The following is a 144,179-nucleotide window of genomic DNA, read 5'->3' as shown; positions in this document are numbered from 1 at the left end:
CTCTTTACTCATATACACCATTTTTAATGGATGCAAAATATTGCATTATATAAACATACCGCAACTCATTGAGAAAATTTTTATTGGACTTTTGTGTAGTTCTTATTTATCTATTTACAAAGCTTTCTGTGTTTTAGATCTCATATCATCAATTATTTCTCTTTCTCCATTAGTTTCAACCAGAGCACTTAAAACGTCCTTTCAAGTTATCTGGTAATAACTTGAAACACAATGAAAAAGAAAACCTTCCCCTAACCGCATCCAATTCCAACTACCTCTCTATTACTCTTCTTTTCAGCACAGCTTGATCCAACACATCAGTATTCCTCCAGGATAATGCCTGTTCTATTGAGCTTTTCAGGAAGCTACTGACTCACTCACCACCCCCAGGGAGAGCATTAATCCATTCATGAGGGATCCACCCCCGTGACTCAAACAGCTTCCAACCCTGCCACATTGGAGATCAAATTTCCACATGAGTTTTGGAGGGGACAACACATCCAAACTCCATCACTAACTCCCTCTCTGGGAGGTCAATCTGTAGGGATTGGCCTTGGACAAGTTGATCCTTCTTCTTTTTTACTTTATATTCTCTCCTGTGGCTTTAAACACCATCTATGCAGATGTATCTCCAAATATATATATCTCAGGCTCAGAACAGCCACGTTATGTCCAATCGTCTACCTGATAGCCCCACTTCAGTACCTGAAAGTCACCTCAAACTTTCCATGTCATGGTCTTCTCCTCCAAACCTGGTTTTATTCAATGTTTTCTGTTCCCTGGAAGAGTACCATCATATGTGCAATTGCATAAGCCATTTTCTCTTTCTCATTTCCCATATCTAATTCATCATCAGGTGTAACTGATTTTATCACAAAAACATTTCTCAATTCATCCAGTTTGCTCTACTTACAGAGCTACTATGCGATTCGTAAAGACAGTCATCTCTCACCTGGACTAACTAGTAGCCCACAAACTAGTCTCTCCTTATCTACTCAACTGTCAATCCAACCCATTCTTCATACCTGAGGTAGAGTGACCTTTTTTCCTCTAAACACAGATCTGATCATATTACTCCCACCGTATGCTCTTATGCTAAAGGCCCTATCATGTCCTTCAAAGCCCTGCACGGACCTCTTCCTCTTTCTTCATTTCACAGAGCACTCCCTTTTATCCCTTGACTTTCAGCGACATAACCAAAAGACAGCTTTCTTTAGGGTCCTTGAAAATTCCATGCACCACAGCTTCTTTGAAAATTCCATTCTCTCTATCCAGAACATTTTCCATCACCCCCTCTCCTTTGTCTAGATACCTCCTATTCATCTTTTGACTCTTGGGTTGTGTCTCTTTCTTGGGAAGCCTTTCTAGATGTTCTCAGGCTTTCACAGAATGGCTTTCCATCCTTTCAGATCACTTATCTCTATATGTAATTATATATCCGTGAGTGTAATTATTTGAAAAAAAATTTAAGAAATATCTCTGGGAGCTGGCAAGTTAGCTCAGTTGGTTAGAGCATAGTGCTGATCACACCAAAGTCCAGGGTTCAATCCATATACTGGCTAGGTGCCAAAAAAAAGAAAAAAAAAAAAGAAAAAAGAATATCTCTGTTCCCCCATAGACAGTATGCTGGTGTTTTTGTTTACTAGCATAGTGCCTGAATCATGGAAGGTATTTAATAAATTCTTCTTCTGAATAAATATATTTATTTATAAATCTGTCTTTATTTTTGACAGTTTCTTTTGGTTATATGCCTAGAGGTGAAATGAATGGACCGAAAGGTGCACAACCATTCTAATGGCTTTCAACACATAGACAATTAGATGTATTAATAGATGATGAAACATTATCTCTCAAAGAACCCATTAATGAATCAAAAATAATCTGGGAAAAGTTTTAGGTGGTAATTTCAGTGATTTTTTTCTTTGGCCCTCTCTCGTTTCAGCACTTTTATCCATGACTTTAAATCTCTATACAGAGAAGGAGATTGTCAAATCTGCACATGATATTCAAAGGTACTTCAAAAAGTTCATGGAAAGAGTCATATTATCTTTTAATTCTATTTTCCCATGAACTTTTTGATGTACTCTTCTACAGCACAGAAGGATACCAAACACCTAATTAATAGATGCAAGATCCAAAAAAGATCTTTTTAAGTTACAATAATGACCTCAATAATTGGAGATGAAATCCAATAGGACAAATGTAAGACATTGAACTTTGATTTACACACTTTGCAGTACAGGTACTGAATGAGAGTGTGGTTTAATGAGGCCTGGGGCTTCCTCTTATTGCTCAAGTCCAGGGTTCCTTCTTCTGGCTTCTGTGTCCCCTGCCTTTCTTGCTTCTACTTGTAGCCTGCTTTATCTTCCTTTTTTTTTTATTTATTTATTTATTTATTTATTTATTTATTTATTTTTATTTTTATTTTTTTAAATTTTATTTTGTCGACATACATTGTAGCTGATTATTGCTCCCCATCACCAAAACCTCCCTCCCTTCTCCCTCCCCCCCTCCCCCCCAACAATGTCCTTTCTGTTTGCTTGTTGTATCAACTTCAAATAATTGTGGTTGTTATATCTTCTTCCCCCCCCCCGGTTTGTGTGTGTGTGTGTGTGAATTTATATATTAATTTTTAGCTCCCTCCAATAAGTGAGAACATGTGGTATTTCTCTTTCTGTGCCTGACTTGTTTCACTTAATATAATTCTCTCAAGGTCCATCCATGTTGTTGCAAATGGCAGTATTTCATTCGTTTTTATAGCTGAGTAGTATTCCATTGTGTAGATGTACCACATTTTCCGTATCCACTCATCTGATGATGGGCATTTGGGCTGGTTCCAACTCTTGGCTATTGTAAAGAGTGCTGCGATGAACATTGGGGAACAGGTATACCTTCGACTTGATGATTTCCATTCCTCTGGGTATATTCCCAACAGTGGGATGGCTGGGTCGTATGGTAGATCTATTTGCAATTGTTTAAGGAACCTCCATACCATTTTCCATAGAGGCTGCACCATTTTGCAGTCCCACCAACAATGTATGAGAGTTCCTTTTTCTCCGCAGCCTCGCCAGCATTTATCGTTCATAGTCTTTTGCATTTTAGCCATCCTAACTGGGGTTAGATGGTATCTCAATGTGGTTTTGATTTGCATTTCCCGGATGCTGAGTGATGTTGAGCATTTTTTCATATGTCTGTTGGCCATTTGGATATCTTCCTTAGAGAAATGCCTACTTAGCTCTTTTGCCCATTTTTTAATTGGGTTGCTTGTTTTCTTCTTGTAAAGTTGTTTGAGTTCCTTATATATTCTGGATATTAATCCTTTGTCAGATGTATATTTTGCAAATATTTTCTCCCACTCTGTTGGTTGTCTTTTAACTCTGTTAATTGTTTCTTTTGCTGTGCAGAAGCTTTTTAGTTTGATATAATCCCATTTGTTTATTTTTCCTTTGGTTGCCCGTGCTTTTGGGGTCGTATTCATGAAGTCTGTGCCCAGTCCTATTTCCTGAAGTGTTTCTCCTATGTTTTCTTTAAGAAGTTTTATTGTCTCAGGGTGTATATTTAAGTCCTTAATCCATTTTGAGTTGATTTTAGTATACGGTGAGAGGTGTGGATCTAGTTTCATTCTCCTGCATATGGATATCCAGTTATCCCAGCACCACTTGCTGAAGAGGCAGTCCCTTCCCCAGTGAATAGGCTTGGTGCCTTTGTCAAAGATCAGATGGCAGTAAGTGTGTGGGTTGATTTCTGGATTCTCTATTCTATTCCATTGGTCAGTGTGTCTGGTTTTATGCCAGTACCATACTGTTTTGGTTATTATAGCTTTGTAGTATAGCTTAAAGTCAGGTAGTGTTATGCCTCCAGCTTTATTTTTTTTGCTGAGCATTGCTTTGGCTATTCGTGGCCTTTTATTGTTCCATATAAATGTCTGGATAGTTTTTTCCATTTCTGAGAAAAATGTCTTTGGAATTTTGATGGGGATTGCATTGAATTTGTATATCACTTTGGGTAGTATGGACATTTTCACTATGTTGATTCTTCCAATCCAAGAGCATGGAATATCTTTCCATCTTCTTGTATCCTCTCTAATTTCTCTCAGCAGTGGTTTGTAGTTCTCATTATAGAGACTTTTCACCTCCTTGGTTAACTCAATTCCTAAGTATTTTATTTTTTTGGTGGCTATTGTAAATGGGCAGGCTTTCTTGATTTCTCGTTCTGCATGTTCACTATTGGAGAAAAGAAATGCTACTGATTTTTGTGTGTTGATTTTGTATCCTGCTACTGTGCTGAAATCATTTATCAATTCCAAGAGTTTTTTTATAGAGGTTTTAGGCTGTTCGATATATAGGATCATGTCATCTGCAAACAGGGACAGTTTGACTTCATCTTTTCCAATCTGGATGCCCTTTATTTCCTTCTCTTCTCTGATTGCTCTGGCTAGTACTTCCAACACTATGTTGAATAGGAGTGGTGAGAGTGGGCATCCTTGTCTAGTGCCTGTTCTTAAAGGAAAAGCTTTCAGCTTTTCCCCATTCAGGATGATATTGGCAGTGGGTTTGGCATATATGGCTTTAATTATGTTGAGATACTTTCCCTCTATACCTAACTTATAGAGGGTCTTTGTCATGAATGAATGCTGAACTTTATCAAATGCTTTTTCAGCATCTATAGAGATGATCATATGGTCCTTGTGTTTGAGTTTATTAATATGGTGTATCACATTTATTGATTTGCGTATGTTGAACCAACCTTGCATCCCTGGGATGAATCCCACTTGATCGTGATGAATAATTTTTCGTATGTGTTGCTGTATTCTGTTTGCTAGTATTTTAGTGAGGATTTTTGCATCTATATTCATCAAGGATATCGGCCTGTAGTTTTCTTTTTTGGTTCTATCTTTACCTGGTTTTGGTATCAGGATGATGTTTGCTTCATAGAATGAGTTTGGGAGATTTGCGCCCGTTTCAATCTTTTGGAATAGTTTGTAAAGAATCGGTGTCAATTCCTCTTTGAATGTTTGGTAAAATTCTGCTGTGAATCCATCTGGTCCTGGGCTTTTCTTTGTTGGGAGCCTTCTGATAACAGCTTCAATCTCCTTTATTGTTATTGGTCTGTTCAGATTTTCTACGTCTTCACGGTTCAGTTTTGGGAGCTTGTGTGTGTCCAGAAATTTATCCATTTCCTCCAGATTTTCAAATTTGTTGGCGTATAGTTGTTTATAGTAGTCTCGAATGATTCCTTGTATTTCAGATGAATCAGTTGTAATATCGCCTTTTTCATTTCTAATTTTTGTTATTTGAGTCTTCTCTCTTCTTTTTTTTGTTAGCCATGCTAATGGTTTGTCAATTTTATTTATCTTTTCAAAAAACCAACTTTTTGATTCGTTGATCTTTTGAATTGTTTTTTGGTTTTCAATTTCATTCAGTTCTGCTCTGATCTTAATGATTTCTTTCCGTCTCCTAACTTTAGGATTGGATTGTTCTTGTTTTTCTAGTTCTTTAAGGTGAAGTGTTAGGTTGTTCTCTTGCCATCTTTCCATTCTTCTGAAGTGAGCATTTAATGCAATAAATTTTCCCCTCAATACTGCTTTTGCAGTATCCCACAGGTTTTGGTATGATGTATCATTGTTTTCATTAGTTTCAATAAACTTTTTGATTTCCTGCTTGATTTCTTCTTGGACCCATATGTCATTAAGTAGAATGCTGTTTAATTTCCATGTGTTTGTATAGTTTCCAGAGTTTTGTTTGTTATTAATTTCTAGTTTTAATCCATTGTGGTCTGAGAAGATACATGGGATAATTCCAATTTTTTTGAATTTATTGAGACTTGATTTGTGACCTAATATGTGATCTATCCTGGAGAATGATCCATGTGCTGATGAGAAGAATGAATATTCTGAGGTTGTTGGGTGGAATGTTCTGTAGATATCTGCCAATTCCAATTGGTCTAGAGTCTTGTTTAGATCTTGTGTTTCTCTACTGATTCTTTGCCTAGATGATCTGTCTAATATTGACAGTGGAGTGTTCAGGTCCCCTGCTATTATGGTATTATTGTCTATTTCCTTCTTTAGGTCTAATAGAGTTTGTTTTATAAATCTGGCTGCTCCAACATTGGGTGCGTACATATTTATGATTGTTATGTCTTCTTGATGGATCAGTCCTTTTATCATTAAGTAGTGTCCCTCATTGTCTCTTTTTATGGTTTTTAGTTTAAAGTCTATTTTGTCAGATATAAGAATAGCCACTCCAGCTCGTTTTTCTTTTCTGTTTGCATGGTAAATCTTTTTCCATCCTTTCACTCTTAGTCTGTGTGAATCTTTATGGGTGAGGTGGGTCTCTTGTAGGCAGCATATAGTTGGGTCCTGCTTTTTGATCCAGTCAGCCAGTCTGTGTCTTTTAATTGGGGAATTTAAGCCTTTAACATTAAGAGTTGTTATTGAAAGGTGTTGATTTATTCCTAGCATTTTATTGGTTGTTTGGTTGTCTTAGGTGTCTTTTGTTCCTTGCTTTCTGATTTACTGTTTGGTTTCTTTGTTTGTTGGTTCCTTAGGTTGTAGATAGTGTTTTTGTTAGCTTGTTTTCTCTTCATGAATGCCATTTTTATTGTACTAGCGGGTTTAGATTTTTCTTAGGTTTTTATGGCAGTGGTAGTTATTTTTCAGGAACCAAACCCAGTACTCCCTTGAGGATTTCTTGTAAGGGTGGTCTTGTGGTAGTGAACTCCCGCAGTTTTTGTTTGTCTGAGAAATATACTATTTGCCCCTCATTTCGGAAGGATAGCCTTGCAGGGTAGAGTATTCTTGGCTGGCAATCTTTGTCTTTTAGTATTTTGAAAATATCATCCCATTCCTTTCTAGCTTTTAGGGTTTGTGATGAAAAGTCTGATGTTAACCTGATTGGGGCTCCCTTATAGGTGATTTGACACTTCTCTCTTGCAGCTTTTAAGATTCTCTCTTTGTCTCTGAGTTTTGCCAATTTGACTATGACATGTCTTGGAGAAGGCCTTTTTGGGTTGAATACGTTTGGAGATCGTTGAGCTTCCTGGATCTGAAGATCTGTGATTTTTCCTATACCTGGGAAGTTTTCTGCCACTATTTTGTTGAATATGTTTTCAATGGAATCTCCATTTTCCTCCCCTTCTGGAATACCCATGACTCGGATATTTGAGCGCTTGAGGTTGTCTGATATCTCTCTCAGATTTTCTTCCATGTCCTTGATTCTTTTTTCTTTCTTTTTGTCTGCTTGTGTTATTTCAAACAGCCCATCTTCAAGTTCAGAGGTTCTCTCTTCAACTTCGACAAGCCTGCTGGTTAAACTCTCCGTTGTGTTTTTTATTTCGCTGAATAACTTCTTCAGTTCAGCAAGTTCTGCTACATTTTTTTTCAGGACATTGATTTCCTTGTATATTTCCTCTTTCAGATCCTGTATACTTTTCCTCATTTCATCATGATGTCTAGCTGAGTTTTCTTGTATCTCATTCAGTTTCCTTAGAATTATCACTCGAAATTCCTTGTCAGTTATTTCAAGGGCTTCTTGTTCTATAGGATCTAGAGTATGAGATTTATTAACTTTTGGTGGTGTACTTTCTTGATTTTTTGTATTTCTGGTGTCTTTTTTTTGGTGTTTATTCATTGTGGCAGGGGGTTTCACAGTCCACCGGTTTGAGACTAATGACTAACTAGGATGTTGCTGTGGTTGCCAATTTGGTATGGCTCCCTCCGTGACTGCTCAGTTGGCCTCTAGTGTCTTGTGTGTGTGGTTGCCTTGGGTCTTGGGCTTCTCCGGGGATCCACCTTTCTGGTCAGCTTGTACTCTGCTGGGCTGGTGGATCACGTACCACAGGGTGTGTGATCTCTGTTGAGCTTTCACTTTCTGTACAGGACTTCTCCCCGTTCCGTGTGCTCTGGCCCAGGCTGTTAGATCGTGCAGTGGCGACCCCACCGGGTGTGTGGTTTCTGTCGAGTCTCCGCCTCCCTGGCCGCACGTCTCCCCCCTCTGTGCGCACTGTGCAGGGCTGGGGCGTGTCTGCTGCACCCCTCCTCTATCAGCTGGGCCTTCAAGACCCTGCTCAGCACCGCCTCGCCCAGGAAGTCTACCAGGTTTCTGCTAGGCACAGACGACCGGTCTCTCTGGGTGCCTTTGTAGCACTGTGTAGATCTTTCTCGGGTCTTGTTCACCTTTGTATCCCCCCGGTATAAACCGAGTCTAGTGCCCGCCTGCAGCCTGCTCTCCGGCAGGTTCAAGCAGACCTGGGAACTCTCCTACCACACTATTCCCAACCAGAAATTCGTTAGGCTTTTTTCCAAACTGGTGGTCGCAGAGATGGTATCTGCCTCCCAGTAACAGGAAGTTTACCGGGGCCGGAGACCAGGGTGTGGTGGAGTGACAGTCGGCCCGCCCGTACTTCCTAGTCCTCCCAACACTGGTCGGGACGCCCCACACCCCCAGCCCCGCCAGAGAACCGCGGAGGGAGTGGGAGAGGAGGCCGGCCCGCAGGGTCCGGAAAGCTCTGCGCCAGGCCAAGCAAATGGGCTCAGTGATGGCCGAGCAGGGCGGAGCTGCCCGCACCTGGGAAAATGGAGGCAGCACCGGGGCAGTGAGTGGCCTGGTGGTGCAGGCGGGAGCCGCGTGGGCATCCACCCCCCGAACAGAGCTGTGCCAGGGATCACTCACAGTGCTGTGCCAGGTCGGGCGCTCGCTCTGTCTCTGGTTTGTTGCCTTCCGTGTTCTCGGCGCTGCCGCCTCGGGCTGTTCAGTCGCGGCGCCGCTCGGGCGCTCCCAGGAATCTTCTTTAATGCCGGCCTGAAACCTCGAATCCTGAATAGGGCAGCTGGCCGCCTTCAGTGCGGCCCCAGCCTCCGGGATGCTGGCTGCATCCACAGCAGCCCTGGCGCCGTGTTCCCTGTTTCACGACTCACTTTTGCAGCTAAGAATCAGTTCTTTTCCTGCTCCACACTTCAAAGCTGTTGCCTGTAAATGAGGCAGCCTCTCCTGCCGGGGGCAAAGTGGCGTTGAGCCCCCACGACCGGCCAGCAGCAGCAGTCCTCCCTTAAGAGATGGCCAGAGGAAGGTCCACAAGTTTCCCGGCTGCCTGAGGCCCAGTGGCCACCTTTTCCACCTCAGCTACTCCGCGCCAGCCGCCGCAGCCGCCGCCATCTTGAAAACCCTGCTTTATCTTCCTTTGACAGCTGTCTCTGTCCACTGCACTCCTTGGAGTTCTCATCATACCTTAACCTGGCTTTGGTCCTGGTCTCCCTAGTGGCCTCCTCATTGCCACTATCCTGAGCACCATGACTCTTTGTATTTTTGTAAATGTAGCATATGTGCTTTAAAAGATGTGTATTTCCTCTTTGTTGTTAGGTGAAGTGAATGTTCACACATGCCCTTAGATGAGGCTTGTAGTTGAATTTTTTGAATCTTCCATGTACCTTTTTTTTTTTTTTTTGCCAGTTCTATCAGTTTCAGAGAGAAGGGTGTTAAAAATCTACCCCTGTGGTGGTGGAACTTATTCTTGTAATTCTGTCAAGGACAACTTTAATTTTAGTCTATGTTGTTAGGTATAGGTTCAGGACCATTATAAACTTCCTGGTGACTCTCTTTGACTCTAATAGTGCTTTTTGCTTCTCACGTTTATTTTCCTGATATTAGTATTGTTTGTGATGGTTAATTTTATGTGTCAATTTGGAAGGTGTTTTGGGATACGATTAACACTTAGCTCTGTAGCGGCATTGGCAGTGGGGCAGAGGTTGTCCCAGGCAGGTTTCCCTCTGGCTGTCCACAGAGGAGGAGTCCGGTGTGACCAGCATGGGGATGTGAGCCAAGGCCCGCTCGCTACTCTGCCAGGGTTTAAAACTATAAATGGGAATAAAGGGTAGTGTTTATGAGGAAATGAGAGTGAATAATTCATCTCTAATCTCTTCCAGACTTTTTTTCCTTAAGAAAGACTATATCAAACATACGTATTTGAAGACTTCATCATCCTGTCTTCAGTACCAGCAGATCTCTGTTGGGTGATTCACAGGAACTTAAGTAAGCGAAATAAACCAAGGGTGTGGAAAATATGACATTTAAATTGGTTTGGGATTGGCTATGAGTTCCAGCATTTTTACTGGAGGGAGTTTCATTTTGAAAAAAGAAAAGGTCTTCTGCAACTTGCCAGAAAAGGCTGCATGAGAGCAGGTCAAGGTGGCCATGCGTATTTTAAAGAATGGTTGTGGTGGGCTGGACTGCTGTCAGTGGGAGCCAGGGAGTTGGCCAACTTTGCTAGATATGCGTTTGTGCCAGCCACGCTCATGACTTCACTGGGAGCTCTCAGAGTCCTAGTAAGTGCATTGTTTCTTCAAACTTTCTAAATGAAAGATTTAATCTTCATGGGGAAATTGGGTGTTTGCTAAGTATTCTAGGATCTACAGTTATGGTCATAGTCATACATGCTTCAGAAGAAGAGGAGATCAAGACCTTAAACGAAATGTCTCACAAGCTCTGTGATCCAAGTTTTGTGGTCTTTGCAACACTTGTGGTCATGGTGTCCTTGATATTAATCTTCGTGGTGGGACCTCACTATGGACAAACAAACATTCCTGTGTACATAACATCTGCTCTGTAATCAGAGCATTTTCAGTCTCTTGTGTTAAGGGCTTGGGCATTGCTATCAAAGAGCTATTTGCTGGAAAGCCTGTGCTGCAGCATCCCCTGGCCTGGATTCTACTGCTGAGCCTTATCGCCTGTGTGAGCACGTAGATTAATTACCTAAATAGAGCCCTGGATATATTCAAAACCTCTATTGTGACTCCAATATATTACGTATACAACATCAGTTTTAACTTGTTCAGCTATTCTTTTTAAGGAGTGGCAAGATATGCCTGTTGATGATGTCATTGGTACTCGGGGTACCAATGCCTTTGAAGACATCAGCTTTAGTCTAGCAAGTCTGTGTATTTTCGAAAAGATGAAAAAACAGTGAATGGCAATCTCTCTGGTATGTACGAAGTTCTTAATAATAATGAAGAAAGCTTAACCTGTGGAATTTAACAACACACTAGTGAAAATATCTCCTAAAGAAATGGAAACGTGACAACTTTTTAAGAGAGATGTAATTAAATGGTTAATCTATGATTCTGTTATAAAGTGAATTTGAATATCAGAATGTGTCTGAAAAAGTGTTGCCCTCAAATAATGTTCTCTAAAAACAATCTTTTCTGAAGATTCACTAATTTGGACCAAGAAGTTACTTTTCTTATGAACATTGGTAGCTTACAATTTGACCTCAGTATATGGTCAATTTCTATTAACATTATATTATTGTAGAGGTGCTTTACATTTTGATTCCTTCTCCAAAATCTAAATGCACCAATGACAGTTTTAAGTCTATAAAAAATCCCAAACATTTAAATTGGTGAACTTTGGGTAAAGCAGATGGTCCTCTATAACATGGGTGGGTATCGTCCAATCAGTTAAAGGCCTGACTAGAACAAAAAGACCAGCCTCATAGAGCAAGAGGAAATTTTCCTGCAGACCCTCTCTGGACTTCATCTGCACCACTGGCTGTCTTGGGTCTTCAGTCTTTGGACTGGAATGTCCCCATACGGTCTCCTGGGTCTTGAGCCTGCTAGCCCACACTGTGGATTTGGGACTTACCAGCTTACATTATCACGTGAGCCAGTTGCTTATAATAAATCTCTTGTTCTCTATACACACACACAAACACACACACACTGCATTGTATATACACACATTCTGTTTCTCTGGCGAACCCCGACAAATATATTGTCATACCAGATTTTTGGTTACAGTAGTCTCCCCTTATCTGCAGTTTTGCTTTCTGGGGTTTCAATTATCCTTTGTCAACCACAGTCCAAAATATTAAATGAAAAATTCCAGAAATAATCAATTCATAAGTTTTAAATTGCATACCATTTTGAGTAGCATGATGAAATCTCATGCTGTCTTACTGTGTCCTGCCCAGGTCATGAATCATCTTTTTTGTCTGGTGTTTCCATGCTGTATATGCTACCTGCCCATGAGTTAGTTGCTTAGTAACCATCCAATCACCTGATGTTGTATCCCAGTGCTTGTGTTCAAGTAGCCCTTATTTTACTCAGTAATGGTCCCAAAGCGCAAGGGTAGTGGTGCTGGCAATTCAGATATGCCAAAGAGAGGTTGAAATGTGCTTCCTTTAAGCAAAAAGGTGAAAGTTCTCAATTTAATAAGGAAAGAAAAAAAATTGTATGCTGAGGTTACTACGATTTACAGTAAGAGTGAATCTTTTATTCACATAATTGTGGAGAAAGAAAAAAAATTTGTGCTAGTTTTTTTTTTTTTTTTTATTCTCCAATAAAGATAATATTTATTTATCAGTTTACAAATCAAATAATTTATTTCCTGGTCTTCACTTCTATTAATCCCTTATTTTATTTTATTTTATTTATTTATTTATTTTTATTTTTATTTTTATTTTTATTTTATTATTATTATTATTATTATTATTTATTTATTTATTTTTTTAAATTTTATTTTGTCGATATACATTGTAGCTGATTAATGCTCCCCATCACCAAAACCTCCCTCCCTTCTCCCTCCCCCCCCCTCCCCCCCAACAATGTCCTTTCTGTTTGTTTGTTGTATCAACTTCAAATAATTGTGGTTGTTATATCTTCTTCCTCCCCCCCCCCGTTTGTGTGTGTATGTGTGTATGTGTGTGTGTGAATTTATATATTAATTTTTAGCTCCCTCCAATAAGTGAGAACATGTGGTATTTCTCTTTCTGTGCCTGACTTGTTTCACTTAATATAATTCTCTCAAGGTCCATCCATGTTGTTGCAAATGGCAGTATTTCATTCGTTTTTATAGCTGAGTAGTATTCCATTGTGTAGATGTACCACATTTTCCGTATCCACTCATCTGATGATGGGCATTTGGGCTGGTTCCAACTCTTGGCTATTGTAAAGAGTGCTGCGATGAACATTGGGGAACAGGTATACCTTCGACTTGATGATTTCCATTCCTCTGGGTATATTCCCAACAGTGGGATGGCTGGGTCGTATGGTAGATCTATTTGCAATTGTTTAAGGAACCTCCATACCATTTTCCATAGAGGCTGCACCATTTTGCAGTCCCACCAACAATGTATGAGAGTTCCTTTTTCTCCGCAGCCTCGCCAGCATTTATCGTTCATAGTCTTTTGGATTTTAGCCATCCTAACTGGGGTTAGATGGTATCTCAATGTGGTTTTGATTTGCATTTCCCGGATGCTGAGTGATGTTGAGCATTTTTTCATATGTCTGTTGGCCATTTGGATATCTTCCTTAGAGAAATGCCTACTTAGCTCTTTTGCCCATTTTTTAATTGGGTTGCTTGTTTTCTTCTTGTAAAGTTGTTTGAGTTCCTTATATATTCTGGATATTAATCCTTTGTCAGATGTATATTTTGCAAATATTTTCTCCCACTCTGTTGGTTGTCTTTTAACTCTTTTAATTGTTTCTTTTGCTGTGCAGAAGCTTTTTAGTTTGATATAATCCCATTTGTTTATTTTTCCTTTGGTTGCCCGTGCTTTTGGGGTCGTATTCATGAAGTCTGTGCCCAGTCCTATTTCCTGAAGTGTTTCCCCTATGTTTTCTTTAAGAAGTTTTATTGTCTCAGGGTGTATATTTAAATCCTTAATCCATTTTGAGTTGATTTTAGTATACGGTGAGAGGTATGGATCTAGTTTCATTCTCCTGCATATCGATATCCAGTTATCCCAGCACCACTTGCTGAAGAGGCAGTCCCTTCCCCAGTGAATAGGCTTGGTGCCTTTGTCAAAGATCAGATGGCAGTAAGTGTGTGGGTTGATTTCTGGATTCTCTATTCTATTCCATTGGTCAGTGTGTCTGTTTTTATGCCAGTACCATACTGTTTTGGTTATTATAGCTTTGTAGTATAGCTTAAAGTCAGGTAGTGTTATGCCTCCAGCTTTATTTTTTTTGCTGAGCATTGCTTTGGCTATTCGTGGTCTTTTATTGTTCCATATAAATGTCTGAATAGTTTTTTCCATTTCTGAGAAAAATGTCTTTGGAATTTTGATGGGGATTGCATTGAATTTGTATATCACTTTGGGTAGTATGGACATTTTCACTATGTTGATTCTTCCAATCCAAGAGCATGGAATATCTTTCCATCTTCTTGTATCCTCTCTAATTTCTCTCAGCAGTGGTTTGTAGTTCTCATTATAGAGATTTTTCACCTCCTTGGTTAACTCAATTCCTAAGTATTTTATTTTTTTGGTGGCTATTGTAAATGGGCAGGCTTTCTTGATTTCTCCTTCTGCATGTTCACTATTGGAGAAAATAAATGCTACTGATTTTTGTGTGTTGATTTTGTATCCTGCTACTGTGCTGAAATCATTTATCAATTCCAACAGTTTTTTTGTAGAGGTTTTAGGCTGTTCGATATATAGGATCATGTCATCTGCAAACAGGGACAGTTTGACTTCATCTTTTCCAATCTGGATGCCCTTTATTTCCTTCTCTTCTCTGATTGCTCTGGCTAGTACTTCCAACACTATGTTGAATAGGAGTGGTGAGAGTGGGCATCCTTGTCTAGTGCCTGTTCTTAAAGGAATAGCTTTCAGCTTTTCCCCATTCAGGATGATATTGGCAGTGGGTTTGTCATATATGGCTTTAATTATGTTGAGATACTTTCCCTCTATACCTAACTTATAGAGGGTCTTTGTCATGAATGAGTGCTGAACTTTATCAAATGCTTTTTCAGCATCTATAGAGATGATCATATGGTCCTTGTGTTTGAGTTTATTAATATGGTGTATCACATTTATTGATTTGCGTATGTTGAACCAACCTTGCATCCCTGGGATGAATCCCACTTGATCGTGATGAATAATTTTTCGTATGTGTTGCTGTATTCTGTTTGCTAGTATTTTAGTGAGGATTTTTGCATCTATATTCATCAAGGATATCGGCCTGTAGTTTTCTTTTTTGGTTCTATCTTTACCTGGTTTTGGTATCAGGATGATGTTTGCTTCATAGAATGAGTTTGGGAGATTTGCGTCCGTTTCAATCTTTTGGAATAGTTTGTAAAGAATCGGTGTCCATTCCTCTTTGAATGTTTGGTAAAATTCTGCTGTGAATCCATCTGGTCCTGGGCTTTTCTTTGTTGGGAGCCTTCTGATAACAGCTTCAATCTCCTTTATTGTTATTGGTCTGTTCAGATTTTCTACGTCTTCACGGTTCAGTTTTGGGAGCTTGTGTTTGTCCAGAAATTTATCCATTTCCTCCAGATTTTCAAATTTGTTGGCGTATAGTTGTTTATAGTAGTCTCGAATGATTCCTTGTATTTCAGATGAATCAGTTGTAATATCGCCTTTTTCATTTCTAATTTTTGTTATTTGAGTCTTCTCTCTTCTTTTTTTTGTTAGCCATGCTAATGGTTTGTCAATTTTATTTATCTTTTCAAAAAACCAACTTTTTGATTTGTTGATCTTTTGAATTGTTTTTTGGTTTTCAATTTCATTCAGTTCTGCTCTGATCTTAATGATTTCTTTCCGTCTGCTAACTTTAGGATTGGATTCTTCTTGTTTTTCTAGTTCTTTAAGGTGAAGTGTTAGGTTGTTCACTTGCCATCTTTCCATTCTTCTGAAGTGAGCATTTAATGCAATAAATTTCCCCCTCAATACTGCTTTTGCAGTATCCCACAGGTTTTGGTATGATGTATCATTGTTTTCATTAGTTTCAATAAACTTTTTGATTTCCTGCTTGATTTCTTCTTGGACCCATATGTCATTAAGTAGAATGCTGTTTAATTTCCATGTGTTTGTATAGTTTCCAGAGTTTTGTTTGTTATTAATTTCTAGTTTTAATCCATTGTGGTCTGAGAAGATACATGGGATAATTCCAATTTTTTTGAATTTATTGAGACTTGATTTGTGACCTAATATGTGATCTATCCTGGAGAATGATCCATGTGCTGATGAGAAGAATGAATATTCTGAGGTTGTTGGGTGGAATGTTCTGTAGATATCTGCCAATTCCAATTGGTCTAGAGTCTTGTTTAGATCTTGTGTTTCTCTACTGATTCTTTGCCTAGATGATCTGTCTAATATTGACAGTGGAGTGTTCAGGTCCCCTGCTATTATGGTATTAGTGTCTATTTCCTTCTTTAGGTCTAATAGAGTTTGTTTTATAAATCTGGCTGCTCCAACATTGGGTGCGTACATATTTATGATTGTTATGTCTTCTTGATGGATCAGTCCTTTTATCATTAAGTAGTGTCCCTCATTGTCTCTTTTTATGGTTTTTAGTTTAAAGTCTATTTTGTCAGATATAAGAATAGCCACTCCAGCTCGTTTTTCTTTTCTGTTTGCATGGTAAATCTTTTTCCATCCTTTCACTCTTAGTCTGTGTAAATCTTTATGGGTGAGGTGGGTCTCTTGTAGGCAGCATATAGTTGGGTCCTGCTTTTGGATCCAGTCAGCCAGTCTGTGTCTTTTAATTGGGGAATTTAAGCCTTTAACATTAAGAGTTGTTATTGAAAGGTGTTGATTTATTCCTAGCATTTTATTGGTTGTTTGGTTGTCTTAGGTGTCTTTTGTTCCTTGCTTTCTGATTTACTGTTTGGTTTCTTTATTTGTTGGTTCCTTAGGTTGTAGATAGTGTTTTTGTTAGCTTGTTTTCTCTTCATGAATGCCATTTTTATTGTACTAGCGGGTTTAGATTTTTCTTAGGTTTTTATGGCAGTGGTAGTTATTTTTCAGGAACCAAACCCAGTACTCCCTTGAGGATTTCTTGTAAGGGTGGTCTTGTGGTAGTGAACTCCCGCAGTTTTTGTTTGTCTGAGAAATATACTATTTGCCCCTCATTTCGGAAGGATAGCCTTGCAGGGTAGAGTATTCTTGGCTGGCAATCTTTGTCTTTTAGTATTTTGAAAATATCATCCCATTCCTTTCTAGCTTTTAGGGTTTGTGATGAAAAGTCTGATGTTAACCTGATTGGGGCTCCCTTATAGGTGATTTGACGCTTCTCTCTTGCAGCTTTTAAGATTCTCTCTTTGTCTCTGAGTTTTGCCAATTTGACTATGACATGTCTTGGAGAAGGCCTTTTTGGGTTGAATACGTTTGGAGATCGTTGAGCTTCCTGGATCTGAAGATCTGTGATTTTTCCTATACCTGGGAAGTTTTCTGCCACTATTTTTTTGAATATGTTTTCAATGGAATCTCCATTTTCCTCCCCTTCTGGAATACCCATGACTCAGATATTTGAGCGCTTGTGGTTGTCTGATATCTCTCTCAGATTTTCTTCCATGTCCTTGATTCTTTTTTCTTTCTTTTTGTCTGCTTGTGTTATTTCAAACAGCCCATCTTCAAGTTCAGAGGTTCTCTCTTCAACTTCGACAAGCCTGCTGGTTAAACTCTCCGTTGTGTTTTTTATTTCGCTGAATAACTTCTTCAGTTCAGCAAGTTCTGCTACATTTTTTTTCAGGACATTGATTTCCTTGTATATTTCCTCTTTCAGATCCTGTATACTTTTCCTCATTTCATCATGATGTCTAGCTGAGTTTTCTTGTATCTCATTCAGTTTCCTTAGAATCATCACTCGAAATTCCTTGTCAGTTATTTCAAGGGCTTCTTGTTCTATAGGATCTAGAGTATGAGATTTATTAACTTTTGGTGGTGTACTTTCTTGATTTTTTGTATTTCTGGTGTCTTTTTTTTGGTGTTTATTCATTGTTGCAGGGGGTTTCACAGTCCACCGGTTTAAGACTAATGACTAACTAGGATGTTGCTGTGGTTGCTAATTTGGTATGGCTCCCGCCGTGACTGCTCAGTTGGCCTCTAGTGTCTTGTGTGTGTGGTTGCCTCGGGTCTTGGGCTTCTCCGGGGATCCACCTTTCTGGTCAGCTTGTACTCTGCTGGGCTGGTGGATCACGTACCACAGGGTGTGTGATCTCTGTTGAGCTTTCACTTTCTGTACAGGACTTCTCCCCGTTCCGTGTGCTCTGGCCCAGGCTGTTAGATCGTGCAGTGGCGACCCCACCGGATGTGTGGTTTCTGTCGAGTCTCCGCCTCCCTGGCCGCACGTCTCCCCCCTCTGTGCACACTGTGCTGGGCTGGGGCGTGTCTTCTGCACCCCTCGTCTATCAGCTGGGCCTTCAAGACCCTGCTCAGCACCACCTCGCCCAGGAAGTCTACCAGGTTTCTGCTAGGCACAGACGACCGGTCTCTCTGGGTGCCTTTGTAGCACTGTGTAGATCTTTCTCGGGTCTTGTTCACCTTTGTATCCCCCCGGTATAAACCGAGTCTAGTGCCCGCCTGCAGCCTGCTCTCCAGCAGGTTCAAGCGGACCTGGGAACTATCCTACCACACTATTCCGAACCAGAAATTCGTTAGGCTTTTTTCCAAACTGGTGGTCGCAGAGATGGTATCTGCCTCCCAGTAACAGGAAGTTTACCGGGGCCGGAGTCCAGGGTGTGGTGGAGTGACAGTCGGCCCGCCCGTACTTCCTAGCCCTCCCAAAACTGGTCGGGACGCCCCACACCCCCAGCCCTGCCAGAGAACCGCGGAGGGAGTGGGAGAGGAGGTCGGCCCGCAGGGTCCGGAAAGCCCCGCGCCAGGCCAAGCAAATGGGCTCAGTGATGGCCGAGCAGGGCAGAGCTGCCCGCACCTGGGAAAATGGAGGCAGCACCGGGGCAGTGAGTGGCCTGGTGGTGCAGGCGGGAGCCGCGTGGGCATTCACCCCCCGAACAGAGCTGTGCCAGGGATCACTCACAGTGCTGTGCCAGGTCGGGCGCTCGCTCTGTCTCTGGTTTGTTGCCTTCCATGTTCTCGGCGCTGCCGCCTCGCTGTTCAGTCGCGGCGCCGCTCGGGCGCTCCCAGGAATCTTCTTTAATGCCGGCCTGAAACCTCGAATCCTGAATAGGGCAGCTGGCCGCCTTCAGTGCGGCCCCAGCCTCCGGGATCCTGGCTGCATCCACAGCAGCCCTGGCGCCGTGTTCCCTGTTTCAAGACTCACTTTTGCAGCTAAGAATCAGTTCTTTTCCTGCTCCACACTTCAAAGCTGTTGCCTGTAAATGAGGCAGCCTCTCCTGCCGGGGGCAAAGTGGCGTTGAGCCCCCACGACCGGCCAGCAGCAGCAGTCCTCCCTTAAGAGATGGCCAGAGGAAGGTCCACAAGTTTCCCGGCTGCCTGAGGCCCAGTGGCCACCTTTTCCACCTCAGCTACTCCGCGCCAGCCGCCGCAGCCGCCGCCATCTTGAAACTCCTTAATCCAAATTTGTGCTAGTTTTGCTGTCATTTCTCCAACCCCAACAGTTACAGCCACAGTTTGTGACAGGTGCTTCGTTAAGATGGAAAAGGCATTGCATTTGTATAAGATGTGAACAGAAACATGTACCAATTGATGGCAGTGTGTTATACCCAAAAGCATTGAGCCTATACAAAGACTTTAGCAAGGCATTCCTTGAAACAAGTAAAACCAAGCCATTTACTGCAAGTAAGGGATGGTTACACAGATTCAGAATAGGTTTGGACTAAAGAATATAGAAGTCATTGGAGAGGCTGCACCTGTCAGTGAAGAAGCTGCTGCCACATTTCCAGCAGAGTTGAAGAAGTTGGTTAAGGAGAAAGGATACCATCCAAAGCAAGTCTTCAGCTGAGATGAAACCGGGCTCTTCTGAAGAAGATGTCCAATAGAACCTACAACCAGCTAGCTGCAAATAGATAAATAAATAAATAAATAAGAATCTACATTCATAAATGTGCAAAGGAGGAACTAGGGCATAAAACATGGAAGGACAGGTTAATTCTGGTACTATATGCCAGTGCTGCAGGGCATATTATAAAGTCAGGAGTAATGTACAGAGCAAAGGACTCACACACTCTTAAAAACAAAACCAAAAATTATCTGCCCTTAATCTGGCAACATAATCAGAAAGCATGGGTGATGGCCATCTTGCTTATCCACCAATGCTTCATCCCAGAAGTGAAAAAATACTTGGGAGAGGAAGGGTTGGGATTTAAAGTCCAATAACAATAGACAATAGACAATGCACCTGACCATCCTGAATCTGTTTGCTATGAAAATGAAAATATCAAGGATGTATTTTTACCTAAAAAATACCACCTCATTGCTTTAGCCCCTTGACCAGGGCATCATTCAGTTTGTCAAGGCCACATACACCCACCCGGTATTTGATTACCTTTGATCAGCAATTGATGCAGACTCTAATATGGATACAATGCAGTGCTGGTAATCATTCACTATTGCTGATACAATAACATCCATCAAAGCTGCAATGGATGAATTAAAACCAGAAACTATAAATGCCTGCTGGAAGAACTCATGAAGTGAAGTCATGAATAATGTTAAAGGCTTCCCAGGGATCAATGGAAAAGTTAGGAAAATCATTCATGCAGCAAGATAAATTGGTGGAGAAAGATTTGCTGACATGCCTGATGGAGAAGTAGAAGAACATATTGAAAGCTATAGAGAAGTGTTAATAAATGAAGAATTGGAAGATCTTGTTAAGTCATTTACAAGGAAGAGGAAGATGAAGAGACACTGAAGCAGAAGTAGCATTGTGGACAGTACCAAAATTTGCCGAACTGTTTCACATTGCACGGACATGAAAGAACAAAATTATGGAATATGACCTTTGGATAAAATACAATGTTAAAGTCACCTGTATCATCAGCAAAGGATTATAGCCTTTGATCAACACTTTGATCAGTTAGAAAAAGATGACTTCTGATTACGATGTTCTTCCAAAAGGTTTCAGCAGGAAAAAACCCAAGAAACAAACAAACAAACAAAAACTGTTGAGGATTCCCAGCCATTGACATTGACTGCTCCTGACATCCAACCATCACTATCATCATGGCTTGATGATCCAGGATCACCTGAAACAGTTGATTCTTCTTCTGAAGTGTCATCAGAAGATCAGTAGTAGCCTAACTCTGCTATATAACAACGCCCACATCATTCATCTCACTCCATCGCAACACATGGGTATTATCGTCTCATATCATCACAAGACGGGTGAGTACAGTAAAATAAGATAAGAAAATAGAGAGAGAGAGAGAGAGAGAGAGGAGAGAGAGGGGGAGAGAGAGAGAGAGAGAGAGAGAGAACATATTTACATAACTTATTACAGGATATTGTTATAATTGTTCTATTTTATTGTTGTTAATCTCTTACTGTGCCTAATTTATAAATTAAACTTGATCATAGGTATGTATGTATAGGAAAAAACAGTGTATGTAGGGCTTGGTACTATCTGAGGTTTCAGGCATCCACTGGGGTTGTGGAACATGTCCCTAGCAGATAAGGAGGGGAAACCTGTAATATTTACTAGGTCTATCTTTTCTGGTCTCTTGGAAATGGTAGTCTCTTAGAAACAGCACAAAGCTCTTTTGTTTTACCTTTTCTTTCATATGTCAAAAGTAAAATCAGATCAAATTAGGATAAATTTAAAACTTTATTGTCAGGAAAAATTTAAAAGTACAGATTGTGATCCAGGAGACTTTCAATGAGTGTAAGAAGATCTACTTACTGCAGTTATAGCACAGTTTATAAAGCATTAAGGAGGAAGTACTTCGACTTTTTTCATGATTGGTTGTTATACATTAACTTTTTTTTAGGGTAAAGAGCTATTTAACCTGATCTGTCTATAGATGATTGGTTTAATTTCATTGAATCATGCTGAAAAGGACATAAACCTTATGTTTTGTGTTTATGATTAGAAACAATGTTTTGGGGAAACCAGGATGACAAGTTTTGGTTCATGGTTATGGACAGCTGGCCTTGGGTATATCTAATCTGTGCCCTCCATAAACTGTGGCCTCCATTTTCATTTTTCTTTAATACGTACAATTTAAGACGTCTGTGTTTTAACCACTGGGTTTTCTTTGTTTATATTTTCTGTGACTATGGATGCACTTGGACTGATTTCTATCAACTTATTTTGTATTTTGTTTCTATAATTATTTTTCTTTGCTTTTTTCCTCTCTCTTCCTGCCTTTTGTTGAGTTGATTGCTTTCTTCTTCTTTTAAATGAGGAACTTAAGCAGGGGCCCCTCTAATAAAACCAATTTTGGGGAGATAGGGCAGGAATAGAAAAAAGAAAGTTAAAACTGTCTGGGTCACAGAAGAACCTGGATTATTATAAATGAAAAATTCTATACTTTCGATAATGGAACTTATGATACAAAGTGACCTTTTAAAAAGCTTCCATTTGATATTCTTGGTGTTGGTGTGTAAAGGACGTGGGAAAATCTGTAGCTCTTTACCTAATAATCTATGAGGAACTATTTGGCTTTTTCAGTGTCTTCCTGGGCAGCTTCCTTCTTGGTGTGATAAGCTGCCCTGTTCAATATGGTAGACACTAGGCACATATAGCTATTTAATTTAAATTAATTAATTAAATTGCATTTAAATACAAATTTAAAATTCAACTGCACCAGCGACGTTTCAAGCACTCTGTAACTCCATTTGGTTAGTGGCTACTATTTTGGATAGGACAGGTTATAGAACATTTCTATCACTGTAGAAAGTTCTGCAAGCCTATAGTAGTACTGCAGCTTCATACAACTTGGAGCAGAGGTTTTTGGGAGACTGCACCATGCTGCATAATTTAGAATTGACAATCTATAGCAACATTCTGTAGTGTTTTGACAGTATCTTTTGTTCCTGTGGTAAACAGTGACTAGCATGCGGAGCAATGCCCACCATGGGAGCTATTGGGAGCTCCTGCTCCTGCACACTAACTCAAGACTTGGTGCCTTCAGGACATTGGAGGCAATTTATATGGAGCAATAGCCTAGGGAATGATGGCAATAATGGGCTGTAGAGCTAGGGCTGGGTCTGGAGCTCACAGACCCGTCAAGCCCATTGTTCAGACAGGGTCACAAACCCTTCACATGCAGGTCTACGAGCCAGGTAACAGGAAAAGGTCCTTGGAGCCTTTGTTGAAGAAAGAGTAGTCTTTATTCTATTCAGCGCACGTGTGCACTCACACGCGCACGCACACACACACACACACACATCTCAGAGCTAGGCAGTCCAAAGAGAAACTCTGAAATTCAACTGCTACTGGCAAAGTCCAAAGAAAAACTGAGCAGCTGCCAGAAAAGTAAACATGCTCTATTTTTAGATGTGAGCTCTCTGCAGGCCACCAGCTGCTTCACAAACTCAAGAACACACATTAGCAACAAACTAAAAAGATACATTTGCATATGTGCACTACTCTACCCACACACAACTTGTTTGCAAAGAATGTGCTGCACCACCCCCAACTGGACAGAAGCGAGGGGGCCTGACTAAATTATTCTATTTTCCTCACATGGGCTGAAGGGCTAACTTCTGTATAGCTGTGAGAATACCGACTTTTTGAATGGTATATTAGTCTGTTTCTGTTGCATATACCAAAATACCTGGAACTGGGTAATTTGTAAAATGAAATTTATTGCTTACAGCCTTGGAGGCTGGGAAGTTCAAAGTCCAGGGAACACATCTGCTGAGGACTTTGTTCTTGTTGGTGACTCTATTCATCGACTCAGGATGTCGCATGGCAAAATGGCAGAAACAGAGAGCGAGATAGCTCCTTATGTGTTCTCCTTTTAAAGCCCTCAGAGCTATGCCCATGACCACCATTAAACCATCAACTTATTATTTCATTTACTAGGACATGGTCCTCACAATCTAATCACCTCTTCAAGGCCCAATCTTTCAATTACCACAATAGGATTTCCCACCCTCAATAGTTAAACAGTGGGGATTAAGCTTCAATGACTTTGGGGGGACCACTTGATCTACCACTGTGAGGAAAATAGTCAGGACCCCTCACCTCAGGTCTGGCTGGGTGTGGTGCAGTACATCCTTTGTAAACAAGTCATGTGGGAGTAGAGTTAGTGAGCATGTGCCTGTGTATCCTTTTGCTTGTTGCTACTTTTGTGTTTTCTTCTGTGTGTGAGGCAGCAGCTCTGAATTGCTGGTAGGCCGAGCTTGTGTCTAAAAATAAATCCTATTGTTTCTTTACCCAAGGCTTCAAGGACCTTTTCCTGTAACCTAGCTTGTAGACCTGTGTGTGAAGGGTTTGTGACCCAGTCTGGACAACAGGCTCAAGGGGTCTGAGCTATAACCACAAATAGTTATAGGGAGGCCAAGCAAGGCTGGAGCACTTCCAGTTAAAGCCAGGTTGCAAAGGGTTGGGCATAGGGTAGATTGGCCCATAGCATTTGACATTCCTTTGAAGCTTTGGCCTCTCCCACCATGTTGCCAGACTGGTTGAGTCTCATCTAAACCAACTGGTTAGGTGAAGATTATGGAGGTCTCCCTTCTCCCTCACATAACCTGTCTTGCCTTGCTCCAAGCCCCGACTCTTTGTGTAACCTCAGGATGATTATACCTCAGTCATCCGGCCTTTTCTTTGAGTTTTCATACTTTGTATGACTCCCCAGCACAGGTGTGCAGATAATAAAATTTGTTCTGCTTTTTTTCCTGCTAATGTGTCTATTATTAGTTTGTTTTATAGACTCAAATTAGCGAATCTTCAGGGGAAAAATTTAAATTTCCTATGAGACTTTAGCATTGTATCAAGTAAACAAACGAATTTTTTTCAGGCAGTCATCAGTCCTATCTTCTCCAAAGTTTCAACTTTATACCAGGTGCCGTCGTTAAGTACAGAAATACAAGGCACAAGAGAAAACGTTGTGCTTGCCCTCATGAAGTCACCAAGAGGGAGAGACAACTAATTAAGCTATTGTTTAGTTACTTACAATGAAGGAAAAAGCATACTTTGTTTTTGCATTTGATTGATTTTATTACTTTTCACATTTGACATGTTAAAATACGATATTTAAGCAGCTCACGGAAAACAGATGTACCAATATTAGAATGATGGAGATGGATTTATTTTAAGAAAAATTGTGCAAATCCCCAATTTGCCTTATAGGAGAGTGACAGAATTCAAGGAAGCCGCTCTTGTACAACTTTGGAGGGTAGGAGAGGTGCGTGAGAACACCCGGAAGTCTCTCTAGGGGTTTGGGGGTAGGCGCAGCCCTCCCGTTGCTTCCTGCCCACATAGCCAGATTTGGGCGTCAGCGTGGCGGGGGCGCAGGGACCCCAGCACACCCAGAGTCGCTCCGCCCCCGGCGCGCGGCTCCGCCAGCTCCGAACTACAGTTCCCAGAAGGCTGTGCGAGCCCAGGAGGGAAGCTTCGGCGGCAGCAGGAAAGGCGCGAGCGGAGGGGCGAGGGGAGACGGCGGCGGGGACTCGCTGGGTGGTGGGTCGGACAGCCGCGTCGGCCCCGGACGGAGGACGCGGCCTTGAGCAGTCCTCAGAGCCCTCGTAGCCCTACAGCCCTGGGCGCTGGCCGGGGCGATCCCGCTCCTCCGCCCGCTGGACAGGCCCGGGGCGGGATGTAGGGCGCTGGGCGCGGAGGCCGCTGGCGCGGCAGGGGGAGCGCGGAGGGCGAGCCGAGGATGGAGAGAGCGATGGAGCAGCTCAACCGCCTGACGCGCTCGCTGCGCCGCGCGCGCACCGTGGAGTTGCCCGAGGGTGAGCGGGGCCCGGGGCGGCCGGGGGCGGCCGGGGATGTGTGTGTGGGGGGAACTAACTTAAAGCTTAGAAAACACCCACCTGTACTTTCCTGAGCTGGGAGGGGCGGACTCGGCCCCCCGGCGTCCCCTGGCCCACCGTTCCCACCCCGGCAGGTGGGAATTTGTGGGAGAGGGTGGGTCAGTGCGGGCCCAGCTGCAGGCAGAAGCAGGACAGAGGTCTCTCCCGACTATCGATTGGGGTTTTGGCCGAGGGGCAGAAATATCATCCGGATGGCGAAGATCCGGATTCAGAAAACAGTTGCGGGCTATTTTACAGTCTGCTTATTGGGGATAGAGAGAAGCTCCAAATATTTACTTTAAGCTGCGGGTGGGGTGGGGTGGTGGTGTTAAACGGGCTTATTTTATTTTATTAAATGTAGGGCACTGTTGTGTTTTGACCTCAAACAAAAGGTTATCAAACAGGTAACCTTAAAGTACTGTGTGTGTGTAAACGTATATGCTCCAAAATATGCATGCCTGTCTTCATTCTTCATTTATTCCTCAGATTTGTATTGAGTGGGCTAGTTGGGACTAGGCGGGGCGCATCTACGAAGAGAAGAGGGGTAAGGCATGGTCCCTGTAGTTCAGGGCTTTTAGTTCGGTGTGCTAGGGTTCCTTCAGGACAGGTGAAACTCTGGTATTAAAAGAAGCAAGAAAAATGTTTTGTTTGCGGCTTCATGAATTCGGACTTTAGTGATAATGGGAGATGGCATTGCTGCCTCTATGAGGCTTTTGACTCTTTATGATCAAGTGAGACAAGGGCTAGGAGGGGGTTACGGATGGTGAGACAAGGGCTAGGAGGGGGTTACGGATGGTGAATTGCTTTTTTTTTTTTTCCCCATTGTAGTAGTTTATCTTATTTCATTTTTCAAAACTTTCTTTGAATTGCTGCTGGGGCTGGGGTTTTTGTGTTAGGGAAGGAGGCCTTTGGAGAGAGAAATGAGGGATTGGGGACTTTGGGGATAACAGGAAAATTATCCCCAAAGTCCCCAATCCCTCATTTCTTTCTCTGTTTAGGATTTAGAATAGGGAAGATCTGTGGTGACTGTTTTTCAAAAATAATTTTGTGTTTGGGACCTTGCTAGAATGAAGTAATTGATTTTAATACTTTAAGATAATCCTGATTTTAATAACTAGCCTCAACTTTTTCTTTATTTTTTTCCAACTTCCACCCTTGAGTCCATTTCTTAAGTGCTGCTCTCACTCGTTTATTTTCCATAGTCACATTATTGGTACAGGTTGATGAAAATTGAGTATACAGTTTCATTGACATCGCTATTTATATGGCCTAGTTTGAATCCCAATATTTTTACATTAATGTGAGTTAAAAGACTTTTATAATATTTCCTGGTTTAAAAAGAAATATATTTTCATTGTAGGAAATTTGGAAAACAAGGGAAATTAGAATAAGAAATTTGTCATTTCATCACCTAGTACACCTAGCATTTTCTTTATTTCCTTACATTGTTATTGCTTTCTCTTTTTCTAACAAATTATGATCATACTGCATATAGTCTCTTTTTTTGTTTGTTTTTAGAAAACATCACAAACGTTTTTTATACCCTTAAATATGCTTATTGAAGGATTTCATAGGATGCATGTAATGAATGTTGAATCTAATTTTTGTTTTTATGACTGATTTTATGAGGACCAGCTTTGTACTTAAGAGTTAGTGTGCCTGTCTAAATATTTCCTGAGGGTTAATTTGTAAAAGAACAATAGGATCTAATTATATGAACATTTTTAAGGCTCTAGGTAACAGTTTCTCAATTTACACCTTGGAAATTTCCAGCAGTAGTCTGAGTGCTTAGAGTATTACAATTAAAAATAAAACTTTTTCTTATTTTGCTTGGCAGAAATGGCATCGTGTTTACATTTGTTTTTCTTTGATTATAATGAATTTGTTCATTTTGTTCCTTGAATTTAATTTATCTTTGTGCCTAAGTTTTGATGAATCTTGTTGAATTCTCTGAGCTTGGCTCTTTTAAATATATCGCACATATACATTCTAATTATAAAAATCCACATTGTTGTGCTTGCATTTTAAGGGCTGAACAGAAGTTTTGAGATCTCTCTAAATTTAGGAAATAATCAGAATTTTTTTTTGCCTTGCTAGAATTCAGCAATCAATAAACATCTAAATGCAACAAATTATTAAGGTTGTAAAGTTTTTAATCAGCTTTTTCTCTAAAATTAACTTTGTTTCATAGGTTGAAACTGCAGATATTTGATACTGAGTTGGATACTGGGCGGACATATTTATGTTTCCTTGGGATGGTGAAAGCCTTAGTATTCCCACCAAGTAATGGAGTGCAGGTTGTTGAGTCATCCTAGGCTGGGGCTAACAGGAATATTCTTGAAAGAGAAAAAGAGGTGAAGGGAAAGAAATTACTTTAGAGATATGGATTCTTGATGGACTTTAAAAGGTTAGTGTATGTTGTTTGCATATGTGAAGAAAATAGTTTAAACTACTGCATTTACAGTGAATATAGCTTGTTTAATAAAATAGCAGAATTTGAGTTCATTTTAGCATATATATTTGAATGAAGGTTAGGATAATTATCAGTTTTTAAAAATCACTCCCATCCGATGATTTGAGGAGAAATTAATTGTATGTAGTATAATGAATCTGAACTCTTTATTTAAAGAATAAAGGTTTTCCTTTGAGTAGTTGAGTTCCGAAATTATTAATAAAAATGGCCAACATATCTGATAAAGTGAGAAATTAAACTTTTCTTATCACTCTGCAAACTTTAATTATTTACCTAATCCTCAAGGTGTCTTCATGAGTGTAGAGAAGGAAGCATCTGGCAACAAATTTTATCTATCTTTTCTTAGTATAGTATTTCTTGGATTGTTTCCTTCTAGCACCATAGTTGTGGTTGTATTTATTTCTTAACCTTTTAGTGTATGTGACCTATATTTTTATAAGGTTCGATGGGACTTAAAAAAATAAAAGCCTTATAAATAAAACCAATGTGAACCTTATAGTGTTCCCTACTACTCACTTAAAATTATATTCTATCTTGATTTACGAGTTTAAATTCACAAATAAGGGTATTTCCTATTTCTTGTGGGGTGACTTAATTAAAATTGTCATGGTTTAGAAGTTCATATTGTTATTGGGGTGTGTATTATATGAGATACGAAGAATGTTGTCATGCTAGGGGAGGCTTTGTGCAGTGTTTTCAACTCCTGGTGGTGACTCATTAGTAATTACTGAGTTGCAGTCAGCATTAAAAAAAAAAAAAGAAAGAAAGAAATAGAAGAGGATAAAACAAATTGTGTGTATTGCGCATGTTAAGAATAGTATTGTATTGTGAACCTTTTGGCTATTATTAATAGTGTACGCTGGGTGCACTGTAAGATGTATTATTGTGAGGGTCCTGGAATTGGCCACTTAATGCCATCACTATCTTGTTACTTAACTTAGTGCTTCAGTTTTCTCATTTGTAAAATGGGGATCATAGTACCTACTTCAAAAAGTGGTTGTGAAGATAAAGGAGATAATATATTTAAAGTATTTAGAACAACACCTTTAAGATAATGGTTTTTAAAACACGTTGGTTATTAGTAGGATTTATTTTTACTTTATTTTTATAATGAAAGAGTTGCATCTGCATACTGAATTTGTGAATGTTGACTAGGACTAAATTGCTTTTCATCTATATATTCACAAATAGTGAAATAATGAACAAAAATTTGAAGAAATGGTAATGACTTTTTTCCATTTCCCTGGTGAATACTCAGTTTTGTCTGTTTTTTTTTTTTTTTTTTTTTGGCAGCTGGCGGGTATGGGGAGCCAAACCCTTGACCTTGGAGTTATGAGGCTGTGCTCTAACCAACTGAGCTAACTGGCCGGCCCTGAACACTCAGTTTATATATATGTATTTTTAATTAAAACATAATTGGTTATACATATTTGTGGGGTCTGTGTACAACATGTGATGATCAAATCAGGATAATTAGTGTATTTATCATTAAAAAACGTGATCATTCTTGGTGACCCTTAACCAATTTCTCACTAACTTCCCACTCCCTCCCCATCTAAAGTAATTACGATTCTGTTCTCTCTTTTTGAAAATTCAACCTATTGCTGTGAGTGTTGTTTCCTACCTTCTTTCCTTCTTTCCTTCTTTTTATTTATTTTTTTTTTACCTCTCACTTATGAATGAGGACATGTGGTATTTCTCTTTCTGTGCCTGGCTTATTTCACTTAACGTTAATTTTCTCCAAGCTCATCCATGTTGCTGTGAATGGCAGAATTTCCATTCTTTTTTATGGCTGAGTAGTATTCCATTTTGTATATATACCACATTCTCCTTATCCATTTGTCCATCGATGGGCATTTAGGTTGTTTCCATAACTTGGCTACTGTTAATAGAGCCATGATAAACATGGAAGTATGTGTATCTCTTCCACATGATGACCTCTCTTCCTTTGGGTATGTGCCAAGTTAGATTGCTGAATCATGTGGTGATTTTATCTGTAGTTGTTTGAGGAAACTCAGTACTGTTTTCCATAATGGCTGTACTAATTTACAGTTCCACCAGCAGTGCAGAAGGGTTCCCCTTTCTCCACATCCTAGCCAGCATTTGTTATTCTCTTTCTTTTTGATAATAGTCAGTGAAACTGGGGTGAGATGGTATCTTAAAGTGGTTTTGATCTGCATTTCCCTAATGCTTAGTGATGTTGAGCATATTTTCAAGTACCTGTTAGCCATTTGTACGTCTTCCCTTGAGAGATGTCTGTTCAGCACCTTTGCCCATTTTTAAAATTGGATTAGTTTTTACTGTTAAGTTATTTCAGTTCTTCATGTGTTCTGGATTTTAATCCCTTGCAAGATTTATAGTTTGCAAATGTCTTATCCCATTTTGTAGGTTATCTTTTCACTCTGTTGATTGTTTCCTTTGCTGTGCAGAAGGTTTATAGTGTTATATAATCCCATTTGTTTATTTTTTCTTCTGTTGCCTGTGCTTTTGGGGTCTTATTCGTAGTCTTTGCTCAGCCCTGCATCTTAGAGTGTTTCCCCTATGTTTTCTTCTGGGAGTTTTATAGTTTCAGGTCTTATATTTAAGTCTTTAATCCATTTCAAGTTGATTTTGGTATATGGAGAGAGGTATGGGTCTAGTTTCATTCTATATTTGGATGTCCAGTTTTCCCAGCACCACTTATTTTTTAATTTTTTTGATGGCTGGCCAGCTCGGGGATCTGAACCTTTGACCTTAGTGATAATACAGCTGAAGACCCACCCCCCCATTCCCCCACCCCCCGTGGCAGTCCTCCAGCACCGTTTATTGAAGTTTATGTCTTGGTGCCTTTGTTGAAGATCAGCTGGCTGTAAGTATGTGGGTTGATTTCTGCATTCTCTATTCTGTTCCACTGGTCCGTGTGTCTATTTTTGTGCCAGTATCATGATATTTTGGTTTCTATAGCTTTGTAGTATAATTTGGAGTCAGGAGGTGTAATGCTTTCCGCTTTATTATTATTATTTTGTTTTTGTCAGGATTGCTTTGGCTATTCAGGGTCTTTTGTTCCACATTAATGTTAGGATTCTTTTTTCCATTTCTGTGAAGAAAGTCATTGGTATTTTGCTATGGATTGTACTGAATCTGCAGATGTTTTGGGTAGTATGGACATTTTCACTAGTTAATTCTTCTAATCCATGAACATGGAATGTCTTTCCATCTTTTTGTGTCCTCTTTAATTTCTTCCAGCAGTGATTTGTAGTTCTCATTGTAGAGGTCTTTTACCTCCTTGGCTGAATTTATTCCTAGTATTTTATTTTTTGGTAGTTACTATAAATAGGCTTGCTTTCTTGGTTTCTTTATCTTCTAGTTTGATGTTGGGGTATAAAAATGCTACTGATTTTTGTGTATTGATTTTGTATCCTGCAGCATTACTGTATCTTTCGACAGAGTTGTCTGTGAGTGCCTCCATGGCCTAGGCACTGAGACACTCAGTGGCTCCATACCGAAGCGAGTGACACTGTTTTAAGTTGTCGAGGATGTGAGTGAGATCATGAGTTCTGAGAGAAGTGCCTACCCTGTAGGTCCTTGGCTGAGGTGGTTGTCCCGGACAGACTTGTTGACACCTCAGCTACTGTCCTGTGACCCTGATAGGTGTACTGGGATATACTGAAGCTCATCAGCTTGAATGGGTGACCATGGGCAAGGTGGCTCTTCTTTCCTGCAGGCAGAGGCTCCTCCTGGGTCCTTGCTTCTCCTGGTTGGGAAATGCATTGGTGCTGGCTGGGTATTTCTTTCTGTACTGTATTTGGCTATCCCGAGTTTCTGCACTCACCAGTAGTTCCCTGAGTGTCTCTCCATAGGTCGAGGCACACGTGGGCTGCACATGTAGTTCCCACCCCAAGGTGCATGGTCCTCACTCACTTACCTCTTTCTCCTTTTTTCCTGCCTGGTAAAACACAGAAACACCTGGATCTGTGTGAGGTTGAGCTTGTGGCACCTGGGTAGGATGGTGGGAGCAGGATGAATTGCTTTACTGGTAGAGGGGAGTAGTGGCAGCAAGAGTGGCAGTGGTAGGAGCCGTGTGGTGGGAGGGGCTACAGTGGGAGCTGCATGGCAGGAGCAGTGGAGATCAGGGTGGGGAAACGGGCATCGGCTCTGGGACTGGACAATGGCAATGGCGAATATGGTGGTCGTGGCAGCGGGCTGGGACATGAAGAAAAGGAGGATTACTGCTAGGAAGTGCTTATGGTGGAGCAAGTTCTTTTCACTGTGAGGAAAAATTCCTCCTGCACAGATCTTGGTGTCAGAGACATGGCAGCTGAAGCTGTGTGTTTCTTTCTCCTCTGTATGTCACCCTACTGGGTTTTCGTGCTCCACAGGATTCTCACCAGACTTCTGCTGACCTCCCATGCTCTCCCACTGATGCTCTCTTTTGTACTTTGCTGTCCATTCCTTGTTCTGGTCTTTTTCTGTGGGAGGAATGCACTGTGGGCACCTTTAGTCTGCCAGTTGGTTCCTTCCCTCCAGTGTATATTTCTAAATATATGAATTATGTTTTGCAAACACAATCATAATACTATTGTTAGAGCCAGTACAATTAACAATATTTTTTTATTATCCTCAGATACCCAGTTTATGGTATTTTAGTTTTTCCTTGTGTTTAAATGGTCTTGATACTTTTGAAGAGGATTGATCAGATATTTTATGGAATTCTGCTTAATTTGAGTTTGATGTTTTCTCATGATTAAATTGAGGTTATGCATTTTTGGCAAGAATACTACAAAAGTGATGTGCCCCTCTCAGTGGATCATATCAGGAACTACATGATATTAATATTTCTGGTGATATTACCCTTTATCAGTTGATTAAAGTGATGGCTGCTAGATTCTTCACTGTAAACTTACTATATTTTCTTTGTAATTAGTCAATATTTTTGGGAAATATTTTGATAGTATGCAAGTATACTGTTTCTACTCAAACTTTAAGCCATTAATTTTAGCATCAGTATTAACTTTTAAAGGGCTAAGTGGGGGTTGTCAGGGTTACTTCTCTGTAAATAATTTATTGAAAGATATAAGTCTCTAAAGTGCATTGAATTGAGAAATGACTATTAGTAATTTATAAAAATAAATTCAAAACACTAGCCAAAATGTACATAAGTATGATAAGACATCGTAGATGTTGATTTTTAACATTTCCTTTTGGATCATGTTTTTGTGAATTTATTTTATAAAAGATATGAAAGAAAATGTTGTGAATATGGTAAAGTGATAAGCAAAATTAAGACTTCAATGCTGTTTCATAAAAGCTTCTAAAAATAATTTCTTATAATATTGGGAAAAAGCAAGTATTATGTATATTTAAGGTTTTAAAATTATTTTAGCATATATATCTTTAATATTCATCTGTAATTAAAATTTCCCTAAACTACATGTATGAAAAAACATGATGTCCATAAATGTCTCCCTGAAAGAAAAAGAAATTTCATTTGTTAAAGCTACAGAAAATATGAGGTCTCCAATTTTCCTCTTACAACCAGAAGCTAAGCTCTTTTGTGCTGATGTAGAAGGGATAAATAGATGAGATGAGAAATTCTGCATTATTGCGAATTTTGTAATAACTCTGGTATTCTGTACTGTTCTTACCTTCTTCTGTTTTCTTTACTTTTTATATAAAGTTAACACTCTAATCTTAAGTATCACCCCTTGGAAAAAGTAGGAGGTAAATTAATTATTTTTCTCTTTTTTTTTTCCCACTCAGATAATGAAACTGCTGTTTATACGTTAATGCCAATGGTTATGGCTGATCAACACAGGTGAGTGCCTGTTTCATAAACTGATGCTTTTTGAGAAGTATAAATTGTTCAGAATGTTGTGTGTACACATACACATACAAACAGTTTGGACATGATGTTGCCCCATGGCAAGTTATTTAACGTGTCATAATTTTCTGTCTGTGAAATAAGGAGCAAGATTTTTGAAGGTCCATATCAGCTGTCAAATTTTATGGTAAGAGTTTTTCTAAATGAATAATCACATATTAAATCAAATATTTGGTTGGTCACTGACATAAGGAAGAAAAGTTGTGGTAGTTTCTTTTAGAGGCCACTACTTATCTTTTTAGCAAAAGGTTAGGGCAAAGGGACAACTTATTTCCTGTATGTGCCAGCTATTACTTTGATGTTCTTTTTATTGATGTTGTGTTGATACTCTTTTACAGGGGCATATATAATATATAGTTACCTGGCCGTATGAGGAGGTCTTTACCCTTGTAGCAGTCAGCTCTGCTGTTTTTAGCCATAGAATGGTTTGGTATAATGAGAAGAAAGCGAAGGGGAACTTGATTTTGAAACAAGTTTAAAATATAAATTATTTTTGCTCTAAGTTTTCTGTCTGATATAATTTAAAAATGTTTTTATTTGATTTTATTTGGCCATTAATTAACATAGTTAGGCCCAGCTTTCAGCAAGGGGAACAGCCGTGCTTACTCCCTTTGTTTCTCAAGAATCTATGGAGAGCTGAAACTCTGTTAGGTGTCCTTAGAGCAAGTAACAGCACTGGCTGAGTGACAGATGAGGAAACCTTCGGTACCAGTTTATTGGTCAAGGCAGTTCGTTTTTGGATGATACTGCGCTGGCTACCATGCTATACTTAGAGAATAGTGCTTTGTTTTTTGGTTGATATGGGACAAGGTCTTGAATATTTAATTGTGAGTTGCTAAAGAACAGTTAACTTGATTTATTATGTTTTTTAAAACTTTTATATATATCGATTCCTTCTGTAATTTTTTTTGGCATAGGTCTGTTTCTGAACTACTATCAAATTCAAAATTTGATGTCAATTATGCATTTGGACGTGTAAAAAGAAGCTTGCTTCACATTGCAGCAAAGTAAGACTAAAGATACTTTCGGTTAAACTCATCTAGAATAAGGATCAGTAAGCTTTGAATTAGTATTGTCTCAAAGTAGTTATGGGGAGAGATGAGAATGGACAGCTGAGTAGTTCTTTATCCTGTTTAGGGCATAGTGTGCTATGCATTCTCTGTCTAGATCAATGGTTAATTTTGGGATTAGACTCAAGTCTCATGTCCCTATTGTCTTAGCTTCTTCTAGATCAGATCACAGTAGATTAGGCATGGGGATTGTCTTTCCTGGATGTGCTTAGAGAGGGTGTGTTCACCAAAATTTTCTTTTTATCCCATCAGTATGAGATTTTATATGTGAACTGCACATGAAATCATTAGTTTTGTATTTTTTACCCAGATGGGAGAATGATTTTTATCACTAGTTTTCCACTGTGTAATCAACCAATTAACAAATTGCCATCTGTCTTCTTTTCAGGATTTAGGTAGGTGTATTGAAATTAATTGTTCATGATTAATTTGGCTTCTGGAAGGCCAAAAGTTTGAGAGAACTATGTGACTTTTTCGTAAACTAATACTTTATTTTACTTTGTTTGGACTTCTCAAATGCTTTATAGCTTTCATAGTAGAATGTAACATCTTGAAAGTAGAGGATATTTACTATTTGTGACAGAAGTTAAATCAAACTGTAGGTAAATATGGACCTTAAAAATAGCATGTTTAATACAATTTTTTGTTTTTTGATTATGCTATGTCAAATGTGACTATTGAATGTTACTGAACTATCTTTTAATGTTGTTTTAGCTGTGGATCAGTGGAATGCTTGGTTCTGCTGTTAAAGAAAGGAGCAAATCCGAACTATCAAGATATTTCAGGCTGTACCCCCCTTCATTTGGCAGCTAGAAATGGGTAAATATTTAGTTTTCTTAAGTAGCTTAAGTTGTATTTTCAGTTATGACTAACAGTATTCAAGGCACTCTGCTTTGATTTGATGATTTCTTCCCTTCAATATTTGCCCTGGGAAAAATACGAAAATGATTTTTGTATTTTATTTTCTATAATTTTTCTGTCTCTCAAGGATATTATTGGTAAGTCTGCTTTTTATTCTTTATATCTTGGGTCATTATATTCAATTTTTAAATAACTGTCATATTTAATAATTTATTAAATTGTTCACTGATTTTTTTTTCTTGAAAATATATTTGTGGAAGTTCATTATTACTTATATTATAATGACATATTCTGAAAAGCATAATTTTCACCTCTATTTTTGGTGTCCTTTTTGCTGCTGTTTTGCCATTCCTAACTCCATGGCTTATTTTCCAAATTGCTTGGAAAATTTTTTTTAAAAAAGTAGTATTTTCAAAATGTGAAAACTTAAAGATGGCATATTGAATATATTTTTGATTTTTCCTGATACTTCTGGTCATCATTATGAACATCATTATGTTATTGTGTGCTATTTAAAGCCCCACTATACTTTTAATGTTTTTTTCCCTCTCCTTTTCCGCCAGGAATTTCAGATGTCACATCTCTGCCTCTACCACTGTCTTCCACTCTTAAAATTCTGTTGGACTGAGAAATCAGACCAAAATGGTTGGATTTATGTTTAAAATGAAAATAAATAGTTTTTAATTCTGTGATTGAGGAGCTTACATTTATAAATTGTTTTTGAACACTGTAAAACTTCTTTGTGGAAGTACATTTCTATTGTGTTTCTTCTTCTGATTACTCTTTAAAATATTTTTATTTCCTGTTCTGAACTGGGATTCTAAATAGTTGAGGTGGCTGCCTAAGTGAGATGCTTATAGAGCTAAAATTGTCCATTTTATCAATTTGATGCCAAATTTTGCATGTAAGGATTAATGAAGAACCAAAAAGACAAGAACCATAGTGATGTCTAGGTTGCACTAGGGAAAGTCACAGTCTTTTGACCCTGTCTGGTCTGCCCCATTTCTTGATTTAGCACGTGAGTAAGTTTAATTGTTCACCTTTCCAATAGGTAATAATGTGCTGATTAAAGTTCTTTTTACATAATAGTTAGCCACATGAGGTATGTTGTAGTGTGTCATAAAAGTATCTACTCCCTTGCTGAGTTGATCTCATGTTCAGATCCATTATCCCAAGTGTTGGTAGGATAGTCACAAAGGTCTTTGAAAAGGTTCCATGTAGAAAAATCTCTCAGTTCTCTGTCTCAACAACTGTAAGTGAAAGGACAAATTGGAGCAGGGCAGGGATAAAAAGTCTACTGTTATTATAATAGGAGACTTAGTTATAAGACTTCATTGTGAGGACCAAGAAATAGATCTTAAACTTGAAAGACAGGATGTTCTTGGTCTTTTAAAAAGGCTTGTCATGTACTGTTTTTTTAGAAATAAAGGCCTTTTAAGTAACACATAGAAAAATACTGTAGTTTTGATCACTATTTCTGTCAGCAGTAATGAAGAAGACCATTACATTTTAAACATGAAGAAATATGGCAGATATTACGTGATTCACATAGCAAGTCAGTGAGAGGAAAATGAATAAGATGAATTCATGACCCTTTCTTTAATTTGGATGACTTTCTGTTTCTATAAAGACTACTTTTGACATTCAGTACTTAAATATTTTGGTTTTTGTCATTTATTGAACGGGGTGCCTTGTACAGCTTAGAGTTGTTCAATAAATGTTTGCCAAATAACTTGAGTACTTATTACTACCTGTAACTGCTGATGTTTTCAGAAATTGTTTCTGATTATAATTTCGTTATGAGTTCACATTTGTCCACACTGAAGTAGAAGTCATAGGAGAATTCTGCGCCTTTTGCTGGTCCATCTGTGTTTGGGGTTAGCTTTTTGTTTTGCTCCTTCAGCTCTCTTTGTCATTTGCCTGCTTTATCATTTTTCTGTTCACCGCGAGTGCTGTATTGAATTGCCCTACTTTCCAACAGAAGCTTCCACAGAGCACTTGGATGATTGGTCCCTATGTCATTTGTGTTACCATAAGCTTCCTATAATTGTTACAATATGTGGGCAGGAAAATAGTTGCTTCCTTGTATGGGGAGATCCAGCATTGCTCAGGATTATATGAGAATATTAAAAGGGAAGAGTTTGAAATTATTGTGTATCCTTAGGTTGCATATTGGTCAGATTTGAAACTTGATTTTTTCGTTATTTTTGGGGGGGGCTAGATTATGAACTCATATAGGGCGAGCCCATGTATTAGTTAATATTTTTGTATCAATTCTTAGCAAAATGTCTCTCACTTATTGGGTTGTTTTGACTTAGATTCTGGAAACTAGTAATACTGGTTGTGAAGTAAAAAAAATAGAATATCTTTCTCTCGTATGTGGCCTGTACCTTTTGTGATTCATTTTGGGAGGGGGGTGCATTATAGATTGCAGCTCTTCTTCAACAATCCCTGCTATAAACACTTTTACGGGTCTATGTCCCTGGTCCATTCCTACTTAACTTTATTTTGGCACTGGGCCAATGGTCCACCTCAGGCTTCTGAATAGGCTTTAGAAATCTAGCCATATGGGTACAGACACACAAACACACACACACATTTTAAGCAATGTATTTTAATAGACTAACGGGTCTATTGTTCCACTATTATTGAATAATCATTTCCTAAGGTTTTCATAACAGTGTGTTAGATGAAGGAATTTTCTAAATGTTTGAACTTAAAAGTTTACTTAAAGTTTTATTTTTTTCCATTTCTTTGATTATAATGCTGATTTTAAATGACATTTAACTTCAGGTAAGAAGTCAAAGCAAGAAAAATAATTTACCAGTTCTTTTTTCTTTTAAAAGATTTATTTAATTAAGAAGAGTTTTAGCTGTTGACTTAATAATCAATTAATAAGGTTTTATTGAGAGTACCATGTGCTTGGCTATGCTTAGTATTGAATTGATTAAAGAAATATATAATCCATGACATGAAGAAGTTTATGATCTAGTTGAGTAGTTATGTATACATACATACATTATAAACTCTATATACCATATGCTATATATTATTGTATATTATAATCATATTATATTAGTATTATATATACTATATTATGTAATATGTACATTATACATAATATTATATACACACTATTATGTATATATTACTGCTTACTCAACTAGATCATAAACTTCTTAATGCCATGGGTTATATCATATTTTTTTTAATCAGGTCAGTACTGAGGATAGTAAAGCATATATGTATATCTGTCACAGCTGATTGCCATATGAGTGATAACAATGGAAAGTCAATCTTCAGAGGAATATGAGGTTTCATGTAATTCACAGGAATTTATATACGCTTCATTAATGAAGGGTAATTTAAGATGGGTATTGAGTAGTAATTAGGGGAATGAGTCAGGCTAAGAGGAAACATTGTGAGCAAAAGGAAGTGGGTAGGCAATTCAGAAATGGGCAAAGGACTTAAACAGATATTTCTCCAAAGTAGATATACAAATGGCTAATAAGCACATGAAAAGATTCTCAACATCACTAATTAGGGAAATGCAAATCAAAACTGCAATGTGATACCAACGCACACCCGTTAGAATGACTACTACCACAAAAAAAAAAAAAAAAGAAAGAAAATAACAATAATGGCGAGGATGTGGAGAAATTGTAACCCATGCGCACTATTGGTGGGAATGTAAAATGGTAAACTGCTGTGGAAAATAATATGGCAGTTCTTCAAAAAATTAAAAATAGAATTGCCATATGACCCAGCAGTTCTACTTCTGGGTATATACCTAAAAGAATTGAAAGCAGGATCTTGAAGAAATACTGCGTACCTGTGTTCATAACAGCATTATTCACAATAGCTAAAATGTGGAAGCCACCCAAATGTCCATCAGTAGATGGATGGATAAACAAAATGTGGTGTATACATGCAATAGAACATTATTCAGTCAAAAAGGAAGGAGATTCTGACATATGCAGCAATATGGAATAACCTTGAGGATATTATGCTAAGTAAAATAGCAATGAATTGCACTCTTAAAAATGGTTAACATGGTGCATTTTGTTGTGTATTTTACCACAATAAAAATAATTGAAAAAAAAAATCAAGTGGGAAGGTTGACACATAGACATGCATTTTATGGGTTTTCTGATAATGTTTTTATAACTCATCTTAGTATTTTAAATATTATTGAGTCAAGAATGTACGATATGACATTTGTAGACATCATTTTCCTATGTCCATTCTCTTCCATTGGACTTATATTTTCTTATATTTCTAATGAAGATTAATATTCCCTATGTTTAGTCAACACTAGAAATTCCTCTACAGGTTGAATGATGAATTTGTCTCAATGACAGGAAATCTGATTGTGTCATTTCGTTATTGTCTTGGAGTCATAGAAACAATTTTGTATGAGGGTACTTCAAAAAGTTCATTGAAAAATGGAATTAAAAGATGTTATGAATCTTTCCATGAACTTTTTGAAGACCCCTTGTATTTTATTTCAAATAGTGTTTATTTAAATATTGCAGATATAGATTGATATTGCACATATAGATATTATATATTATGATGTCATCAGCTAATGTTGATTATAGATAATATTTCAGTAAAATAATTGTCATTTGTATATTTTTCTAGTACCGGTTATCTGTGACTCTTTCTTTTTTTTCAGGCAGAAGAAATGCATGAGTAAATTATTAGAATACAGTGCCGATGTCAACATTTGTAATAATGAAGGCCTTACAGCAGTAAGTGCTATCAATTTTTTCTGCAATTTAAAAAATACTTTTTTGAAAATATCGAATGTAACGGATGCAAGGTATAGCACAAGTGTTTCTGCAAGTTATTTCTTTATAGTAATTAAGAAGGTGCAGAATTATTTTAGATATATTTTTTAGCTACATTTATTAAGAGAAGATATGATGCAGCATGTTTCTCCCTTCTTTTTTAAGTTTATGGCTGTCATTTATTTTGAAGTCTTATTCCTGTAGCTTTTGTCACTGACTTTCATGGGCCTTATTAGAAGCATCTCTGCTAAAGTGTGTTATGGGTTTATTATAGGAGAGCTGTTTTTTGTTATGTCCTTTTGAATACATTTAATAGGTTCATTGTAGGAAAATTGGATGGCTATGTAGAAAGGAAAAAGAAAACGTAACAGAGGGAAAGAACACTCCCTGTTTTCCCTGCAGTCAGAGACAATCACTGTTAACGTTTGGCCTATGTCATTTCAGACTTGTTAAATCTTACTTAAACTAATATTTTTATCCATTTTGCCATATCACTTTCTTGGCAAAAATAAATTATTGTATTTTGATCCACATAGATACTATAGGGAAGTGGTATGGGATATTGCTGAAGAGATTGTTGAAATCCTAAAACTTAACCAAAACTGTCATTATTTAATGTAGCATTATTAGTTATAGAAGTAGACATAAAATAGAATTATGTGACTATTGAGCAATCATTTTGAAGTCGTGGCAGAAGATACTAAGTTTTATTTTATTAAATTCTACCTTTCTTTGATGGTACTTGTAGATTTTGAATCTTTTAACTTATGAATAAAGGAGAATATTGATTATTTACTTACCGTGCCAGTTTTCAAGGCCTTTTTGATTAAAATTTTTTTTGGCAGGGAGACGGGATAAAAAATCAACTTTTTAAAGATTAGAATTCTGTGAATGGCTTATTACAGAATAAGCTCAATCATGATTATTATATGGAATCTACAATTCCTGTGAAAATTCAGATTTTGTAATATATTAGCAATATAATACCATATACTCTGTAAGGAAAGACTGTATTCTGAATATCTGCAGACTGCTTATGATGTGGTAGGTGCCAAAGAGTTTTATGAAAACCTTAGAGATAACATAGATCTTTTCTTAGGGCATTAACTAGTTTAGGCAAGATAAGATGTCCAGTGTTAATCTGTGTAATCGTGTAAGTTTTTTTTAACGTTGAAAGTTATAGTGTTTTATTTCTTTATAAATAATTTATCAAGAGTAGTTTAAATTACATAAGGAGCCAGCATCTTTTCTATGCCTTGGCTGATTGTCATACTCCTTCTAAGTTTGGATCAGCTTCCAAAATTTTATCCTTTGTACTTTCAATGTCATGAAATATCTTTGAGAGTTCCTCTAATGTGAAGTTTTTTGCTGGCGTCACTTTGTCTGAGACATGTTTGTTCTGTACATCACAACCACTTCCTCATTTATGCCTATAGATTTGCCTTCACTAAGGTCCTCTGGCTGCATATCTAAAACTGTCTCTTGAATTGCAGTGGTGTCAACATTCCCACAATTAGCTATATTCTCTATAACATTCCATCAAAATCCTGCAAGATTTTTTGCACAGTAGTCTTTTACTACTGTGCAGAGCAAGGACTGACTATAATTCTTGGAATTTGGGCACAAATTTTACAGTAGCATCATTATATGAGCTTGCAGCTTCACCAGACACCTTAGAATTAATCAGTTCATGCTGACTTCTGAAACGATGAAGCCAGCTTTTACTGGTTGTTTTTCAGTCTCCTTATAATTACCATTTGATTTCAGTGCAGTAACTAGCAGCAACTGACATTAACGCTTTGGCTTGAATGCTAGCCATACTGATTGGGATTTGTTTTTAATTATAGCCTTAAGTAGAAAGTAGAAATAAACACTCCATTCAACCATAAGTGGCTTTCTGGTCCTAGTGCAATTTAAACGAAAAGATGTTAAAGCAACTTTACCCTGTTTTTTATATTCATCAGACTTTTTCAGTGTGGTTCGGACTGTAGCTTCATGCCGGCCTAGCTCTTGACCTATCTTTGCTTTGCTGTCACCCTTTCAGATCTTCTAATCACATCCAGTTTTACTTCCAGCATTGTCACTTTTCATTTCTTTGCTCCCCTGTCATCTTTGTTGACTGATTTTGATTATCCATTTTTGTACACTAATCATATGAGTTTAATCTCAGGGAGGCAATAAGGCAATACAACTGTGCACTTTGTGCATTGCTATCTGTATGTGAAATATAAAATATTTATTAATATTTATTAATATTTATATAAATATTCAAATTGTTAATCAGATAAATTTGACAAATGATGTTCTCTAAAAAAAATACTCTTCAATTTTATTTCTTCTCTGTATATTTCAAATAATTATCTTCTAAGACCCATGCATCTTTTTCTGACATCTCTGAGAGTATAATTCCTTGAGATGAATCTTTTTGGCTGGAATCTTATTTCCTTTATTCTCTCTTTGTGGAAAAGTGTCTGTCAGCAAAGGGTTTGTTGACTTAAAGTCAGCATATCCTCATTTCAGACTCTCACTCTTCTCTGGAATCACATACCTATGGCCAACCATACCCAGAGCTCCTACATTATCTCTGCATCAGAGATCTGGAAACCCCTTGGCATGCCCTTGGATTCTCAGTTTTGGTCCTGCCTGCCTGGTTTGTGTTCTCAGGCTTGGCCTCACAAGAAGTGTGATGGCACCTGATTGAGCCAGAGTGGGTGAAAGTAGAAGGAAAACAATTGCATAAGTTTTTATCTGCTAATTTCTTCCCTTCACTCCTGAACTTTAAGGGAGGTGGAGCAGAAAATTTCTAAAAGTGAAATTTTTATTTAACAAAATTATTTATGAACTGTGTATATTTTAAGAGTCAAATGATTCTATAAGACTTGTAGAACACAGTCTTTTGGTCTTCCTCTCCAACCTCTAAACTTCGCACTCCTCTCAGCTATTTTAATGGATTTAAAATTTTCTCTCTATATATCTGAGTAACATGCTAATGCTACTTTCTGATTTTTTGGTTTTAGGCATCACCTGTTAATTTCTAGAAAATAATGTTATTCTCTTTTTCAGCACCTTCCTCTCATTCTGTCATGTATCCACATTTTCCTCACATCCTTCCAATATAGTCTTTGTAATTTTAGTTGGATCGTTTTCCAGTGTTTTTATTCTTTTGATTATATAAAAACTTTTCATAGTTAAACCAAGTAATTTGCTATATTTTTCTTTCTTGCACATTTTGTTCTCCCTGTAGTTAATAATAATAATTATTTTTTAAAATTGAGATGATTGTAGATTCACATGTAGTTGTATGAAACAATACGGAGAAATTCCTTCCACATTTTGCCCAGTTCCCCCCAGTGGTAACATTTTGCAAAACTGTGGTATAATATCGCAACCAGGATATTGACATTGATGCAGTCCATCTTATTGATATTCTCCCAGTTTTATTTGTGTGTATGTATATATATATTAATTTCTGTACAGCTTTATTACCTGTGTAGGTTGATGGATTCACCACCACAGTCAATATTCTGAACATTTTCAACACCTCAAAGATGTCTGGTGTTGCCCTTTTGTAACTATACCTTTTCCTCTCTCCTTCACACCCCATTACTAACCCCTGGCAACTATTAATCTGTTCTCTGTTTCTAAAATTTTGTCATTTCAGGAATGTTATATAAATGGAATTATACTGTATGGAACCCTTTGGGATTGGCTTTTTTGCTCATCATATTCCTTGGAGATTTAAATCTAGGTTGTTGCATGTATCAATAGTTTGTTCCTTTATATTGCCGAGTGATATTCCATGGAGTGGATGTACCACCATTTGTTTAATCATGTGCCTGTTGAATGATATCTGGGTCGTTTCTGGTTTGGGGCTATTAGAAGTAAAGCTGCTATAAACATAAACACCAGTATACAAATTTTTGTGTGAACATTAGTTTTCATTTCTCTGGGATAAATGTCCAGGAATGTAGTTGCTGGGTTATATGATATTTTCGTGTTTAGTTTTAAAATACCCTGCCTGATGGTTGTCTAGAGTTGTCGTGCCATTTTACATTCCCACTGGTGATGTATGAGTGATCCAGTTTTTCAGCTTCCTGGCCAGATTTGGTGGTGGTGCTATTTTTTATTTTAGCCATTGTGATGGGTGCGTAATGATATCTCATTGTGGTTTTAATTAGCATTTACCTGATTGCCAGTAATGTTTTTTTTTTTTTTTTTAAAGATGACCGGTAAGGGGATCTTAACCCTTGACTTGGTGCTGTCAGCACCACACTCTCCCAAGTGAGCTAACTAGCCATCCCTATATAGGGATCCGAACCTGTGGCCTTGGTGCTATCAGCACCACACTCTCCCAAGTAAGCCACGGGCTGGCCCACCTTTTCATGGGCTTATTTGACGTGTTATATCCTTTTATGTGAAGTGAAAGTTCAATTCATGTCATTTGCCTATTTTCTAATTGGATTTTTTAAAAAACTCTTGAGTTGTGAGAATTCTGGATATATTCAAAATAGTAGTGCTTTGTCAGGTGTGTGATTTGCAAATATTTTCTCCCACTGTTTAGTTTGCCTTTTCAAACTCTTAACAGGGTCTTTTGAAGAGCAAAAGTTTTTAATTTTGTTGAAGTCCAATTTATCAATTTTTACCAAAAGCATTGTGCTTTTTGGTATCAAGTTTAAGAACTCTTTGTCTAGCCCTAGATCTGGAAGATTTACTCTTGTTTTTTTTTTTTTTTCTAAAAGTTTTATAGTTTTACATTTTACATCTAAGTCTATGATCTCTTTTGAGTTAATATTTGTGTAAGATGTGAGGGAGGTTGAGGTTAATTTTTTTGCACATGAATATCCAATTATTCTGGTACTGTTTGTTGAAAAGGCTATCCTTTCTGCATGAAATTAGTTTTGCATCTTTCTCAAAAATCAGTTGGTCATATTTGTCTGGGCTTTCTATTTGTTCCTCTGATCTATGTGTCTGTCCATCTGCCAATACCACACTGTCTTGATTACGGGCTGTATAGTAAGCCTTAATATGAGATAGAGTAATTCTTCCCATTTTATTTTTCTTTGTCAAGATTGTGTTAGCTATTCTGGTTTCTTGGCCTTTCCATATGAATTATAGAATAAATCTGTCTATGTCCACAGAAAAACCTTGCTAGGATTTTGATTGGAACTGTGTTACATTGATAGATCATTTTGGGGAGAATTGACTCTTCACTATGTTGATTGAGTTTTCCAATCCATAAACACAGCATGTCTCTCCACTTGTTTAGGTATTTGATTTCTTTCATCAGCATTTTGTACTGTTCAGCATAGGGATTTTGTGCATGTTTTATTAAGAATATAACTATTTCATTTTCTTTGGAGCAATTATAAGTGGTATTGTGTTTTTAGTTTGGGTTTCTGCAAATCCAGTGTCAGTATATAGAAATGCAGTTAGTTTTTGTGTGTTGATCTTGTATGTTGCAACCTTGCCAGACTCACTCATTGGTTCTAGGGGTTTCTTTGTAGATTTCTCGGGATTTTCTATATAGACAATTTTGTCATCTGCAAGTAGAGATGAAATTTTATTTTTTTCCAGTCTGTATGTCTTTTATATCTGTTTCTTGCCTTGTTACAGCTTTATTTTTTACAAAAATAAAAAATACAGCTTAGTTTACTAAGTACTTATTACTAATTCATTAACAAACTCTCCCTCAGCTTTGTAAGTGTACTTTTTATATATATTCAGTACCTTTCATGTACTTGATTGTGTCTTAAAGAACTCTGTTATGGAGACTTCTGTTCTCTCCAGGCTGAATTGGTTGATTTCCAGTTCTGCTGCACAGTTGTTTGGAATGTCTCTTTACCATCATCCTGATTCCATCATCACCAAGATTCCTTTTGCCTTTCTCTTGCTTTGGGTTCTCTATCATATTGGTCCCCTTTCTGTGTTTCCTGGTAACTATTCTGTCACTTTGCTTGAGCACATTTTCTGGTAGTTTCCTGAGAAAGGATGCATGGGAGGTAAATTAGTTGTCACCTTTCATGTCTGAATATGACTTGAGTCTTTGAGTCTGTCCTATTATATAATTGACAGTTTAGCTGACAATAAAATTCTAGGCTGGACATCATTTTCTCTTAGAATTTTGAAAGCATTGCTTTGTTATCTTCTAGCTTTCAGTTTTGAAATTTGGTGCCGTTTTGGTTTTTGATTCTTTATATGAAACCTGTTTTGTTTTTTCTCTCTAGAACTTGTAGAATCTAATTTGTCCTTAAAGTTCTAAAATTTTATCATTATATGTGTTTGTTTGGATTTATTATATCTATTTGGCTGGATAATGCTGAGGCTCTATCAACCAAAACTCATGTAATAGGAATGAATGAGAAATTTTTATAATTATTACTTTGATGATTTCCACTTTTCTCTGTTCTCTCCTTTTGTAGCTACTATTATTTGGATATTAGACCTCTTGGACTAGCCCTTTAATTTTCTCACTTTTTCTCTTGTTTCTCAGTTTCTTTGTCTTTGTACTTTCTGGGAGATATCCTCAACATTATCTTCTTTTGAATTTGCATGTCTCTATCATAGTATAATTTTCAAGAGTTCTTTCTTTTTTTTGCATTGTCCATTTAAAAAAAATATTGCTTTTGCTTCAAGGAGGCAATCAGTATGTTCTCTCTCCAAGAGTATTAAATATAGTTGTTTTTTTTTTAATATTCATGGTTCCTTTTCCCCCCAACTTTTTGCTTTGTTTGTTGTAATTTGTCTTTCAAATTAGATGCATTTGTCTAACGTTTGGTGGAACAAGAAAAAGCTATTTGAAAGCTCTGTCAGCATGACACTAGGGTCTTCAAAGTAGAGTGATCTGCTTCGGCATTTGCCTTCAGGATCCTTCCCAATGTCAGTTTTTTTAGGCATTTACTCTTGAGCTGGTTAGGTTCTTCAGAGAAAGCCTTTCTGACTGCCAGAAAGATGTCAGCAGTCTGGATGCTGCATAGGGAAGAATGCTTTGGGATCTCAGTGTGTAGTATGTACACGTGCTCTTAATCTCCCCTTTTCAGTGTGGTACTCTTGGTTCAGTGTCCCTGGTGTCTCCCTTCTAGACACTCTTGGTTTTCAAGCCTCTTGTGTTCTGTCAGATTGGGGAGGGGTCGTCACTGGCCTTGCAGAGTTGGGGAGGGACAGTGATCTCTGAGGGTCTAAATCTTAAATAAACTTTCATCTGATTTGTTTTTTGTCCCACCTTCCACCTACTTGAACAGGTACATGGTACTTATTACCGGTTCTGGAACCTTTTGGGAGTTTTGTTATTTGAATCACATTCCTTCTTGGCTTTCTCTGCTACTGATATAGGATACTGCATTTTGTTCTGACTAGTCAAGAAGTATGTATATTATTGTTTGTTTCTAGCTTCCAAAACTCGTTGCTATTTTCTCCTTTTCTTTATCTTTATGGGTCTGTTCTTTAAGGAATACTCTTTACTGTCATTTGAGTGGGGTTTTGGAAAGAAGTAGAAGCTGATGGTATGTTCAACCTGCCATTTAAAAATGGGTTTCATGATTTTATTTTAATGGAAAAAAATTAAATGAAAAATGCACGGATAGCATAGCCTAAAGATTTAACGTTGTTTATCTTTGAGTGGTAGACTTCTAGGTGTTTTATGCTTTTTTAATACTGCCTATATATTTTATTATTTATGTAAGATACATATGTTTCTTGTAAAATACAGGAAGTAAAGAATAGGACAATTCTGTGTTAATTACTTCTTAATTGATATTTGCTTCTGGGAAAGGAAAGATAACTTTTCTCTAGAGATAAACTCTGTAGAGTCTGGGGTCATCCAAGAAGCTGAATATTGGTGATCCTAAGCCTACAATAATTACTATTTTTAACCATTAAATTCTCGATTTTGAAATTCATGGTGGTGTAACCTACATCTTGATGCATGTATTTTCCCCATGTAAAAACATAGGAAAAAATTATATGGGATTAAAATATCTTTAGTTTGTATATCATGCTCGGTAGAGAAATAAAAACGTTATTTATTTGCTGTTTTTATATGAAACAGTCTTGCACAAATGTTAAGTAACTAAATGGCTTCACAGATACACTGGCTGGCTGTGAATGGGCGGACAGAACTACTCCACGACCTTGTGCAGCATGTCAGTGATGTTGATGTTGAGGATGCAATGGGGCAGACAGCACTGCATGTGGCCTGCCAGAATGGTCACAAGACGGTAAGGTCAGCCATGAGGACTTAAAGTTGGTTTTGAAAACTTTGAATTCATGAAAAGCTATTCACTGTGTTTATTTGAGAACATAAAGCATTATAGCAAAATTGTATTTTCTGCATCATTTGGACTTCTGGTTAATTTATTCTCTGTGGACAGAGGGACTAGAAAATAGCACTTTTAGATCTGTTCAAAATATTTGTAATTTGGATTTTTAATTTGATTTCTGATTCAGAGATTTTTAATAGCTGAATAGACTAAATTTTTATTTTTTATACTAAAAATTATACTAAATTTTTTTCATTCCAAACAGCTGAATATACTAAAATTTTAAATGTAGTATATTGTCATAATTTTAACAGTGAGAATGTTTATTCTGTTCTGAGTTTTAGCAAATAACTTTTCCATATTTTATTTTTTTACCATTAAGTCTCAATTATTAGGATAGGGAGGAAAGTGAGCACTGACACTGTTTTATAGTTCAAGTTGAGTTATCGTATTTTTCTACTTTCTTGGTATATGATGCAGGTATTAGAGTGAAAGTATTTTCCTTCTTTCTTTGGATTTCTAAAATCATGCACTTATTTTATGGCGATGCTTTCCTGTTATTCCTGTGTACAAACATTTGGCTTTTGAAATTGCAAATAGTTTTCTCTCATTAGGAGATTTTACTGCTGTATATAAAGATTGAGAGCTTTGCGATTTTGTATTTAATTTCTGTTTACATTAAGGTTTTTTCCACATTTAGCATTATTGGTAATACAATGTAATTTATTTACTTGCTAACCATACAATAACAACAAAACCAATAAAAAAATCACTACCAATAACTACAGAGATACAGTTTATTTATTTTTTGGTACAAACTCTGAGTTATCTCTTTTTTATTGGGAGAATTCTTAGTGGAATCTGGATTTCCATCTCTTCAAACACTTTTTCGCTAACCTGGGTTCAGGATGTAAGGATACTGGAAGCTTTCATGCTTTATATATGACTACAATTCACAGAATATTGTACTTCTTCAAGATAGTGAGGCAAAGGTTGACATTGTCTTATGTGTAATAAGGGTTGGAAAAAAGGGGGTGGGGGGGATATAGGATTTTTTTTCCTTTCCTGGAATTTCCTCTGAATATCAATGTTCATTTGTACTTTTTGTCTTTCATTATCTGAAAACTAACCCAGTGTTTTCAGAAGTATTATTTCTCAGTAGTACTTACTTTTTCAACATCAACATTATTAAATTTAAAAAGTATTCTATATAAACAGAAATGATTTGAAATATTCTAATCTTGAATGATCCAGGTATTTAAGGAACTATTGCATGTTAGAGAATGAGTCCTGCTGATAGCTCTCAGAGGACAGAAAAGCACTTACTTTAATATGAACATGCTCTGCTACAACAGATGAGCAAAAATGTCAGTTACTAAGATTTGCAAACCCTTCCTGTTGCCCAGGAACTTATATAGGATAAAAATGGGGATTCAGATATGAAATGATCTACAAAAGCTAATTATAGCTGCCTTGAACAGAATAGAAGCAAGAATTACTAAGAAAACCTTAATTCAAACATGTGCATTATAGAACGCATTAAAAATTTAGAATTGCCTTCTGAAGTTATTGAAAATTAGGTGGTATAAGTATAATATATTCCATATGGTTTACAACGTAAAGCAGGTGTGGTAAAGTTATGGGAGAATTCCTCATAGTCAGATGCCTTTGAACAATTATATTCTCAGAAGATTTATAGGGAGCCTGACTTCACTGCAGTGATGAGTTTTACAGGGTGAGATTTTGCAGATACAGTAAAGGAGGAAAGGTACAAAAAGCCATGTTGACTTATTGTTGATTGTATTGGCCAGTGAGATTCATTCTTTCATAGTTGGTAAATTGTAGTTATCTACAAGGATCATACTCAGATAAAGGGAATGTTTAGCACTGACTATTTTCTGAATCATTGTATATATCTTTAATCCTTTTTTAATTAGGACAAGAAGGAATCTTGAAAAATTAGTGTATTTCCTTACCTCCAGGCTGAATTATATTTCTAAAAATCTGTGTTGGTGGTTGTGCTAATTTTGCCTGTTTCAGAATTACTCATCTATTTCTGGGACATGTTCAATATTCAATGGTGGATGAACATATCCTTTTATCTTAAGTTGAATATAATTTACTGGGTTATGAAATATGCTGAGTTATTACAGGGTAGGGACTACTGATTTTTTTTAACCCTTTGTGTATCTTTCAAGAAGTTGAACACTAAAATGCTTTGTCAAGTATCCTAGTGACTTATTTTAGTGACAAGTCAGATGGCCTTTTTGATGTCTCAGAATAGCCAGTTCTTTCATAAATTCATTAAAAGTCTTCAGGACTTGTGTCCAGGTAGACATATATCATTGCATGGAGGTTTCAGGATTTTATTTTAATTTTAAGCTTAAAAGCTTGCATATTCATTATATATATATTTCACAGAATAAAATATCAAACTTTAAAGGTGGAAAGAAAATCCACTAGAAATATTTTAAAAAGCATATCAGCTCTTTTCAAATTCAAGAGGCAGAGATGATAAATCCTCTGAAATTTGCCTTCTAATCTCATTTTAGAATAAATCTCAGAAGTGCATGAAAAAATTTCAGGCAACTGGCTAAGAGCCCTAAAGCTTTGTAGAATTTATAATTGAATACTATATACTTCCTTTGATGACAAGAAATGCTTTTTCAAATTTACACTAGTTTTGATTATTTTATTTATTTATTATTTATTTATTTTTATTTTATCAATATACAATGTATACACTAGTTTTTATAAAGATGAAAGATTTATTTTTCTCATAAATAATTGGGTAATCTTTACCATGTTTTCATATAGATGTAAGTAGTAAGGTAGACATGATAAAGGTCTTATCCTCTCTTTGGAAGGAAGTAGTTTGGACAGTTGAAGAGTACATTCTAACTGTTTTTGTTCTTGCATCATAATAGCACCATGATTTTAAACTACTTCTATTCCTATTTAATAATGATCAGTTGAAAGAAATGATAATAACTCCTTAATAATTTTATTTTTGTGTAACTTTCCTTAGATTAGCTGTTACACTGCATTATTAATTGTACAATACCAGAATAATGGTTTGCATTTGGCTATTGATTTTAAAAAATAATTTCAGAGTTTGGTTGTTCAGCTGGCTTATTATATAATCTTTGACAGCTTTTTCTTCCCCTCCCTTATCTGTTTCATAAGGTATATTCTGTCTAGTGATGACATAATTAAGGAAGTGTTGTGAACACTTTAGAAGACATTTAAGAACCATATTTATTGCTACTATTTCTACCATTTTTAATATGCTTGATGTGATTCTGTAAAAGTATAGAGCGTAATATCTGGACCCTTCATTCATTTACTCTTGTGCAAGAATCTAGGCCCATTGTGTTGTTTGATTTTTATTTCATTTTTAGAAAGTGAAATAAAACCTAACACTCTCCATAGGTATATTTGACTCAGATTTTTTTGGCTATAAATTGAATTTACTTTTTGGTAACTTTTTCCTTTGTTATTAGTTCTTCAAGATTTATAAATGTGTTGAATTGCCACAAATAATTGATTGTTGTCTTCCTGGAATAACTTGGATTTAGAAACCCTAGAGAACTGTCAGAGAGTTCAATCAAAATTTATACGTTAGATTACATAGCAGGATTAGTTTAGAGACTAATCTACAATCTATTTAGAAATAAATTTCATTTTTATCAGAATGAACTTTGTTTCTAAATTTATATAACTGAATATGAACCTTCACAAGCAGTATAAAATGATAGTTGAACCTTGTTAGAACAGACTCAAGCTCCTGAAACTTAAAATCAGTTGTTTGACATTGGTATTATAGATTATCTTTGATGGAACAAACAGCGTTTATTACTGAAATTGTAGACTTTTTAAGGAACAGTGTTATCTATTCAGTTAGCTCTCTTGATATCTTTAGCCAGCTTCCAAGCTGTTATCCAGAGAATTACAAGACAGCCATGCAAACTTAATTGAAAGCGTTTGCAAAACATTGATCAGATTCAGCTTTGAGGCACAAAGGTAGGTAGACTAACATTTCAGGATGTATTTTTAGGTTCAGAGTAATTTTATTTGTTTTAATGCTAGAATTCTCTGTAATCACTTCTGGGAAACGTGAGCAAATAATAGGAAGTTCCCCTGTCATTTATTCTTATAACACAACTGGGTGGGAAGTAATGATTTTTGCTGGATATTACATAAGGGTTCAAAGTTTCATTAGGTTCAGGTGGACAGGCTTCTAAAGAAGACCTGCATAAACTGGTCACTGATTAGTGAGTTGGCAACTTTCTTTAGTGTGTAAGTTATTTATGCATTGCCATAAGTCATTTCATCAGAATTATTTTTAATAAAAAATAAAATAATGATACTTTTTGTTGTTTGGTCTCCTTTTAGCAAATAATAATATTGCAACTTAGATTTTTACTTATAATTTTATTATTGAATATCTATTCCTTTTTACCTTGATCAGTGTTGTTTTGAGATTTGACATTGATAAAGTAGAGCTGCTTTGTATTTCTTGCTTTGTAATTTATCAGTGTATCAGGCACAGGTGGTCTTGGTTAGTCACTGCCTTCAATTAAATGACTTTTGAGATTGACCCAACATTAGCTTTGTACATTAGTTTTCCACTCAGGATATTGTTTTATCACTTGAAAGGTTATGAAGTCTGTAGAAAATGTGTTGTTTCTTCTTAAGGATCTCTTCAAGGCCATATATAAATCCCCTTTCTGTGCTTTTATTTCTAGGTTTCTCCCCAGCATTTTCTTATCCTGTAATAATGGGAGGAGGACCCCCATCCTAGATAATCAAGGACTTAGAATAGTTTTTGTTGTGGTGGGGGCACTTGGTAGATCATCTATGACAGGGAATTTGAAAATCTGAATTTTTAAAAAATATATTTAGCTGATCTAATTTTAGGAACATAATAATTTCAGTTCAATGTAGTTCTTAAAATTATGTGTGTTATATTGTCTTGAAAACTATATAGATAATCCAGCTATCAATCACAGATATTTATGTTAATATACTTTTACATGTTTACATTTAATAAATTATAAGCTACTGAGCTTAATTTTTGCAAGTAAATGAGAAGCCATAACTTTTTGAAAACAGAAGAAATTATGACCATTCTTATGAATCACAATTATTATGGTTTTTGGGACTTCATGGCTTATAGTCCAATGCACAGTTTTCATAGAAGTATTTGTGTGTAGGGTTTTAGGTCCAAGAGATTTCCTAAAATAAATTGAATTAAAATCATAGAGGATCATGGTTTATTTTTCTGGGTAACACTGATCACTATATAGTACATTAAATATTTTGCTGATTAATATTTTGTCTCTTGGTCTTTCTTCCACTGTAAACTTCATGCGAGCAGGGAGTTTTATTCATTTTGTTCATTGTTGCAACTCTAGCATCTAAAGCAGTCCATAGCACATAATAGACATGACATTTTTGTTAAAAGATGGAATGAACCACTGAAATGCAATATAATTTCAATCAGTATTTTCTGCTGTTTTCTTTGCATTTCTGAATATTCGTCACTTTTTTTCCTTTTGTATATATAAGTGGATTGTATATTGATAGTGCTGATTCTTACAAAAGGTTGTATCTGATTTGATTGTATCTTGCTGAAAATCTCTGCTTTTGAGAATCCTTAAGATTTTAAAAGATGAATGCAGAATTTATTCTCTCCAATTATGTTGTCCCTATGTGTCACTATAATGTAAAATCCTCAGGTAGTATTGTTTCTAAAAGAGCTTTTAGGTAGTTAATTTAATAAATGTTCAGAGAACATTTTCTTTTCACCCTTTGTAAACACATAAGCAGTTTTTACACAGTTGAAAACATTTGTTGTTTTGCAGTACTTTTGAAGAGTATATACAGAGTTTTGAAACTGTTATTAAACTAAAGTTGTTATGGGTCAGCCCCGTGGCTCACTTGGGAGAGTGAGACACTGGTAGTGCTGAGGCTGCGGGTTCAGATCCTACATAGGGATGGCCGGGTGTGCTCACTGGCTTAGCGTGTGCAGACCACACCGTGCCGAGGGTTGCGATCCCCTTACCGGTAAAAAAAAAAAAAAGAAGAAAAGAAAGAAAAAAAACTAAAGTTGTTATGGCTAGGCAATAAATATCTCATTGCAATTCTGTGTAGCTATTTAGTCTTCATGATAATTCATGTCGATATCATATGTATGTGTCAGCAAGACAATAATTTGTCATTGTGGTTAGACCTTTTGCTTTACCATTGAAATATTGTCACTGGATTATCTGGGAATGAGGATCCATTTTTCACACTAGCCAATGTCTAATTAAAGTGTGGTTAAGGGACCAAGGAGGGCTTACCTCCCCAACAGGGCTCAGTAGGAACTGTTAACAGCCTTTGTGCCTCTGGTCCAACACCAAGTAGACCTAGCTTATTTCCCTTACCACTCACCACCGTGCAGTCTGCTAATTGTTGAGGTGAGTACATCTTAAGTCCCTTCAGTACTTGAATTATCTTTATTTGCCCCCCTCAGAGAAAGGACGAGAGTTCTTTAAAAAAAAAGCTGATTGAGGTTATTTGTGACTTCCTTGCTGCTTCTCCTATTATGCCATTTAATCAATAATTGACTGAATTCTGCATTATTTTCCCCCCTGCTGTTTCAGAGCTTTTACAAAAAGAAACCAACAAACATCTTTTTTTTTTTTTAAAGCACAAAGATTGATGACTTTTCACTCATTTCAATCAAGGCAAATTTTTATTCTTCACATTCAAATTCCTTTATACATTTTTTGTCCTTATGGTAATGGAAGTGCACTTTTCTCTTTTTTTCTTGAGGCAATATTTTATCTACAAGTGAAGCTATTGAAACCTTTTTAAAAATACACGTTTCTTTTAATAGCTATATATTTTGAGAATCTCAGTTGGGATAATTTTGTTAGAAAAGCAAAAAGATTTCTGAATGGAAAGTAAAATGCTGGAATAAGTGATTTCCACTGTTTAAATCAAGTGTTTTCTTCTCAAGGAAAGGAAGAACTTTTGATGTCTTTGTAGGGTATACAAGCATATGACAGGAACATATGACAGTTCATATTGTAAATCATGCCTCCTTGCTATGATTTGCTTGAAGTTTGTCTCACCACTTCATTGAGAATAGTAGAGGAATATGTTAGTTTAATGACTAAATTGTTTTTATATTTTAAGCTCTACAGTATAAATAAAAATACAGAAGTACTGTTAGAAGTATTTGGTTTTAAAAATGGCATTTTAAAACTAAACAGAAATAGCTGTCTAGGCACTTGAGGTTGACTCTCTAATAGTTATTTAGTAGGGAATTCGTAGATGATTAATATAGGTTATGAAGATATGTCAGATTGGTCATAATACTATTTAATAATCTGAATTCAGAAAAATTAGAATTCCTACTTTTTGGTAAACATGAGTAGAAGAGTGGTTATGAACATCTGCTTAGTGAACACCTGCTTCACTGTTTATTTGTGTTTTGGGGTGAAAAATTGCTTGACCTCTTTGAGACTCAGTTTCTTGCTTATAAAAGTGAAGAGAATATCACCTTCTTCACAGAATGCATTGATGAAATGCTGAATGCTTATCAGCACAGTGACCGGGCTACATGTTAAGATTATTCGTATTACTATATCATTATGTAGTTTTAACTGTATAATATGTATGAATGCATAATGTTTTATTAATAATTACTTTATTTCAGTTTCTTTCTGTTTTTTTTTGGAGGGGGGGGTGCTGCTGGCCAGTATGAGGATCCAAACCCATGACTTTGTTGTTATGAGCACCATGCTCTCCCAAGTGAGCTAACCTGCCAGCCCTCAGTCTGGATTGCTAGGTTTTAATTGCATATTAATATATATATTTTCTATGTATTTGCTTTCATCTTTCCTGAGCCTTTTGAGAGATGAAGACTTATTGTCCATAATTTCTGTAACAGTAGTGAATACTGTTGCTGCTATCCATCTCACTCCTGTTTTGGTACCATACAGAGGCAGCTTCTATGTCAAAAATCAGAAAGGGGAAAGCCATGATCAAAAGGCCCAAATAGGCCTTCTCTTATAAAAATAGTTCTTATATTTGAAAGCTGTACTTGACTACTTGTCCTCAGTTTAAAGGAATTATATAGTGGTAATATAGTTTTATATAATAATATTTCTACTACATAGATTTTAGAATTGGGATAGAAGTAAGTTCAAGTAGCAATATATGAATAATATATCTTAAAATATTTTATTTTTATCAAAATCTTTTTAGTAAAAAACGATAGTACCTTTAACCACCCATCTTCTTTGACAAGTTGGGATCACCAGAGGCAACATTTTTCAACTCTTTTAGCTTTTCCTCTGGTATGTATTTCCAAATAATAAAGTTCTACTGCTCTTTCTCAATTAATGACTTCTAGATATTACTTACTCATTTATTTATTTATTTATTTTGGATAAAGATGACTGGTAAGGGGATCTTCACCCTGCTAACTGATCATCCCTATATAGGAATCCGAACCCGTGGCCTTGGTGTTCTCAGCACCACACTCTCCCAAGTGAGCCACTGGCCAGCCCTGTTTGGATATATAAACTTTGTGTGAGGATTTATAAATTTTGGTTAGACAGTATTACAACTTTCAGATCCCCGTAAGGGCCAGCTGCCAAAAAAAAAAATATACTAGAACTAATATTGGTTAGGTAAATGTTTACTGCTTAGTCACATAGTGAACTATAACAACATTCTTTTCTAGGATGACTATTTTTCTTGAAGATAGTAATTGTTTTTGCTCAGTTTTCTTTGAATCAGCAATTCTTCCTATATGTTCCTGTAAAATAGCTCTTAGTACTATTTTCTACAAAGACAAATTTGTTAGACAATCTGTCAGTTTCATCTTTTTTTGTTTTTTTCCCTCTGAACCTAGGAATTTCTTTGCGTCTCTCCTGTATTCCATCTCCAATATTCCGGATTCCACATCTTCTGTTTTGCTTTTATTCCCTTGTTTTGGAGGAAAATATCCTCCAGTGCCTTCTTGAGAAAAGATGCATTAGCGATTTTTTTCCCCCCAATCTTACATAGTTAAACATACTTCTGTATACTTCTGTTTATAACCATATATTTGAATAGTAGTGTGGCTGGCTATAGAAGTCTCCATTCACAGTCATTTACCTTACAGTTTTGAAGGATTTTCAGTTTTTAGATTCCAGTGTTGTCATTGAGAAGTTTAATGCCAGTGTGATTTGTTTATCTCTGGAGTCTTATGATTTCTTGGTATTACGAAATATCACTTTGATGTACCTTGTAGAAGGTCTTTTAACTTATTATTATTATTATTTTCCATAACAGAGGATTAAATTAAATTAAATTAAATTTATTTTGTTTTATTTTTTAATTTTTATTGAATAAAAATTGATTGTACATATTTTTGGGGTTCAGCATTGAGATATATTGATCAAATCAATATTACTAACATATATATTGTTAGAAATTGTAATTATTCTTTATGCCCCTTGTCCAGTCTCTCCCCATCCCCCTCTCCCTCCCACCTCCCCCCTCTAATTACCCCAGATTTCTTCTCTCCTTCTGAAAGAATAATGGTTACCCTGTTGAATTGTTGCCTGGGTGATATGTACAATGCTGAGAGGTGTGATCAGGTACCCCAATATTATCATAGAGCAGGTGCTACTTCTGTCACTCTGAAATGGGCTTTGTGGAGAGAGACATCTTCTTTTATCTCTGCTGGTGACTCTCCTTGTGTCAGTGCACTCCAGTGGCTGGCGGACCATCTGCATGGTGGTTGTGGTGTCTAGCTGCTTTTGTGGCAGCCATGGCTATTGTGGTGGCTGTGGTGAGCCACCCCCATGGAGGTGATGTTTTTGGCATGCTTTGTGGTGCTGGCAGTGTACCTGGTTGTGGGGAGTGTCTGGTCACCAGCTCCATGCCTTGGGTCCATGGACGGGCCCCAAGGCGCTGGCGTGGTGTGCCTGGTTGTGGAAGAGGGGTCTGATCCACTTCTCCATAACTTAGGTCCCTGGGCGGGCCCCAAGGTGCTGGTGCAGTGTGCCTGGGTTTGGAAGGGGGGGTTCCAGTCCAAGAAAGTCTTTTAACTTATAAGACTGGGCACTTGGTGAGCTTTTTAAATCTGGCAACTCATGTCCTTTAGTTCTGGAAAATCTTTTGGCGTTTTTTTCCCTTGATTATCCCTTGTCCCCCACCCCACACATATTCGTTATTCTCATTTTCTATAATATGTCTCTCTGGATTGATCGACTTAGCTTCTCATCTTTCCTATTTTCTACTTGTCTTTTCATTCTGATTTTTTTCTTGTAGAGTTCCTCAACATTGTTTTTCTAAACTTCTGTTGAATTTTTATTTCTTCTATCATATTTTTAATTTTGAATTCTCTGAATATTTTCCCCTCAGTATCCTGTTTTATTTATTTATTTATTTTTGGCAGTACGGGGATCCAAAGCCTGGACCTTGACGTTGTAACACTGTTCTCTCACCAATTGAGCTGGCTAGCCCCCAGCATCTTGTTCTTATTCCATGGTTATTTTTTCTTTTCTCTCTGAGATATTAGTTACTTTTCTATTTTTTGTTGTTTTCTTTGATTTCCTTTAATTGTCTTTATTTTTTTCCGTTTGTTTCCTTTTTTTTAGGTTAGAGGCCTGCTTCAATATTGTATCTTAAATATTGTCTGTCCATTCACGTGTAATGGTCAGGCACTAAAATGTTGACTGGAAGCATTGTGTACATGGGCTGAATTTGTTGACTACCTGGCATCACTGTGCACCAAGGTTTCTCACTCTTGGCACTATTGATATTTTCGATCTGATAATTCTTTGTTGTGGGGCAGTGCTGGGCATTGTAGAATGTTTAGCACCCTCCCTTTCCCACTCTTGAAGAACAAAAAGTCTCCTGGCATTGTCAAATGTAGGTGGAAAATTTGCCCTTGATTGAGAACTACCACTGTAGACCCATTGACGTGAACTGGGCTGTTTCATTGGGGACTCTGTAATGTCAATATCTGTAGGACTCTTTTCTGGTGTCAGTCTTTCTAGAGAGGAAATTTTTAATTCCTTCTACTTGAGGGTTTAAGCCTGGCTTCTGAATTTCTGGGAGCCAGTGGAATATAGGGGCTGAAGGTTTTCACTTAATTAGTTGTTTTTCCCATGACTTCTCATCCTTGCTTATACCTGTTTTTCTTGTCTGCCAGTCCAGAGTTTCCCTGTTTACTTTGTCCAGAGAATAAACCTCCCATCTTCTGAGACAGTATAGGGAGGGATAGTGACTAATTGTATGGGATGGGAGGAATGGTCCTAGGGGAGGGTCTGTTTCTTTTACAGGCTTTCAACTATTCCTCTTGTTTTTAGCTCTGTATAACCATCTCTGTCCTCAGAGGTAACTGGTACTTTCAATTCCTGTGGGTTTCTTTGTTTTGTTTTGTTTTTGGTATAGTCAGAATTTGGTTGCTTGTTGTTGGAAACCCTTTTGTAGGTATTTAAACTTCAGCTTTATTTGAACTGCTAAGTCAGTTACTATTCCTCAGTTTGCTTGCCATTTTTCCAAAATTTACTGACTTACCTAGTGTGCTATTGTATTCTTTCTTGTTTTTCTTCTTTGTGAGTGTATAGTCTTATTATTTTACTGACAGTTTACTAGGGTTTAGAGCAGCAATAAAGATGAGCACATATGTTCAATCCAGAAGTAATATTAAACAGTCTAATTCCAAAGACTGTTTTATATTTTTACATGTTTTCTTACTTTTTGCAGGAGAAACTCAGATGAAGATTATAGGAATAGAACAGAAAAAAAAATTTTTTTTAAAGGTTTTAATCATTAGATATTTATCTAAGATTTTTATAGTAATTTACTTTCTCTTAGTTTGACTCAAGTGATTGTGGAAATAGAGTTTAGGGGACAAAGTACATATGAATGACTGTCAGAGAAATTGAACCAGTATTGATTGGCTATTGTTAATAGCAAAAGGACATCTTAGATTTTTAGCATTTTGTACTTATGCTCTTTGACTTTGGAAAAGTTATAGTTCTGCTACCTATTTTTTGTTTTTAGAGATAAGAAATTCTGGTTTTAAATTTTAATATCTAAAGCAGTAGAGTCTAATTCACTAGCCACTAGTCACTACTTAGATTTAAATTATTTATAATTAAATATGGTATGAAATTAAAAATTCAGTTTCTCAGTTGTACTAGCCAGGTTTCAAGTTCTAGGTAGCCACATGTGATTACTGACCGCCTATGATGCATCACTGCTCTAGAGCCTTCCCAGGTTAACATGGTTTATAATACATTGATAATTCCATATATATTGTGTATTTACTGAGAGGCTCAGAGAGGTTACTAAAAAGTTGAATTTGTTCAGCCATTATAATTGTCACATGCCCACTCAGTTTTCTTTAAAGCTTCAACTTGTGCGAGGAACTTTCCTTATATGGATTAAAATTGTGATAATTTTGTCTTTTGTTTGACTTCTCTGGTTTTACTTTTAATTGTTTCTTTTCCCCCCAGACAGTGCAATGCTTGCTAGACAGTGGTGCTGATATTAACAGGCCAAATGTATCAGGAGCCACTCCATTGTACTTTGCTTGCAGGTATGGTATTTTGTATTTCCAGCTGCTCCCATTAAAGAATGTTATATATCTACTACATTACCAGACATAAACATTTCTGTACATTTTCTAAAGCTCTCTTGTTTTCCCACAGATGTTATGCTTTAAGATGAAGTATGGTATTATGGTTCTATTACTTAACTGCATGAGGAAAAGTATTTTCTATTATATTTAACTGCCATTGTTTTTATGTTATAGGTGGGAGCTTTTGATTTACTTGGTTATTTCAATTTTAGGCTAATTACTTATTAACAAAAGACAAATCAAAAATCTAGCAATTCCCATAACTCACTTTATTAAGTAACCAGGTAAGTTCCAGTGGGACAAGCTATTAAAGTATGTCTTGGCCCAGAGCCATGTCTTTGCTCTCTCTGTGTCTATAATTTTTAAGAAAAATTCTTGAATCAGTTTTGCTAGGTACTAAGTTATGCATTAAGTTATTTTTGTACTTCTCTCCTGGTTCATTTTCTTTCTTTTTTTTTTTTTTTTAAATTTTATTTTGTCGATATACATTGTGGCTGATTATTGCTCCCCATCACCAAAACCTCCCTCCCTTCTCCCTCCCCCCCTCCCCCCCAACAATGTCCTTTCTGTTTGCTTGTCATATCAACTTCAAATAATTGTGGTTGTTATATCTTCTTCCCCCCCCCCCGGTTTGTGTGCGTGTGTGTGTGTGTGTGTGTGTGTGTGTGTGTGTGAATTTATATCTTAATTTTTAGCTCCCACCAATAAGTGAGAACATGTGGTATTTCTCTTTCTGTGCCTGACTTGTTTCACTTAATATAATTCTCTCAAGGTCCATCCATGTTGTTGCAAATGGCAGTATTTCATTCGTTTTTATAGCTGAGTAGTATTCCATTGTGTAGATGTACCACATTTTCCGTATCCACTCATCCGATGATGGGCATTTGGGCTGGTTCCAACTCTTGGCTATTGTAAAGAGGGCTGCGATGAACATTGGGAAACAGGTATACCTTCGACTTGATGATTTCCATTCTTCTGGGTATATTCCCAACAGTGGGATAGCTGGGTCGTATGGTAGATCTATCTGCAATTGTTTGAGGAACCTCCATACCATTTTCCATAGAGGCTGCACCATTTTGCAGTCCCACCAACAATGTATGAGAGTTCCTTTTTCTCCGCAACCTCGCCAGCATTTATCGTTCAGAGTCTTTTGGATTTTAGCCATCCTAACTGGGGTTAGATGGTATCTCAATGTGGTTTTGATTTGCATTTCCCGGATGCTGAGTGATGTTGAGCATTTTTTCATATGTCGGCCATTTGGATATCTTCCTTAGAGAAATGCCTACTTAGCTCTTTTGCCCATTTTTTAATTGGGTTGCTTGTTTTCTTCTTGTACAGTTGTTTGAGTTCCTTATATATTCTGGATATTAATCCTTTGTCAGATGCATATTTTGCAAATATTTTCTCCCACTCTGTTGGTTGTCTTTTAACTCTTTTAATTGTTTCTTTTGCTGTGCAGAAGCTTTTTAGTTTGATATAATCCCATTTGTTTATTTTTCCTTTGGTTGCCCGTGCTTTTGGGGTCGTATTCATGAAGTCTGTTCCCAGTCCTATTTCCTGAAGTGTTTCTCCTATGTTTTCTTTAAGAAGTTTTCCTGGTTCATTTTCTTGAAGCATACATTTTATTCACTTACTCATTCGTGTAATCAGCAAACAGCACTCACTGTGTGCCGTGCATTGTTATAGGTATTAATGATGTGGTAATAAACCCTGTCTCTTAAGGAGCTAACAGTGTAATAATTATACATTTGCACTCACACCACTACACACACATATGAGTATATATATGTACATTCACACACACACACAAATATGTATTAAATGCTACGTAAATGTAGTTTGCCATTAGCAGTAGTTCACACTATAGTGATTCTTCTCTTTGATTAAAATGAAGTGAATTGTAATATTTATTTAGGCTCTTATATTCAGATACAGAGCTCTCCAGAAAACTCCTACTTTTTAATCCTTTTTCATATCATTTTACTCGCTGTTTTAAACCAAAATACCTACTTTTCTTCTTATTTAGCTCTTCTTCTGGTATTTGATATTACTTTGATCAGACTGATTCAAATCTTCTATTGAATTGCCTTGTATGACTTTTGGATCTGTAGACTTCTAGATCTTATCTCAATCTAGTCATTTTCTTACATTATACTTATGATTTCATTGCTTGGCTAGAAAACCAATTCCTCCTATAGTATCCTGAACTTATGGATAATATCACTGTTTGATTCCCCAAAATCATTAACTATCCTGAGGGGTTATCTTTAAATGAGACCTTTATTTGAAGCTCCAGATTTGAATATACACCTGCTTGATTTAAATAATTGCTTAGAAGTCTCATGAAAAATCAGATGTTAACATATCCAAAATATAGCTTCTGATTTTCCTCTTGAAACCTTTCCTCCAGCTTTCTTAATCTTAATCAGTGGAATACTTTTCCTCCCAGATGTTTAAACCAGAAACCAGATCATTTTATTTCATTCCTCTTTCTTTCTGACCCTCAATTTGGGATTTATTTTTAAGTTCTGTAAATTCCACCTTCAGAATATGTTCTGAATCTCTACTTCTTTCCACCTCACTGAAATCGGGTTAAAGTTGTTACTGTTTGCCTACAGTATTGCAGTAGTCTCTTTACTGGTCTCCTTGATTCCTCTGTTGCATCCTTTTGATCTATTCTTTACTCCACAAAGTGATCTTTTTAAAAAAAATGGATCCACTTTTGTCACTTTATGTTTGAACCCTGTAGTTAAATCTTTTCCGTGTCTCTTTGTTGCATTTCAAATAAAATCTGTACTCTGCCCTGGCCTGTGAGACCTGCATGGTCTGATCGCTGCTCAGCTCACTGTGCTTGAGCCACATTAATTCTATTTGAGTTCTCTAAATGCATCCTACTCTTTCCAGTGGGCTTTCTACATGATGTTTGTTTTGCTTAAAATGCTCTTTTCTAGGCTTTTTATGTGGCTGACTCCTTATTCTTCACGTTTCTGCTTAACTCTTTTTAGGAAGGCAGTTCTTGACCAATATAAATAGGCCTCTCCCCTAATTTTCTGTCACAGCATTATAGCCATTTCCTTCATAGCACTTTATATTTTGTAATTGTTTATTTAGTTGTTTATAGTCTGTCTCCCTTGCTTGACTGAAAGCTCAATGAAAGCAAGAATTATATTTATTTTATTTACTGTTTTATATCCTATGTATAATTACAGTGTTTTGTACTTAGATGCTTAGTAGGGGCTGGCTGGTTAGCTCTGTTGGTGGAGTGCAGCCTTACAACACCAAGGTCACAGGTTTGGATTCCTGTACTGGCCAGCTACCAAAAAAAAATCAAATGCATTAATCAAAAAAAAAATGCTTAATAAAATTTTTTGAATGAGTGTATCATTGTAATTATATGCTTGAAAAATATATAAAATGATGCCATTTATAGTAGTTAATAAAATATAGGTATGTTAGTGTTGTAGAGAACTGGGATATTTCTATAGTTAATCTGAGCATAGGGATACAATAGAAAGATTTTTTAGAAGTACTCACTGCTAGTACTACACTCCCATCATTAAGTTTTAATTGGGCAAACATTAGATCTTTTTTAACAAAGATGATTAAACAAGTCTGTGATGAGAAGTAAAACAAAAAATTAAATTCGTCATTGTAGAATAAGGATGGTAGATTTGAAACATGGTTCATTTGCAGGTAGACATTTGATTGTATTTGTGATATCTAGATATAGGTTTATATTAAAATGTAAATTATTCCCAATGCATTGTCTCCAATAAATGAAAGGGAAAGGAATGTGGGAAGTAGAACGAGTTAACCCTGCAGACAAATTATAGAACTCTAAGGTAAAAGGCTAAATTGAATATAAGATTTTATCAGTTGAGAAGTGTCACTAGATATATTATCGTATGTCATATTAAAGGGTCAAATACTGGAACTGTTTTCTTTTTGAGTTTTTCAGTGAATTTAGATGGTATTGGGATATAGGGGAAAGAGCCTATGTTTTAAAGGTAGGGTTCAAATCCCAGTGCCAACACTATGCAATTTTAGTCAAGTTTCTTGACCTCTGAAGCTTTGTTTGTGCAATGGAAATGTTGATATTTGCCTTGTGGGACTATAGTGAGAATTAAATGATAAGGCTTATGTAAAGCATCCTGCAGAATATTCAGCACTTAGTAGTTGGTAGGTGCTCACTAGGCTCTAGCACACTTCTTTGCTCCCTAGTGAGCAGCATGAAGTTGTATTGTCTTTAATTTCTTTGCTATACAGGGGTTTCTAAGAAATATGATTCTTCTACCATGAAGACGTTTTATTTATTTATTTTTTTGTATTGCTGCTTTTCTTATTTTGCACAGTATTTAATAATGTAGTGCTTCTATGAGTGAGTCATTTTCAGACTGATTTTGACCTAAAATTACAATGGGAAGTGTTTTCCAGTCACTTTTCTTCTCTAGGTACTCTAGACAAGACATTGTAACTCATTAGCTTTCTTTCATGAAAATGTAGACACACATTGATTTTGCCCCCCCCACCAGCTGGGGCCCCCTGCCATTTTTACTTAGAAAGTTGCATTGCAGTTTGTTACAGGCGAACTCAAAGTACAGAGATAGCCCAGGCTAATGGCCTCCTGCTTACTAAATTTAACAATACCTATTTTATAACAGTATAAGGATTAAATCAGACTTTGCACAAAGGACTGAGCATAATGCTTGTCACCTAGTAGAGCCTAAATAAATTGTGCTTCAGGTCTCTTCTTGTTATTTTCTATAGTGCTGTGTCTTTAATTTTAATTGTCAAATGAATGGTATCTAAAGGTAAAGCTTATAATACAAGCATCGAATGTACTGAGTACGTATTATAAGCCAACTACCATGCTTAGTGCTATGGAACAAATCTACTGTCAAGAATCTACTCTAATTTAATTAGAAAGATTGGACACATGGATATTAAATAACTGTAAAAGAGATATCATTAAAGTTGAACAGAGTAGCCCCCCCCAACCGGTAAGGGGATCGCAACCATGCTCAGCCAGTGAGCGCACCGGCCATCCCTATAAAGGATCCGAACCTGCGGCGGTGCTACCAGCGCCACACTCTCCCAAGTGAGCCACGGGGCCGGCCCCAGAATAGCTTTTTAAAGTGGATTTCTCAGGACCTTGGCTACTTGCAAAGGTATCACTGTATCCCTAAATAAATTAAGTTACTTTTCACTTGACCTCTATTTTTAGGAATTATAAAGATTAGATTAGTGTAAATTATAAAGCAGTTGTCATTAACTGTAGTATGTAATATCTTGACCAACATTCCCAGCTTTATGGGAAATGATACTTGAAGAAGATTTCTTGCTACACACTAGAAAAGCTAATTACTATTGCTTTCAGAGGGATTGATGATTTACTTAGTGTCTTGATTTTCTGCTTTTTCATGGAATAAATTAGATACTGTTCTTAAGTTAGTTCTTTTCTATTGATATTTGTATTAAGGAAGGTAGTCAGAAGGTAGTTAGTATTATAACTGTTACAGGATTTTCTGGCGCCACATTCTTAGAAGCATCCCATTATGGTTTTTTTATTGTTTAATTCCTTTTGGATATAAATTATTTTTCATACAGCACTGTTTTGTGAAAGAGAATGAATAGTGTTTTAGTTTTTTAAAAACCGTTTCTGAGAAATCTTTGTAGTCTTTGAAATGACGTACTTCTTTAGATAGTGTTATTATGGAATGAGTATGTGTCTAGAAGCCCAGAGTTCTGAGCTCTAGTTTCACCTGTGCTTGAATTAGTTGCTTTTCTCATCTACAAGGAAAAGTTTTTGGATTAGATGTTCTTCCAAACTGTATGACTTCCTTGGGCGTTTCTTAAAAACAGCCTTAAATTTTTTCTTGTCTTTTTTGTGACCGACCACACCGTGCTCAGCCAGTGAGCGCACCGGCCATCCCTATATAGGATCTGAACCCGCGGCGGGAGCGCTGCTGCGCTCCCAGCGCCGCACTCTCCCAAGTGTGCCACGGTGTTGGCCCCAACAGCCTTAAATTTTAATGTCCCTAGATTAAATTTATTTTTTATTGCCTTTATCTAGGATCAGATGAGCTCTCTGAATAATGAGACCTAGAGTCTAGCGGTTGCTCCCCTAGAGTCGCTTGGTACTAGCTGAAAGAGTAGTATTTACTTATTTTACTTCTATAAGAAAGAGAACAATTAGAGAACGAGGCATGTGGATAGTAGAGCTGTTCATTCCAGGCCAGATCGAATAGCTATCATCAGAAGCCAAACTGTGTGTTTTGATAAAATGAAGGTTGAAAGGTAGATAGTATTTTTTGTTAATAACCTTCCCCCTTGAGCCCCCTCCAGTTCTCTTACTTTGATACTTTTCTCCTTCCTTTTTTTTTTTAAATTTATTTTTCTTTACAAAGTATTAAAGTGCCATGAAATGTGCTCGTTCTTGTTTTGATAATACAGGTTCTTTTGGACTAAGAAATCTAGACATTTGAACATGTGTGGTAGGAAGAAGGTCAGGCTAGAGTTGAGAAAGGGATTAGGAAGTGAGTGGAAAGGAAGAATAAAGCAGAAGCCTGAGTAGTAGTTACTTATCCCAAAGTATTGTGACTTATTTTAAGTAATGTGACCCAAGTTCGCTTCTAAGATTTAGTGGATCACTTTCTTATTTACATAGTGAAAATATAGTTTAACATTGGGAAAACTTTTCCTGATTGCTGAGGATGTAGTTCAGATCTTCCTGTCTTAATTTTTTTAATTGTTAATCTTCTACTGATTTGTATTAACCATCCATAATTCATAGAGAAACACTTTAAAAAGATTTTATTTTTAACTTGGTTCTATTTCTATACAGTCATGGTCAAAGAGATACAGCACAGATTCTTCTTTTGCGAGGAGCCAAATATCTGCCGGATAAAAATGGGGTAACCCCTCTGGATTTATGTGTACAGGTATATTTTTAATATACAATTGGCCTCTGACTTATGTTGGCTCAGTTTTAGTTTTTTGGACTTTATGATGCTGTGAAAGCAATACACATCCAATAGAAACCGTACTTCAACCCATACAGCCATTCTGTTTTTCACTGTTAGTTAGTACAGTGTTCAGTAAATTGCGAGATATCAGCACTTTATTGTAAAATAGGCTTTATGTTAGATGATTTAGCTCAACTGTAGGCTAATGTGAGTATTGTGAGCTCACTTAAGGTAGGCTAGATGGGGCTGGCCGGTTAGCTCAGTTGGTTAGGGTGCTGTGTTGTGTTGTAACACCAAAATCAAGGATTCGGATCCCCATACTGGCCAGCTGCTAAAAAAAAAAAAAAAAAAACCACACACAAAAAAAACAAAACAAAAGGGTAGGCTAAGCTAACCTGTGGTGTTTGGTAGGTTAGGTGTACTGCAGTAAGTGCGTTTCTGACTTATGATATTTTCAATTTAGGATGGGTTTATAGAGTTGTAACCCCTTACAAGTTGAGGAGCACCTGTGTATTCTGAGGTCCTTATCTTTATAATAGAAACAGAATGATAAAATAATTTTTTCTTAAATGAGAGGGTGGGTGCAACATTTTATTCTGTAATGAATACAAAGGTATTTTAAAATGTTTGTGGGAAAATGGAATTAAAGGTAATACTGACTTCCATGAACTTTTTGAAGACCCCTTGAAAGACCTTTAAAAGGAACTTTTTTTAAAGCTGATTTTTTTTTTTTTTGAAGCAGGCTGGTACAGTGAATAATTTTAAATCTTATTTTTAGGGTGGATATGGAGAAACTTGTGAAGTATTAATTCAGTATCACTCTAGGCTTTTCCAGACTATTATTCAAATGACACAGAATGAAGATGTCCGAGAAAACATGGTAATGTAATTGTGCTGGTAGCTTGTATTGAACAAGCTTTATTCAGGCTTAGCAAGACATTTTACAAATGTGGCTAGTAACTTTATTATTACTAATATTTTAATAATTTGAATTTTCTTATCTACATTACAGATTAAGTATGCATTATATAATAATTAATAAACTTTATGCTAATTTCCCATGAATCTTGTGTCCTCTGAATTTTTAATTCTCTCCTTAAGATAACTAGAATATTCCCATGGGTAGAGGAAAAAAATCTGAAGAGGAATATCATATTGTGAATGATAATCACTAGTTTACTGAGTTCTGTATTTATAATAGCTCTGCTCTTAGAAGAATTGCAGAATTTTAAAAATTCTCTTAAATTTTAGAAGTTTGAAATTAAATTCCATAAATTTGCTTTGTGGTTTCTATTCTATGTATATTTTTTATTGTTATTTTCACTGGATGATTTTGAACAAGGATTTTATATCATCTTCTCTATATATTAGCTTTTAAGTTTATGTAAGGCAAACTAACCGAAGGACTTTGTTTCAACTAATTGGCTTTAAGATGCTTATAAAACTAATAGTTAATATATTTGAATAAAATTTAATGAATTAGTATGTAATTACATTTTTCTATTTGTAAAAAATTTAGTTACGGCAAGTTCTGGAGCATTTGTCTCAGCAAAGTGAAAACCAGTACCTAAAAATTCTAACAAGTCTTGCCGAAGTTGCTACAACAAATGGTCATAAGCTGCTCAGGTAAGTGTTTCAGCATAAGAGCAAATAAGTAGGTAGCATTATCTGTTGACTTCATCTCCTGAATAGTTTATTCTGTTGGATGCCTTTTTTGTCAGTGGTAAGATATTATTAAAGTTTGCTGACTTAACATTGTTAGTTTTGTTTAGAAGGCCCAGGGTGATCTACTGTTACTAAAGAGACATTTGTCTCTTTAAAAAAAATAAAAATAGAGCATACTTAAGTGAATTTAGGGATATGTGTCTAGAATTTTATGAAATGATTACTTAGACTAGTCACTTAAGTAAATGTACATGAATAAGAATCAAGAAAGTTCAGGAATCTTGATCACTAATTTATAAAACTCAGTATAGGCTACTATTCCACCTTTCATTTTACCCTCATGATTCCTTATAAGGTTTTCTCCCTGAACTGTCCTCAGTTTGGTTCTTTATTCTTTCCAGAAAATTCTGTAGTTTTAGTAGCTCATCATTAAGTCCGTGGAGTCAATGCCTATATATTACTTAAATTTCTATATGTAGCATTTTCCTGCAGCTGTACTTCTTTGTATGTTGTTAACCAGCCCAATTAAGAGTAAGCAGCCATTGGGAAATGTTGAATGTGTTGTTATTTCTTAGCTTACAAATTTTGAACCCCTTTGGATGCTCTCCCCTTTGTATTATTCTTTTTACTAATCACTTCTACTTTTAATACATTGACAAGTTATGATCTTTTCCCACCTCTGTAGTTGCAGCCGAACTTTTTGCTGCCAACATCATGCTGCTACTATTTGTAAATCAACTGCATTGCCAAATTAATTGTTAGTCCTTTGTTTCAGTTTTCTGTGGGAATTTCCATATACTTCAGATCAGAATCACATTCTGTACTATTTATTAAAAGGTCCTTTGCTAGGTCCCTTATGCTTCATGTTATCAAGATCACCTTCTTGTGTTCTTTTAACCATGTAGTCTTTCATCAGAAATTCTAAATATACCATTTGCTAATGTTTTTTATTATTCTATTTTTACCTTTGAGACTACTTTTAGACTCCGTCTATAAGATTCATTGAATTCTGGCTTTTCATAATGCTCTCCTTTCATTTAGTCATTCCCAGTAATCCATGTATTTGATGAAGCCTTTCTAAGCTCCAGACATACTAATAAAAGCATGCGCACTGAAGTCAGCCAGACTCAGGTTTAAAACCAGATGTGACCATTTACTAACAATGTGACCTCAGCAATTAACTTTTTGGAGTTTCCCTTCATCATTTCCCCATCCATCTAAAACATATTTTTGAGTGCCTACTATCCACCAGGCCATCTGTTAGGTGATTGTAAATAAAACAGGCAAGATCTCTTCCTATGTTGAATTTAAAGTCTAGTCAGGAATTTTTTGGGGCAGGGATGGGTGGCTGTCTGGCAGGGGATTCCAAACTAGTCAAGATTTTATTGGATTTTATTCCATTTTGTTGGAAAATGTTAGTATCTTAATGAGTTGTTGTGAGAATGAAATAAGATGCTGTGAAGTGCCAAGCATAGTGTCTGGCACATGGGTAGAGATGATGATGATGATGATTATGTAAATGGAAAATGGTGAAGATGATGATGACCTTAAATACTCCATAATACTATTTAACCTGTTTTCTTAAAAGTGGCAGGGAGATTAGTGGAACAGGAGAAACAGGGTAGGAAAAAGGGATCCATGGCCAAAACAAGTTTTAATCAGCCTACCTGTACTGTCTCACCACTTACAATGCTACCTTTCAGATGCTTTATGAAATCTGTTATTATTGTGGCCATTTTTGGCCTGTAAATATCTCTGTTGGAATTGGTGGTGAGTATTGGTTGTTAGTATTGTGTTAGAATTTACTGCACTGTTATCAAGGTAGATTCTTAAGAAGATATCAAATACCAGTTATTTTCCTCTGCTGATTTATGTTTAATGATATTTTGCAGATTGTCTCCTTTTTGTTCATTTATTTGTGAATCATTTTATATTTCTTAACCCACAATGTGGAGTGATTTTGGCCATTTATTTTAATATAAATTTTCATTAAGAAAATAACAGATTCACATATATATTAATTAGTGATAATTGAGATGTTATCTAACACTTTTAGAAAAATGGGTAGCCTATTATCTAACTGATTCTAGGGATATATACTAAAGATAATAAACATTTACTGAGGGCCCCTCTGCATTTAATGCTGTGTTTGCATTGAAATAAGAGTTATCTTCCTTTCTATATATTTATGATTGAAAGTAAGGAGTTATCGATGTGCAGATGAACAGAGAAATCATAGCTAGATGCTAAGACACTGAATAGGAATAAACTTATATAAATCAAAGGTAAGTACATCAATAGAGCTTTGAGTTAGGAAATTAAATTTTTAAAACTTTTATATTGAGACAAGGTGGCTTTGGAAGAAATGATCATTTCATGATCAACTGGAGAAGGGTATGATGAAGTTGAGATTTTATGATTTTTTTTGTAAAATACAAAAGAGGCATTTTACTGGTTGGAAAGTGAGAAAACAACCTTTTTTTAAAGCAGCAATTCAGCTTGGAAGAAGTTTCAACTGGGTGAAGTAATATATAATTATTAGACTATATTAATAATTGGGGATGATATTCAGATTCCATTATTTAAGAAAGTACAAGGATACTTTAAAAAGTTCATGGAAAAATAGAAGATAATATGAATCTTTCCATGAACTCTTTGAAGACCCCTCATACTTCTTCCCTTAAATAAAGTAAGATAACTCAGGAAGTATTCCCTAGATCAGATATTTAAAACAAATATTTGTGTACAGTATGTGGTAATTCTGCAGAGGAAAATCAAATTCACACCTCTCTTATGGAATTAGAGAGTTAACTTTGTAAAGAGCTGCAGCACAGTAAAAAAAGGAAATAGTTGCAACCAAACTACTTTTCTATTTTGTCAGTGTCAAAAATCTTATGATATAAAATTCGAAACACTTCTTAAAGAGGAATATGTAAAAGTCAGTATGTTAATTAATGATTCCATACACATTTGATTAAAAGTTACTAAAACAAAGAAAAGGTTTTGCTAATGTGTTATAGCTATCCTAGTCAAATGCAGTATGGACAGCAATAGCTATTATATTTTACTAATACTTGTAGCTGACAGCTAATTTTTATTGATTTTTTATTTTTTATTTATTTACTTTTTAACTTTTATTTTGTCGATATACATTGTGGTTGATTATTGTTGCCCCTTACCAAAACCTCCCTCCCTCTTTATTGATTTTTTAAAACAATTTAATAATTCTTAGAATGAGAAAACAATATGAAATATTGAAGTGAAAAATGTCTATGACATGTTTGGTTTACATGTCACCAGGATAGAAAATGCCCTCTAATTTGGCATTTATCAAACTAGAATACTTGGAAGTAAGCATTTGTTTTTCCCACATTATTAATCCTTATTTTTAGTGTTGAAGGATTTCTAAAAATATTGTAGAGGAAGATTTTAGTGAACTGGGTAAAATACACATAGAGGAAGAAAAAGTAAGCTTTTGATAATTAAATTTGTACAAAGATAATTATGCCATTCTGCCCAAAAGTTTATGCAACTCTTTACTCTGCTTTTGTGCTACTGTAACACAAGATAACTAATGCTAGAGATTTCAAAACAAAACCCCTTCCTGAACAAAGAAAAAAAATTATTTAAAGCTATGTCATTAGATTCAATACAAAATAAAAAAAAATACAATTCAATCCGTCACTTTTTCTGTGGAAGAGTAATGATTGATATTTGTAATTAAGACCAATCACAAGGCATTATAGGATTCTGAAGGACTTTCTGATTTGTCAAAGAAAGTTTGTTATATTCAGTATGATTTAGTGTTAATTGGATTTTAGTCATCTTTTTTGTCATGGTGGGATATATTTCCTATATTTATATAGGGTCATAAGATATCCCTTTTTATAGAGAATGACCCTGATGCAGATCATCAGCAACTGTAAGATTATTCAATTTGTCAATGTTCTATATGTGAACAATTGGTTACTATTCTGGAGTGGGGAAGGAATATGGGGTTGTGGATGGAATGGCAGAAGGTTCAACCTTTTCGTTAAAATAATTTAGTTGTGGATTGGCCTAAGAACATAATCAACATTTATGGCATTGCTTCTCTGTGAAATGTACCCAGAGTTCTAAAGAATAAGTTTAATTTACAAATATACTTTTGGAAGTGAAAGTTGGGGGTTGCCTTGAAGTTGGTGCCTCAAGAAAACCAATGGTTTTCCCAGAGGTGGTTTACTTCATATTTTATGTTATGCTTGTTGGTTATTTTCTGAGTACTTAAAAGTTAGTAATTTTTGCAATGAAAATAATGTATATTTGGTAACTTCTTGTTCAACAAACCATTCCATTTCCTATTATGTTAGGAATAGAATTTTACTCCAGTTATATTCTGAAACAGATGATTAGTGGGATGAAAATGTTTTAAAATAGGTATTTTAAGATGTAATTTGTTTTACTCCATCTAATCTGTTCATATTTTAATTTTATTTTAAGCCTTTCTAGCAATTACGATGCTCAAATGAAGAGCCTTTTAAGGATCGTGAGGATATTTTGTCACGTCTTTCGAATTGGTCCATCCTCCCCCAGTAATGGAATTGATATGGGCTACAATGGGAATAAAACTCCAAGAAGCCAGGTGTTCAAGGTCAGAAAAGTATATGATGTTATTAGGAAAACAGATGTAAAAGAGATGAATTTGACAAAGCATGCATTCATTAATCAGAAACCTCATGAATAGGACGTAAGTTGGGTTCATATCCGTATCACTTTTTTAAGTTAGGCACGTCTTTTCCCTTTCAACTCTGTTTAATCAACAGCAAATCTTAATTGATGAGCTTTCTATATTTTTCTTATAAAATTTTTATTCTGTTAGTGTTTATCTAAGGGTAGAGATAGTATAGTGTTTAAATTTAATTTTATTGAACTATGGATTTTTGATGTAATATGCAGTCACCATGTTTTTTTTAAAAAATATTTCTTATTAGGAAGGAAAGAAAATACCAGTTTTTATTTAGATATTTTGTGTGTGTGGATATGTATGCCTTTTTTTTTTTTTTTTTTTTTTGGTGGCTGAATACTTGATCTTGGTGTTATAACAGTATGTGTTTTTAAAATAAGGTTACTTTCATTTATTGGTTTACTAACATTTAATTACTGGGATCACTTCAGGGAAGACTCATCGAGATAGTTTCTTTAAATATTTTGTATTGGGTCAGTTGCCTTTTCTATACAAGCACATTGGATGGAATCCTTGGAAGAATGACTATATAAAACCCAAGGCAGTGTTGCTACTGTGTTAATTTATTATTTTATGAAGTAAACAACATGAATATGGCTACAGTTGTTATTGTTAATTTTTTTTTTTGGTGGCATATTTTTAAATAACTCAAATTTTGGAAAAATGTGTGATTTAGTGTAACTTTTTAATGTTATTTTTTAAAGGTAATTTTTCTTAAGAGATTTTCATAGTATAGTATTTGCTTTCAAGTTCATAAAAACATATTTCTTTAAACAGTCTTTTGATTATAAATATGGATTATGTATCCAAAAAGTGATATAAATGTTTTTATGTGCCACTTTCTTGAAAACTAGTTAGGATCGACACATTTACTGTCTGTAAACTTTGCAGCTAAATTAATGATCTATGCTAAATTATTTTCTTACATGGAAAATTTTTGGCAGATACTTACAAGTAAATGGTTTGCAAGCATTTTGACAATGTAGATTCTTTAATACCTTGAACAGATACAATAGTCTTTTAGAAAGGTACATATAAGTGTCTGTCAATCTATTTGTTTCACTCTCTTTTTTTTTTAGTGTAGGAAAGAAAGTTTTCAGCCAAGCATGTATATATATCTACGTATTTCTTTTTTTCCTCTCCTTTTCCCCCCTATTATGCCACCTCCTGGAAGAACGAAGTGATGCATCTTCTTTTAATTCAGATTTTGGCTTTTCAAATACTACCTCGAACACTAGTTAGGAGTGACAACTTATTGTCTTTGTAAATTTGAGTCTAAATTATTGATCTACTCTTTTGTCAGTGCTGTTTTAAGTCAGTTTTACTGCTCAGATATTCACATAACGTGAAGTTGTTCTTAATGTGTTTTGGCATGGCTTATTCTGTGACTAAATGTTATCCTTGATTTGATTTCTACTCATCGTTTCTACTCATATATAGTGATGAATAGAAAATCAAATCAGGTATAGATATGGTCACCATTATCCAAATTGGGTACGGATTATATTCAGTATTGTTTGTTTTTTGTTAAAATTTGAGTCTGCCAATTACTTCCTAATGATATCAGAAAATAAAAATAACCTCTCCGTAGGCATTTAATGCTTGATTTAAATGTTTTCTACCTACACAGTCAGAATAGACATAAACAGGGTGGAAAAAGATACCTGTTTTTCTTTTTTAGCTTTTTTTAAAAAATGGAATACAGATTTTGTGTTTTGTCATACATCTATGATATATATATATAAAATATAAAGTTCTTTCCTACTAGTTAATTTTATTTGTTAGTATCTTTCTTTTTTTTTTTTAAGGTATTATTTTCTGCATCATTGGCAACTGCTTTTGCCTCTAACCACTTACTTTCTCTTAAATTTTGTACTTCCATTTTGGTAAAACATTTTTTATTCCAAAACTAAGCTAATTTTTTAAAACATTAACAAGTATTAACTCTTATGGAATTTATTAGTCTCTTTCCATCCAATTTTATGAATTAAATGTGGACTCTGGGGAATGGCAAAATGATCTGCCTTCTCACTTACTTATAATAATAAAAATAGAAAATGTACATTGTCATCCATGTATATAAGGTCTCCAGTTAATTGTGGGGTGATTCAAGTTGTAAAAATCTTTACTGTTTGTTGAGTTGCTGCAATGTTAGACTGGAAATACCATTTTAATTTTTACCACATTTTGTCTAAGGTAGCAATTGATCCCTACTTTCCATTTTATTAACTAGCTGCTCTAACATGTCACCATATAGTTAAAATTAACTTATGGGTTTTCCATTAAAGAATGAGTGGGTTTATGGGCCATGTGTTTTTAGTAGGTGAAATTGTTATACATCCTTTTACTAGTTATCTGATTTATTTTAGAAATCTTAACATTTAGCCATTGTTTCAGCATTAAGAGATTTTTATCTAGTGCCTTGGGAACTTTGGAGCATTTGAAGGAGAAGGCCATTTTTATTATCAAAGCACAGTGAGCATGGGGAAGACAATTTAGGCTTCCTGAATCTTGATGTGCTCTTTTTTTGTGACTAGTAAGCTGTGACTATTAAAGATTTCATAGAATTATAATTTGGAAAATTTGGAAGCCAAGAAAGATTGAGGAAGTTTTAACTTTAGGATCTTGTCTTTTGTGTAATGATGAATATGCTAATTACCCTGATTTGATCATCACACATTGTATACATGTATTGATATTCAACTCTGTACCTCACAAATATGTACAATCAATAAAAAAAGGAAAAACAAAAAGATCTTTTGGGGTTCTGGCATTTGACATCCAGTTGAGATTAGTCAGACTAACAAAGGATTTCAAGGTACTATTAATGAACTATGAAGTTAGTAGTGGTTTCCTTTCAAATTTAGTCCTCACTTCTGCACATCTTGAAAATTTTTAAAAATTGGCTAACAAGTTTGGGAGTTTATATTATAGTTTTGAAATAGATCTTAAAATGTTTATAAATCATGTATGATTGTCATTATCATTTTTTACTAAATGTGGAATATGATTCTGTGGTGAGAATCACTCTAATAGGAACTGAAGCAGTATTTTGACAGTGCCAAGAAACCTGCTAACATTTTCTATAGTAATTGACTCATTGTTCAGTAACAATTGATGTGTAGGGTGTTTTGTATCTTATCTAAAGTATTTTATCATTATTATTTATGAATATAGAAAGCATCATAGACAGGGTATGCAGAGGTTTATTTTTATTTTTATTTTTTATTTATTTTTTTGATTTATAAAGAAAACAAAATTTATTGCTTTCAGTTTTTGAAGCTGGGAAGTCCAAAATCCGTCTTGTGGTGGCAACAGCGACCTAGGGGTCTCACATTGAAGATGGTGGAAGCAAAGAGAGCGAGAGACAGACTCTCGTCTTCTTTTAAAGCCCTCAGAAGCACACCCCTGACCACCATTTTTAATCCATTCATTACTGCATGGTCCTGCAATCCAATCACCTCTCCAAGACTCCACCTTTCAATTACCATAATAGGATTTCCCACCTTCTTAACAGTCACAGTGGGGGCTAAGTTTCTCATACATAAAACGTGGGAGACAATTCAGGCTTCAATAGTTTTGGGGAGACATAATTCAATCCACTACATTCCACCTCTGGCCCCACAAAACTCATGTCTTTTCACATGCAAATACATTCATCCCCCAAAATCCTAACTTGTTTCAACTCAAGAGTTGAAAGTTCAAAGTCCCATCTGTGAAATCAATGCTAGTTATCTACTTCCAAAATACAGTGGTGGGACAAACATAGGGTATATTTTGCCTTTCCAAAAGGGAGAAATAAGCCAAAAGAAAGGAGAAACAGGTCCCAAACAAATCCAAAACCCAGCAGAGCAGACATTAAAACCCAAAGCTGGTGAAACTTGTAACTTGACCCTATGTTCAACATCCTTTGCATGCTGATGTGGGGGTTGGGTCCCCAAGTCCTCTGGCAGCTCTGCTCCTATGGCTTTCCTGGTCTCAGATGATGCTTTAGCTCTCGCAGACTGGTGTTGCACACTGGTAGGTAGCTCCACAGGTCTGGGGTCTCCATGGTTGTTCCGCTCTCAGGGCTCCAATAGACATGGTGCTGATGGGGTTTCTCTGCGCAACTCCGACCCCACGTTTCCACTTGGCATTGCTCTAGTGAAGGTTGTCTGCGGTGACTCTGCTCCTGTGACAGATCTCTTCCTGGGCCCCCAGACTTTTCCATACATCCTTTGAAATTGGGGTGGAGGCTCCTAAGCCTTCACTGCTCTAGGATTCTGCAAGCCTGCAGACCTAACACCACACAGATGTTGCCAAGGCTTCCAGCTTGTATTTTCCAAAGCTGCATGTCTAGGCTCACCTGGGGCCAATTTAGCCACAACTGGAGTAGCCAGAGCAGCCGGAGTGCTGGTGCTGGAAGCAGCTTCCCAACGTGGTCCTGGGCAGTGAGCCTGTGGAGGGCTCCTCAAGTCTATTCCCCAAGACCATTCTGTCTCCCTAGGTCTTTGGGCTTGAAATGGAAGGGTTGGTCCCAGAGGCTTCTGCGATGTCTTCAGGGCCTTTTTCCCCTTCTCTTGATAATCCCGTATTTTTGTGTTAATCTTCTTAGTACCCTTGCATTTTCCTTCTGGAAATGCTCTCTGCTTCTCTACCACATGGCTAGAATGCAAATTTTCCAAATCTTTACACTCCGCTTCCCTTTTAAATTCTGGCTTTATGTTATGCCTTTGCCACCATAACTCAGCATAGGCTGCTACAAGTAGCCATGCAACTTCCTTAATGCTTTGCTACTTAGAAATCTCTTCCACTGTATACTCTGATTCCCAACTTTTAAGTTCCAACTTCCACAAAGTCCTAGGGCTTGGATGTAATGTAGCCAAGTTCCTTGCCAGTTCATAGCAAGGTTGAGCTTTGCCCCAGTTTCCAATAAACTCCTTATTTCTATCTGAGACTTCCTTAGAAGGGTCTTTACAGTCCGTATTTCTGTCAGCATTCTGCTCGCCACCACATAACCAGTCTCTAAGACATTCCGAACTTTCCTTTGTCTTCTTCTGAGTCCTCCAAACTCCTCCAACCTTTGCCTAACACCCAGTTCCAAAGCTGTTTCCACATTTTCAAGTATTTGTTATAAGCAACACCGTACTTCACTGGTACCAATTTTCTGTATTAGTCTGTTTATGTTGCTTTTAACAAAATACCTGAGACTGTGTGATTTATAAAAAAAACAAAATTTATTGCTTACAGTTTCTGAGGCTGGGAAGTCCAAAGTCCATCTGGTGGTGGCAGCAGTGAGATGCATTGCAAGATGATGGAAACAGAGAGAGCAGAGAGAGGTTTATTTTTAATTTTTAAAATTTATTTTAATTCTTTTTGTCTGTGACTGCTTCCACAGTTAGAAGTTATTTTCACAGTATTCTTTTTTGTGATTGAGGAATGAATTTTTTGAATATTTTCAAAGAGACAACTCCCTACGTAAAGTTAACTCAAGGTTGGGATTTAGTTAGTGCCTATGTGATTGAAGAAAGAAAAAGTGGAGAAAAAAGGGAAAAGTAAAGAAAGACTTAGCATGGCTTGCTATTACTTTTTTTCCTCATTCTCTTCTAATTCTTTGCTGTATTTACTGGAAACTCTAGCTTTTTAGTATCTTTGTTGTCACTATTATTTTTACACAGGTCCATTTTTTGTTTTGGTATTATTTCTGGATTATTCAAAATTTGCCTTTAAGTTTTATACATTGTCAGTATTTGAAAACAGGACTGTTACAGGTTTAGACTCAGTGCACATCTGCATGATCAGCATGTGTCATTTCTTGCGTTAGGTTTCATCTCCATCCAGCATGGTGATTCTAGGTTTTATCCCTTCTCATTTAGAGGCCAATTAGTCCTTTATCCTTTTGTTTTAGGCAGTTTTACATAACCATCTGTTCTTTCCATTTTGGAAGTTCGTTTTCTTATGTAATGCTAAGTAGTTTTTCTGACATAAGAAGTTCTTTTTGATGTTCTATAGCAGGTTTGATGTTTTGCTCATGGAGAGAAACTATAGGCCTATACTTGGATCATGATTAGAATTTTAAGACATTTTCAGTGAAGGTATGTCAGTGTCTATGGCAGCTGGTGCTTCTTGCCTTAAGCAGCTCAGGAACCCTGAATCTTCCAACTGTTGTTCCTTACTATGGAAAAGCCCTTTTATTGGTGAGAGAGGTGCTCATTTTGACTTCAAAGAGGATGTAATTAGTTTCTCTTAAAAAGGGAAACACTGCTTACCTGCCTACCTAGTGCATAATTACTAAATATTTGTTGAGTGAAATGTTTTTTAGTTAAACGTAGTGGTGGTGGTGGTTTTGTTTGTTTTGTTTTGTTTTCTGCTTTTTGGTTTAATGTATAAATGAAGACCAGGAGTGATTTAATTGTTTGCAAATTCAATAAAATATTCTCCAAAAGAGAATGTTATGGAAGTGTGAAGAAAGGCTGAGGTATTTGTTAGATAACAATTGGGAAGAATTTCCTGGCAGAATAGGTTATTTAAATGTTTTCTAGTTTCCAAATGTGGTTGTATAATCTCTTTCTGTAGTGGTATGTAAAAGTAAGATAGTTGAGATAGTTGAGATATTTTAAGGGTAGGTCTTTCTGAAGCATAGTATGGATTATACCATTCTGTGATCATATAAGATTCAAAAAGTAAGATCAACTTTTCCATTCCTTTGCAGAAAGACAGCTCATCATTCTCAGAAGGAATATTTAAAAGAATGTAGGGTGAAGGACTGTTTAACTTCTACCCCTCTTTTAAACTGTTAATCTTTGAGATTAGAAATATTCTGACTGGTCTTTTTTTTTTTTTTTTTTTTTTTTTGGCCATAAAACAAATCTTAATATATTTAAAAAGACTAAGATCATAGAAAATATGTTATCTGACCACAATAACAGAAGGAAATTTAGAAAATTCACAAATGTGTGGAAACTAAACAACATTCTCCTAAATAAGCAATAGGTACAAAGAAAAATCACAGGGGAATTAGAGAGTACTTTGAAATAAAAATCAAAGTGTAACGTATCAAAATTTATAGGATGCAGGACTCATGCAATGCTTAGAGGAAAATTTGTACTTTCAAACACCGATATTAAAAATAAGAGAATGTAAAAATAAGAGATGTAAACTTCTACCTTAAGAAGGTAGAAAAAGAAGAGCAAATTAAACCAAAAGCAAATATAACTAGGTAATAACAAAAGATCCTCTTTAAGACACATCCGGCAAAGCTCAAAGACAAAGAGAGAATCTTAAAAGAAGCAAGAGAAAAGTGTCAAGTCACCTATAAGGGAGCCCCTATCAGACTAACAGCAGACTTCTCAACAGAAACTCTACAGGCCAGAAGAAAAGATTACAACAGAAATATATGAAACAGGGAATTAAAAAGCAATAGAGAAAATCAACAAAACCAACAGTTGATTTATTTAAAAAGACTAACAAACTTTACAAACCTTTATCTAGACTGACCAAGAAAAAAGGAGAGAAGACCAAAATTACTAAAATCAGATACAAAGCAGGGCATTATTACACTGTCATTATAGTTTTTTATGGTGGTAAGATTTAGTTTCTTTCTCTTTCTCGTTTGCATTATTGCTTTACCAGTGAGTTTTGTTCTTTCTTGTGTATTCATGGCAGGGCTTCCTTGAGGATTTCTTGTAGGGCTGGTCGTGTGGTGGTGAACTCCTGCAGTTTTTGTTTGTCTGGAAAATAAACTATTTTCCCCTCATTTCTACCTTTTGACATTATTGTCACATTAACTTGGGAAGATAGAAGTTATCTAGAGTAAATTTTCTTTTTTATAATATTTGTCTGGCTGTGTGGGTTTTTAAAATCCTGTACAGTTTAAGAATGATGTCTGAAAAACTCTTTTTCTTTTAGCCTCTGGAATTGCTTTGGCACTCATTAGATGAATGGCTAGTTTTAATAGCTACAGAACTGATGAAAAACAAAAAGGACTCAACGGATATCACTTCTATTTTACTGAAACAAAAAGGCCAAGATCAAGATGCAACATCCATTCCTCCATTTGAACCTCCAGGACCTGGGAGCTGTGAAAATCTGTCCAGTGGCACAGGGGAATCTAAACCAGATGCTCTTGGAAGGAAACAGGAAGCCAGTGCAGATTGTCAGGATGTTATTTCTGTGACAGCTAACCGACTAAGTGCTGTCATTCAAGCTTTTTACATGTGCTGTTCTTGTCAGATGCCTCCAGGGTAAGAAGGTTTTGGCTTATTTTTTTCTCTGATAGATGAAGAAAAGCTATGATACTTTTATAATTTCAGTAACAACAAATAATAATTTGTTAACTTTAGGTTGTATCTGATCTTGTTTTAGGATGCTTGTCCTAATCTAGATCTAGTACAAAATACTTAAATTTTAAACAAGTAGTATATGTTATTTCAGTGTAGAATGGTGAATGTCACTTCATATAGTATGTCTTAATTATATGTATTTGGAATGTGTAGAACCTCTAGAGATGTGCAAAATTTCAAGATTTTAAAAAATTCACTTGATACCATCTATTGAGCAGTTATATATATATATATATATATAATTTTATTTTATTTTATGGTGGTAAAATGTATATAACATAAGGATTGCCATTTTAAGCATTTTTAAACACACATTTGCATGGAATTGATTACGTTCCCAATACTGTGTGACCACCACCTCTTATCTATTTCCAAAACTTTTTCATCATCCTAAGTATAAACTCTATACCCATTAAGCAGTAACTTCTCTTTATTCCTTGCCCTTAGTTTCTGGTAACCTCTAATCTACTTCTGTCCCTGAAATTTCCTTTTTCTTTTTAATTTATTTTTTCTTAATTGACTCATGATAATTTTATGCAGTTATAGAGTATTTAACATATCTATCACCTCAAACGTTGTTACCTCTTTGTGTTGAGAGGATTCAAAATTCTCTCAACTATCTACTTGAAATTGTACAGTTATTTGTTGTTGACTGTAGTCTCCTTATATTGTTTGCTATGTAGCACTAGATCTTATTCTTCCTATCTCTCTACAGTTTTGTATCCATTGACCACCATTTTACAGATTGGCTAGGCATGCCTCAGTTTTCTAAATTTATAAAGAAGGTTAAAACCAAATTATTATTTTTTTGGTCTAGAAACCAGTCCAATTCAATACATATTTATCAAATTTGCAGTATTATATCCTCAACTTTTGTCTGTGTATTGATTGTTTTTTACTCCTCACAGAATGACTTCTCCCCGTTTTATTGAATTTGTCTGCAAACATGATGAGGTTTTAAAATGCTTTGTTAACAGGTAGGCTTTCTGGGATTTATGGACTGCTCTGGTAGCCCTTCTTCTCTTTACTTATAGTTTCATCTCATAGAAAAAATGTTATTTCCATTACTATTCAAAATATGCTCAATAACAAGTGTAGTAGGTATGGATTAGTATGTGTTTTTCTTCCGTTTCAGTATCTATTTTAATTTGCATTTTATGTAATGCTACTCATCCTTCCCATCCATTTAAACAAAATATATTTTTCTTTTAGAAATCCCAAAATTATATTTGACCACTTTCACTTTCTCCTTGAATGTCCTGAGTTGATGTCAAGATTCATGCATATCATAAAAGCACAGGTAAGAAATTTTTCATCTTGTTTTTAGTGTATCTAATGAAATTAATTTTTAAAAGTGAATATTGTTTAGTGGCATAATTATTATACTTAATACCTTCTTTTCTAAGAGGAATGAAATTACTTGTTATTTATATAGGAAGAATAAATTTTCTTCTTCAAGAAATGTGTATTGAGTGCCTACTATGTGAAAAGTCCTGCGCAAAGATATCAGAACACATTGCCCCATTTCCTGAAATAAGTTTCTCGGTAAAACTAGTCCTATAAGGCTGATAGTCCTCGAGAAAAGAATTTTGTCCCTAAGTACATTTGGGAAATATAGCATAGGGCCTTGAAAATTTATAAAGCACATCAGCAGCATGTTAAAGGCTTTGAGAAGCCCTTTGGTAAAAATAGTGATTTAACTTTGTTAATCTTCCAAACTTATTTGATCTGAGAACCTTTCGCCTACAGAGTTCTCCTACTTGTTCATTCCACATATCTCACGTTTCATGAAACTTGCTAGGGGAAAGCTTGTTTTGCTACTTACCAGCTCTGTGACTTTGGGCACATTTCTTAACATCCTTGAACTTAGGTTTCTTTATCTATAAAATAGAGATAATGACACCAACCTCATAGAACTATTGTGAAGGGCCGAGCCCGTGGCGCACTTGGGAGAGTGCGGCGCTGGGAGCGCAGCAACGCTCCCGCTGCGGGTTCGGATCCTATATAGGAATGACCAGTGCACTCACTGGCTGAGTGCTGGTCACAAAAAAGACAAAAAAAAAAAAAAAAAAAAGAACTATCGTGAAGAATAAACTGTAGAGTGACTGGTATGTATGCTTAATAAATGATAGTTGTTCTTGAGATAGAAAGCACATTTTCTTTCTCCAAGAGGATCTTAATTCAATCTAGCAAGGGAGAGATATATATATGAATATATAATATATATAATATACTATATTACTATAAAATAGTAATTACATTATTACCTAGTTCTTTACCAGTTTAAGGGAGGAAGAGCTTGCTTTTGGTTGCTGTAGTCAAGGGAAATTTCAAAGAGGAGGTACATTTTATGCTACTGTGAAAAGTTTGAAAAACATGCAAAATTTTGATTGAAAATTGTATAAAACTATAGTGGTTGCAGCAGAGATTTTGTGTAGGTGAAGGAGTAAGATATAATTCTTGAAAGGTAGATTGGGGTTATACTGTGTTCAGCCTTGATTGCCAGATTGAAGAACCTTCTTTGTTTGCTATCAGTGGCTACTGAGAATTTTGCTTCAGGAGAATGACATAATACTGGCAAAGTTTTAGAAAATAATTTGTCAGATATGTAGTAAGATAGACTGGAGGCTATGGTTTGGTAAATAGTCATAAGATAATAAATACCATAGGTAGTTTTTAGTATCTTTAGGGACAATGACCCTTTAGAAGTTAAAAAAGCTGACAACTAGGCACACGTATATAGGGATCTTTTGACACTTGTTTAATAATGATAGTTTAAAAGAGAGTGTAGTAATAATTACATTTATTGAATGCCAGTTTTAGGTCAGGTACTATATATTTGCTTTACATGAATTTTAAGATTTTCATAACATTTTTGTGAGATGGGTATTTTTTCACTGAAGCTGAAAGGGTTAAGTAACTTAAGTCATTTAGCTACTAAGTGGGAGAACCACAGTTTAAAATTCTGTCTCGTTTTTAAGTTCATTTTCTTAACCTACGCTATATGACTCTGTTCTAGGGCAAATGAGATAATAGTTGAAAGAAGCTTTTAGTTTTTTAAAAAGTTTGCTATTTTTAATATTGTCTGTACTTTTCCCTTTTGCTCTTCCCTTCCTGAACAATTCAGTCCGAAGGCATCTACATTAGGTTCCACCACACCAACCCAGAGGGGTTTTTTTTTACCTGATCAGGATGAGGAGGGTGTCCACATGCCTTGTGGTGGCCCACTGTGGGATTTTGGAGTTTGCGTGTGGTAAGGAGGGTGTCTGTGTAGAAGAGAGGCCTAGCATGGGTATGCTAGTTGGAGTGGCAGAAAGAGGATGTTCATGTGGAGGGTGGTGGCAGCTGCTCAGTTGTTTGATGGAGCTTTGTGGGGTAGAGCTCATCCGTGCAGCAAAGGGGACATGTCAGCAACAGGAGATTGGTTACATTTGAGGGTAGTGAAGATTGATCAAATAAGTAAGTATGGGAGCCTCATTTCTCACTGTTGGAGAAAGGAGCTACAAAATGGTGGTAACTGGAATGAACCGTGTGCTGTCGGCTTTGAATTGGAGATAGCATTGTGAACTTATAGTTTTCAGTCTATACATACGGGTATAGCAAAACTGGCACCCAGCTCTCGGTCTCTAAATCCATTCTCAATGAATCAGGGCTCATTGGAGAAGTGGTTAATTCCAGGGCTAGGTCAGTACAAGATCAGCCTGGAAAATTTTGTTGTGCTAGAAAATAAAGAAGTATTCAAAGAATGATGGGGTTATGTCAAAATGACTTAAGTAGCTGGTATGGACTCGCACTGGCCAAGTCTGGAATAGTTTGAACATCAAAATAAATACTGATGGCAGGCCGGCCTGTGGCTCACTCGGTAGAGTGCGGTGCTGAGGCCACGGGTTCGGATCCTATATAGGGATGGCCGGTTTGCTCACTGGCTGAGTGTGGTGCTGACAACACCAAGCCAAGGGTTGAGATCCCCTTACCGGTCATCTTTAAAAAAAAATAATAAAATAAAAAATAAATAAATACTGATGGCAACATATTATAAGTAAAATAGGAACTTATGAGTTTATACTGAAAATTAATGAATAAATGGAAAATTTGATAAGGGGTGGGATATTTACAGTCTCAAAGTATCTCCCCACAGAATACTTACTAATTACAAAGGGAAAAGGGGGCTTTATTGTGGAGAAGCTTGACAGTGATCAAAGCAGACATACCAGTGTGCTGATAGGATGCACTGAGAAGAACCTGGCCTCACTTCTGTGATATTCCTGCCAAAGAAATTGAGGGATATTCTACAATTAACTGACTTGCAATATTTAAAAGTATCAAGGTCATGAAAATTAAGAAAACATTGAAGAACTGTACCAGAGTGAAGGAGACTGAAAGGGACAGAACAATTAAATGTAGTTCGTGAATCATTTTGCTTTAAAGGACATTATTGGGAAATTAGCAAAACTTGAAATGGGGTCTAAGGATTAGATGTAGTAATGTATTAGTGTTAATTTTCTGATTTTGATGCTTTGTATCTGGTTTTGTAGAATTCCCTTGTCTATAGGAAATACACACCAAAGTATTTATGGGTGACTGGACATCATGTTGTCAATTTACTCTCACATCAGGAAAAAATACTTTGTACTCTACTGTACTTTGAAATTTTCTGTTACTTCTAGACTATTCCCCCACTAAAAAGTTTAAAAAAACAACTACCTCTGCTAAGAGATTGACTACTTCTTCTGTTGGTGGTTTTCAGGTGGCCAGTAGTTAAAGGGAGAGACATTTTATATTGCTGTACAAATGCTATTAAGAGGAACCTCTGTAATCAGTCCTGTTTTGTGAATTATTTATGGAAATGCAGGTACTCAGAAAGTTTAAAAAACATGCCCTTTGGCTGTGTAGGTGTGTGTGTGTGTGTGTGTGTGTTTGTTTTAGTCTTTTAGATACCTTAATTAGCTTTGAAGTTAGCAGTTTTTAACTTTTTAATCTTCCATTTGAATTACTTTAAAAAATTGCCATTTGTGTTTCTTGGTTCATATTTTATAGATGAAGGACATAGTTGTTTAATATCTTATAATAGCAAGTAAGTTGTCATTTTAAATAGTTATTGACAGTAATTTTAACATTGTGAGTGATAATAAGAACACCACCTCTTTGTTGAGTGTTGTGGTTGTTGAGTATTTTCATAAGTTACTTAACCTCTTAGTGCTGCATTTTTTTCTTCTGTAAAATGGGGTAAGAGTTTCTTTTTCTCATGTTGTGAGGGTTGCATGTGGTAAATGCATGTAATATGCTTAAAACAGTACCTGGCTTATAGGTGCTTAATAAGCATTAGCTAACTTATGATTATAGTTATGATTATTATGTCCTATATTTGCATTATTTCATTTAATCCTCACAATTAGTCTTTGAAGTAGGTATTATTTTCTCTGTTTTACAGGTGAGAAAACTAAAGCTCTGAGAGGATTAGTAATTTACCCTCAGATCACAAACCTTGTAAGTGACAGAACCAGGGTTTCAAACCATGTTTATCTGACTTCAGAGCCCGTACTTAAATACATTGCTTCTGTGTAATGGTTTCTTCTCTCCTCTTTTACCAAAGTTTTAGAAATAATCAGCATTATAATTTCAAGTACTTTGTATTCCAGCCTATTTACTAAAAATGAAATATTTAGTTTATATGCACAGTAGTGTATGTAATAATGTATAATAACAGCAGTGCTGTTATTCAAAATCTGGAAGACTGCTAGAAGTACGGGCAAAATTACAAACGTAACTTTTGAAAAGGGAATATTTACTCTTACTGAAAGAGCAGATATTAAAAGTCAGAAGTTAATCTCTCACCAGTTATCTTAATTAATAATATTTTTATTAACAATTAATAAAAAACGATATTTAAGTGTTTTAAAGCAAAACTAATAATAAGTTTAGCTCAGATGAAATTTATTGGTGTCCTGAAAACTGCCTGAAAGATAAATTCTTTGTGGTGTTGGATGGTATTGAGCATGTTTATCTTTTGATGCTTTTAGCTTTTGTGGTACTGCACCATCTTGGTTCTCCTTTGACTTTTCTAGCTGTGTATATCATTTGCTAAGCAAATTCCTAATTCTGACCTGTGATCATAACTTTTTCATTCTTGGTGTTTGTTTCTGTATCTTTAATCTCTTGAACAAGGGAGTTTATCATGTCTCCAACTTCAACTTTGTTCGTGGCTTTGTTTCCCTTGTCTCAGCTGTAGCACAGTCTAGTATTTATTTTCAAGCCCCTTGTAGTTATATCCCACAATAACTTTATATTCAGGATATATAAAACCTTATTCAATATTGTTCCACTAGTGCCTTCTAGGAGTGTGGAGTAAGTGGGGGGGGGTGGGGGTTATTCCTTCTCTAAGTTATTTCTCTTAATAAGTTATATCTCTAGATAGCTTCTCTTACTTTTCATCTTTGTTTTAAGGAGTGATGTCTCTCAGATTTACTTCATTGTTCTCTTTCCTACCACAAGCAGGATGTTATCATCCAATATCTATTATTGCAACTGCTACCTGGATTACCTCTCTCTATACTAGTGCTGTTGTATTCATTTTAATTATTGCATTTATCATGTTTTTACTCTGACCAAATTCCCACAGTGGCCCCTGTATCTTTTACTTGATTCTCAGGATCCATAATTATGTGCTCAGTTTACTTATATAAACATATTTCTTTCAACATGTGTAGGGATAGAACTCTGGTTAATTATACCAGTGCCTTTACTGCATCTTGCAAGGAGATACAGTTTCTCTTGTGCCTTTTTACTTGGTCCCTTAACCTGGTGTGCCCTTTTTCCTCCCAACTTGAGCGAGTTCTGCCAAGCTTTAGGTCCTAGTTCAAACTGTGACCTCATTGAAGCTCTTGTACTCCACTCAACTGTGCAGTCTCCAGTTTCTCAGTGCATCTGAAGTTTGTACTTCACTGTTTAGAACTTGGTATTATATGTGTATTGTAATGTTCTATGTTAGTCTCAAATCTTTAACTGTATTAAACAGTTTTTAGCGAGGAAATTGAGATTTTTGCTGCTCTTATGTTACTTGCAGTGTTGACACATACTAGGTACTCAATAATACTTTCTGATTAATCATAAAAATTACAGATCACTTGCAGTTTGCTTACCTGGCAGATGAACAAAAGGTAGAGACTTTCTTTACTGTTCAAGAGATCTTATTCTTCAATTTTTAGGGTGGAGAAAGGGAAAGGAAAAGGGTAACAAATTCCTTTCTAGTTGCTGCATAGATTCCAAAGGATAGAAATGGAAATAAAGTTAGGTGTAAAAGATTATTTTTCTGAAACATTAAATGGAACATGCAACATAATTTTTCTGTATGTGAAAATTTATTCTTATAAGTCTTATTTGAGAATAAATATGTTCAATTACATATCTGTTATTAAGTTCTTAGATATAGCCTAATTTATCAAGTATTTTCTCTTGAAAAGATAGGAATTTTTAAAAAACGTTCTGTAGGTCGGATATTTCAGCTATGATCTGCCTTTTTGTGAATAGTTAGAACATTATCTAGTAACCACTTTTTATAAATAAAGGTCTAAGTGATTATTTATAGAAGGAGCATTTAGCATGGTAGGAAATCTGGTAATCAGGTAACTAAAATACTCCTAACTTATCTTACTGTTATCTTTTGAGCTAGCCATTTAAAGATCGCTGTGAATGGTTCTATGAACATTTGCATTCAGGACAGCCAGATTCAGACATGGTGCACAGGCCAGTGAATGAAAATGATATCTTGCTGGTTCATAGAGGTATGTTTAACAAAGAAACATATATGTGTGAGGCACAAATTACTTGTTATTGTAAATTTTAATGCATAAAATTAACCAATGCTGCATATTTAGATTCTATTTTTAGGAGTAGCTGTGAAGTTGTGTCAAAAGCAAATTGTGCAAAGCTAAAGCAAGGGATTGCTGTACGGTTCCATGGAGAAGAAGGCATGGTGGGTATAAAAATAAGTGATGTAGAAATCACTATATCTAAAAGATTGAAATGTACCTGAGTAAAGTTTAATATTTAATTGACAAGGGAAAAATTTAATATGTTTTAAATTTTGTTATTATTAAAAAAAAATTTCCCAATATAATGTATTTCTGTTGATGCTTAATTTTATTTTCTTGAACTTAGGGTCAAGGTGTTGTGCGTGAGTGGTTTGATATTCTGTCTAATGAGATAGTCAATCCTGATTATGCATTGTTTACGCAGTCAGCTGATGGTAAGTTCTATGGTCTAGATGACTTTTCTGTGACTTGTCACATTTTTCAAACGACTTCAGCATGTTTTATCTGATTCCCACAGTAGTTCTTTGAGTTAGGTGGAGTATTCCCATTTCATAGAAGAGAAAACTGAAATTCAATGATTTGTCTATAATTCCAGTTAATGAGTGGTAGAATTATAAGTGTATAGCATTCTTTCCTTTAAATAGTTGGTTCCCAAATGCTTGTCTCAAGGACTAGTGCTGGCCTCGAGGAAGTGCTTATCAGTGCTTTGTAAAATAAAACTAAATGTATTCAATTTAAGGATTGTCTTTTAGTCTTTTTTTGAGTTGAAATTTCGTTTTATAAAGTAATGGTGCTAGTAGATGGATCTAAAAAATAAAAGTCCCTATTTAGAAAAATAAAAATTTGCTAGCCCTATTTGAGTTTCCAAGTCTTAAAATTTATTGGTCATGGACACCAGTCTAGAAATCATGATGTTAAATCTTAACTCATAATCTGTTTATGTATACTAACTTTATTTTTAATCCTTTTAAGAGATTAAGACCTGGCAACCAAAAAGCTCTTATTTAACTATCTAGTGTGCCTAAACAACTCTGTTTTTTGAAATGGTGCTTACAACCTATAGACTTATAATTTGATATTGTAGACTAAATGAGAATGGTTACCACCTCACTTGTGTGAGGTATGAGTATATTTGAGAGCTCTCTAACTTAATTAAGACTTATGTTCCAAGTGAAGGTGGATTTCAGTATTCAAATGTGTTGTGCAGTTGCTTGTTTTTCCTGAAAATCTTTTCTTTCCCCAGTGTTTACATTCTCATTAATTGTAGCTTCTGAATTGCTTCTAACCAAACTAGCACAAATCCTCATTTATAATAAGAAGGTTGATTTTAGGGGAGGCACGCAGGGGTGGGCTACAGTGAAGTTAGGGAGCGGCAGGCATTTGCCTATGTTATGGGTTCCTCAGACACACTTTGAGTATTGAAAAATTACTTAGGAATATGGGACTTCCTGCTTTAACTCTGTAACCTTTGGTGGTTTGCTCTGAGGTGAATTTGGTGTCTTTGTGGTTTACAGCGTGTTTGATGAAGCACTGAGTTTAATCATTTAGGCCTAATTTTTAAAGGTAGATTTAGCATTATATTTTAGACTTAAAAAAAATTTTTTTATAGTCCCTTATTCTGAGTCTATTTAGTTTCATACATGAAAAACAGATTTGGTGTGGAATCAGTAGTAGATGTACTTCCTTAATACTACAAATTTATAGCAGATCATCAGCTGAAACACATAGGCTGTGAAGATTTTGATTTGTCCTTTTTGTAAGCTATGTAAGTCTTTTCTTTGGATCATAGGAATAATAAATTAAAATGTAGGTAAAATATTTTCTTATTTTTATTTTTACTTGCTATGAAGAGAATTACCAAATGTTTGGGTAGACCTAATAATTTTAAAGACTTTTCTAACGAAATTAAGATGCTTACTGTGTGCAGTTAAGGTTAAGCATCCCTAATCCAAAAATCTGAAATCCGAAATCCGAAGCTTTTTGAATGCTGACATATCCCAAGTGGAAAATTCCACACCTGACATTTAAGACTTTGGATTTTTGGATTAGGGATGCTGTACCTATATAGGTATCCTGTGCTGCTTAGTTTACCCTGAATACATTATAATTTCACTGTATTAATAGTTTGTCGTATTTTTTATTGTTAAGTACTTGTCTTAGTCTGTTTTTGTTGCTTATAACAGAAATAGCTGGAAATTTATTTTAAGAAAACGAAATTTATTGCTTACAGTTTTGGAGGCTCGGAAGTCCACAGTCCAGGGAACACATATTGTGAGGGTCTTGGTAGTGGTGACAGCAACCCAGGGGTCTCGCATGGCAGAAAATGGCAGAGCAGAGAGAAAGAGAGTTCCTCATGCATTCTCCTTTTCAAGTCCTCAGAACCAAGTCCACGACCACCATTTTTAATCCATTCACTGGTCCTCAGAATCTAATCACCTCTTCAATTACTATAATAGGATTTCCCACCCTCTTAACAGTCACAGTGGGGATCAAACTACTAATACATAAAACTTGGGGGACATAATCCATATCAGTACTTATATTTGAATAAGTATAAGAAAATGATTGCTTAGCAGTAGCATATAAACTCAGAGTCAGGAATGATGGTGTTGCCAAACAACCACAGATTGTCCACCTGAGAGCCTGAGATAGTGATGGTTTACTTTCTGATGATTCAGTATACACAAACTTTGTTTGATGCACAAAATTGTTATAATTATTGTATAAAATTATGTCCAGGCTATGTGCATAAGGTGTGTGTGAAATGTAAATGAATTCCATGTTAAGCTTGGGTCCCATCCTTAATAAGCTTCATTATATATATGCCAGTATTCCAAAATCTAAAAATTGAAACACTTCTGGTCCCAAGAATTTCATATAAGGGATACTCAACCTGTATAGTGGTTAAGAGTTTGGCTTTTGGGGTTACTCTGGGTGTGAATCCTAGCTCTGCCACTTTATTGGTATGATCTTGGGCCTTTAAATTTAACCTTTCTGAACATCAGTTTCCTCATTTGAAAATGGTGATAATCTATGTTTTGTGATGTAGTGAGAATTCAATTAGCTGATACGTGAAAATGCTTAGCCTGGTGCCTGGCACATAAAAAGATAAAGTAAATATTAGATGCTGTTGTTATTCTGTGAAAATGATATTTTCTTGTGCAGTTGTTTTATCATGTGTGTCATATTGTTTAAACTCTAGTGTTCAAGTTAAAAACTATCATTCCTTTCTTGCAGATTTTCCCCCCATTTGTTTCCTTTTTTCCCCCCTTTTAATTTCTCCTTATCTATTCTTTTTTAAGAACCTAGATTTCCCAGAAAATACTTGGATAGAGAAGGAATTATACACAGAGCTAGGGTAGAAAAGTAGAGTCATCAAAAATCTTTGCTGGTTCATCAGTAACCTTGAGCATTCATTATTTTAACAAGTTAAAAATATTTGTGTTTATTCTTAGAATATTATATTTTTGGAATCATGGTTATGTTTGTCTTTAAAGTCTTTCTTTATCTCACAAAGCTTTGCTTTGGGTTTTAATAATACAATCTTGCCTCATGTCTAGGTATTATTCTCAAAAGGTACTTACCAGTGAATGATGAGCTTCATGTGTCATTCAACCGTAAGCTTCCAAGTTTCCAAGTTTGTACCTTACATCTAAGTAAACTGGTTATGGCAATTTAATTCAGTGTCAACATTGATAAATCAAAGACCAAATCAAAGTGAATTATTGTCAAAATATGTATACTAAATGACCAAACATTTCACTTTACAGTACTTTTCCACTTTTTCTTTATTTTTCTTCAATGCTATTTCATTAAATTCATCAGTTAATTTTTTTAGTCCAGGTGTCTAGAATAGTAGTACATAGCATGATCTCATTATATATTTGTTGAATGAATGAGTGAATTTGTAATCCGTGTTAGTGGTCATCACAGAAAAATAGGGAAGGAGAGTTATTGAAAATTGAGGTCTAAGCATTAGTTTTTCCTATTGCACTAGATTTTTTTTTGAGACATTTTTTATTGTGGTAAAATATATATAACTTAAATTTTTCAATTCTAGACATTTGAAAATGTACAGTTCAGTGGCATTAAGTATTTATGGTGTTGTGAAACCATTGTCACTAGAACTTTTTCATTATCCCAAGCAGAAACTCTGTGTCTCCCTATTCCCCCCACCCCGCCTCAGGTAATTACTAGTCTACTTTCTATCTATAAATTTGCCTATTCTGAATATTTCATAAAAGTGGCATTATACTCCTTTGCACTAGGTTTTGATAGTATTAACTATTGCCTTTTGACATTTTAATTTTCATTTTGGTGGTAAGTGTTTAAACTTGATTATTTGGCATAAGGAAGAATTGGTTGATTTGTGGACTTAAGTGATTTTCTGATCATTGTTAACAGGCATCAAGTTCATTGACTAGGTATGTCACTTAAGAAGAGTTGTAGAGTTGTACATTTAAATTATTTAGTTATCCTCTTAGTGTTCTATTTTTTACGAAGCAAATGCTAGTAAATACCTACTGCACTGGGCATGTATAGATGAATGAGACAATGTCTGTTCTAGTTCACAGTCTAGTACTTATCACCACACTGCCTAGGAAAACATGTGCGTGTGTGTGTGTGTGATCTTTTAGTGTATTATTTCCAGGATCTCTCTGATGATCTTCCAAATACTTTCAGTCAAAAGTGTTCTGAAATTTTTGCTCTGCACATAAACTTACCCTGATAAAGTATAAGTGTGAATTAATGATTATCTCTGTACTTCTGATTATACTGCCTATTATATATTCCACAAATAACATTCCTGTGAAGTTTATATATAATGTAACCTTAGCTTTGCTGAAGTTATATGTGAATTAATTTATCTGCATTGGCTCTCTCTTTTGCATAGATTCTTAACAATAAATTTTTTTGTATTTATCTCCATAGGAACAACATTTCAGCCTAATAGCAACTCCTATGTAAATCCTGATCACTTGAACTATTTCCGGTTTGCTGGACAGATTTTGGGATTAGCTTTGAACCATCGGCAGCTGGTCAATATTTATTTCACACGATCATTCTATAAGCATATTCTTGGTAAGACTCTGTTTTACTATAGACAATTTATTTACATTGTTTTTCTTACAGTTTTTAGGGAAAACTAAGTAGATGAGTGATAAAAATCAAAATTTTTATTTTGATTGAAGACCATTCGTATGTGTAAGGTAATTGGGGGCCTGAGGGAGAGAAAAAACTGACTTTTTTTTAAAAACACTTTCTGCTAAAAGATTTTCTTTTTCCATTTTAGTGTGTGTGTTTATGCTGAGAATGCATTTTAGATAAGTGGAACTTTTGAAGTTTATAATAATTTCCTGAATAGCTTTTTCAAAGAAAGATTGCATTGTAAATATGTGGAAGAAACATAGATTTAATTTAACAGACCTCTAAATTCAGGAATTAGCATTCCTTTAAAACATGCTGTGAATTGGATGATATTTTGCAGTTTTTCACAGTGTCTGTAGAGGGCAGTATTTTACCATTAAACAGATGGGGAAAAGCAGAAGCATTTAGACTATAACTGCTGTATATTTGCATTTTTTAGGTATTCCTGTAAATTACCAAGATGTGGCATCCATTGATCCAGAATATGCCAAAAATTTGCAATGGATTTTAGATAATGATATTAGTGATCTGGGTCTAGAACTAACTTTTTCTGTTGAGACTGATGTGTTTGGAGCAATGGAAGAGGTGCCTTTGAAACCTGGGGGTGGAAGTATTCTTGTGACACAAAATAACAAAGTGAGTATTTGAATTTTTGCCTTAGCCATTGTTTGTAATTTGGCCCTGATGGTTTGCTAATTACTCTAAATTCTTGTGGCACTTGCTGGAAAAACTTTTACTGTTATAATTTCATAATAGATAAAACATCTAAATTAACAAATCCATCAGATAACAAACATTGAATTAGAAAGGAACATTTCATTATTGTGCTAGCTATGCTGAGGCAGTTCTGAAAGCAGTCTAGAGCATAGTTCAGTTGATTGTGTAAATTGGGCACCTGCATTTTGAAAACTTTGATTAGAAATACAAGCGTAAATCAAGATAATATTTGCAATAATCACTATTTCGTGTTTAAAAGAATGATATAAAGAGTTCGAATAGAGAAAAGAATATATCCCAATGTCTAAACTTTGCACATGCTTTTGGAATCCAGTAAATCTGTCAGACTTCTTGATTTTTTTTTTTTTTTGAGTTCTATAACTTGATTATTTTTATTATTACATCTCCTCTGTACATACTATTTTAAAATCTTGTTGTGTATTCTAAATTTCACTGTTGAAAATCATAATGTGACTTTAATAATATGTAACATAGGTTTTTGTTTGTTCGTTTTTGGGGTGGCTGGCTGGTACGGGGATCCCAGCCCTTGACCTTTGTGTTATCAGTACCATACTTTAATGAGCCGAGCTAACCAGCCATCCGAATATATAATACAGTTGTGTGTTTTGGTATATTATGTAGGATATTTAGAGTCAAAATCTCGTTTTGAATTCCATCAACTTCTGGTTAAAAACAAAACCCTTTTTCTTTTCCTTTAGTTGGATTATAATTCCAAGACAGCTTCAGAGTCAGGTAACTATAAAAACCAAAATCCATTGAACCATTTTGTAGACTATTGATTTAGTAAAATGAGGATTATTTTAAAAAGGGCCAAAAGACATGGCCATGTTTAACAACTCTTTGAGCCTCAGTTTTCTATTCTGTAGACTTGGGGTGATAATAATATCTCCCATTTTTGTAAAATAAAAAACACAGCACAAAAGTTAATTGTTATTGGATAGTATTCTATAAAAATAGGCTCTTAGTTTCATATATATAAAGAGAAATGGAAACCTATATTAAGCTATATAATTTTACTTTTTGAAACTTTGAACTTTAAGTTCATGGAAAGATTCATACTATCTTTTAATTCTATATTTCCACTAACTTTTTGAATTACCATTGTACTATACATATATAAAAAGAGAAAAAAAGAGATTTAATTGTTAGAGATAAAATCAAGGGCAGAGTTTTTACACATTTATATTTAGGAATTTTTTAGTCTACCCTCTCATTTTACACACGAGGACACTGAAGCCAAAGAGTTAATGGCAAAGCCGGGGAGAAAACCTAGGTCTCTTAATTTTATGTCTAATGTTCTTCATGCTGTATGCAAAATTAATCATGTTGAGCAAGAACTTACTTGATTTTCAATATCAGTAATGTTAAACTGTAGAAGATTTAATAGTAAAATGCTTAAATTAATTTTTAAATCTATGTGAGCTTGCCAGTGAATGAAAATATTTTTAAAATCTTTAATTGCTAGATTGTCCACTTCATAAGGAATTTATTATTTTATTTTACACTGGAGACCTACCCTCAATTAAGGGTAATGAAGTCATAGAATTTTTTAAGCAAATGATTGCTTTTCATGAGAGAACCACAAACATTTTTTGTGTGAATACTATATCAGGTGAGTAGATTTGTCACTCCTCTTGGATATATTTTTTTAGGACAAAGTGGAAAGACCCACTAACAGTTGTATGATATATAGCTATATTTATACTTGCATCTTCTAGCAGCCTCCCTCCCACTATGACATGATTTTTTAGATTTTTTAAATACTTATTTTATTCTTTTGCATTTGTGTCTTTTATTCAAATATAGAAAGAAGGAAAATATTGAGTAAATAAGAATATGCTCACATTGAGGATTTACCCATCATTGTGAGTCTCATTAGAGGTTGGAATACCATTAAAATATTAAAGAGCTTGAAAATTTTGTTTCTAAGTTTAGAAAATTTTTGTCTAACTGATTGCTTGGTTGATTACAGGTTAACTTTTTTTTAATGATTAGCATTGATAATAGCAATATCTTAATTACTACGTTAATAATCTCAGCTTTCATTTTTCTGTTATAAACATCTCTCACAATAAATTGACCCTCTTTATTTTCTAATATTACCAATTAGAGTCAAGTGTAATTGTATATCAAATTGTTGATGTTTAAACATTTAATACTTATTTAATAAGTAACCTGGTTCATTGAAAACTTTTAAAAAAGTTTTAGGGGCATACTATATCTTAAATTGATTAGTTGCCCTAAAATTGTTAAAGTATTCAATTTATAAAATGTTACTTTAAGATTTTCAAACCCTGTTTCTTAGAAATATTATTTTTTTTACTTATATATTCTGTTGTGAACTTTTCTGTTACTTTAGAGTCAGCTTTTTACTTACTTAGCTTTATAGGTATGAAGTTGTAATTGTCATGTTGAGAGTTCAACTTTATCGTTTTAAGCATGGTGAAACTTAAACGACTTGCCAAACTGGTTAGTAAAAGAGGATCTATGTAAGCTGATCTCCACATGGAGGAGTCATTCCTAAGATTTATTAAAAGGCTGTGGTAATTATAGAGTGAAACGAAATAGATGAAAATAACCTTTTGTTTAAAAAGCAGTACCTGAAATAAATACAAATAATGCAGGCAAAAGAATATACGTGAGTTCCACATTTGAAGTATAATGCTCCTTTCAATTGAATTTTATATTTGTCAGTGATTTATTTTAAAACCTGGGGGGCAGAAAACCTATGGTTTCACTTTTGAAGATGGCTGAATTACCAGGAGCTGAAAATTTAACACTTAAATAGTTTTTGAAGTTTTTTAAAAAGTTCTTTCACTATTTGTTTTTGACCAAAAGCTGAAATTGTAGAACCGTAAATTTTTCAGTTAGACATGGCCTTTTTTGTTCAGATCTTCAGTTCCAGCTCTTAGAATCAAATGGTAAGCTATGTAGGATTTAAGTGTTAGCATACCTTTTATGAGACTAATTCTAAAGTTCATCCAGGCTGGGAGGAAAAAATGGGGGTGGGATGGGGCAGGACGTCAGGGAATGGACAAAGTGGCCTGGGAGTTGAATTACGGAGGGGGAGCATTAAGTCTTTAGGTAGGAGTACGAAAGTGGTGAAGGAATTGTTCTGTGCTTCCAGGATGATTGCAGATGTTAAAGGGGAGTGACATGATCAAACTTCTGTGTTTTTATTTTTTGTTTGTTTGTTTTTTAACAAACTCAGCTAGAAGTGTGAAGAATGTGTTGAAATGGGAGGCAATATTGGAGTCAGGGCAACTGATAGGAAGCTGTGGCATTGGTCTTGTGGAGCTGCATGAGGAATTTTATAAGGTAGTGACAGCGAGAATGGAGAAAAAGGGATAGCTTTTGAGGATATAGGGGTTATAGGACTTGGTAATTAATTGTTTGGGAAGATGAGGAGGAGGAAAGACTCAAGGATGATTACCACTTTTGTGAGTTGAGCTCTTGAATGACTGGTAGTGTTGCCATCCTCCTTTTCACCAACCGCAGTATCATTCTGTTTTCTAGTGATAATAGTAGCTACTACCTATTGAGTACTTAGTGTATGTGTCATGTTACGTTCGTGCATTTCTGACTTACTATAACAGTCTTTTGAGATAGTTATTTCTCTTTATTCAATGTGGAAACAGCCTTAATAAAAACATCTGACATTTATTTAAGTCCTTATAATGTACTAGGCACTGTTTGAAGCACCTTATGGTTATTAACTTATCCTTAAACAACCCTGTGAGGTGTAGAAACCTTTTCTACACGTGAGGAAAGCATATAGGAGTTAAGTAGCTTTCCCCCAAACCACATAGTTAATAAGTGGTGGAACTGGGATTTGAACCCAGGCAGTCTATGAATTTCAACTCCACTCGTAATTACTACACTGTATTTCTTTAGAAGTTAAATAACTGCCCAAGAGCTCAGGACTAGTAACTGGTGTACCCTCAGTTTAAATCGAGGTCTGTATGACAGTGTAACTGCTAGGCCTTTCATTTACTAAGGCAGTGAATATGAACAAGGTAGCAAATACAAGTTTAGTATGTTTTCCCCACTTCTATTTTGATATGGTTAAATTTTTATTGCTAGTTTACTTGATTTATTTCACCTACAGACACGTTGTATTTAATACAAGTACAAAATGCAGGCTTATGTATATATTCACTTGAAGTGGATTCCTTATTTGCATCTTCAGAAAAGTATTCTATGAGATATATCTTATTACTACTCTGAAAACTTTTAAGACATAGTGTAAGCCTAAGGTTCTCCATTATTGAATGTATGTGTGTTACTAAGTAGGTTTAAATGATTTTAATATCTTGCTGTTAACAAGGAGAACATATTTTTCCTTGCATTTTAGGTAGTATATTCTAAACATTCACTTTAAAAATCACCAAATCTATAAAATGGACCTGAAGGATCACTGTTTTCAATGACTGAATTTGTCCCAAGTAAACTGAAGTGATAGGATTTTTATTAGACTATCAATCTTTGCAGCTAATTTGTGACCTTAAAAATAAGGATATACTGATAAAGAATGAATTATTGAAAAATGTTGCATCATAAAAATGTGCCTTTCCTTTTTCTTATATCTACTTATTCTTATAAAATAAACATGACATTCTTTTGAGTTCTCAGTGGAGGAATTTTCAGTGAGAACTCTTACATATCAGAGCAATAATAATGAAGCGGATAAACCCAGGAAGGAAGCTTTTATTACGAAAGAGTTTATATTCAAACAGTGAATTGAATTATTCCAGTAATGATGACATTTAACTTGTTATTTACTAAAATAATAATAAGAATAATAATAACCATTCCAAACAGTTTTACAAATATAGCCAAGCATATCAGTCTACTTTGAGGGGGGAAAAAGAACATTTTGTTTTTACTGACTGTTAAAAAGTTGTTTATTATTCAGATAAATATTGTTTATTGAGATATCTAGAAATAGTGAAAAAAAGTTTTCAAGAAGGAAAATAGCCTCAAAAAATGTGTCAATTTTCAACATCCCCAGGGCCCCCTCGTAAAGACATAACTTAGGTTGAAAGCCTGAAAAGAAGTTAAAATTTTAAGGAAGATCTCTGAGGAGTGATGTTGTGCCACAGATTCAGAAGATTAGGAGATTATGGAAGCAAAATGTTTCCACAATTAGGCATGAAATTTAACTGGAACATAATGTCTGAAAGTGAATCTCCTTAGTGTTTTTATTTTTCTTTAATATGGTTAATTTCCTAATTTAATTCTATTGTGTCTAGTATTGTATGTCCTCAGAGAATTGACAACAAAACTCAAGTGGGAACAGATATGACTTTCCTAGGATAAGCCATCTTTTGGGGATAAAATATCCCCTACCTTCAACTATATCAGCTTAAAATTTTTTGTTTGTTTGTTTTTTTAATTGTAAATTGACAAATTATAGTTCTGTACATTTTTGGGGTACAAACTGATGTTATGACTATGAGTACATTGTGGATTAGTTAAATCAAGCTAATTAACCTATTTATCACCTCACATACTTACCCTTGTTGTGGTGAGTATATATTTGCTCTTATAATACCATAGAACAAAGCAAGACTTTAGACTTGATTTTTATTTAATGTTTAATTGTGCAATCTTTATGCCAGTGTAATGGAAATGTAGGCAGTATATTTCTGTTCAGCGTGAACCACTGAAATGCTAGTATGTAGTAATAGTGGGTGTTCATAGTAATAATTGTATTGTCATGAAAATGTTAATTGGCATTATTCTGTTTGAAGGTGTACTGTTTAAGGGAGTAGGGAAACATTTTAGAAGCAATTCAAGATTTAGATTTTTCTATTAAACACTATTATCTTTCAACTATCTGGAAAACTTATCTTATTTGAACAACTGAGAAAAGTTTGTGTTGGCTAGGGTTTTATTATTTTACCGAAAAATAATTTAGACCAAGAGCCATCCACACTTAAATTAATTAGTGTGAAGACTGGGATGTGAAGGAGCTGATTTTCACAAATTGATATATCTAATAACTATGGACTAGGTTACTGAAATAAATGTGGAAGATAATTAAAATTAGAAAGAGTAGAAGGGAGTGTGTGGGGAAAGATTAGTATACTTGTAAAAATTAATTTTAAAAAATGGGGTCTCTAGGGAAATAGTAATTGATAAAAAAGAATGTGTACTATTCTGATAGACAGGGAATGCAGTTAAAATAGGTAAAGTTCACTTGAACAATTTGCACATTTTTTTGTGTTCATGCTTTATAATTTAAGGTCTTGAGCAATGCCTATTAGTACTTTAAGATTATAAACCCAAAACCTCTTGGGAAAAAGTCATTCTTGTTTAATAAGGAAGACAGTGTCTAATATATATGATACTATATATTATTATATATATTATATATAATTATATATATATGTAAGTACCTTAAACATATAGGTATATAATTATTGGATGAATAGGCAGGAAAAGTTTTGTACATCCAGTAGACAGTTTTAGTTAGAGCAGACATAAACTAAAAGATAAACATGTGCTAATGCTGAAATCACTGCTGGTCGTTACTGGGACGTGTGTTATCTATATTATTGATCAGGTTGGAAATTTACTGTATGCTTTTGTTTGATTGGTACACATTTCTGTCTTCCTCTCTATAGTAACTACCTGTATGTAACGTGTAGTAACTCATTCATATATAGTGGAGAAAAACCTTTCCACTTTGGTGGGTAGGAAGTGGGATTTGGGGGTGAGGGTACATTGAATAGCAGAATTGGCAGTTTTCCTTGTGCCAGATTGTACAAGGAACCACGTGGGGCTTAGGGAGAGCTGCGAGGAATTCACTGTGACACTTCTATAGCTCTGAGAGGCATGGGGAATTTATAGCCAACAGTCATTTATAGTATAACTTGATGGCTCAGTGCCTATTTTTTTGTTTTGAACAGAGAGCATCAAGTTAATACCAAAAAAGAATACAGGAAAGGGGTTAAAACAGGCCTTCTCCCCTCTGTTTAGAGCATTCACTCCTGGTAGATGAGAATTATGTATAGCATATTGCTTTCAACTCACAAAGGTTCGCTTAGAAGTAGTTTAAACATATATAAATGATAATATCTGATAGAGTTTATGCACACACGCGCGCGTGCGCGCGAAATTTATTCTAGTCTGAGCCAAAATTTTTCTATTTCCAGTTAAATTTTAAGTAATAGTATTTTTTATGATGTTGGTATATTTTAAAATAGAATGTGTGAAAATAGCTCACCTTAACTTGGAATTGAATGGCTATGCTGAAATGAGCCATTTTGTCAAGTTCTAGGTATGTGTTACGTTAATATGATAATATATGCATTCATTCATCACATATTTGTTGAACACATACAAAGTGGCAGCCACTTTTTAGGAGATGGGGATATAGATTGGTAAACAAAACAAAGCCGCTGCCTGCAGAGAGCTTACATTTTAATGAGACATTTCAGTCAGAGAGTTGTGGAAGTGTAAAGACATGGAGGCCTGAACAAGCTTGTGTTTGGAGAATAGCCAGAAGGCCAGTGAAACTGGAATACAGTGAGTAAGCCAGGGGGAGAGTGGAAGGAAATGAGATCAGAGACAAGGCAGAGGTGGTATCATTTAGGGCCTTGAAGACCAGGAAAAGAATTTGGATTTTCCTACAAGTGTCATGAGAAATCATTGTAGGGTTTTGAACAGGAGAGTTGTGTGATCTGAATTATGTATGTATGTATACATGTATATCTATGTATATGTATTCATTTAAAAAAATTACTCTGGCTGTGGTATGGAAAAGAAGCAGTATAGGGGCAAAAATGGAAACAGGGACAACAGATGTTGCAGTCATCCGGATGAGAGATGATGATGACTTGGACCAGGGTGCTAGAAGTGGAGGTAGTGAGGCAAGGTCAGATTGAAATTACTTTTTAGAGGTAGATCTGATATCACTGACTGATACAAGGTGTGAGAGAAGTCGTGGGTGATTGATTTCAAGGAACTTTGGCCTTAATAGCTTAGTGAGTGGTTGTTTACTGGTTTGCTAAGATGTATGAATATTTGTGCCAAATTAATTCTAAACCTTTACCTCTTAAATGAGAAGGGATTATAACAACGTTATCTTAAGTATGTGAAATTTTAAAAAATCATCACAAAAATTTTTTTTTTAATAGGCGGAGTATGTCCAGCTTGTTACTGAACTTCGAATGACGAGAGCCATTCAGCCTCAGATCAATGCTTTTTTACAGGGATTTCATATGTTCATTCCACCTTCCCTCATACAACTTTTTGATGAATATGAATTGGTAAGGAAAAACATCAGTTCTTTTGTTGTTACAGAACCACACAGAACTCCAGTTGATATAATTCAGAAATAATTTTGGAGTGCTATAATGAATGGAATAATATATAATGAGGCATTATGGTTTATGTTCCGTTTTGGAGATTTGTTATAAGATTTATGGTTGTACTTCTCTTAAGCTTAATAACCAGATTAGCAATTTCTTAATGTGACATGGGGTGAGGTGGTGATAAACAAACATGGGATACATTTCTAATGTCTTCTACAAGATGTTGAAGGTCAGTCTACCCATAAACAGTATTCCACATTATTTCTGAATCTTACATTTGACCACATGAAGTAAAGGATGCTGATACTAGCATTTTTTTTTTTTTTTACTTTTTTATTTTTAACATTTATATGTATATATTTGTGGGACACAGTATGTTGTCTCAATAATGTATATACAGCAAAATGATTCACTTAGGATAGATAGCATAGCTTTGTACCCATTAGTCCACCATCCCTGCCCACCCGCCCCAAACCGTTATTCTACTCTCTACTTCTATTGCTTCTATGAGAACTGTTTTTTTTTTTTAAGATGACACGAGTGATGTCATGTGGTATTTGTCTTTTTGTGCCTGACTTACCTCACTTAGCATGTTTCCACTTCCATCCATATTGCTGCAAATGATAGGATATCATTTTTTTAGTAGCTGAGTTGATACTTTTTGTACTTCCAAAAAGATGAATTAAGAGAGTTTTTCTGTTTTTATTTGTGTTATCTTCAGCTTTTTCTTTTATACTATATATGTAATTTTATAATTCTCTATTTTAAACCTATGTGGAATCCATTCTGTTCGCTGTCCTCTAGTCCCTGATGAATATTTTGTATTGCTCCTTTAATTTGCCTTTCTTTTACTATGATCTAATAGGATTTCTAATTTTATATGATTATGTCAGCATTTTTCTTCATTTCCTTTTTCTCTTTTATTTTTGGTAGTATTTATTTTTAAATTCTTTGAGTTGTCTAAATCCTTAATAAAACACAGTATTTTGGATAGAGTGTGGCACCTTCCTTAAAAAATTATAATTTGAAATAATAAATTTTATGTCAATGGAAAAGTATCTTTTGGTTTTATTGTCTCATAAAATTAGTTTTACCCAATGCTTTTCATTTTAATATATGAATAAAGACACATATATACCTTTAATTTTACATACACATCTCTTTTTCAATTTATTACTCATAGGACATAAATAAAATTTGTATAGTACTAAAAAAAATTTGCTAATTAATTTCGAAGTCCATTATGACATAGTTTTATTAAATGTTAAGTTTCGAGGTTTTTTTATTGTGTTTTTAGCTGTAAGATTAATGGCTCTGTTTAGTATAGTCATCTAGTTTTTATGTAACTATAAAAGTTTTTATTTTTAGCATTTAGAAAGGAAGTATATATATGAACTGTTATTGAACTTAAATCTGATTTTTCCTATAATTTAATTCCTCAGATTAAATTATCTTTAAGAAGTTTTATGGAGTCTATGGACCTATATATATATATGTAAAAAAACAAATAGCAACAACAAAAATAATTGACGAAAACTTTGACTCACAATTTCCTGGTACTGATAAATTTATAAACTTTTTTATTAAATTATACATACAGAAAAATACATGCATCATAAATGTTTATATAGCTTGACGGGTTTTACCAAACTGGACACACCTATGAAATCAGCACCCAGATTAAGACACAGAGAAATCCTAGTACCTGACATGCTCCCCATGTGTCCCCTTCCAGTCACTTTCCCCCCTTAAGGATAACCATTCCCTTGACTTCTAAAATCATAGATTAAGTTTGCCTGTTTTTGAACTGTGTGTAAATAGAATGTATCTGGCTTTTTTAGCTCAGCTTTTTGTTTGTGAGAATCATACATATTGTCTGCAACTATAATTTGTTCATTTTCATTGTTGTGTAGTATTTCATTGTGTCAATTTCCTTTTGTCTTTTCTACTCTTGATGAACATTTAGTGGATTCTTTTCAGTTTTGGGCTATTTCAAGTAGGGCTGCTACAAACATTCTAGTGTATGTTTTTAGGAGAACATAGGTATGCATTCTGTAGGTTATATGCCTTGGAGTGGAATTGCTGAGATATGTGATGTGAATATATTTCACTGAGTGGTGTGTCAGTTTATACTTCCACCATCAGGTGTGAGATTTCTGGGTGTTCCACATCCTCACCAGCATTTAATATTTTCTGTCTTTTTTATTTTTGCCATTCTGGTGGATGAGTAGTGGTCTTTCCTTGTGATTTTACTTTGTATTTCCCTGATAACTAATGAAGTTGAGCACTTTTATGTTTATTGGCCATTTGTGTACTCTGTTTTTGAAGAGTCTGTTTAAGTAATTTGTCTGCTTTTTAATTGCTTTCTGGTTTTTTGTTGCTAACTTGTAAGATTCCTTATATATTCTTCATATGTCTTGTCAGATACATGTATTGTGAATAGCTTCTAATTGTTGTCTTTCAGTGAATAAAAATTTTTGACTTTAACACAGTTCAATTTATCCGTTTTTTTCTTTTTATTTTTTTGGTAATGAATGGAGCTTTTTGTGTCTTGTTTAAGAAACTCGTTATTATTCCATGGTCATGAGGGTATTTTCCTATGTTTTCTTCTAAAACCTCTATTCCTTTATCTTTCACATTTAAATCAGCTGTTGGAAGTTTCTAATTGTGGTTCTTATATTAGAAATTAGGTCAGGTTTCCTAGTTTGTCTTGAACTCTGGCATTACTGAGTTGAGCTGATCCAGATGGTGGGATTATTTGGGAAAATCAACAGTGTAGGCAGGAACCTAATTTATGCAGTGATAATATTGACAATACTTATTAAGCACTTAGCATTTGCCACTTGCTTTGTATGTATCGCCTTTTTAAATCTTCAGAGCAAACCTCTGAGATAAGTATTATTATTCCATTTCACAGATGAGAAAACTAGGCCAAAGACAGCTCATGGTCTTAGAGTAAGTGTTAGAGCCAGGCAGTGAACCATTGTTCTCTGACCCTAGAGCCCAGTTTCTTTCAGTATTGCTACACTGCCCCTTGGTAGCATGTGCAATAAGTGGAACTTGGTATTAGAACCTTTTGTGTGACTTTGTGTCTTTCATAGGAAAGGGTGATGCCACACTGAGAGAGGAAACTTTGAAATTTGGTGCAGATATCTAAGCTAGATGTGCATTTGAGTTTAAGGATTCAGGTTAGATACGAGAGTTTTAGTTCAGGGAAGGTATCTAGTAGCTCCATTGTCCAGCTGGAGGCGTATTCATCCTTTGTGGATAGAAGGCAGTCCCAAGTCAAGAGGTGATTATTGGATTAAAAAATGGTGACAATAGTGACATAAATACGTCTGTAATACTATTGCAGTTGAGGGGGGTTCCTACCAAATGTCTGAGGGACTGTCCTTTCGTGCTGTGCTGCTCATGAATTTATTCATGATGGTACCAGAATATAAACACATTGAGTCATGTGAATACTAGGTAAGCTGAGAGCTGTGAACACTTGGCATGACTCCATTTCTGACCATTAGTATGGGTTATATACATTACACCCTGTTCCAGCAGACAAATTTAATTATTTTGTTATATTTTTAAAAAATAAGTGTTGATTGGGACTTAAAATATTTTTGTTGTATATACTTTTTGTTGGGGTATTCCCATTTCATCTATTTGGTTTTGGTCAATTTAATAACTTTTTTTTTGCCCAGTTAAACGCGATAGTAAAGATCTTTCTTCACAAAAAATCATAACAGATAATATGATATTCATGAAATGTCTCAAATTTCTTGGGAGAATATAGTCTGTCATTTTTATTCGTAATTATTAACAATGAAAGCATATTTAATATAATTAAAAGCTTCTATTTTCAGCCTAGAAGGGGAAAGGATTAAACCCATGAATTGTAAGAAAAATTCATCCGCACTCTCTTTTGGCAGATCTGTATCAGGGATTTGTCAGGGAACAGAATTTCCCCAGATGGTTCAAATAAGAAAACTTTAACAAAGGGACTATTACAGAGGTGTGGGCAGTGTTAAGAATAAACAGGTTCTGGTGAGATATGCAGAGATGGGCAATATTGGAAAGCCTCTATCATCCCTAGGACTGAAGTGACCTGTGACAACCTGAACTGCTGAGGAGGGGCCACCTGGTGGTAGCCATAGTTGAGGAGACCTGGCTACTGCAAAGACATGGCACTGAAGCAGACAGGGAGCAGAGAATACTCTCTCCTTCAGACTGCTGCTTATTCCCAGTGGCCAAACTCAACCCAAAGCCAGCAAGCAAGGGAGCCAGTCTGCAGTGCAAAGGAAAGTGGAGAATGTATTTGGGGGTGGTAAATGGAAACTAACTAGAACATCTTCATTCAGTAAGAGTATTTTATAATACTGTAGCAAGGAGGACTAAAACACACCCCATACTAGCAGTTCTGTAACGTTTTGGTTTTAAGACCCCTTACAACAAAAGAGTTTTTGTTTATGTGGGCTATATCGATGAATATTTACTGTATTTGAAATTAAAACATAAATGTAAAATATTTTTTTAATTCATATTAAAATAACAGTCTACCATATATTAACAAAAATCTTAAAACATTTTTAAAATGAAAACTTTATTTTGCAGAATAAAACAAAAACAGTAGGAATAGTGGCATTGTTTTACATTTTTGTAAATTTCTTTAATATCTGGCTTAGTAGAGGACAACTGGGTTCTCATATCTGCTTCTGCTTGTGATCTGTTGTAATATGTTGTTTGTTTAAAGTATATGAGGAAAATCCAACCTCACACAGATAAGTCAGAAAAGGGAGAACCTCGCAGACCCACTGAATAGATCTCAGAAACCCCTAGGAGTTCTCAGACATTGCCTTATATTAGTTTTATTCAGAGCATGCTCTGTACTAGTCAGGTGTATGTTATGAGTAGTTGCCTTGGGAGGCATGATTTTGAACCACGTTGTAACTACCTCTCTGTAATAACAAACCATGCTCTTCTGGCTTAGTGTAAGTAAGTATACGCCAATCATTGCTTCCTTGACTGTGGAAGCATATCCAACTGTGCAGTATGGCCTGATTCAGAGATGTGGACAATCTCTTTTCATGTCTCTTTTCCCTTGGAAAATCTAATGGTAGAAACTTCACCATTTCTAACAATTTCATTTCTAGTTATATGATTGAGAATTGTGTATTTGTTTGATGACCTTCCTGGAAAAAAGTAGCCTATCAAGATTTACTAGGAAAATCACATTTTTTTCTCACTCTGTGGAAAGTAGACTTTAAAGGATTTGAATTATTTCAGAATAAAGTTCCCAAGAGGCCTAAATCCTTTTTTTAAAATAGTAACTGTTTTTATTATATTACCTCCTTTTTCCTAGGGATAAGGATTTCTTGACAATCTTTCCCTTTGTTTCATCCAGTATTTATTCAAGTCTTTGTTGTCACTTTTCATGTTGAGAATATGGTCTCCTTATAAAATTTTACAAATTTTCAAAGAATCATAAAATAAAAATAAACATAAACCCATGAAAATGTTCATAAAATGTTGCATATATAAACTATTGTTGTATATGCTTACATATAAACAAATAAACTACTATCTCTTTTTATGTTTTAATTAAATTGTGCCAGTGTGGAGACATCCCCATATCTCACAATATTTGCGATTATTATTATCAAGGATTCTCTCTTATGTAGTGCTTGTTATTGATGAATACAGAAACTGTCAGAAAAATAAATCAGTTCTACATGGGATTAGTTTTTAATTAAGACAAATTTACTATTTAAATGTAATAACTTTTTTTCCCAAAGAAGATTAATGAAATATTTTTCTTCTTCCCAAAGGAGCTACTGCTTTCTGGCATGCCAGAAATTGATGTGAGTGATTGGATAAAAAATACAGAATACACAAGTGGCTATGAAAGAAAAGATCCAGTTATTCAGGTAAAATCTCTCTGGAGCTTAGAATGAAGTTAAGTTTTGCTGTTTAATTTTGTAAGCTTTTTAGCACTACTGGATGAGAACCTACATTAATTAACAAAGTAAAATTTTTTCCTAAATTCTTCTTGTGGGAGTATTACATATGAAAGCTTTGTAGGAAATCATTTTTGATAAGTGAGTTTTATAAAATAAAATATGCTTTATGAGTATTACATATTTCTCTGGTATTAAGAAGTACACAGTTGCTCTGAAATGAACTAAGTTTTCTTTTTGCATTGTTGTTAGTGGTTCTGGGAAGTTGTGGAAGACATTACTCAAGAGGAGAGAGTTCTTCTCTTGCAGTTTGTTACTGGCAGGTAAGAAGTGTTTTTATGATAATATGGAAAGAATATAATGTATTCAGTTTTAATGGCTTAGAGATAACCAGAATGAAGAATTATTACTCTGAATTGTATCTTTCCATTATTAATTCATATGAAAATATAAAAATAGTGGAAAGGTACCTTCCTTTCTATTATTTTAGGTATTAATCAAAGATTTATTTAGGTATTAAAGAGAAAATCTAATAGTGCTCAATAAGTGTTTATTTAATGTATAAAACATAAATAATTCCACTCAGGGCTATTGGATTTTATAATTTGGTAATTTTTTTATTCTGCAGGTAGGTGAATGATAGTAGCCAAAATTTTAATATTTGTATGTTGCTGGTTTGATTTAATAGTAAGTATATTCAAGGTGGAGCACAGAGGATTTTTAGGACAGCAGAACTATTCTGTTTGATACTATAATGGTTAAATACATGACATTATGCATTTGGTAAAACCCATAGAACTGTATAATGCAAAGAGGGAACCCTAATGTAAAGTTAAATTAATATTGATTCATAATCCATACACTAATGGAACATGTTTATAATAGAAACTATATATATGTGGGTGGGGGAGGGTATGGGAACTATCTATACTTTCTGCTCAATTTCTCTGTAAAACTAAAACTGCTATGAAAATAGAGGGGGGGAAAAAAGAAAATAGTAAGGATATTCAGTTTTCCCCGGAAAATGCATGGACGCACATATATTACCCCTATACAGTATTTTTCCTCCAATTATTATCAAACTTTAAAGTGTCAAGATTCATAACCTAAAACATAATTTGTGATACACATTTCTTTGAAAAGTCTCCTTTTGGAACCAATTAAATATAATAGATATTAGAAAACTAGATGATTTAAACCTCTTTTAACTTATGTTTCTGAAAGATGTAAAAAAAAAAGTGATTTTCATTTTTGATAACTTAGAATTTCATGTGTTTCCTTCTATTTTTGAAAATGTAGTTCAGTTTTTCCATTATAAATGTACACAGTTCTTCTAGGAAAGCTGGAAAACACAGAAATTAGAGAAAGAAAAACCACCCCCTGCCAGCAATAAATAACCACTATGAACAATTTGATGTATTTACTTCTATTTATTTTTTTCTGTATATTATATTTAAAAACATAATTGTGTGTGTATATATAAATATAAATATATATATAATTTTTAAAGAACATTATTTTCATATTTTAAAAGTAGTTCATAACCATTGTGGAAAATTTGGAAAATGGCAAAAATAGAAGAAAATGAAAATCCCATTAACTAATCTTACTATTCAGAGATAACCTCAACTAATGTTTTGTTTTATTTTGTTAGTCTTTTAACTATATAATTTGAAAATTAGTTGGAGTCAAACTGTAAGTCTAAGTTTAAAGAGGAAATAACACATGACTTCACAAGTTGTACACTAAAGATATGAAAAAAAACCTTATTATTAGGATTTGTTTTGTTTTGTTTTTGCCTCTGAGTGCCGAGAAATACTCAAGATATTTAAGTAATTTAATAAAAAGATTAAACAATAATTATATTTTCTATGAAGGTTAGATAATTCAGGTAGGAAAAAAAACCACCCCTAATCTGAATCCGTAATGATAATCATGGTTAACATTTGGTGATTTTTCTAAAACTGTTCCCGCATATATGAAGTTTTACTTTTTAAAGTCATTGTTCCTATTTTATTACTTTTTGGATTTAGCAACCTATCATTAAAAATTGTTTCAGTTAGAGACCTGTGTAATTTTTTAAATGGCTGCCTATTCCATTTATGGAGCTTCCTTAATTGGTTTTATCCTTTATTGCTAAATTTTCCTGTCAGTGAATAATGCTGTACAGATAAGGAATGGTTGTGCTTATATTCTGTGGGGCAGTGTGGTTATTTATATAGGATAGATTCTAGAAGGGAAATTTTTGGATGTAAATTTTCACAACCTTGACACATTGTTCATTTGCCTTCCAGAAAGATACCAGTATTGACATCAGCAGGGAATGAGAGGACTTATCTCTTTTATTTTGTTGACAGAGGGTGTAATCATTTTTATTTTCATATAATTTCTTATCATGTATATATTTTTTCTGTGTGATATGAATTGTCTGACTTTATTCATTGCCTGTTATTCCACAGTCATTTTTAAAAATTCATTTATGTTTTCTTTATATATTAGGAATATTAATTTTGTAAATATTTTCCCCAGTTTATCATTTGCTTTTCATCTTTATTAAGTTAAATATACATATTTCCCTGTAATTTAAATTTATAATGTACAAGTTTTAAATTTCTATGTTGCCAAGTCTATTATTAGTACTTTCCTTTATGGTTTTTGTAAATCCTTCCCAACTCCCAAGGTTTTATGTATACTGGTATGTTTGTCCATATTTCTGGGAGTAACTTTTTATAGTTTCAGTTTTTACATTACAGTTTTTAAGCCATCTGAACTTTATTTTGGTTTATGTTGTAAGGTAGAGAGCTCTTTTGTTATTTTTCTAAGTGGTTTATAACTTAGCATCATTTAATATTTCCTTGTGATTTGGTCGGTATGAGTAAGGTACAGAAAACAATTACTTCAGTTCTTCAATACTAAAATGTCCGTTAAATTGCTGCTTTCATAGAGTAAAAGAACAATAGCGTCAGTAACACATAGTGCTCCTCCTGTTCACATAGTGTAGTCCTTGTTAGCAATGCTGAAAAGAACTGCGCTGTTTATTATTAAACTGGTTATGAAGTGTGGCGAAGGATGTGGGTAGAGAGTATAAGCCAAGGAAGTTGAGGGAAACAACCAAGAGCTAAGCTTCACCTTCAGCCTGAAGAATCCACCTTTCAACATTAAGTCTAAGTAGACTTATACTTTCAGTTCTTACTGAAGAAGTCTTAAGTTCTTTAAAACCTTTGCTTTCCTTTTACATTAGACTCTCTAGTCATTAGAATAGGTACAGTATTTATCATTCTAAACCGAAAGTGTATATATATTTTTTTCTTTAGGACTTTTTGGAAAATTCTGGTTATTTGTTTATATTTAAATACTGAAGTATTTGTCTCCATGTCCATAGTATAATTTGCTGCAAATCTTACTGAAAAATCAAACGTGTCCCAATTGTAGAACCAAGAATAAATACAAAAAGTAATTTTTAAGTATTATTACGGTGATGACTAATGTTTTGTTGGTCTGTAAGACTATCTTAAATATCATACTGTTTTGTTTTAATTACCCCTTAAGAACAGTGAAAATCAGATTTGATGATTTCTTTGTGTATAAAATAGAAGTATGTCATTTTTATTTATTATAGTTTTATACTGTATAATCCGGGTGTTGTAATAGTCAACCAAAGACCATTTCATTTATTTTTCTCTCACATACTTATAGCCTGAGGAATCATGATCTTAGCATAAGATCATCTGATTATAAGGTTATACTTACAGCTGATGATAAGTATGGGCCAAACCGTATTTGTTCTTAGTGTAAAGGAAGGAGGAGTAAGGAAGGCATCAAGGATGGTTTGTGAATATTGGCTTATAGAATAATTTCAACTTAGTTATTAGAATGGGAGGATCTTCTGATTTTTAAACTTGTTTTTCAATCATTTAGTTGTGTGAAAGACATTAGGTTGATCATCCTGATATTGAAATACTGTGCTATAATTTGATTAAGAATCATTGCTAAAGCTTACTTTCTCATCTTGTCCTGATAGAGTGGTATACTACTTATTTTTAAATTCTACTCTATAGGAAATTCAGAACAGCTTGACTTTTTAACATTTTCACTTTTGGTCACTTCATTAATTTTTTAGGGCAAAAGTTGATATGCATAGATTAACTAATGTTGAATTTTATTTCTGTTTACAAACAGACATATCTAAGTCTTCTTTAGATATTCTCTAAACCTAAGTAGGAATTGCTCCTGCATTAATGTTTTATTAGCAATATTCAGGCAAACTTATAATATTCACTTGGATTACTAAGGTAAGCTTAGGAATTTCATCAATAAAGCATTAAAGAGCAACTGAACTACTTCCCATCTAGAAAAGAAAGCTGCTGTTTTTAGGGATTCTTTTGAATTGGATTGTTAATTTTTCCCCCCTGTGAATGTATACATATCCTCAGTGATTTCAAATAGAAAATCCTGGTGCATTTTTTCAACAGGTGTGTGTCTGTATGTATGGTAAAAATACATGGCATAAAATTAACCATTTTAACCATTTGTAAGTGTACAGTTTTATGGCATTAAGTACATTCACACTGTTGTGCATTAACTGCTGTCTGTCTCCCGAATTTTTTCATCTTCTTCTTCTTTTTTTTTTTTAAAAATGACATCTCTTTTATTTATTTATTTATTTATTTATATTTATTTATTTATTTTCCGTGACCGGCACTCAGCCAGTGAGTGCACCGGTCATTCCTATATAGGATCCGAACCCGCGGCGGGAGCGTCGCCGCGCTCCCAGCGCAGCACTCTACCGAGTGCGCCACGGGCTCGGCCCTTTTTTCATCTTCTTTAACTGAATCTCTGTACCTACTAAACACTAATTCCACATTCCCCTCCATCCAGCCCCTGGCAGCTACTTTATGTTTTTATGTATTTGACTATGCTACGAACTTCATACAAGTGGAATCATAAAATATTTGTCATTTTGTGACTGGCTTATTTCATTTAGGCTTCAGGGTTCATCCATATTATAGCGTGTGTTAAAATTTCTTTCTTTTTAAGGCTGAATAATATTCCATTGTGAGCATACTTTGTTTGTACATTTGTCCGTCCATGGACAACTGGGTTGCTTCTTCTTTTTGGTTATTGTGAATAATGCTGCTATGAACATGGATGTACAAATATGTCTTTTGAGTCCCTGCTTTAGGTTTGCGTGTGTATGTGCATGTGTATCTGTGTATGCAGAAGTGGAATTGCTGAATCATATGGTAATTCTATATTGTTATTCTATTTTTAATTTTGGCGGGAACTGGGCTGTTTTCCACAGAGGCTGCACCATTTTCCAACCAGCAATTTTTCCGCATCCTTGCTAATTAATACTTCTTTTCTTATCTTAGCGAGTTTGAAGTGGTATCTTATTTTGGTTTTGATTCGCATTTCCCTAGTGATTAGTGATGTTGAGCATCTTTTTACATGCTTATTGGCCATTTATTATCTTCTTCAGAGAAATGTCCATTCTAGTCCTTTGCCCATTTTTTAATTAAGCCTTTTGTTATTTTTGGTGGAGGAGTTCTTTATATATTTTAGATATCAGTCCCTTGTTAGATTTATGATTTGCTAATATTTTCTCCCTTTCCAGAGGTTGCCTTTCATTCTGGTAGCGTTTTTTTGATGCACAAAGTTTTTAACATTGATGAAATACAGTATATCTGTTTTTTCTTTGATTGCCTGTGCTTTTGGTGCCATCCAAGAAATCATTGCCAAGTCCAGTGTCATGAAGCTTCCCCCCTATATTTTCTTCTAAGATTTTTATAGGTTATACCACTTACCTTTAGGTTTTTGATTCATTCTGAGTTAATCTTTGTATGCAGTGTAAGGTCAGGGTTCAAGTTCATTTTTTTTTTTTTTCTTTTGTAGTGGATATCTAGTTTTTCCAACACTCTTTGTTGAAAAGACTGTCCTTTTCCCCATTGAATATTCTTAGCATTCTTGTTGAAAATCATTTGACCACGTATGTGAGGGTTTATTTCTGGGCTTTTTGTTCTATTGATCTCTATATATATGTCTGTCTTTATGCCAGTACCACACTGTTTTGATTACCATAGCTTTATAATAAATTTGGAATCATGTGAGCCTCCACCTTTGTTCTTCTTTCTCAAGTTTGTTTTGGCTATTTGAGGTTAAACTTTTTTTTTTTTTTTTTTAATGAAGTATGCTTTGTACAATGAGTCATATATTAGAAAACATTTTAAATTTGAGTCATACTTCTGAGTAAGCATTTAATATGTATACATTAAATGTTTCTTTGTCATCATTAAAAAGCGCTACAGCATTTCATTTTAAAAGCAACAAAATTGGCTGGCCTGTTGGCTCAGTTGGTTAGAGCGCAGTGCTGATAAACCAAAGTCAAGGATTTGGATCCCCATACTGGCCAGCTGCCCCAGAAAAAGCAACAGTTTTTTTTCCCACAGTCAATTTGTTTATTTCATGATACTTACATAGGCTAATTTGAAAAATTAGCTTCCTTTCAAATGTATAGAACTTGAGAAGCTGTCATTACATTTTCTATAGCCATGTATGTACCTAAGATTAAATTTTCTGGTGATATGTTATGCATTAAATATTAGCCTTCCTATGATCTCATTGTGCTGTGTGACATTTAAGAAAAAATGTGTTTGATATTCTGAATATCTGGCAAGAGAAATGTAAAGAATTTTATGGTTTTCTCACTGTGAAAAACAAAGCAGACCCAAAAGCCCTTTGAGCCTAGATATTTTTCACAAACTTGGAAGTCATTTGGGTAACATCTAAGAGCCTTTGTTATTTGAATTAATGAATCAAACATTTATTCAGCATATATTTAATGAATGTCTACTAGATGCCAGGCATTTTGCTAACCCCAGGAATACAGATGTAAATGTGCCATGTTTGGGCCCTCAAATCAGTCCCATTTTAGTTGGGAAACACAAGAAAGCAAATAATTATAAATGCAGCATGATAAATGCAAAAATAGAGATAGGTGCTCTGGCCAGCTGAAAGCATAATATAGTTTATGGAAATGTGGATAGGTGTCTCCATGGAAGCTTGCTAACTGACCACAGAGCAATTTAGAGTAATGAGTTGGAATACTGCAGACAAAGATGTCATCTTGTCATTGTCCTAGAGTTGAATATATTCTTACCCTAACTTAGAACTTGGAATATATCTGTCACAAAGATTTTTCCTTTTATGATTACAATTTATTAATTTATTTAAAATTTATTAATTTATTAAAACTCTTAGTTCCAGGGTCCCCCATGGTGGGTTTGCTAATATCATGGGTGGAAGTGGATTGCAAAACTTTACAATAGCTGCTGTGCCATATACTACAAATCTTTTACCGACTTCAAGCACATGGTATGTTATGTTTGTTTATTTAAATGCATTGCAAATTGTTTTGATTAATTCTGAAGGATCAAAGGTCTAACTACTGTATTTATTACTGCATTGATAAGAAAAAACCTCAACTATGACCTTCATTCAGAATTTTGGAATCATGGATAAATAAGTAGTTACATAGTTCCTTTTCTTGCTGTCCTTTTTTTGGTAGGGAAAATGTTTGGGGAAAACCTAACTATCTGTAATTTAATCGAATGTAGTTCACTAGTTCAGTTATCACTAAAGTTACACTGTCATAAGTATCAGTGAGTTACGCTATCACTTCAAACTCAGTTGCCCTGTTGCTTTTTTTAGCTGAGAGGAACTTTTCTTTCATTACATTTGCATGCTGAAAGAAACTGCAGTGCAGCAGTTTTTTTCTTCTTTTTGAATACTACTTCAGGGTTTTCCAATTTGAATGCAAATTTGAGAGGGAGGTTTTATGTTAATTATGAGTATTTTTTGTTTGTTTGTTTTTAACTGCTAGACAAAACAATCAGACATTTCATATTTTTCTTTTACAGCATCAACATGCTCAAGTTACCTGAATACCCAAGTAAAGAAATACTCAAGGACAGACTTCTTGTGGCACTACATTGTGGCAGCTATGGTTATACAATGGCATAAAAATGTCTGGAAAACTCATCTGACTGCTGATGCACAATTCAGAGTGGCAGAATTAATTTAGGAAACTGTCAAAAGAAAAGCAGCCTAAGTGCAACTCTGTGGGCAGGGCTGATTTTTAAAATTCATAAAAGATCAGGTTTTTCTCTTTTTCTCTTTTCCCTTTTATGTTTTCTTTGTGATTCAGTTAGAAAGCATAAAATCACAGTAGACTTTATTTTTTAAAATGCTAATCGAAAGTGGTAGAAATTATCCTTTTTCATATTTCTTTAATCTTATCTAAGATTGTGTTAAGGCAAAGTCTTATTCTACATTTCACCTCTGCTTTGGATCTTTCTTGTTAAAAAGGTGTTTTCTCTTCATTTTCCTATATATTAAATTATATGAGCAGTTGGTTAGAGCATGGTCCTGATAACACCAAGGTCAAGGGTTCAGATCCCCTTACTGGCCAGCTGCTAAAAAAAAAAAAAATTATATGAGGACATCCATCTGGTATGTTCTGTTGCATGTGAAGTGCCATTTATATTTTGGAAAACTTGTATAGAATGGAGTAATTTAGACTGTGTATAAAGTCACAAATATGTATTTTCCCACATTGTATCTATATTGCATTTATTTTTTTTTTAGCTTTTTAAGTATTTTAGTATATAATGTAAAAGTTAGACTAACAAACAGCTGATGAAATGACATCTGATTTATATATTAAAGTTTACACTATATTGTATGAATTATTTGCATCTTTCAGTGGTCACTTTTCCATATGTACATATTGTGGTCTCAAAGTTTTTCTTATGCATTATTTTAATTTACAAAGAAGATAAAATTAAAGTATTATATTTTTACCATATTTCTTTTTATCTGTGAACTCTGATGACACACTTGAAGAAGTAATTCAATGTGTAGATTACAATTTAAATATGTCATTTTTTATTTCTTAAATTTGCTTTTTGGGATTGAAATGATAAGTTCCAGTGATATATGCGTAATACAGCAAAACATTGTGTTCTTTAATTTTTGAGTGGTTCTATCAGTTTTTTTTTTTTTTAAGAGAGTAGTTATAGTATACGTTTGAAGGGGAAGTAGGAACACTCACACATTTAGAAATAGTAACAGAGGGATTTGTAATGTTTGGGACCTTTCCTCTGGAAGTTAAAAATAGGATATCCAAAGGTGTTATTGTTGATTTAATGACATATGCAGATCTACTCATGTGAGCAGTTAGTATATTTGTCAGTGATATTTAATCAAGAGCCATATACATTGAAAGCTTTGCTAGGACTTCTTTCGTTACTGTTTTTTTTAATATTAAGAAAATATCTCTTAACAGATTACATGAAAAATTAGAAATTCTTTGAAAATACTGTTAGCTCTAAAATTAAGAATCAATTGTTTTATTTATAATAACTGAAACTAATAATGTTTTAAATTTTGATTTTTTTTTGAAATTTACTTGTAGAAGAGATCATTGCCTTCTGAGTTTTCTAATAGGTAATCAGCTTTTTAAATATTATATTGCTTGTAATTTTAATGTTTACAGACATCTATTTCTCTATATAATCACATAATACATTGGGTTTATCAGATTGGTCCTTTTGCAAGTGTTTATGTAGAAGAGATAATAAAATATTAAATATCTCATGGTATTTTAACCATGAATTTCAGTATTTGAAAATGCAATTTCAGGATTTATTCTTTCATATTGTCTTTAGTTTTGTAACTGTAAGATTGTAGTTCAGATAAAAAGGTTTTACATGGATTAAAGTAGAGGCAGCAAATCTTTTTCATTTACTCCATTCCCACAATTTCTTCTGTAAGTAGATGGATATATTGAATGCAAGATAGTGTAGAAAAATGATTAGAAAGATTTTCTTCCCCTTTAGGTAAAAGAAGATTATACTAATAGGAAAATGACTCAACTTTTAAAACACATGGTGGTAGCATATAAGGAAGAAAACAGAAATACAGCACCCTAACAGAATAAAACTATAAGGCAAGGAAGCATATTGTAGGAAACAGATTAATAAAAATATCTGAGCAAGAGTAGATTAAGTTATCCAAATAGTTTGAGGGAATTGCAACCACATAATAAATAATAAAATCCATCCAAAACTTAATATAGTTAAGTTAATCCAAAACCAAAATGTAATATAAGGAAATGCCAGTTTTGAAACAATCTGCTGAACACAGCCCCTTCCGTTGTGACAGTCTGTTGGGTATAGGGGGAAATGCAAGCTTTAAACTAGAGGTTACAAGTTGGAGGCCCAAGAGATGATTCCTATTCACGCATGTATGTTTTGTTTGTCATGCCATTCTAATACTTTGAATGAGTTATCATTTAAAAAATCTGGAGATTTCATGTAGAACGATTTTTGGCTTATTTTGAAAAATAAGACAATCTGACATTGGGTGCATATTTACAAAGCATTATTAGTACACTGAAATTGAGGAGAAGCTGCTGTTTTGAATGACTGAGTGTGCTCTTCAGTTTGACATTTTATTACCCCAGCCTGCTTCACTAATTTATGTTACCTTCCTGGCCTATGAAAGCACTGGAGCTAGCTTTAAAGAATATGTTGATTGGAAATCAGCACGAATTCTTTGGACGGCTGTTTGGCAGTATAAGATTTTTTAAACATACGCACAGTCTTTGGCCCAGCAATTCTAAGACTTTATCTTACAGGTATACTTGTTCATGTACGTAAAGATACTGTATTTGTACAAGAATTTCACTGAAGCCTTGTTTGTGATAGATAAATTTCCATGACTATCAGGAGGCTGACTAATACTGTGTTACATCCGTAGAATAGAATATTAATTAGTATGTATGAAGAATGAAATGAATCAATGCATACTGATATGTAAATGTTTCTAAGGTTTGTTAAGTGAAATAATTAAGGTGTATAGAAGAGTGATTAGTGTGACACACTATATATATGGGATTGTGTGCAAGAAACATTTTTGGGGAGATGGACAAGAGACTATCGCTATATCTGGATAAGAGTTGTGAGGTGGAATGGACTTTTTCACTGCATAACCTTTTTTGCCCCCGTTTCTCTAAATCATACCTGTGTTTTCTGTAACACACCTGCATTATCTTTAATCCAGGGAAGAAGTGTCAGTAATTGGTTTTGTTGAATCTATAAAATGTCGTAGCAGTAGTGATAAGCAATATTTTCATAATCACAAAGCTTATAACTTTATAAGTTTAATTAATGTGGTTAATTTAAAATAAGTCTCCTAATTAAACTTTTTGTAAAGTCAAAAAAAAGAATGCTCCCTTGCCCACAAAGCTCTATTTCCACACATTGCCTGATAATTAGCACTGTTTTTAGCTCTCTCAAATTCTGCCAATTAGAGATGTATTTGAATTAACTTTTTCCCCTAATTTTTCTTTTCTTAGTAATAAAAATGGTACTTAATTGATATGGGAAAATCTGTAAAACGTAGATTAGCATACTAACTGGGAAAAAGTGATAAATTATAATTCCACTACCCAACAATTGTATTATATTTTCTTCTAATCTTTCTCAATACATTTTTTACATGGTTGAGTTCATATGGAACATAGCACTTAGTATGTATCTTTATTTACTTAGCAATTTATTTTAAACATTTCTCATGATATTAAAACTTACTTGTAAACATTTTTTGGAATGGTGGCATAACCTTATTATATGGGTGTATTGTAATTTACTTGACCATGTCTCTAAAATTAATATTTAGATTTCTAACATTTTTGCTTTTATAAATGCCAGGTAGATGCTATAAAAACTGCTTACAGTCTAGGAGTGGTAATGTTATCCGAGTTATTTGTTGAAATGTCCATCAACTGCTCCATGGTCACGGAATTATTATTTGAAGGCTCAAAAGAAGGCTGCTGGAACATAGAACCCTTTGGTATGTGGGACCAGGTAGGATTGCTACAGCAACACAGTAAGGGCTGGGTGCCCTACCAGGGTATAAAAGGGTTAAAATTGGAGGTAGAAGTGTGTTGCAGAAGTAAATTATTTTAAAGATTGCTAACTTCCAGTTTTCTAACCAAGAACAGGAGAAGAAACTCATCTTCTGTATGACACAAGCCCCATTCACAGGACCCAGAGCTTGACCATTTGCTATTATATTGTATAGTTCAGCTATGTCAAGGGTCACTTAAGCTCTTGTAAGCTAAACTAGAAACCTAGCCTCCATTTATAATGTTTCCAAAAAATGGACTTCTAACTGTTGTGCAACTCTTTTGTAATTGGAAAGTGTAAACAGCTGTCTTTATCAGTATGTAGTTAGCTAATATTAAATATTTTGTTATTTTCACCACAATTTAAAGCATATCAGTGTGTATCAATAATCAAGATTTTTTTTTCTGTGAAACATCCTCCTCTGTCCCTATGCACTTTCATAGTGGTTAGGCCACAAAATTCACTTTTGAGATTAGCAGTAGTATCAGAAATTCCAATATTATGGTTTGGTTTAAGCTATTTTAATGTGGGCAGATTTCTATTAGTATGTCCTTTGTAAAATTCTTTGGTTCTGGGTTATTGTTACCTGCCTACTAGTCTGGTGCAAATTGGCACATTTATTTAATTTATAATCAGACCCTTTACAGATTAGAAAAGGAGACTGGGGAGGTGGTGACATTCAAGGTTTCAGGGCTACATGTTAACCTAACTAGAATTCAAAACCTAGATTTTCTCATTCTTAGCCCACTAAGTTTTCTGTTACACCATGCTGTCTCTTTATGACATAATTGCATTATAAAAGACGTTTAGAAAAACACCTGCAGCCTATTAATAGTCATGTACGACAAGCCAGTTGAGAAACTATAACTTAATAAGCTGATAGTTAAGAATGATTAATAAAACTATATTTCTTCTCTCCCACTGTGCCACAACAAGCTAGGATGGGTATTTTATCATCTCAAAATGAAGAAGAACAGATGTATTGTCAGGTCGTAGATCATGGGTAGTCATTAACTTTTATTATCTTTATAAAAATGTTCAATTTCAAGCATACTAGGTGCTTCAAAATATGTTTTGCATGTAATGTTGCAAAACCGTTAAAACTATAAACAATCTAATGACTATTCCTGTATACTTGCATGAGTGAATTGAGTCTAGTTGACTGAAATGCAGGGAAAGTGGTCCTACATGGGTGCTGGATATACAGTTAATGGAGAAAACTTTTCAAAGCAATTTGACAATTTAATGCCTCCTGTGTATTCAATACTAGCTTAGGGAGTGTGACCCAATCCCTACCCTTAAAGGAAAAATAAATCGGGCAAATGAAAGATATTTGAAACAATTTTTAAAACTGCAGGTTGGCATATGATTAAGTGTAAAAATCAGCTGTAGAAATGTATTAGTGCAGGGGAAGAAAGGTTCAATGTAAACTCAGTGTACAGAGCATCTTCAAATGTCTGATCTAACTGAATTAAATTGTTATCTAGATTTGGAGACAAATTCATCAGCCTGTTGATTGAGCAAATAACTAAAAAGGATAAAAAGATGAACTTGGAGAAAAATAAGACCAGTATGTATTAATTATTAAGTTCTCAAATTTTTAATTAGTGGATCAGCTTGCTCAATTCTGGTCATTCCTTGAGAATTGTGATACCCTGGTATTTTTCACAATTTGGAAACTATAATGTGTCCATAGGATATGTGTCCATTACTCGTATAGCAACCATATTTGGAGATGGCTCTTCATTTTTCTCAGACGAGTTGCAAAGTGCTGGCCAGTTTGCTCACTTAGTTAGAGCATGGTGCTGGTAACAACAAGATCACAGGTTTGGAACCCCATCCATGCCAGCCAGCCTCCAAAAACAAACCAAACAAAAAACACAATAGATTGTGGAAGACTTGGTATTAAAAAAAAAAAGAGTGGCAATATCTGATTTGGAAAGAAGCTTACTGTAGGAGTGGGGAGGAATGCTTAAAATGGGGTTGTACAGTATTCCTTTATATAGTATTTCTCTTTTCCCAATATGTAGGAATAAAGAAAAAATTAATTGGTATTCTCATTCAAATTCTAAGATTCTATATACATTGGCCTACTTGACATCTTCACTTGGATTTTTTTTTAGGCATCTCAATCCTTAAATATGTCCAGAGAAGAGTTCTTGTTTCCCCTGTGTCACCTGCCACCTGTCACTCAATCCCAATCTTTCCTGTCTCAGCAAATGGGCACTACCTAATTGCTCTAGCCAAAAACTGAAAATACATCCCTCGTTATTCCCCTTCTCTCATCTAATACATCCAACCCATCACCAACTCATTGAATTTATATTAAGTTATATATATATATTAAATTAGTAACTTATATTGCCCTTGTCTAAGCCACTACGTTCAGTTCCTTGGACTACAACAGTCTAACACAAAAGAGGGCGGTAGAGCATCACGGCTAGGAGCACAGACTGGGAGCTAGACTGCCTGGATTTGAATTCCAACTTTTACTTTATTAGCTGTTTGTAGGAGCTCAGCTGAGCTGGGAGAGTGAGTGAGCTGAGCTGTCGGGTGTCATGGTAGCCTATTAATACAAGTCAAAAATGAAAGAGTTAAGCTTTTAATCTTACTGCGATGGTATAAGCAAGAAGCTAAAACGGGAGAAGACACCCACATCCCCTATTCCATTTCCTCCATTGAACTGTGCACAAGTTGAGGGTGAGGTAGATTAGCACAGACATGTGGGTTGTCTCATTGTTGGAGGCCCTGCGATTTTGTTGGCCTTGGAGTTAGTGGTAGGGGGGTCGGGACTATGGGGAAAACTAGGAATGGAAAAGTACTGGGGATTGAGTCAAAGTGGGGGAAAGTGTTTTCAAGGTTTCCCTTTCCTACTCCCCCTTCCCCATAAGGAGGCTTTGGCAGAGGTGCCTGAAGACCTCTTCCCAAGGCCTCAGAGACCTTGGAATGAAGGTGCATGGGCTAGGAATGCAAAGATGTTTGCTAAGAGCATGACTGGCCAGGGAATTCTGTCTCTGACTATAATTTCCTTCAAAGACTGAAGTGCATTCACTGTGCAGCAGGTCGGGTGTGGGGAGGGCAGTTTTTCCCCACGAGGACTTCCAGGTAAAGCCTTTTAATTGCCTGTGCTCTGGCCTGAAAAATCACATATAGATTTTTAAGCAGGAGTCAGACTCTTCAGCTATGTGACCTTGGGCAAACTTTCTATGCCATAATTTGTAATGGAGATATAGAATGAGAATTGTATATTGTATTAGTTTTCTGTTGATGTAACGAATTACTATGAACTTAGTGGCTTAAAACAACACTTTTTACAGCTATAAAAATGAATGAAATACTGCCATTTGCAACAACATGGATGGACCTTGAGAGAATTATATTAAGTGAAACAAGTCAGGCACAGAAAGAGAAATACCACATGTTCTCACTTATTGGTGGGAGCTAAAAATTAATATATAAATTCACACACACACACACACAAAAACCGGGGGGGGGGGAGAAGATATAACAACCACAATTACTTGAAGTTGATACGACAAGCAAACAGAAAGGACATTGTTGGGGGGGAGGGGGGGCGGGAGGAGGGAGGGAGGTTTTGGTGATGGGGAGCAATAATCAGCCACAATGTATATCGACAAAATAAAATTAAAAAAAAAAAAAATTGAAGGCAACCAAAAGAAAAAAAAAAAAAAACCAACTGTTATTAACAGTTCTGGAGGGCAGAAATATGAAATGGGTTTCATTGGGCTAAAAATCAAGGTATCGATAGGGCTCTGTTCCTTTCTGGGGGGAGAAACTATTCCTTGTCTTTTCTAACATTTGTAGAGGCTTCCTACATTCCTTGGCTCGTGGCCCCCATACGTCTTCAAAGCCAACAATGGACAGTAGAGTCTTACATCACATTACTCTGACATTGACTCTTGTACCTCTTTTCCATGTTTAAGGAACACTGGTTACATTGGGTCTTCCCAGATAATTCAGGATAATCTTTTCATCTCAAGGCCAGTTGATTAGCCACCTTAATTCCATCTTTAACCTTAATTCCTCCTTGCCAAGTAATGTAACATATTCATAGGTTCCAGAGGTTGGGATGTGGACAAATCTTTTTTGTGTACATATGGGCAACATTTCAATCTGCTACAATCTTGAAATATATTTACGATTGAAGTCTTTTTATACTCATTTTATAGATGAGAAACTGATGCACAGAGAGATTAAGTCAATTTGCCCAATTTCATACAGTAAGGGCAGAACTAAAATTTGAACCTCGGGAGTCTGGCTTTAGAGTCCTCACTAAACCACTGTGCTAGGCTGCTTTTCAATGTATCAGTAATCTGATTTTGTTATATACAGTAACATACAAATATTAATGAAGTATTTTTTCCTTAGGATAATTAATTTTCAGGAGCAGCCACTTTTGTTATGTTAATAATTAATGATACATGCCACACCCCTTTGAACAAAATGTTATTACTTTGGAACTGCTTAATCTTAAATCTGTTTTAGACAATGTTTTTAAAAAGCACAATAAAAACAGGGGAACAATGGAAACTTTGGCATTCTTGAAAGAAAGTCGTTGAACAGAATAAGATGCTTAGACCAGCCACTATTCAATAATTAGGTGTGTACACTTCCAGAACTTCCAGGCTTTTTCTGTGGATTTTTTTCTGTGAACCGAGCTAATAGATTTTTCTTGAGGTATAATTATATAAATAAACTTAACCTTTTATTTTATTTATGAAAATTTTTATTGAATGAAAATTGATTATACATATTTTGGGGGTTCAATGTTACTAGCATATATATTGTTACAAATCATACTTACTCTTTATGCCCCTTGTCCAATCACCCCATCCCCTTCCCCATCCCCATCCCCACTTCAATTACCCTAGATTTCTTCTCTCCTTCTGAAAGAATAATGGTTACTCTGTTAAATTGTTGCCTAGATGATCTGTCCAATGCTGAGAGGTATGATCAGGTCCCCCAATATTATTGTAGAGCAGATGCTGCTTCTGTCACTCGAATGTGGAGAGAGACATCCTCTTCTTTATCTCTGCTGGTGGCTCTCCTTGTGTCAATGCAGTCCAGTGGCTGGCGGGCCATCTGCGTGGTGGTTGTGGCTTCTAGCTGCTCTTGTGGCAGCCATGGTTAGTGTGGTGGCTGTGATGGGCCACCCCCAATGGAGGTGATGTTTTTGGCATGCTCCTTGGTGCTGGTGGTGTGCCTGGTTGTGGGGGGTCCGGTCCTCAACTCCATCTCTCAGGTCCCTGGGTGGGCCCCGAGGCACTGGCATGGTATGCCTCATTGTGGGAGGGGGGTCCGGTCCCCAGCTCTGTGCCTTGGGTCACTGGGTGGTCCCTGAGGTCCTGGTGCCGTGTGCCTGGTTGAGGGGCGGGGGGTCTGGTCCCGGTTCCATCCCTTGGGTCCCTGGGAGGGCCCCAAGGAGCTGGCGTGGTGTGCCTGGTTGAGGAAGGAGGGTCCTGTCCCTGGCTCCGTCCCTTGGGTCCCCAGGTGGGCCCTGAGGTACTGGCATGGTGTGCCTTGTTGTGGGAGGGGGGGATCTGGTCCCTGGCTCCATGCCTCATGTCCATGGGTGGACCTGAGGTGCTGGCAGTGTGTCTGAGTTGGAACTAATTTTTTTGTCTTTTGCTTCTGAAGTGGGGAAACTTCCTTTTGTGACTTCCTTTTAGCTAAACCACAGAGTACTTGAGCTCTGTGGTTTAGCTAAATTGCTGCTTTGATGCTGCTTCACTAGGGAAGGCTTTTTATGCAGCTCAGCTTATAATGGTTGACTTCATAGGTACTTTCAACTCTCCCAGAGACTTGGTGCACCTGGGTTGTGTAGTAACTCTGATCTGGGCCTGAGTCTTTTCATCAAACTGCGCCCCATGCAATTCTGTATTCCTGACCAGTCTCCTCTGAGTGGTCCTGTGCTGATTGGGGTGCAGATCAGCTGTCCTTGCTGTGCCCCAGTGTTCCCCCAGTGGTCCCATCTCTCCCACTGCCCGTGCTGCAAACACTTCCCATGGGACAGGACATGCACTGGTCCCTTGCAATGACTCACCGTCCTCTGAGTGGCTCCATTTTTTCATTTGTTGTGGCTCCTCACTCCTGTGTGGGTCCACGGGAACCCTGTTAGTGGTCTTGCTGGCCTGGGGGCCACCAAGGCCCTCTTCTCTCCTGCCACCTCTGAGCATCTCCATCTGAAGGGTACAGCTGTGGCTTTTGCTGGCTCCTGCTCCGTGTGCGCATCAGTTCCAGATTTAAAGCGGCCGTGGCATGAAATGGTCAGAGCAGTTTTTGCTTTCTCTCATCGTGGCTTCTCCCACCTTCATGCACTCCATAGGTCTCCCCTCCTCTTCTGCTGAGCTCTAGTGGCTCCAGCTTGGCTGTTGTTGCTTTTTTATATAGTTGTAAATTGGTTTATTTCTGAGAGAGAGTGACACTGGGGACTGTCTATTCTGCCATCTTGACCGAAACTCAATAAACTTTACCTTTTAAAGTTTAGTTTAATGTCTTTTTGCAAATGTACACAGCTATGTCACTGGCACTCAATCAAGGTATAGAACATTTCATCACCCTAGAAAGTTCCCTGTGTTCTTTCATTGAGGCACTCATGTTTGCCTGGCTGCGCCCAGCCCTGTTACCATACTTACCCAGCTGTACCCCCATCCTGCCAGACACTGCTGTAATGGAATTTTCCACCCTGAGAGAGAGTCATTACCGTATAAGATTACCCTCTATCCTATTGTAAAACCCGGAAGAAATGTGCTGTAAAAGAAACCGCCCCACTGCGTTAATTCAGGGCTTAGGCTTTGGGACACGAGTCTGCTGAGCCCGTGACAGCAGCAATAAACTCTGCTTCCTGCCTTAAGCCTCGGTGTCCTGCCTCTCCTTGAGAATTTGCTGTAACACAGCTGTTTTAACATACTGCAGCATCACAGTTAAAGCACTCCCCTCACTCCCAGTTTCTGGCAACAACTGATCTGATTTTGTTCTAATAGTTTTGCCTATTTATTTATTTTTGGTGGTTGGTCAGTGTGGGGAACTGAATCCTTGACCTTGGTGTTATAACACCAAGCTCTAACCAGCTGAGTAACTAGCCAGCCCTAATTTTGTCTTTATTGGAATGTCATACAGTATGTAGTCTTTTGTGCCTTGCTTTTGAGATTCTTTTATGTTATTGTCTGTATCTTTTTATTGCTGGGTAGCATTCTGTTAGATGAATGTACCACTATTTGTTTATCCATTTACCTGTGATGGACTTTTGGGTTGTTCTGGCTATTAAGAAAAAAGTTTCTATAAACTCTTGAATACATGTCTTTGTGTGGATATATGTTTTAATTTCTCTTGGGTAGATTCCTGGGAGTGGATTTGCTGGAGCACATACCTGTTTATTTCAACTTTATTATAAACTGCCAGGCTGTTTTCCAAAGGGATTCTGCCATTTTACATTTGCACCAGTATGCATGAGAGTTCTAATTACTCCACATCCTCACCAACATTATAATTGGACTTTTTAATTTTAACTCTTCTAGTGGGCGTGTGATGGTATTTGATTATAGTTTTGGTTTGCATTTCTCTAATGAATATAATGATGTTTAGCATCTTTTCATGTGCTTATTGGCCATTTGTATGTGTTTTGTGAAGTTTCTGTTCAAACATTTTGCCCTTTTAAAAATTGGATTGCTTGTTTTATTATTGAGTTGTAAGAGTTCTGTGTGTGTGTGTGTGTATGTATATACAAACACATATATGAACAAATTCTTTATCAAATATGTGTTTGACAAGTATTTTCTCCTGGTCTCTGGCTTGTCTCTTCATTTTCTTTGTTTTTGGAAATAGAAGTTTTAAATTTTCACGAAGGTCAATTTGTCATTTCTTTCTTTATGTCTCATGCTTTTTGTTTCCTAAGAAATCTTTGCCTAATTCAAGGTCACAGAGATTTTTTTCTTTTGTATTTTCTTGTAGAAGTTTTGTAATTTTAGCTCTTGTGTTTAAGCCTATGATCCATCTTGAGTAAATTTTTGTATATGTTTAGAAGTAAGCATTAAGGTTACCTTTTTTTTTTAACCTATAGATATCCAGTTGTTCCAGCACTATTTCTTCTTTTCTTTCTTTTTTTTTTTGTTTTTTGGAAATGCTGTGAATTGGTTTCATTTTTTCAAAAAAAACCTTTACTGTAAATTGACAAATTGTAATTGTATCTATACATATGGGGTACAAAGTGATGTTGTGATATATGTATACAGTCCACTGTTTTTAACTGTAGTCACCATGCTATGCAATAGATCTCACAAGATTTATTTCTCCTGTTGTACTGAAACGTTGTGCCTACCCTTTGACCATCACCTCCCCATTCCCCCCAACCCCAAGCGCTGTAGATTGGATGCCCCGCCCCAACCTCACTGAGGCCTAATTCCCACTGTAATTGTTGAAGGTGGGAAATCCTATCATGGTAATTGAAAGGTGGGGCCTTAAGAGGTTATTAGATTGTAGGGCCATGCTGTAGTGAATGGATCAATTATGGTTGTCCAGGCATGGTTCTGAGGGCTTTAAAAGAAGAACACGTAAGAGGTTATTCTCTCTCTGCTCTGCCATTTCACAATGGGATACCCTGCCATCACTGTCGCCACCATGAAGGCATCACCAAATGTGTTCCCTGGACTTTGGACTCCCAGCCTCTGAAACTGTAAGCAATAAATTTTGTTTTATAAATTACCCAGTTCCAGGTATTTCGTTATAAGGAACATTCTCATAACCACCATTTTACTCTCTGCTTCTATTAGTTTGACTGTTTTAGATTTCACATATAAGTGAGACCATGTGGTATTTGTCTTTCTGTGCCTGGCTTATTTCGCTTAACATAATGTCTCATAGGTTCATCTATGTTGTCCAAATGACAGAATTTCCTTCTTTGAAAGGCTGAATAGTATTCCATTGTGAATATAATACCACATTTTTTTCTCTTTTTAAAAAATTGAAACCATAGTTGATTGTACGTATCTGTGGGGTACAGAGTTGAATATCAATACCTGTGTGCAATATGTGATGCTTAAATCAGGATAATTAGTATTTTCAACACTACGTAATGTAATCGCTTTTCATGACCCTTTACCAATTCCTCCCCTATCCCACCTCCCCCTTTCCCACCTCTGATAAACTCAGTTCTGTTCTCTCCTTTTGAAAGTTTGACATATTATTGTGATTGTTATCTTTCTTTTGTTTATTTTTTTGTTTATTTTTTAGCTCCCACTTACAAGTGAGGACATGCAGTATTTCTCTTTCTGTGCCTGGCTTATTTCACTTCACATGATTTTCTCTAAATTCATCCATGTTGCTGTGAACGGCAGTATTTCATGATTTTTTATGGTAGAGTTTAGTGTTCCATTCTGTAAATATACCACATTTTCCTTATCCAGTCATCTGATGATAGATATTTAGGTTGGTTCCAGCTCTTGGCTATTGTAAATAGAGCTGTGATAAACATGGGAGTGCAGGTATCCCTTCGGCATGATGATTTCCATTCCTTTGGGTATATACCCAGGAGTGGAATGTGTGGATTGTGTAGTAGTTCTATCTGTAGTTGTTTGAGGAAACTCCATACTGTTTTCCATAATGGTTGCATCAATTTACACTCCCACCAATAGTGGAGGAGGGTGCCCCTTTCTCTGCATCCTTGCCAGCATTTGTAATTCTCTGTCTTTTTGATAATAGCCAGTCTTACTGGGGTAAAATGATGTCTCAATGTGGTTTTGGTTTGCACTTCCCTGATGCCGAGTAATGCTGAGCATTTTCTCATGTGTCTGTTGGCCATTTGTACATATTTCTTTGAGAAACGCCTATTCAGCTCCTTTGCCTATTTCTCAATTGGGTTATTTGTTTTTTTACTGTTGTTTGAGTTCCTTATATATTCTGGGTATTAATCCTTTGTCAGATGCATAGTTAGCAAATATTTTCTCCCACTCTGTAGGTTGTCTTTTTGCTCTGTTAATTGTTTCTTTTGCTGTGCAGAAGCTTTTTAGTTTGATAGAATCCCATTTGTTTATTTTTCCTTTTGTTGCCTATGCTTTTGGGGTGTTATTTGTAAAGTCTTTGCCCAGTCCTACTTCCTGAAGTATTTCCCCTATGTTTTCCTTTAGGAGTTTTATAGTTTCATGTCTTATATTTAAGTCTTAAGTCCATTTTGAGATGATTTTGGTATATGGCAAGAGGTACAGGTCTGGTTTCATTCCTCTACATGTGGTTGTCCAGTTTTCCCAGCACCGTTCATTGAAGAGGCTGTCTTTTCCCCAGTGTATGTTTGTGGTACCTTTGTCAAAGATCAGTTGGCTGTAAGTATGTGGGTTGATTTCAGTGTTCTCTATTCTGTTCTATTTGTTTGAGTGTCTTTTTATGCCAGTACCATGCTATTTTGGTTACTATAGCTTTGTAGTATAATTTGAAGTCAGTTAGTGTTATGTCTCTGGCATTATTTTTCTTGCTTGGTATTTCTTTGGCTTTTCAAGGTCTTTTGTTCCATATGAGTGTTAGAATTGTTTTTTTCTATATATGTGAAGAATGTCATTGGTATTTTGATGGGGATTACATTGAATCTGTAGATTGCTTTGGGTAGTATGGACATTTTCACAATGTTGATTCTTCCAATGCAAGAGGATGGAATGTCTTTCCATCTTTTTGTGTTCTCTTTAATTTTCTTCAGCAGTGATTTGTAGTTCTCTTTGTAGAGATCTTTCAATTCCTTGGTTAAGTTTATTACTATGTGTTTTATTTTTTGGCAATTATTGTAAATGGGCTTGCTTTCTTGATTTCTTTTTTGGCTAGCTCATTGTTGAAGTATTAAAATGCTACTGAGTTTTGTGTGTTGATTTTGTATCCTGCAGCTTTACTGAAGTCTTTTATCAGCTCTAAGAATTTTTTGGTAAAGTCTTCAGGTTTTTCTGTATATAGGATCATGTCATCTGCAAGAAGGGACTGTTTGACTTTGTCTTTTCTGGATGCCTTTATTTCTTTCTCTTGCCTGATTGCTCTTTATGGATAGTACTTCTAATGCTATCTTAAATAGGAATAGTGAGTGGGCTTCCTTGTCTTGTTCCTGTCCTTAAGGGAAAGGCTTTCAGCTTTTCCCCATTCGGGATGTTATTGTTTGTGGGTTTGTCATATATGGCTTTTATTGTGTGAGATATTTTCCTTCTATACCTAATTTGCTAAGAATCTTTATCATGAAGAGATACAGAATTTTATCAAATGCTTGTTCTGCATCTATTGAGATAATCGTATGATTTTTGTCCTTGATTTTGTTGATGTGGTGTGTCACATTTATTGACTTGTATATGTTGAAACTTCCTTGCATTCCTGAGATGAATCGCACTTGATCACTTGATCATGGTGTAGTGGATTGAATTATGTCCCCCCCAAACTCCTTGAAGCTTGAATTGTATCCCCCACGTTTTATGTATTAGAAACTTAGCCCACACTGTGATTGTTAAGAGGGTGGGAAATCCTATTATTGTAATTGAAAGGTGGAGCCTTGAAGAGGTGATTGGATTGTAGGACTGTACAGTAGTGAATGGATTAAAAATGGTTGTCAGGGGTGTGGTTCTGAGGGCTTCAAAAGAAGAGGAGAGTCTGTCTCTCTTGCTCTCTCTCTGCTCTCTCTGCTTCTACCATCTTGCAATGTGAGACCCCTGGGTCACTGTCACCACCACCAGATGGACTTTGGACTTCCCAGCCTCAGACTGTAAGCAATAAATTTTGTTTTTTTTTCTTTATAAATTACCCAGTTCCATGTATTCTGTTATAGCAACATAAAATGGACTAACACACACAGTGTATAATTTTTTTGATGTGTTGCTCTATTCTGTTTGCTAATATTTTATTGAAGGTTTTGCATCTATATTCATCAAAGATATTGGCCTGTAGTTTTCTTTTTTGTTGTTGTTGTATCTTTGTCTGTTTTTGGTATCAGGGTCATGCTGGCTTCATAGAATGAGTTTGGGAGAGTGGCCTCTATTTCAATTTTTTGGAATAGTTTGAAGAGAATTGGTATTAGTTTGTCTTTAAAGGTTTGACAGAATTCAGCAGTAAAGCTGTCTGGTCCTGGACTTTTCTTTATTGGGAGACTGCTGATGACTGCTTCAACCTCATTGCTTGTTACTGGTCTGTTCAAGTTTTTTATTTCTTCTTGGTTTAGTCTTGGTAGTTTGTATGTGTTCAGGAATTTATCCATTTCCTCCAGGTTTTCAAATCTTTTGGTATGTAGTTCTTTATAATAGTCCCTAATGATTCTTTGTATTTCTGTGCTATCAGTTGTAATGCCTCCTCTTTCATTTCTGATTTTTGTTATTTGGGTCTTTGCTCTTCTTTTTTTAGTTAGCCTAGCTAATGGTTTGTCTATTTTGTTTATCTTCTCAAAAAACCAACTTTTTGTTTCATTGATCTTTTGTATCATTTTGGGAGTTTCTATTTTATTTAGTTCTACTCTGATGTTACTGTCTGCTAATTTTGGGATTGGAGATTGTTGTTGTTTTTCTAGTTCTTTGATGAATAGTGATAGGTTGTTTCTTTGAAGTCTTTCTGTTCTTTTGAGGTAAGCATTTATTGCAATAAACTTCACTCTTAGTACTGCTTTTGCTGTCTCTCACAGGTTTTGGTGTGATGTGTCTTAATTTTCTTTAGTTTAAAGAAATATTTTGATTTCCTGTTTAATTTCTTCTTTGATCCATAGGTCATTTAGGAGCATGTTGTTTCATTTCCGTGTATTTGTATCATTTCAAGAGTTTTGTTTGTTATTGATTTCTAGTTTTTATCCATTGTGGTCTGAGAGGATACTTGAATTTTTAAAAAATGGGTTGAGACTTGATTTGTGACCTAACACATGGTATATCCTGGAGAATGTTCCATGTGCTGATGAGAAGAATGTATATTCTGTAGTTGTTGCATAAAATGATCTGTAGATATCTGCCAAGTCCAGTTGGTCTAAAGTGTAGTTCAAATACTATGTTTCTCTGTTGATTTGTTGCCTAGATGATCTGTCCAGTGCTGAGAGGTGTGTTCAGGTCCCCAACTGTCATCTTATTGGGGTCTATCTCTTTCTTTAGGTCTAATAGTATTTGCTTTATGTATCTGGGTTTTCTGGTGTTGGGTGCATATATATTTATAATTGTTGTATCATCTTGCTGGATAGATCCCTTTGTCATTATATAATGGCCTTGTTTGTCTCTTTTTGTGTTTTTTGGTATAAAGTCTGTTTTATTTGATGTAAGAATAGCTACTCTTGCTTGTTTTCAGTTTCCATTTACATGGTATGTCTTTTTCCATCCCTTCACTTTTAGTCTGTATGTGTCTGTATAGTTGAGGTGAGTCTCTTGTAGACAGCATTTAGTTGGGTCTAGTGTTTAATCTATTCAGTCAGTCTGTGTCTTTTGAGAGGGGAATTTAATCAGTTTACATTTAGGGTTCTTATTGAAGATATTGTCTTACTCCTGACATTTAATTGCTTTTCTTATGCTTGTTTTAAATATCTTTGTTCCTTTCTTTCCCTTTTATTGTTTGTCTTTGGTGTTTATTGTTTTTTTGAGTTGATATGGTATACTTTCTGTTTCTTGCTTGCCTATCTGCTCTACGAGTCGTGTTTGTTCTTTCTCGTGTATTCATGGTGGAGATTATTGTTTTTTGGGTTTCAAGATCAAGACTTCCTTAAGGATTTCTTGTACAGTTGATCATGTGGTGGTGTATTTCTGAAGTTTTTGTTTATTTGGGAAATACACTATTTGTCCTTCATTTCTGAAGGATAGCCTTGCTGGGCATAGTATTGTTGGCTGGCAGTGTTTTTCTTTTAGTACTTTGAACATATCCCAGTCTCTCCTGGTCTATAAGGTTTCTACTGAGACATCTACTGTTAGTCTGATGGGGACTCCCTCATAGGTGACTTGACGCTCTTCTCGCTGTTTTGGCGATTCTCTCTTTGTCTTTGACTTTTGACAGTTTGATTACAGTGTGTCTTGGATAGTATCTTTTTGGATTGAATCTGTTTGGAGATCTTTGAGCCTTTTGGATCTGGAAGTACATATCTCTACCAATACCAGGGAAATTTCATGCTATTATTTCACTGAATATGTTTTCAATGCCTTTTCCTTTCTCCTCCCTTTTTGGAACATCCACAATTTGGATGTTTTTGCACTTAAGGTGGTCTGTTAGATCTCATATTTTTTTTTCATTTTTTAAAATTCTTTTTTTGTCTGCTTGGGTTATTTCAAAAAGACTGTTATCAAGATCAGAAATTCTTTCTTCCGCTTTCTCTAGCCTGCTGCTTATACTGTCAATTGCAGTTTTTATTTCATTATGAGTTATTCAACTGCAGGAGTTCTGCTACATTCATTTTTATGGTATTTATCTCTTTGTAAATTTCCTCCTTCATGTCCTCAGTTGATTTTCTCATTTTGTTGTGTTGTCTAACAAAATTTTCTTGTATCTCACTGAGTTTCTTTAAGACTATTACTCGGAATTCCCTTTCAGAGATATCAAGGATTTCCTGTTATTTGGGGTCTGGTATTTGAGAATCACAGTGTTGCTTTGGTGGTGTCATATTTTCTTGTTTTTTCATATTTCTAGCATCTCTATGTTGATTCCTAGTCATCTGGTGGTTGCTTCTTCTATTACTCTGGAGTGGCTTTTGTGGAGAGAGACTCCCTCCTGTAGATTTGTTATATATTGCCTGTTGTGTGAGTTGTTTTAGTTTTGGTTCCAGTAGACTCAGTAGTTCTGGGTAGACTCAGTATTTCTGGGGGATGCCGGCAGCTTTGTCTGTGGCTGGGGCTGCACACGGCTGGGCCCACACAGGTGGGCAGCGATGATATCGGTAGCTGGGGAGCTGGAGCCATGCAAGCAGCTGATGGCTGGGGCCCACATGAGAGGGTGGGGCCATGCAGGTGGCTAGGTGGCAGGCCCACAGGAGCAGGTGGACTGCACAGGTGGCTGGATGGTTGGGGTCACAAGGGCCGCTAGGGCCACACAGGCAGCTGGAAGGCTGGAGTTGTGCAGGTGCCTGGTGCTGCACAGGCAACATGGGTCATATAGTGGAGTGTGCTGTACAGGTAAACTCCTGTGCAGGGAGAAGGTCCATGTCTATGAGGACTAGGCAATGGCACAGGCAACCTCGCAGGTGGTGGGGGTGGGCTGAGGTAAGAGGTTACTGTTGGGAAGTGTTCATGGATGAGCAGATTCTTTTTGCGTCAAGGCAGAATCCCTTCTGGTTGATCCTGGTTTGGGAGATGTGGTGGTAGCTGAATCCACCTGCTTCTTTCTCCTCTACACCACCCTGCTTGGTTTTGTGCTCCACAGGGTCCTCACCATGTTCCCACTGCTCTCCCACGCTCTCCCACACTCTCCCACCAATGCTCTCTCCTGTACTTAGCTGTCCGTTCTTTGCTTAGGTCCCTTTCTGTGGGAGGATCATGTGTTGGGTACCTCTAGTTTGCCATCTTGCCCTGCCTCTGCTCAAATATTCGAATTCTGTTTGTTCTCCATCTCTACTATACTAGGAACTGACTTTCCTTCCAATTCCTCTTCAAGGTACTGCTTCTTTCACAACAAATCGACCAACCCTGGCCACCACCTAGTGTTGCTCAGGGCACCCCCTCAGGTGTCTTCCTGTGACAGAAGTGGGGAACCTTTTACAGGGAAATAGTTGTGGGCCCTACCATCCTTAACGTCACGTGAAGAATGTGCTAACATTTCTGCTTTAAGAGGTATCTGTGCCCCTCAGTGCCTTTTGCCCCTCAGATCAATACCATATTTCTTAACTCCTTCGTTCTTGATGGACACTTAAGTTGCTTTCATTACATGGCTATTGCCAGCACAATTTCTTGAAAAGACTTTTCTTTCCCATTGAATTACCATGGCATCTTTGTTGAAAATCAATTCATCATGTTTGTGTACATCTCATGTCTTAAAGATATTGTTTTTCTTCATAATTTGAAGGAGTTAATATTTTATGCACAGAAATCCTTCTGTCAGATAGATGTGTTGCAAACTTCTTTTTCCAGTTTGTGCCTCACCTTTCAACTGTATTAATGGTGTCTTTTGATGACCAGAGTTTATAATTTAATATTGTCCAACTTATCAACTTTTTCCTTTGCATTTAGTGGTTTTTAAAATTTGTTCATTTCAAAACCATTTTATTGAGGTCTGATTGACACGTAAAAAGCTGTACATATTTAATGTATACAACTTGATGAGTTTGGGGATAAGTATACACCCATGAAATCATTACTACCATAAGGTCACGGACATATCCCTTACCTCCCAAAGTTTAATGCTGCCCCTTTTATTATTAGTTTCTTTCTTTTCTGTTTTTTTTTTTTTTTTTTTTTTTTGTGTGTGTGTGTGTGTGTGTGTGTGTGGTAAGAACACTTAACATAAACTCTACCCTCTTAGTAAATTTCAAGTATACAGTACGGTATTGTTAGCTATAGAAACTATTCTGTGTAGTAGATATCCAGAACTAACTTATCTTGTACAATTGAAAGTTTGTGTCCTCTGACCATCACTTCCCCATTTCTCCCACCCCTGTGGTTAGTGCTTTTTGTGTCCTATGTGAGAAATCTTTTTTTAAAACACTTAGTCCTGAAGATGTTCTCTAATATTATCTTCTAAAACCTTTATTGCTTTGGCTTTCCTGTTCACATCTACAATACATCTGGAATAGGTATCTGTGTGTTTTATGAGGTAGGGTCATGTTTCCTATCTACCTATTTATCCATCTTCCATCCATGCATGTGTTTCCATTCTGTTTCATTGGTCTATTATCCTTGCACAGTATCTTAATTACTATAGCTACAAAGTAAGTCTAGATGTCTAGTGGTGCAAGTCCTCCTGTCATCTTTTTCTTCTTAGGATATTCTTGTCTTTTTGCATTTCCATTGAAACTTTAGAGTCAGCTTGCAAAATTTCGCAAATGATCCTGTTTTACAGTGAGCTTAAGACATTTAAGGAACAGACAACTCAAGTTATTTCAAATAAGAGAGGATACAGAAAAGTGTCTGACTCATTTTATGAGGCTAGGATAATTCTGATTCAAACTCAGACAAGGAGAGTTTAAGAAAATCACATCCTTATTTTATTTAAAAACATGGTTATAAATATCCTAATGAAATATTAGCTAAATGCATCCAACAATGATAAGTTAGGTTGGAGTTCAGAAATGCAAGATGTTTCAGCATTGGAAAATCAGTGAAATCTATTACATTATTGGAATAAAGGATAAAAATCATATGATTACATTAATAAATGTAGAAATAAACACTTGTTAAAAGTTGAACCCCTCTTGATGATATAAAAAAAATAATAAAATTCAAAATTTAAAGGAATTTCCTTGATTTTATGAAGACAGTACACCAAAAATTCTATAGCAAATATTATGTTAATGGGGAAACTCATTCCCAGTAAGATCTGTAGCAAGACAAGAATACTCACTATCACTGTTACTGTTTGACATAATACTGAAGGTTTGACTAATGCTATGATGTAAGAAAAAGAATTAAGGACTGGAAAGAAAGAGACAAAATTGAAATTATTTGCAGATGTTATGATTACATATATAGGAAATAAGCAGAATGAACAAACTGTTAGAACTGATGGGAGATAAGAATGACAGCATTTGTCTTTATCAGCAGTAGCTAACCAGAAAATGTAATTGGAAATTAGATACTACCTATAATAGCTGCAAAAGGTATGAAGTATCTAAGAAATAACCTCTCAAAGAGTGCAAAATAATCCCTTACAGATAAAACCTTAAAACTACTTAAAGGATTTATAGCCTGAGAGTGGGGAAAAACTTTTAAGTCCAATAAGGTTTTAACATACAGAATATACAAACAACTGCATATCAACAAGAAAAAGACAGAAAACCCAATAGGCAAATGGGCAAGGGAATAGTTAGATAATTCACACAAGGAAAAGCCTAACTGGCTAAAATGTATATGAAAAATTGCAAATCTAAGAGGGCAAATTTAAAATAAAATTAGATTCCACATCAGAATAGCAAATATTAGAAAACAGGAAGTACCAAATTTTAGGGAGGTTATGGTATAATGAGAACTCTTGAGCCCTGGTCTTTAGAGTGTCAACTGGTAGGACCATTTTGGAAAGATTCTGGAAAAATTTAGTGAAATTAAGTATGTATGTACCTATGACCCAGTCATCTCATGCTTCATATTTCCTAGAGAAATTTCACACATGTCCAAAGGGGGACATTATTATTTGTTTATTGTGGCCTTGTTACGGTAGACATTTAGATTGCTTCCAGTTTTTATTATTAAAACAATACTGCTATGAATATTCTTATACATCTGTATATGTGCCAGAGTTTTTCTGGTGGAATTGTTGGGTCATAGGGAATGTACATCTCCAACTTTAATAGATGATCCTAATTGTTTTCCAAGGTGGTCATAACAATTAATATTTTCTCTAGCAGTATATAAGAGTTGTGGTTATTCTAGATTGTTGTCAACAGTTGAGATTGTCAGATTTTTAAAATGGCTTCTCTGTATGAGTTAAATTTTTATTTTCCTGATTACCGAAAAGTTAACCAGCATTTTTATAATTTACTGGTTATTTGTGCTTCATTCTATGAAGTGCATTGTGGCAAAGAATATAACCTGTATGATACCAATCCTTTAAAATTAGTTGAATCTTATCTTGTGGTCCATAATGTGTTTGGCTCTTGTAAATTACCATCTCAGCTTGAAATACTTCTCTACTTTTTGAGTAAAATGTTCTATATATGTCCATGAGGTAAAGCTCGTTAACTGTTACCTTCTGTATCCTTAACTATTTTTCTGCTTGATTTTGTGAGCTATCAACCAGTGAGGCTTGTTAAAATCTTCAGCTCTAGTGGTATGTTTATATATTTCTTCTTGTAATTCTTTTAAGTTTTGCTTTATATAGTTTCAAGATACATTATTTAGAATTTAGTTTAGAATTTTTATATCTGGCGAATTTTTAACCTTTTTTCATTCTTCTAGTTTCAGCAATTTGTTATCCTTATGTTACAGGCTTCTTTTTAAAACACCTTATAGGTGAATTTAAAAATTTTAATCCAATCTAATGATCTTTACTTTTAAGTAGGTTTATTTTTTCATTCACATTTATATACTTATTCATAAGTTTATATTTATTTTTCACCATCTTAATTTATGTTTTTTGTTTGTCCATTTTTCTGTTTTTCTCTTTTGCAATTTAGGACTTTATGAACCTGAAGATTTGAGTCATTCAATCTGGAAAATCCAGCCTTTATTTCTTTAAATATTGTCTCCTCAAAGTTTCCCTATTCTTTCCTTCAGGAATTCCAGTTTGACTTTTGTAAATATTTCCATTCTACCATCTCTTTTGTATTTTCCATATGCTTGTGTCTCTGTTCTGCATTATGCAAAATATTCTGATTTATCTTCCAGTTTATTAATTCGTTCTTATTCTGTAGTTATTCTTTTGTTTACCCTTTAAATTTTAAATTAAAATTATTGTATTTTTCATTTCTACAAGTTCTATTTGGTTCTTTTCCCCAAATCTTCCTATTTATGTTTTATAGTCTTTTGTTCTTTATTCATATTTTAAATTCTCAGGCAAATAGTTTATTGTAGGAAGTGATGCCAGGAAATGAGAGTGGGGGACTGGAACAAGGAAGGAGGGAAAGCCAAACAAGGGGTGCCTTGTAGATTGATCTCCATTGTAGGTAACTGGGGCTCAATTCCATCAGGACTGTTTGAAAGAGTTGACATCTCAGAATTATCCACCAAAAGAGTGAAAGATGGGAAGGCTTATCCATACTATGGGTCAAAGTTTGCCCAGGGATGGCAACTTCCCCATATTGTTCTGGATTATGTGTGCATTTGTGCCCAGCTGATTTCTGAAGACATCCTAACTGACATCAGAGAAACCCAGGGACAGAGAGCAAGAAATAAGTGCAAAGCAGTGCCAGATTACTCCTGTCATTCTCTGTTGTATAATTGCACTACCTCATGTCTTTTGGGGTCTGATTTTTATGACTATAATTTCTATTGGCTCTACATTCATGGTGCTTTGTTTATTAGTGTGTTTTTGATATTCTGCTCTGGGCTTTTATTCTTTGGCAGTTTATTATGGGAATTCTTTGATGATTGACTTTAGAGTGTGTTTGGCTCCTTTAGAGTGTGTTTGCTTTGGATTCTGCCAGGTGTCAGAGTGCACTACCAGCCCAGAACCATTTTAAGCCATATTCTTAACCTGATTTTTTTTTTTTTTAATTAAGACTAGAAACCCAAACAAAGTGGTTATGAAATCTTAGGAGAGAGTTTTTTCCCCTATTCTTCTAGAACTAAGGATCGAGAAATTAGTTTTTCTTATTATCTCCAGTGTGGGTAAGTGAGATCTGTGGGTACAGCTTTACACTGAGGTCTCTTATTAGACTGCCAGCTCAGGCTTTGACTTGTATCCCACATCCTAAGACACTATGAAAATCAAAGATCAGGTCATTAGGGATCAGTGAATATCATTAGAGTGAAAACTGACTTCTGGGTTCACCTTGCCTCTCTGGTCCACATTTTTATGGAATTTTAGGCATCTCAGTGTTCCTTACCTTCTTGCCAGCTTATTAGCACATTTTAAAAAGTTTTTTCCTTTTAATTTTATGCATCAATTTGGTATGTTTTCAGTGGGAGGGTCTATCAGACTACTTAAGTTGTAATACTGCCTGAAATAAAAGTATTCATTATTGCTTTTAAGTGGGAAAACTAATGAAATTTCTCATAATCCAGGAAGCCTTCCCAAATTCATCATTATCATCAGACCATAATGAGAGCACAAGTTAGGGAATCAGTTTGCCTAGATTGGAATCCTGGTTCTGCCATTTACTAGCTGCATGGTCACAGCTAAGTTAATCAACTTCCCATTTCCTTAGTTTTCTCATCAGAACAATAGTAGCTACTTCATAGGGTTGTGATAAGAATCTAATATTGTAATACACATAAAGCACTTAGAC

The 144,179-nt window shown here is 35.6% G+C and overlaps 1 protein-coding gene and 1 pseudogene across 4 annotated transcripts; both read left to right on the top strand.

Moving 5' to 3' along the window:
* Positions 1-10,073: 10,073 nt before the first annotated feature.
* Positions 10,074-10,959, top strand: LOC134379119 (magnesium transporter NIPA2-like; annotated as a pseudogene).
* A 14,313-nt stretch (positions 10,960-25,272) lies between these two features.
* HACE1 (HECT domain and ankyrin repeat containing E3 ubiquitin protein ligase 1) lies at positions 25,273-119,920 on the top strand. Of its 4 annotated transcripts, XM_063096418.1 has the most exons (25): positions 25,273-25,539; positions 33,812-33,866; positions 34,850-34,939; positions 35,717-35,821; positions 40,542-40,617; positions 48,738-48,869; positions 61,430-61,512; positions 68,399-68,495; positions 69,298-69,399; positions 70,039-70,145; positions 74,664-74,814; positions 82,795-83,129; positions 84,137-84,205; positions 84,441-84,528; positions 90,898-91,009; positions 91,103-91,200; positions 91,386-91,473; positions 94,600-94,656; positions 95,972-96,121; positions 96,627-96,823; positions 105,070-105,201; positions 111,066-111,164; positions 111,447-111,517; positions 118,452-118,565; positions 119,111-119,920. In XM_063096418.1, the coding sequence occupies exons 1-25, from the start codon at positions 25,464-25,466 to the stop codon at positions 119,211-119,213; spliced, it is 2,787 nt and encodes a 928-aa protein (XP_062952488.1). In that variant the 5' UTR covers positions 25,273-25,463; the 3' UTR covers positions 119,214-119,920. The 4 variants fall into 4 exon arrangements, with proteins under 4 accessions (XP_062952488.1, XP_062952489.1, XP_062952491.1 ...); XM_063096419.1 differs by lacking the exon at positions 94,600-94,656; XM_063096421.1 differs by lacking the exon at positions 118,452-118,565.
* The last annotated feature ends 24,259 nt before the right edge of the window (positions 119,921-144,179 follow it).

This window comes from Cynocephalus volans, chromosome 5 (genome assembly GCF_027409185.1).
Source record: "Cynocephalus volans isolate mCynVol1 chromosome 5, mCynVol1.pri, whole genome shotgun sequence".
Classification (NCBI taxonomy): Eukaryota; Metazoa; Chordata; class Mammalia; order Dermoptera; family Cynocephalidae; genus Cynocephalus; species Cynocephalus volans.
This window is presented reverse-complemented; position numbering and strand designations above follow the sequence as displayed.

Excerpts from the sequence above, each read along its gene's own strand:
- HACE1 (XM_063096418.1), top strand. The coding sequence starts at position 25,464 with ATGGAGAGAGCGATGGAGCAGCTCAACCGCCTGACGCGCTCGCTGCGC. Across the intron at positions 40,618-48,737 it reads ATAATGAAGGCCTTACAGCA|ATACACTGGCTGGCTGTGAA; the intron begins GTAAGTGCTATC and ends ATGGCTTCACAG. Across the intron at positions 91,201-91,385 it reads TCCATGGAGAAGAAGGCATG|GGTCAAGGTGTTGTGCGTGA; the intron begins GTGGGTATAAAA and ends TCTTGAACTTAG.